Source organism: Numida meleagris, chromosome 5 (assembly GCF_002078875.1).
Source record: "Numida meleagris isolate 19003 breed g44 Domestic line chromosome 5, NumMel1.0, whole genome shotgun sequence".
Taxonomy (NCBI): Eukaryota; Metazoa; Chordata; class Aves; order Galliformes; family Numididae; genus Numida; species Numida meleagris.
Genome location: NC_034413.1, coordinates 39,366,334 through 39,510,512, shown reverse-complemented (window position 1 = coordinate 39,510,512; position 144,179 = coordinate 39,366,334). Strand labels below are relative to the sequence as shown.

The following is a 144,179-nucleotide window of genomic DNA, read 5'->3' as shown; positions in this document are numbered from 1 at the left end:
TATGATCTTGGCAGAAAAGACAGAATCCTTATCATTTACAGAAGAGAATGGCCTCATGTCCCCTTTGCCTTTAAAAGAAACCACAGCCATTTCAATTCCTCCTACCAAAAATTACTGAGACTTCTCTTACCTTCCACACTTTTCTATGAACTCATACTGTAGAGAATGTCTATTAGAGGTACCAGGACCAATAATTACTGTAATATAACTACATAACTGAGGAATGGTATCAAACAGTACACTTAGCAATGTTGGTAAAGGAGTTTTTACATTAGTTACTGAAAAAAAAGACCAAACCAAAACATAGAGCCATGCAATAACACTTAACATTTCCAACTTAATCCTAAGAATACTCCATTTCAGGCCTGCAGCCCTCTTTAGATAGCATGGAGAAACAAGACAGTCATGTAGGGCTCTGAAGGAGCAAACTAATGTAGATGCTCTGTCAAAAGGCTTCGCTGGAGAATATCCTGCCTGGTAACTGCAAAATTTTAACATGTGGAATACTTCTGTCCAATGCACCCGTAGAGAAATCATGTTTTTCAGTAAGTCTATCTCATTTTTGCAGCTTATTTATTTATTTGTTCTCAAATTCATGAAGTTATGAAAATACTTTCATCAACATGAATCTCCATTAGGAAATATAGGTCTTTTACCTTCATATGCACACACATATATATGTATATGATGTACGTGTATCTATATGTAAATACATGTATAAACACAATATTGTACAGAGAGAAGATGTTAACTCCAGGATAACTGTCTTGCCTTGGATGGATTTTACCATGTAACTTATGCTTACCTAGATCTAAAAATCTGTATGTCAGTAGATAAGTATAAAGTAAAAATGATAAAGAAATAAATCTAAAAGATGCATGAAGTAAAATCAATCATTCAAAATTAATTATTCAGGCAACTACAGTCTGCTTAGATAAGCCTCATTTACAGCTCAGTAAGATCTGAATCAACTTCAAAAATGTGTGTATTTTCCATTTTTGCGTAAAGCATTAGAGATAAAGATCACAATTAAAGATCTGCCCAAAGCTTTTCTAGGGGGGATTTCTGTAAAGGAGAATATCAACTCCTTCCTGCAGAAGTTCTCCAGTGGAACACAGTTGAACTTTCAATAAAAACTCATGGGCAAAACAGACCTATGAAAATTTATTTCAATAAGTTCTTACCAGTCATAGCTTATGGAAGTTTGAATATTTTGTTTTTATTCTCTACTCCCACTTCAGGATCTGAATTCCAAGAAAAGAAATTAATGTCTCCACAAGGCTCCAACAAGCATCAGGTATAAATCCCCCTCCTCTCATTTACTTACAATTAACCAACCCTTACAAAGTATAACATCAAGTTACATAATATGAAGAGATTTTTTTAAAATTGTAGTAGAACTCAGTAAAAAGGGCTTTGAATGTTAACTGCTAACTACCAGTTGTTAGCCTTTGTGTAGTTTTCTCTGATAGCAGAGGCTGCAAGAAGAAAATTACATCATCTTGGTTAAAAAAAAAAAAAAAAAAGTACAAAGATGCCAATTCCCATCATCCACCTCTCCTGTTTGTTCATAAACCTTTCACCCAAGATTTATTTAAATATTTATATGGTACTTCTAATTTGCTAAGAAACATTTCACTGAACAAAAACTTAAAACTGTCAGCATAGATGATCAGTATTTCAAACTGTTCATCTTCTGCTTTGAGAAAGATTAATAAACAAATGCTACAATTTGATAAATTTGATAACAGGTCAGCACATCTATAGCTACCAAAGCCAGCATCACCTTTCACTTGGTCACTGTAGTGCGACGGTATCATTTACGGAGATGTACCACCTCTATACCTCAACCTCTTGACTGTGCTAGGTGGTGAAAAGGCACATGAAATGACATATCCCTCCCTCTCCCCCAAAAAAACAAAAAGGACAAGATGTCAATAAAGCAAAGAGAAATATAGGGCAAGGAAACAATAAAGAGATGATTTTGTTGTCATCTAACATCCTTAGCCCTTCAACCTTCACCCTTATTACCCTTCCCATCCATTTATATCAAAGGCACCTCGAGTTATTTTACTTGCAGCTTACAGCCATATAAACTTTATATGGAACTTCTTTATCATCATCTTCCTTGGTGCAATGAACACATCTGGAGAAAATGTGGTCCAGTGCAAGGTATTTTTCCAGTACAACTCCTAAATGACGAGGCTTATGTTATCTGCATCCTTCTTTTTACCTACAATCACAGTAACTGACAATACTCCAGCACACAGTCACAGTTTACCATCTAACCAGATTAGCTTTCAGCAGTAATTGCTTGCCTTCATTATTTTTCAAAGAATACGGGGGTACGTTATGCTCCAGGGAGACAGTACTATGTAGTCAATAGGGTCTGTGCCTCAGCAGAAAATAAACCAGTGTCTGTTTTGAAGTTATCCATCTTTAGCAGTAAATAATAATTACTATGCTGTGTACCATAGAGCTCTAAGCTTACTAATTTTCCTTCTACGCTGCAAAATAACCACCTAGGCTTCTCCACATTTTCCCTCAATACTTAGTACCCAGTCAGTGCTCTACAGAATTTTATTACATCAGCCAAATCTGTAACTTTGTACAAATGATACCAAGTTAATTTGACAAGGTCTGTTTTCCATAAACTCATGCTGATTAGCAATAATCATATTACCCTTGTTTAATTCTTTATTAATTGAGTCCTTTAGAAACCATTCCATTATTTTCCTTAAGATCAATGTCAGGCTGACAGACTTATAATTATTTGGGTCGTCCCATTTACGTATTTATTGGCACAACATTAGATTTCTTCCAGTCGTCTGGAACTTCCTCAATATTCTATGACTTACTAAAAGTCAACATTAATGGCTCAGAGAATGACTCAAGCAGATTTTCTAAAAACTCTCAGAGACATGTAATTTAGAACTGTTGACTGTAAAACGTCCAGCATTGCTACTCCCTATGAAACACTTTTTGTTACTGTTGTAATGAGAGGTATTTTGTCACGCTCGTCTGCTTTCTTATCCATGTACAAAAAATCAATATTCTCCCAGAATTTCTGACATTTCTACATTATCATTTCCAACTACTCCATTGTTCATTTCTATGCTGTTACATAAAACCTGGTTTCCTTTCTAATGAGGTAGGTAATCACACTTTGAAGTTCTGTTTACATAATACAACTGAAAAAAAGAATCACAATGCTGATTCTACTTCACTGATTTTTTTTTAGGGGTATGTGTATATATGTGCATATTTTATATACATCCCTTAGCAGCTTTCTACAATTTCTAGATTCTGATTCATTCTCCTAAGTATCAACTACCCCTTTGGTGTTGGGGGTTTATTTACTTTCGCCATTCTCACTTGCCCTTAATGAATTCTCTCTTTAATCAGAAGTGTCACAATTATTCTCAAAAGCTGGCTTCTTCAGCACGCAAAGCATACAGAAATATATATGCATGCACAGCCAGACTTCCTAAAGTATTGTTCTTCTCATAGTTCAGAATTTAGCCAGCTCATGTTCTTTTGTACTTTTGTTAATTACTCCCTTTGGTACTTAAGCTATCATTAATTTTGTATTCATCTGTGAAGATGAGGTCTAATACAGAATTCTCTCAAAACCAGATTTTGTAGAAGGAAATGAATCATCTACATGTATACACTTTTTTTTTTTAAAGAAACTGAAATAGTACTTTAGAAGGCACTGTGATTCCAGTAACATCATACAAATTGGAGCCTTCCATAATAGAGATTTCTCTTCCCACACGTTATAGAAGCTTGCTTTTAAGGAGCTGGCCATGTTGCTCTCTGCTGGTGGTCTACTGCACACAGTGAATTAAATCTCCATTTGCAAATTATATATTAGAAAGTGGAGCTGTGAGTTATTCAAGACAATTATTTCTCAAATTACTAAAAGTGGAAAAATATTACATATTTAAGCCACTGCTTATCTTCTGCCCTCTGTGATTTTTAGATACATTTTCACCATTTCAATCATTTGAGTTTTCCCATTAGGCTTCATAGCAACCTGCTCAAGTTTATCATATATAAGGAGTTTCATTACTTGTTATTTATTGCAGGCTCTTAACATTTGCACAAAAGGCAAATAATTCCTTCTTTTCATCTCTTTTGATGTATTGATTAATGTTATTTTCTGGCAACTTGATTTTATGCTAAATCAATGGCCTTTCCCCCTCCTCTGCATCCACATTTGCACTATGTCATTGTTCACTTTCTCCTTTCTAAAAGATGGGCTCCTCTCATAATAACATGCAGTAAACCTCCTTCCACCAGAGATCAATCCTACCACACAACTTAAATTCTGCCTTCAAAATCCACCCTAGATTACAGTTAATGTCAAGAATCTCTCCTTATTCATAAAGCAAAAGGTCAGTTGGGCACTAATTCTATTTGCTCTTTCCCCAATTTTATTGTGGATTTGCTTAAGAGAGTAATTTACTAATACAGCAGGATAAGAAGACATAATAATCTTGCAATCCTAAAAGCCCAGAGAAAAAAGTTGTTTAAGGAAGGATCAATTGACAATTTTGAATGGGACTACCCATTCAAGATAGACAAAAAGAGATGAACAAATCACTAAAAGGAGATTAATAGCTCTGATAACAGCTTTGACAAGAAATGCGAGGGCTGCTCTGAAAGTACTGCCTCCTATTTTATGATGTTGGCCCACAATATCAGAGGTGGATGTTGGTGGTATGGCAGTAGAAATGAGCAGAGGGGCAGTCTGACAGAATGGCAGCTGACATGGACGTGTGTATAAAGTAAAGGCATGTCAATGAATTCCTGGAAAATGTGGAAAAAATGGCACCTACTGACACTTATTAAACACTTATGGGTACCAACCACTGGATGTGAGCACAGTGAGGTGGTGGTTGGTGCATCTCAGCAGTACTGACAGTGGATCACCTCAGCTTGTGCAGATTTTTTTATTATTTTATTTTATTTTATTTTTATTTTTACGAGTGTGGCATGCAGGCTCTTCTTTATTGCTGACGAAAATGTACAGCTAATGGTGGTGGCTTTGCTGAAAAATAGTATTTTGGAGCAGAGCACTTGCTCTATCAACTGGTGTTAGCATGCTTTGTAGCTGTTGTTGTTTCCATGGAAATAAAAAGGAGGCATTACTTCTGGAGCAACCTATGTAGCTGATGTATTTGAAGAAGGTGCAAGATTGACCTGAACCTGAAGATTAGTTAGACCTGTGTGAAGCAGTTCAGGGATTCAAAACAGATAGAGAAAGTGAAGTTTGATAGAAAAGAGATTTGTTATCCTTTTTTATTTATTTTTCTAAGACAATGGGATAATTGACTGTAATTCCTTTAATGAAAAAAGTATAAAGCTGGTGAATGGCAAAGGACAAGAATGAGAGTGGATGGCGATCAAGGGGAAGAAGGCAACAGCTGAGCAAGCAAAAAGATTAAGTATGTTCATAAGAAGTTCCTTTATACTGGTAGTATAGAAGATAATTTATTGAGGAATAGAAGAAAAAGAGGAAAAATAAAGAGGAAATAAGCGAATTTTTAAAAACTTATTTGGTCATTTTTTATAAAATGAATTAAGAAATATACTGTTTTCATGTTTATTTACTTCATAAATTATTCGTGCAACTATCTCATCCTAACAAAACGCAGGATGCAAAGACAATTTAACTTTGCCTATGCAAACTTGAGTAAATAGCATGCAGCAGGAGCAGATCTGATTTCAGAGTTAACTAGTCATCTCCCAGAACAGTACAGGGGAGCAAAAAAGGATTCACTCAGGAAAAAATCTCCTGAAAACTGTTCCAACAATAGAGATGACCCAGGGATGGACTTCAGAACTGCTCTCCTGATCCATGCAAAAACACTAAAATTGATGCACCCCTACGGAATGTTGCCAAAATATTCAAAACCTGGTGTACTCCACAGTGTTTAACACCCTGACAATAGCGTTAGCTTGCATCAACTTGCACTCCATCAATTGTACTTGATGGAAAACTTTGAAAATAACCATTTGCAATCAAAAGGATGCTGACATTTTCAGTCCATGCCAGGTCTTCTGTTTTGACAGTTCAGTCAAGTGAATGATTGGTATTTGTAAGCTGAGTACAAATGCCACGAAAAAGTTATGGTGCCAGAAAACACATCAGCTGTACATTACAAATGAGGACTGATAAATCCACAACAGCTCCTAGTACATATTGCTCCATAATGAACACTTTAAATGCTTCCCCAAATATTCCCCAACAGCACAAAAATACTTTTAGAGTATCTATCCACCCTAGTTCAAAGATTGATTCTTTAAAGGTAGAAAAAATACATACTGGCTGCAAAAGAAGTAGCTTGACCTTTAATATCTTTTTAAATTTTAATATCTTTATAAAATAAAATGGAGAGGCAGGAGCCTAAGGGCACTCTTCTTCTCTCATTATAAGCACTGCCACTTTCACAGGCTTTCTTCAGGTATTCTAAAGTGCGATGTAAGCACTTTGATACAACACAAGTACACACCGTATGCCAATAACAAGGGCTTATGCTTGGGAAAAAAAACAATGCTATCTTGTTAGAGCACACATAACCAGAGATAAGCCAATTCACATGCTTCAGAGAAAAGCTACAACACTGTAAAATATCACAGATGCTATCATGATCTAACAAAATCATTTTACATTTTGAATATAGCCAGAACATGTTATTTTCATAAACTTAAGGCAGGAAAATCTGTATTATAAAAATAGAAATATTTCTCTTGGGGAATTGAGGACTTTATTACTAACATATATAGAGAGAGTTAGCCTTCAAGGTGTTGCAAAAATTCTATTTCTTCTTATATTACTTTATCGAATGCTAGCTAGGGATGCGGTTTGCTTTTCAATAGTCATTTTCTTAGCAGAATACAAGGCATGCTTTACAGCTTATCTGAGAAACAGTTCTTTAATAAAATAGAATAAAAACCATCCTAATTCTTGATGGCAGATGCTATGTACACCAAGAGGAAAAACAGCAATTCACATACAGGCAAGGTTTGCATTCCTGATGTTGCAGAAATGCACTTATTTATCCCTGGTAAATAAATACATCATGAAATCCAGGCCTTATTTAATGGTAAAAAATAGTTTGGCCTCCACGCTATTCAGATACATTTCATATGTTTCTTTCTATTCTAGACTCGGTATGTTTTCCAAATACCTCAAATTATGCTATTTTCACATATTATTTATGTTACCTAAAATTATTTGAGCATATTAATTGTAAATTTTCTTACCTTTTTCTATTTCAACTGTAAAATATTTATAATATATAAAATATCCCTGCTATTGAAAATGTTTGTAAAAACTTAGAAGCTCCACGTGTCTCCATTTACAATTTAAAATGGCCACTTTGAGTCATGTGAACAATAACTTCTTAAGAAGTAGAACTACTCTGTAAAAACAAACAAAATTCAGCCTTACTATTTTCGTCACAGAAGTGGGTTAAAAATGTATACATATTCCAATATGTATTACAGAATATGTAACAAGGCCTTAAGATAAAATACATCTTCCATATCTGTGCTGTAGTCACTCCACCTATAATCAGGAAGTAACAAAATTACAAATGACATGGAAAGGATGAGTGGGGACCAGTTACCAGCTATTCTAACACAACTGGTCGTCATTAAGTTAAACTAGCATTTGACCACTTTCGGATTAAAAAACAGGAGGTAGCTCAATACATAAGGTTTGGTTAAACCACGAACCTCCTGCTGCAAGATGCTACAGGTGTGCAATATTATGGAATTGATGGCAGATTGGACAAATTCATTCAAGGGAAATCTGCTAAGGTTTAAAAATGGATATTAAAAACAGATATAAACCATGCCTGGCATGGGAAACAAATGAGTTGCAAAAGGTTAGGGGTTGGATTGAGAAATTGTCTTTCATTGCTTCTAGAGGCAGAATATCATGCTGTGGCATGATCCACCACAGCCTTTCCAGTTATTTGGTAGGGTTTGGTCGTTTTTTTTTTTTTTTCCTACTTATCAGTTTTATAATACACTTTTGGAATCAAATATTGCTATTACCAAATTATAAAGAAATAAATGCTTGTTAATAAGTTAATGAAATAATGCGCACATGAGCAATCACAGAATTTCATTATATCATGTACTATATATCATATATACGATGTATATATATGATATGAACTTATATAAGTTATATATGTATAACTCATATATAGCTTCAACAAGACCACATCCTGCACTTCGGCCACAACAACCCCAGACAATGCTACAGGCTTGTGGTAGAGTGGCTGGAAAACTGTATGGAGGAAATGTACCTGGGAGTGCTGGCTGACACTCAGCTGAACATGAGCCAGCAGTGTGCCCAGGTGGCCAAGAAGACCAGTGGCATCCTGGCTTGCATCAGAAATAGTGATGCCAGCAGGAGTAGGGAGGTGATCATCCCTCTGTACTCAGCTCTGGTGAGGTCGCACTTTGAGCACTGTGTTCAGTTTTGGGTCCCTCACAAGAAAGACATTGAGGCCCTGGAATGTGTCCAGAGAACAGCAACGAAGCTGTGAGGGTTCTGGGCCACCAGTCTTATGGGGAATAGCTGAGGGAGCTGGTATTGTTCAGTCCAGAGAAGAGAAGGCTCAAGAGAAACATTACGGCTCCCTGCAACACCCTGAAAGGAGACTGAGGTGAAGTAGAGGAGTCATCCTCTTCTCCCACATAACTAGCAATAAGACTAGAGGGAATGGCCTCAAGCTGCACCAGGGAGGGTTCAACTTGGATATTACAAAAAATATCCTCTTCAAAAGTGTGGTCAGATGCTGGAATGGGCTGCTCAGGGAGGCAGTTGAATCATCGTTCCTGGAGGTGTTCAAGAAACACTTAGATGTGTTACTGAGGGACATGGTTTAGCAGGGAAATATTGGCAGTAGGTGGACAGTTAGACTAGATATTCTTGGTGGTCTTTTCCAACCTCGGTGATTCTATGATTGTACGATATGCTGTTTGAATAAAATAAATCTAAATTTTAAAAAAGCACAAAAGCTTTTAAATATAAACAGTAGACAAAACTTGAACTATTCAACTAAAAAACTCATTTTTAAATGTAGTTCATTCTTCTAATTATTTACTTTACAAAATGACTTTTCTCATTCTGTTTCTTCCTTGTCACTAGATAACTGCACAAGTTGCCTGTATGAAGTACTGCTATTAAATCTCTCATACTTCACCGCTTTCATGCAAAAACTTAACAGGATTTAGTTAATAAACCTCTATGTATTTGCTACATATTCTGCTTGAATACAGTTCAGTGTGCAAATGAAAGTGACATTCACAAGGGAAGATGACAAACTTCACAAGAAATCAATTACCAATAGATCTAGCTTCTCCCTTTACTGTTACAAGCTTGACAGACTACAAGTATCGAGTTGTTTCTTTGTATCATGCTCATTAGTTTTTGTGCCATTTTTATATTCCACGTGGTTTCTATTACAGCCATGTGTGGGAACTGCTGAGTCACGGCCTGAACCACTGAGTGAGCACCTGGAGGAAAGATCCAGTCAGCCCTGGGAGCACAGGTGAAGGCAATTCACCTTGAGCCAGCCTGGCTCCACCCCTCTTAGGTCTCATTTAAGGGCTGACTGCCACATATTCATAACACTACATTTTTCCTTTGCAAAAATAGGTGAGTTTGTCTAATTTTAATTATTTCTGAAAAACAAACAAAACTAATTTACACTTGTAAAGGAAAAAAAGATAGATTCAAAGATTTTTAAATAATTATCTCAGCTCCACTTCTGAACTCAGACAATTTGGGATTCATTCAAAATAGCACAAAATACCGAAGTCAATAAACATTAAAAAAATCAATTGTAATTTCATGAAACGCACCTTCATGGTTTCTTGTAGGACACAGAGCTGGATTTGAGTTAACACACACTATGCTGCTCTTTGTTTTCTCAGTAATGTGGCGAGTAGTGTTCCAATTTCTCTTTCAGCTGAACTAATAACAATTCAATATTTTGATAGCCAGTCCCTGCAATTTGGAAACTCTGAGCTTGATAGCAAAATGGCAGCTACAACTGAAACAAAACAGTGTAGGAGGACAAGTCCAGCTGTGAAATTTGAGAAATAACTATAAAATACAAAAAGGGACAGAATTGGAGCTGGCAGTGATAGAATTCAAGGGAAAGGCCTGAAGGTACAACAGGGGATGTTTAGATTGGATATAAGAAAAATGTTCTGCATCAGAGAGTGGTTGGGCACAGGAAGAGGCTAGCCAGGAAAGTGGTCATGGCATTGAGCTTGCCAGAATTTAAGAAGTGTCTTGACAATGCTCTCACATATATGGTCTGATTTTTGTGCGTTCCTGCATGGAGCCAGGAGTTGGAATCAATGATCCTTACAGGTCCCTTCCAACTTGGGATATTCCATTGTTCTACAACCTTTTAAGTACCTTAACGCTCAGTCTTATGTTTTCTGCATTTCAAAACCAAAGCATCCTCCTGCTTTGATTTTGCACTTATATAAATTCCCACATTAACTACTAACTGAATTCCCACTAGTGACATTTTTTTCCCTTTCTAACTTTTGATCACAAACCCTTCAGCTCAGTGACACTCCAATTTTCTGTCTTCACTGTTTTCATCCTCTTTAAGACAGCACTACCTTGAGAAAGCAAGTTTTCAAAGCATCAGCCTAACAGGTGTGAACATTTCCTTCCATTCCTTAAACCTAAAGCACTATTAGCAGCAGTCTCACAGGAAATGCTTTTTGTTACTACTGGCTGGCATAAGATCTAAAAAAAAAATTAAAAAGCAGCTTAGTCTCGCCAAAGTCTGGCATGCAAATCGTCAATCAGAGCAAAGAAAGGAAGGGCCTCAGCAGGGAGCCCACTTCAAAAAGTTGTTCAGATCCTGCAATTTTCCCAAGAGAAGCTGGGGAGCATCCTACACTGCATCTTCCAACCTTCCTCAGATACAGCAAGACAGCACAGGGACAGAGCCACCTGTAAACTCCTTATTACCTACGCTAAGACAGGATTTGGACTAGACTGAGGATGTGCTACGTTGCTGCTTCAAACTTTCTTTTTTTTTAAGCGAAGGGCAAAATAAGGCATCATCTTGAAATTGTTTGAAGTGGATTGACATTTTTCAGTGAAGACTGTTGTTAGCTTCACAGCAGGTCTCATTTTTAAATTTAATGTTCTAGCGCATCTGAAAAGGAAAGCATCCTAGGGGGATAATAACTTTAGCAATCAATTGATTGCATATAGTTGCTACTTTTGCAGGTACCATCTCTTAAAGAAGGTTGTAAAACAGGGAGATTTTGGCCTTCAGATGCACCTGAGTTTGCAAGAAACCTCTATGCTTTAGATATTTTTTCATAATAAATATGTGGCAGGAAATAAAGCAGCAAATGGCCATCAGGTCAGAACGCATCACCTACTTTATGGTATTGCTCTATGCTTCCTATGGTTTCCTTAGTCACTTCTGAAGAAAACTTGCTTGTAACTTAACTCAGAAAAAAAAGTAAGATTAATCTGGACTATAATCAACACAGCTCTACTCAGTCAAATGAGATAGTTTAATATCAGACCAATAACACAGTCTGGGGAACATTCCTGCACCAACACTTCTCCAGTTGTCATTAAGTCCTTTACTTTCATCATCTTTTTCCTAAACAAGTTTATGCTATACACACAAACACACTGAGTAGCAGCTAAAGGACTAGACAGTATTAAAATCGATTTGTTACATATAATTAAACCCTGTATCATATTTTTCATATAAAATATAGCTTCTCAAAAATTTCTGAGACCCATCTTCAGGTTTGTTTTTACATTAAACGAACATGACTTAGAATAGAAAAGAGAAATTACATGGTTAAAGTCACTACTGTTAACTTATGTTACCATACAGTTTTTCAGTATAGCTTGTTATAAGGCAATGTATGAAATCTAAAGATTAACAAAAAAAAATTAAGCTGTTTTTCCAAAAGAAATGCACTACATGTACAAAACTTTAGCATTGGCTCAAGTTTCCGTATAGATAAAGAAAATGATGTTGCCATACAATTCCCATGACTTTTGCACCCATTTTGAGTTTAGTACTTCTTTCATGGACCTACAGGATCAAATCAGAGTCAGAAATCAATGCTCAAAAGCAAGGAACACAGAAATAAGAAAGTCACTAGGGATGTACCTAATGTAGAACCTGCCCCTGCGTCTTGCATCACAAAAATGGGAGAACGGGAACACCTGTTATATTTCAGAGCTACTGTGAGAAATGACACTCTAAGCAACGTAGCTACTCTCATCTATGAAATGCAACTTTCAGAATAAATCAAAGTTTGTAAACTAGTTATTAAAAAGCATATTAGCCTGAAAATCAAGACCTAATTTTAAATTGGTATTTATACACACAGTGGATTATGCTATACAGGCAACATACTACCCTGGGAGTGGCTAAGTTCACGATTTAGAAGCACAGTGCAAATAACAAATGTATTACGTTATGACAAGATTCACAGTGGTTTAACATCAGACCAGTTTCATCATAACGTTTCCACTACTTCTACCATAACTGAAATAACTATCCATCTTCTTAACTTTTTTTACCAGCTACTCTTATCCACGTTTATAAATAAAAAATAACTGATGTCATACCTCCAGATGAACTGAACTCAATAAGCAGTCCAAAAGATCCTTTAGCAATATCTTTGCTGAATCTATCCAGCTGGACTGCTAGAGCAAAACAATATATGGATAGGAAGACCTCCACTCAGACTTTAATCGCAATCAATCAGTGAGATAAGCCAATATTATTAAAAATATATTACACAACTTGATCCAATTACTTCATCAAAAATGCACAACACAGCAGATGAACTTGCATTTAAGAGCTTATGGTTCTGGTCGGTTTGAGCTTAATAAGGACAAAATAATCAGTTGCAGATGCTTTCACTTAACATTCAGAAATATCCCATGGGACAACAAGATTCAATTTTATGGTCATCTGCCATTTTAATGATGTGCCTGTTATAATGCAGAACATCTCTGTCTTACCTGTCTAGGTTTAGAAAACATAGTAAACTAAATTGGGAATGCATTTAGCTCCACTATTGATACATTATTTCTTGATGAAAAAAAGATATGTCCTCAGAATATGAATTATTAAAATATCTACTTTTTTTTGAAAGAAAAAAACCAGACCCTTGCAATTTAAGCATATTAAAATCTGTCAGTTCCTCTTATTTTTTCTTCCAATCTTGAATTTCATATAACCTAGAACATTCTATACACTCAATTTATTTTTTTTTTTTTTTATCTTTCGGTGATTTTCTTTCTATTTAGGATGTCATGTAACTTAGAAACATTCAGAGACACTATGTGTATGCTTTGGCTGGAACAGCATAAACCATATAGAAGCATAAAGGAAGACAGTGAGCATACTTTAAAAGAAACAGAGCTCTTCCCCTACTATTACCTACAAAGAAACCTGTAGATCTTAAGTAGTTTTAAATGAAGCTATAAAAGAAGAATTATAATTCATTTGCACAATAAGTTTCAGATTAGATTCTCTACTGTCCTTACATATAAAAACCCTCATGTCTGCCCAAGACCATAGTGAATCCAAAGCAAGTAGGTAGAAACGGTCTCTCTAAAGAGTCAAGAATATGTTCATAGACTGTTTTCTGTTTCCTTGCAAAAAAATTATATATACAGTACATAAAAGGAAATAAAAATATATAGAAAAGGATGAAGACAACAAGTTTCTTTGTAATGTGTAGTGGACCAAGACTGCAGACAAAAAGAGAATGGCTTTTGAAAGAAGATGCAAATAAGTTTTATAAAAATGAATATCAAGACCTAAATAATTCTCGCCATATAATAATACTTTATTTGAAACTATGGGAGCTTTTCATATTTTTTGTCCAGGAAGAAAATAAGGCAGGAAAGACAAAGACAGTCTATGTGTATTACATGGACGGTTCCTTCAAGTTTCAGAAGACCAGTTGGACTTCACTGTTGTGACTGGAATCTCAGTCAAGAAACACAAAGAGCAAGTCACTTGACCACCAGAAGTACTAAAAGTAATATATATTGTATCCATATTAAAAATTTATATCATTTAAGACTCATGACAGCCTTTTAATTTCCTAGCATTCTTCTTCTTTTGATCAATTTCCTACAAAGAAGCTACTACTATGGAGATTAAAACAATCTTCCAAGAATAAGAAACAGAAGAACAACACAGGCAAGTATTTCCTTGAAATACCTCCCCATCCAACAGATAAAGGTGTTGCAGCTATTCTACCTGACAGATGTGTCTGCATGACCCTTTAGAGTCTCTTATGACAAACCATGGCATGCTGCCTCCCAAGCTCGCCTGACACCACAGAGCCTCATTTGCTCATGTATAAAACACAAGCGAGAATCCCATATGCTACAAGTCACCAGGAGGAGCTGCCACAAAGCAGCATCAGCCTGGCACAGGTCGCAGGAATATTGATGCCAGGCAGAAAGCAGTGATAGAGGCTCTCAGTCCCAAAGCATGGCTATCCCCAGCAGCAGCAGGGGACTCACTCACTTCCCGCCTTGCCCCCACTGACCTCTAACACAACAGCTCACACTTTGCTGCTGCAAAGAAAGACTCAGAAAACCATTTCTATTCCACCCCCTTTAAAGAATTCAGCTCATTGACAGATTCAAAAAAAAAAAAAAAAACAACTCCCCTCCCTCAAAAAAGTAGTAGCAAATATTATTTACGCAACTACATCATGTTGCTCCTGAGTTCCCTTTTTGCTAAACCTGATGGTAGGCACAACAGAGAACATTTCAACATTGCCATCTGTCTCCTTGGCACTTCATACCAAGTGAGTTGCTGTCACTTTGATGGTAAATTAGAATTTCCCACCAGATCCATTAAGCCAGAGGCTGCTAACGGTTTGCCCTATCTCCCTCGGTGCCTTCTTCCCTTAAATCTTTTTTTGATATTGAACAATCTGAGAGTTTTAAGAACAAGCTTCTACATGATGTATTAAACTGCAGAAATCATTAATAAAAAGAGTTATATAGGGCCTGAAAAAATCCTCTTAGAAAAGAATTTAGAAGCATCATTAAATTTATTACATTACTTGTACTATGTCATGGGCTCTCTCCCTGGCAGTGGTCACAAGAAAGCAAACTGTGGTGCTTGGGAGGAAGACGGCTACATGGCAAATGGAGTGGACGACCTGTGGGGAAACTGCCAAATTCCCATCTGCACTTCAAGATGTACGGCTCCACCTGACAGCTGAGCTCAGGCAAGGGCTGCTGCATGGTGGTGACAGCACGAATGGATGTCTCACAGATCTGCAGAACATCAAGGACCTATATCCATTGGTAGTGCTGGGATGTGAGTAAAGCTAAAATCATGCTGAAAGTCCATCCACTGTAATATGAAGAGAAATGCATTTCTCAACATGCTTCTAGCCAGGCTTTTCCAGTTAAACATGTTCCTTAAAACAATAAGTTAATTTCAATTTCCAAATAAAATACAGCTTAAGATTCCAGGTTACTTTAGTGGGATGTAGATTATGGATTGATCCCTTAGACAAGGGATCAAGTAGCGATTCAAAAAATATATATATAAATCAATAAAAATCCATTCAAAGAGAAAGACAAATAGAGAAAACAGTACTTTGGAAGGACAGAAATGCTCCTTCCAGCAAAAGCAGCTGGCATAGCAGTGCCAACCTTTGCAGTGGTAAATGACTTCTCACAGAATCATAGTATCATTAAGGTCAGAAAAGACCTTTAAGATCACCAAGTCCAACCGTCTGCCCATCACCAATTTTCACACTAACCACCTCCCTCAGTGCCACAACTCTACATCTCTTGAACATCTCCAGGGATGGTGATCCCACCACCTCTCTGGACAGCCTGTTCCAATGCATTACCACTCCTTCCGAGAAGAAATTTCACACACTGGACTAAGTTTATACTCAAGCGATCTATAGACTAACACTTAATATGCAATACCGTGTTACATGAAGAGAAAATAGAACGCAACACCAATTTCTAGACTGTTACTGAGATAAAAGCACAATAAGGATCAAACCAGTAAAACTACCAAAGGTTTCTGTTCCTAACAGAACATATAAATGAAAATTTCAGTCTTTAAATGAAATGCTTTTTTTCAGTCTTTCAACAAATGTTCACAGCTATCTTAAATTTCTTACAAAGAAAGACTCAGGCATATAAAAGTGTAAGAGATCTAAGACAATTTGTTTCAGAACATGAAAAATGGCTGTCACATATCTTTGCATCGCTTTATTTAACTGATTCTGAGTGTAAAGTACTCGCAGATTTTCTCAATGATTTGAAAATAAATAACTAAATAAAACACATTTCTCATCTGATTTCTACCTCATACAGGGGATGCCTAGATCAAGTCAATGCATTCTGCAGATTTTGCTGCCTGATCCTGGGCAGGTAAGTAACGCTACTGACATAAGTTAAAGAAAGAAAATGCTAATAAGTTTGTCCTATGGGGGGTGTCTGGAAGGCAGCTGTCTCCAAAAAGCACCTCTCTCCTGATGGATACTGAGTGCAATAACCAGTGCAAATACAAAGCAAAGTTTACCATATAAACCTGGTAATAAATGTTATAATCTATTTTAGTGTAAACAGACTACATAATGGTTGACTTGCCTGGGGCTATCATTTACATTGGCTTCTTTTTCAGAAATTGTTACCAACCCCTTCAGAAGAGGCTGTAAGTGACAACAGCAGATTTATTGGATACCCTTTGCTCGTTGACTCAGCCAAGCCTGATAGCCATTTTTTGCTACTTGGGCACATCACACATGCAACCTATTAGTCAGCATGGTTATTCAGTAGAGGATTTTTCCCTCTATGTTTGCTACTAGTCCTTCAGGTAAGCAAACTCAAGGGCTTGCCTGATGATTTCACTCAGATGCAGTGTGTTGCAATACAGCCCTGCCAGTGCTGAAAGGAAAGGATGGTAAGGGAACATTCCTGTGTGACCTAAAGCCATGCACAATTGTTTGTCCTTATTTCCTTATGGCGTGAGGCTCTCTTTAGCCTCTCACCTAGATTCCCTCTTCCAAAGCTTCATTATGCTTTCTACCTGGGGAAAAGTCCTCCCAGATTAAAATAAAAAATAACTTTCAGGGCTCAGAATTGGGGTTTATATTTCAAGTTTTTATTACCAATTTGACAAATGCTCCTTTTGAAGATATTTTACACATATGACACTATAGAGGGGATAAGAAATAAATTCTTAAAAACTATTTTCTCTATGCAGTAAGTATCATAAGGTCTAGGTTATTAACTTGCTTAATTGAAGTTACTATTAAGAGAGAAGCAGTAATCATGAAAAATAAATACAAAGTTTAACTAAGCAGGACACTTTTCCAATTCTTCCCAGCTGCTCTGCTCTTTCTTAGTGCGCCTCTGTTACCCACCAACACCTTTGCCAGGGAACACAGGACTCCAGAAACATAACAAGCTCCTCTATTTCATGGGCTTAAAAACCTCACAGGAAAATACTGGCAATATATCAGCATTTTATTTTACAAGATCTCCATCATTCTGGCTTTGAAAGCAGGAAGTGTTCCTCTTAAGATCACAAGAATCTAAGTTTTTACATTATGTCAAATTTGCATCAGAATATGAAGAAATATAATCATTAGGAATCTTGGGTTTGCCTTCCAATCTGTTGGTGTTCAGTTAGTCTCTAACACTCAAAGCAAGCAAGAAAGCAATGAGCTGCTAATCACAGAATCACAGGGGTTGGAAGAGACCTCAAGAGATCACTGAGTCCACTCCCCTCCATGACCTCCATGGGCAGCCTGTTCCAGTGCTCTGTAACTCTTACCATAAAGAAGTCCTTCTGCACGTTTGTATGGAACTTCCTATAATCAAGTTCTAGGCCATTGTTCCTTGTCCTATCACTACACACCACTGAGAAGAGCCTGGCCTCATCCATTTGCTTCACACCTCCCTTTAGATATTTATAAACATTAGTCAGATCCCCCCTCAGTCTTCTTTTCCCGAGGCTGAACAGACCCAGATTACTCAGTCTAAATGGAGCCAGGAAAAAAAATTCTAAAAGGGAGGAATTAAAAAAAAAAAAAAAAAAAAAAGAGAGAGAAATTTCTCAACAATCCCTTTTAAACACCTACAAGACAAAAAAAACCCAACATTTATTATAATTATTCAATAAAATGTATTTTTTCTATCTTTCAATAAGAGTAAAATATTTTTATTTATAATTGAAGTTAAATAATAGCAGTGTTTGAATCAGCAGGATTTGAACAGTTTGTAATCATATTCATTCAATTTGAAGCCATTATTTCTATCTTTGTTATTAGCTTTTTGAAACGTGTTCACGCTTTCAAGTTTTCACCGAATCTTTATCCTCCACTACTGGCAAGAGTATTTCATTGTTATTAAATGTTATTACAGCATTTCTGGATACAAATGCAGAAATCCATACATAGAAAAGTAAATAAGAGCTATGAAAACCTTTCAGCTAAAAAACTCAGTTGTTCGCAATAACACAGGCAGCAGAGCAGTAGGCATCCACATGTTTAAGAACAGTAATCTGATTACTGCTTCTGTATTTCAGCTACTTTAATTATTACCTGAAACCTCAATACAAATTGGTGTATTGTAAGAGCAAAGTCATTTATTTTGCATTTTTCAGTATTTACCAATGAATGAGAAAACCATCCAACACAACTTGTTTATCAATACAGCAAAAGTTATACAAATTATCTTTCAGTGATTAAATCCACTCCAAGGTTACACTTTGCTAAGTGTAAGTCTACTTCCTCAACCGTACAATTACATCTTATAAATTTACAAAGTTCAACGCTATGAATATTCGTGCCCACAAACACAAATGCATATATACCACTTTCCCTCTCTGGCTACATAATGATTCTGTATCATCTTTGAATTCTGAGAGGATAACAATTCACTAGTACAATGAGTGCATGAATATAACAAAAACGAATACTATCCTACTCTGAAATTACTTTTTGTCAGACCATATTTCTTATTATGATGCCTTCATGGACTTTCTATTCACAGCCATTACTACTCCTAACTTCCTTGCTAGAATTCCTCACCCAAAACACAGAACATCTTAACAAAACCACAAAGGTCTCCTACTCTCATTCCTTATTTCTTAAAAACCAAACAGAAAACCTTTCCATCTTCATGCTGCCAGCCACAGGCACCAAGGAAATCCATAAAGATGCTCAGAATTAGGGCTCTGCAGCCAGCTACATAAGGCCTCTTCTGTATGCTCGCTGTAGTTGGACTTGGGAGTTGGACCAGACGATCTCTAGAGGTCCCTTCCAAACCCTGCTATCCTGCAATGCTATTTGAAGAAGCACTTACCATAGTCAATGTGAACTACTCTGACATCTCTAGTATTCAGGAAGCACTTGTAACTACCTCACAATTGTTTTGAGCCTGTTTGAATGCCCACAGAATTCCCTCCTTCATCTGGAGCTGCTTATCCTCCTGAAGCAGAAGTGCTAGTACTGCACGGGCTCTAAACTGATGTCCCTCTTCTTCACCCTTACTGCCTTCTGCCAGTATTAACATTCCTCAGCTGACATTAAACTTAATTGCCCTGTGTGATGATAAAAGGAAGCTTGTGACAATAAACTAAGAAACGGTGACTGTTCATCTCCTGAATTTGAATTATTTTGCCCTAAATGGAAAGCTGGAATACTTCTGACTAGACAAACCATGGCACCCAGTACTGCACCTCCCGCTGGTACCCAGGATGAGGGCTAGGACTGGCTGAGGGCAAGCATCCAACATGGGAGCCCACTCATTGAGACTGGAAGCAAACTCACAGGGGGAAAATACCATAAAACAAAACCTTGAAGGAAAGAAAAAAAAAAAAAAGAACCACTTGACTTTTTCTGACTAACAATAATGTTAACTCATTTAATAAGGCTCTGACATTTGCTTTCAGAACCATCTGGGACCAGGAAATAAAGTTTAGTATCTAGCCTGCAGTCAGACCCATTATTACAAAAACCAGAGACCATTTCTATATGTCATAGGCAGAGTTTTTATATCCAGCATCTCTCAATAATCTGCTTTCTCTGGCATGCTGTTCAATATATGTGACATTCTGGCAAAATCTTTTCTAAACAGCAGCAGATGACTGTAGATATGTCTTCAGATAAGACACAATTATATTCCACAGAAAACAGGGGCAGGCAAATGCCTCAGAGCTACATACTAGCATCAAGAAACAAGACAAAGGTGGAAAAGGGGATCTTCTGCTTGCTCTGATTGGAAATAGAAATTGCTAGGATGCAACAAATTGGATGAAGTCACTTTTTTCATACTAAAATCATCTTGTTTAATATCATCTTTTTGATCCCAAGGTAACACAAAGAAAAGCTTTTAATTTCTACAAATATAAACTTTGCATTTCTTATCAGCCTTGTTTCTGACCATAACCACTGGAATTCAGACAAAAAGTAATAATGCTGTTTATTTGAGCAGAAATTAAGTAGTTTCAATGAAAAACAAACAACAACAACCAAAACAAACACCTTTCTGCCTTCTCTTAATATGTGAGAAAAGAAGTGCAGTGCTCAAAAACATTAAGTTGGCAAAATTTGTGAAGATTCACATTAAAAATGAAATTTAAACCTTACCTACTTTGCATAGTGTTTCCCAAATATTTTTCATCTATATACATTAAAGCATCAACTCATTGGTTAGATAAATCACTAATCAGATTACTATCAACTCTCATTATAACCTCTGTTGATACAGTCAGGACTTCTTGTTCCATCAAAAATCAGAAACAATTTAAAATCTAGGCAAACATGGCTTAGTAAAATAATCGCTTCCCTATGAGTTTTTGGATCGCATGATGACTCTCAGCCTAACTGGCGTAAGTACAATGCAACTCATTTATCTCTGTCAAACACCTCATGCCTAAATCCCCTTTCCTCGCCTGTCAGTCATACAGGACACAATAATGCTGTTTAAGGAAATAAAACAATTTTAAGAAATCTCAGATGCAAGCCGCTCACTACAGATTTTGTTGCACCTTCCTAGGTCATAAACCACCTGTCATTCTGCTACCTACCCAAAGACCCCACCAAAGAGCAACCCAGCACATGGCAAGCATAGCCTCAACCTCCAGCAGCAGTTTTTATACTGCAGAGAGCAATTTAAGCAGTTCCAGCCTGCAGCCTATGAGCCTGCGCTGAAACCCAATGCAGCAGAATCAGGCTGCTGTGACCCAGTACCCCAGCTGCTAACCTTTGCTGAGAGCATTTGCAGTTCAAAGGCAGCACCACACAGATGCAGCTGCAATGCGAGTGGGACCTGACCTGGAAATTCAGCATTTACAACTCCACGTGGGTACATCAGCTCTGGATAACATTCATCAGTTTGGCACATGTCCTCATGAACTGCAGCTATTCCTCGTATTAAAATCTGTACCTATACCATGCAGTATGCTTAGATTGTGTAAAGATGGAATATACTTTGATGATTTCTGGTACTAACTCTTAAATAGCTACAGAATTATGTGAAGTTTTGTGACAAATATTCTGCAGTGACAAGATTCAGCACACAACTACTGACATTCCAGGACAAGCTTTGCCCTCAATTAAATCCATTAACTCACTTACATTGAAGCAGAACATCCCTCACTCACCCAACAGAGCCACCTATAATACTTAAATGGATGGGGAGCAATTTTGCATGTCGTTGTTTTTCTCCTCTTCCTCATGGAGACCTGTAAGCACTGGCTGGCTCCTCTGAACCAATACTAGACTATTAAATGCCATGAGAAGCCAAGAGGAGCTGACACTGCCTATTCAGCTCAAATGTGTGTTTGGAGATGCAACTGTCATTTTCCTGAAGGAAATTCCAGATTTATTTAAATAATTATGTGCTGTGCCCAGAAAAAAAGTCATGTATACATGTATGATTATCTTGATTGAAGTTCGGCATTCAGACAATTCTTTCATTGAGTATCTACTTTTTATTTAATGAATAACACATTATTCTGTAAAAAGTATCTTCTGTATAACACCTAAATGTGTTAGAAAGGTTAATACAGCATTTTATAACACCCAGGCTGATGACAGAATGTAAAAATGTGATTCTGAAAACCAGAAATGTCAACAAATCTCTGAAGACATAAAATAGCACAAAATTAAATGTTACCAACTGCTGAGGCTGAAGAAAGGCTTCTTGAAGTTAAGGGATGAAATAAAAATAGAAGAAATCATGTTTTAAAAACATAATAATCTACCTAATGAAACTTTATAGAATACTTTTTATAGACAAGCTTCAAGAAATACTGATCATTTCCTTTTCACTGCAATAATCTCAAAGAGTCCCAAAATAGAGGGAACCGCAAATGCCGATCATTAATCACTCATCAACTTCTTGTAATACAAAACATCTGAGCTTCCACGTCCCTTGGCAAATTATAAATCATTCAGTGGAACTTCATTTTTATGGAAGAACATTTTGTAAAATGAATCATGACAGTGTACTTATAGTTTAATTGCAAAAACAGGACTTTACATGTGTAGATACACAGGCTTACATATGCATATTCATGCCGACAGCATCACACTGCATAAAAACATATATTTATGGTAACTACACGTCAACATCATTGTGTGTCTGTACACATATATAGACAGATTAGCAAACCTAGGCTACCAGACATTCAAAATAAACTACATTCATTAAACTTTCCTGATCAAAACCTCACGAGGAGGTAAATCTGCAAGGTGTAAAATGGATGGGGAGAGAGTTACAGACTCCATTATGCAGTGAGATGTAATCAGCCCTAGGAAAAACATTGGTCAAATACAAAATGAGGAGAATTGCTAATAACCTGGATTCCCCCAGTTCAGATCACAAACTTTGTCTTTCAGTATCTTCAGGAAGCTTTTGTGCAGCTTGGAAGTTCCAAGGGAAATAGTGTCTCTACTTTATCAACATCAATAACAGGCAGCTGCTACAGCCCCGTCATCTATATCACCCTACTGATTACTCAGGAGCAAATCTTGACCTCTCTGGTTTAAAAGAATCAAGTGAAAACCTAACACGTCCAAAGGCTAACATCTGTAGACAACAACATTGCTCAAAGTGTAAGGCTGCAGGCAAGTACAGAAAAGTAGCTTACATGCCCAAATACTCAGCCAAAGACCCACAGGGAGCAGCAGAACAGTAATCAGCCATCAGTGAAAGCTATGGTACACTTTAATTATTGCCTCAGCATAGGATCTTTAAGATGTCAAAGTAGCCCTAGGAAAATGCCAGGCATGGAGCTCAGTATCTACACCTGAGAGCAGGAGGAGAGCAACCATCAGGCTTGATTTACAAAGGGAATTTTAATGCTGTAGAGCTAATAAAACCATTAGATGCCCTGGGCCAATTTCTGATGTCAACTTTGAACTATACTCGCTCCAGAATAGGTAAGTGGTGGCTAATTTTATTCATAACACTGACACTTTTGTTCCAATTATTACTGGATGCGCCTAGGTTGTCAGTGGCACTTATCAAACCAACTAGTACTTTTTTTTTTTTTTTTTTTTTAAGATGATGTCCGTGGAATAAGCACAAGATGAGCAGAATCTCAATTCTTTTAAGGCAGTTCCTATGTAAAGTTCAAAATATACTCCTTTACACTATAATTATCACACTATAATGACTATGTTCCTAGCAGACATTCAGGAAACATAGAAGCCAATTTGGCCCTCTTCCTTTATGACTTTAAGTTAATCAAAACAAAATCTCAGCCAAATGGAACAGACCAGTTAATAAAGCTCATCTACCTCACCCTGGAAGAGCTCTACTTGAAATTCAGGCTTGCTCATTTCAAATCTCTGCTAATGAGCATGGATATGTTTATCATTCTGTGACAGAAATGGAGGCAGAAAGGAGGAGAAAAAAGAGACAAATGATGAAGGTAACATCTCTGCTTGATGTTACTAGTCATTATAATGGAAAATGATGGCAAAACATTTGAAAGACAAATTCGTCCTAAGATATTTAATCCAATTTTTCATTATGTTGGACATTAGAGAAAATTTCATTTCTGTAAGACAAATATGGTACATGAAAGTATTTTTAGAGACAGACAGAATCAATTGGAAGGAATATGGCTATGTACAAACACAGATGTCTGTAGTGGTTCCAGGATAGGAAGGCTATTTTAATCTAGCCCATTTCTGAACAGCAGCCATCATGCTGAATAGCTCCAGAGCAAGATTTTTTCCTTCTCCTTCTAGAGACATGCTAACTATGGGATGGCCTGCTAAACCACTGATAGACATCTGGGACAACTTAAAAAATAAAAATGTCCCTTTAACTCTGTATGTTTCTTCTCTTGCTACTGGATGGATCAGAGGGACACTGCCAGTATTCCAGGATAATCAGTATTTAAGAGGACAACACTCACATGTGAGATACCAACCTTAGATCTTGCATGGCAGTAGTTTTTTCTTCCTGGTCAAGTGTTGCAACTCACACAACTCAATTGTAAAGGATCACCAAATAAACCCAGCAGCCGTTTAATACTGCTGGCCTCATTCTTTCCCATAAGATGAATCCAGAAGGTTCTACACTTACACAGCTACAGAGAATTCTTTCCAAAAAGCAAAACTTGAAAAGCTAATCAAAATTCTATCATTAATCAGAGGTGCTGTACACATTCAGATGTAAATACATGTTGCTAAGACTTACATTTTCTATTTTAAAGGTCCATTCAGGCAGTAAGCGTTGAGAAAGATTTGCCTTCAAAGTCGATAATTTTAGGGAAAAAGAAACTAGCAACTTACTGCCAACAATACCAAAATACTCAAGAGCAACATTTCCAAATATGGAAGAATTAGGACAAATGAGTTATTTCTCAGAACAGAAAAAAAAAAAGGCAATCTTGCAATTTCTGGAAACGCAGCCCTCCAGGCACAGCTACGCTTTCTGAAAGGCTTAGTGGATAAACAGATTTTAGTTTACTAAAAATCTAGGTTGGGAATGCACATATGATTCTGTTATTGCTCAAGATTGCCAATCCACTACTATTATGCTTGCATCATATATAAGGCTCTGCGAGTTACATGGATATACTTCTCCTAAGAAAGCCTCTGAACTGTTTACTGTGCCATGCTCACAAGTAAGTACACTGGTTTATGAAAGTTGCAGATTATATTGCAGCCACCACTGTTTTCTGAAGAGAAAATAAGTCCTACTTCTTGACATACTTTTGGTGCACACAGATTTTAACTTCGGCCAAAAAAACAAAGAGTGTCTTTGGAAAACATCATACCTTCAGCATATGAATCTGTACACTAACAGGACCTGTATGACTTCAAACAGATTAGAGCACCATGACCTTTAAATGTCAAAATGATGCCTACTGCTTATAGGATGTGGAGATGCCTACAAATTCATTCTCAGCATAGCTTCCAATAACTTCAAAGCACAGAATGTAATCCAAATAACTATTCCATCTTTTCCAGTTATTTACATGCTCCTTTATTGTGTTGTATTTCCTAGTATAGGGAACTCTGATTAATTTTGCAAATATTAGGCTTTCTATCCCAATGTATTGGTTATGTGCAACTTCAGTCACAGGCAAATCCCTGTTTATCACATTAATGCCAAGCTGGCAAATGCCAGCATTTCCCTAACACACCTTGGTCATTTTGTATCTTCCAACACATCTGCACACACTGTGCATTAAAACTCAAGCTGACATACATTCTCCAATACCCTTGCAAGCTCTCCAGTTCTTCCTGAGACAAGACTTCTTCAACATCAACTCACTGAAGCAGGTAAGAAACTGCAACATAATTATTACTGTTTAAGTTAACAGAAAATAAAAGATATCCCCCGCCCCATTCGTCACAGAACTGGGCAGAACGCCTGTAAACTGTTGACACTTCCTGACAAAGTTCTCTTGTAATAAAACCAACTCTGTCATCTAAATTCATCTTCCACTGTTTTTTTCCTTGCTCTGTGTTATGCCAGCTGGTTTGCTTAGAGCAATGAGCTGCTGAATTAGGTAATGTTTTTTATAAGTCAGTCAAGTACAGCAGTTTTGAATGGTTTCACAATGCACAGATGTCTAAACTGCCTTTAGAGTAATATTAAATGGTAAATACTAAGAGGTGATACTAAGCAGTAATACTAAGTGGTAAACACAAGGACTTGCAATCCTGTTGAGTCCATAAGTGACAAACACACATTTTCTCAGAACAGCTATCATCTTTTAATTAGTGTTTTAATTAGTCCTAAATAAAATTCCACATTTATATAGCATCAAGAATCATTTAAAATAAATTACAGGTTAATACAAATGAAGCATCCACCTGAACTCAGAGCTAAACTGAATGCACAAAGAGATGCAAAATCCGTACCTGGTGAATAAGAAGAATATGTGCTACTGAAGAGCTGAGTTTTCAAAACTTTCCACTCAAACTTGGTCTCAAGAAAAGAGTCTGAGAAGCCCTAGCCCTGTGGCACTGGGTAAGCTCAGGGTTCCAAGATACGTCTCTTAGAGTTGTACACGTAAGACAAGACCTATGGAGAGATGCTCTTGGACAAATTGGGGATGTTACTGTTGCCAAGTCAGCAGGTGCCTGCTATGGTGACATGCCAGGCTGCTGTAGGGGTGACTCTTAGAAAAGAAGGAAGATCATAGCACTCTGTAGGGCTGGCATGGCCTCACCACACTCTTAGTGCAAAGAGTCTTGCTCACACCGTTTGGGAACACCCTATGCAGACTTACTGCAACAGTGTCAACGGTTTACAGGCATTCAGCCCGTTTCCATGACAAATGGGACGGGGGACCCACAGACCCACACCCTGTGAAAGGGAAAAGGGAAAAAGGGTAGGGAGAAGGGCCTGAGAGCAAAGAACAGCGGCAACAATCTGAGGAGAAACAAACTAATTTACTAAATAAGATATCGGAATGCAAAACAACACACTATAATACAATATAATTGCAATTTAAGCTGATAAATCCAATACAATGAGAGAGAATGTCCCAAAATCAAGGTAGGCCTTACTCTAATACCGACAATCAGACAGCTGGGTAGCGAGATGCTGCCGGGACGAGAGACGGGCAGAAAGAACAAGGTCTTGTGATCTGCGAGTTTTTATCTTTCCCTCTAATCGGAAATGGTAACAGAGGAGGAACAAAGTCCCCTGTGAAATGTAGTAGTACTTCTCTTCTGAGAACCAGGTACATACACTACATGATGTTATGGTGTGGAATACTAATAACTGAAAATCATAGAACCATGACAAACAGGGATGTCATAGAATGAAAATGTAGCAGATGGGGCAAAAAGGTTTTGAGAGCAACAGTAGATGCTGCTACTGGCACATACACCTTTGAAACGTGACAGCTTATCAAAATCACGTAAAAAGTAGCAAAGGAAAGCATTTTTTACATTTTCCTTGTACCTTTTCATAAAGTCTTCATTAGTTTTCAGGCAGAGTACTAGTCACATTCTTTTTATGATTAGGATTTTAATTTTGATTTATATAAAAAATAACTTCCAGTGAAGGCAAGGTCACTTTTAAAATTCCAAGTGCTTTGTAGCATGGAACACATGGTAAAGAATTAAAAAATAAAAATTAAAAAGGAAATCCAATAAAGAAGAAAGCTTTGTTTACAAAAGCAAAGAAGATATGCATGACATAGAAATGAATGAACAATATTTTCACTGAAGTGAAATTTTTTTCATAGCACAGTACTTCAAAAATAAATTTGATACTTAAGTAATAACATCCACACCCAAATAAAGCAAACTAAATTTTTAGCTTAATCAGTAACATCTGCATAATATTTCACAATTCAAAGATCAACTTTAAGAAAAAAACAATGTTCACAACAACTGTACAGGTTTATGGCATTTGCTAAGTTGTACAAACAATACCTTTTGAATAGCTTAATGAAAAATGTTACCAAGTTATGCTGTATACTATATATTTTGCACTTAGATTACTTTGGCACATCTTCTAAATGCAACAAGAATGATCTCCACAAAGCCAATCATCTACATTTTCACTTGTTTTCCATCACATCGTGCAATTCCTAAAGTATTTTTATCCATTAGCTGCACAGGTGACCTCAGACATTCAAGTACAACACACGTTAGGGTCACATTTAAGTTCTAGCTTGGACAATTGCTTTCTTACTTTCGAAAGCTGGATTCTATCTTTCCTCCCCATCATTCTCCATAATGGATTGCTCCTGGGAATATAACTGTATGAGCATATTTTAACACATGATCTTACTTAACTAATTAGTTTACTTTTAACTAACTGTAATTTAAATCAAAATCTAGTCCATTAGCTTCCAAAATGGAAAAAAATCACTTCTGATTTATAGTCTACAACATTTGGATGTTGAGTACAATAGACAGCTTCATCTCAAGAAGTTGAGATGACAGACTTTCAAACCAAAGAAGATAGAAGCAGGGAGAGAAAAGCGAGAGTATTAAATTCTTTGGGTAGGAAGCAAAGCCTTGTCTTCCTAGATTTGGTTGAAGGATTAAAACTGAAGATTTTTTGAGATTATAGTTATAAGTTCCTCCATAAAATGTATTTCACAATATAAAAGGTGAACACATCCCTTTTAGAGCAAATTCCAAGTGCATCAAAACAATTTCAAAGAGTTACAAATGCCAAAGTACCATCATCTACCGTCATCTATTGCATTCTTGAGTCACTCTTCCTTCTACTGTGTCTACAAATTTCACTATTAAGGTTGCTGATCAAGTTTAGACTGTAATATAACTCCACAAAGAGCTTAAAATAACATTAAATTGACTATAAAACATTTAATGCACGTTAAAAGTACCAAATGTAATAACCAAGGTACAAATCCCAATTTTCTTTATATGTAAGTAGGTTTTACGTCAAATAATCAAGTTAACAAGCTAAGCCAAGATTATTTATTTATTTCCCTCCAACTGTTCAGTTTTAAGATCAGCTTCTAAGGAAATTTGAAATAGAAGAAAAGGGAGATAAAACAAATAGTATGTCAGTGGCTACACCTCGTACTTCCTGTATCCAGTGAAACTCCAATAGAAAATAAATGTAACTTCCTGGTAACATAGACCTATTGATCAAACCAAAATCTTGTTGAACCAGGCTAAAGCACTCTGAAATGCGTTAGAATGGTGCTGAAGCTTATAAAAGCTCCAAGGAAAAGACAGATAAATTGCTTTTTAAGAAAAGACCGTCTTTGGGAAATAATAGCTTACTAAATTATAGACCTTGGTTCTATAGCTCAAAGGTTTCTAAAATTCAAACTGCATCGCAAAGTATTTGCCCTGCATCATTCCTCCATCCTCCCCAATAAGATTTATTATACCTGAGTTTGAAGATGATCAGAACTTTGATTAAAAAAAATTACTAAATACTATTTAAACTTTTAATTAGTGAAAGATCACTAAAGTCTAAATCACCTTCCTTAGCCATTATAGTTCACCTAGAACCCATTTGTGCTTTATTCTAAGCTATAAAAGGCATTTGGATGTATCCAGCAATATCTGGATTTCAGGGCTGTTACAGAAATTGAACCAAATTCATGGGGAAGCGGGAGGGGTGAGGGGGGGAAGAATTTTAAATACACTGTTTGCAACGGTTTACCTCTATGAATGAACTCCAAAAGTAATGTTACAAAATACGTTAGAAGAGGAATAGATGTTTTCAAGCCTAGCTCCCAAATCATCATTGCAAATTGCCATGGATACCAGCTCCAGAAATATAACATAGATGAAGAGACAGAATCCTCAAAAAATGAAACAATCTTTAGCCTGAATTCTGCCTAATCTTTAAAAACGCAGATGTGCAGACAAGGAAGTACAGCATTCATTTTTGTTCTGTCTTATCACTTACTTCTGAAGCACACTGTCTAGCAAAGTTCCATGTGATAAATAATTCAAGTGAAGTATTGTGTTTTGAGTTCAAATTCATCAAATTCAAAAATAGGCTTGTTTTTTAACACTGCTCAGTCCTTCCACACACAGACCCCTCATATTCACTCAGTTCTGCTGGCAAACAACAACACATAGTATCGTTAAGTGTGCTACGTATATGGCAATACCATGAAAGTACTCTGAAAGGCATCCAATGCAATAAAATATGAAGATTTTTCACTGTAATTTTGCAATTAATCATTTTTTCCTTAATCATTTTCCATAGATATTTTAAAGTTACAGAATGATATAAACCTATTAATATCGCCATCAATTTTAAAATTCTGTCGAAATCTGTTCTGTAATTAAACTACCACACAGAAAAACCGAAGCTTACAAACACTATAACACCTAAAAGCTACCACAGATGCTGCAACAATACTTGAAATTTTGATTTTGAAGGACATAGATGAGCAAGAAACATTTTGATAATAACTTTTTCTGGGAGATAGGACGTCACTTGTGCAAACCCAAAGCATACCAGGCATTTCCATACAGGAACTGCAATGCTTAATGCTTTTCTACTTAACATGGAAAAGAGAAAAATACTCCCTTACTCTCATTAGGCCTTATAGCACATCCAGTTGAATGACAATAGAAAAATATAATTTTCATTCTTACCTAATGCCTTATTTACAGATTTCATATTTCATATAAAACTTCCACAAGAAGTCCTGTTGAGATCAATTCATCTTTGTAGAGGTGAAACATTCAGCAAGGAAAGACTTCCTTTTACCTTTTCAGCCAAAGTTGGCTACTGCACCACGAAGCGTTTAGCCTTCCAAATGTGAAAGGGGGTAAATACTTAGTGCGAAGAATTTGGATAAGCCTTAGTTTTAAAACATCACCAGTGATTTTGATAACACTTGCAAACTTTAGTAAACCATGTAAGAGATGATTAGTTAACTCTCAGTCATTCCCTCAGCCGCACCAAGGTTGTTTATTCTTTTTCCCTAGCCAGACTTTTAAGCTACAAAAAGAAATCAGAAAAACCCAAATAGAAGTAGTTCAATTATAAAACAGCAATATCTACTTATTTTGCAGGACTTGGATGATATGTTTATCGCTACACACAGTTTATATTTCTACTACCATTCACTGCTGTACTCAAAACATGTAATTATACACCAGAACTATAATTTGCAGATGTCCTTATTTCATTGAGCACATAGAAATTAATTACCCTTTTTCTAAAGAGCATAAAAACTTTGCATCTAGGTCTTTGAGCAACTCTCAGAATGTTAATAATGTTACTGATATAATACAGTATTACACAAAATAGTACCCGTGGTAAACTTTACAATTCACACTAATAATTAATCAGAAGGCTGCCAGTGCAATTAATTACTGTTGTATATTCAGCCATAGCCAATGTCTTTACAAAATAAACTGAAAATACTAAAAATATTCTGAATACAGTCCTACTTTTTCCAATATTCTACCTCCTTCTACAGCATATTGTGAACTTCATACCATTCAGAAACTGAATTTACAGAATGGCTAACAACGCAAAATCCTCTGACACCCCGATTCTGACATCTGATGCTTTACGTGAAACCTATCAGAATCTACCATTCTCCTAGTTAGTAAAACAAGCAATAAATGAATACAAAAAATGACTGGCTGCCCACTTTTCAAACATTAAGTTCTCTAGAAGTTTGGTATTAGAGTAGAACACACACATCTTCATATCCAAGTCACATTTAAAATCACGAAGATGCGATATACACCGATGCTCAAGCCATCCTCTATCAAGTCTTACTTCCCTCTGGGTATTTCAGGCACTTAGCATTTGGCTCACTGTCAAGTATCCAAGGTAAAGTGCACAGTTAGCAGTTTCTCCCTGGCTGCCGTGGATCACTTGGAATAGTTCCCTGAGAAATAGCAGCCTCAAGTGCTTAAAGCTATTCTGCATCACCCAGGAGTCTCTTACATTGCATTAGACCCCTAAAGAATTTGTACTAGAAGGAAGATTCCCAGATGCAAGCTGCCATGATCCTTTCTACTTTCACCACTTTTCACTATGATATACAGTTCACCTTCTTTTCACTACACGATCATAATGCCTGACTCTCCAACCAATCAAATATGGCAAATTATGCTGTAGCCCTTAAAATGGAGTTATAATTTCATTAGATTTAATTTTTATTTCTGAATCACAGACAATTAATTAATTTTACATAAGGGAGGTTTCTAATTCTTCTAGTTCATCTTAATTAGTCCATCATCCACCAAACACTTATTAACTATTAGAGTGGTTTTCAATTAAGCTTTAATATTATAAACAGCTATCAAAACCTATACAAGTTGCAAGGTGTTTAATGCCTATACCTACACATACAAGAAAAGCCAATTGACCTCTAACTACACTGGGACATAGCAACAGGCCCAAGTATTTAAGATCGCACTTTTACTGGGACCCAGTTAAAACTACTTTAGTTATTTAGAATCATAGAATCCCTAGAGTTGGAAAGGATGTCTAAAGGCCATCTAGTCCAACTCCCCTGCAATGAACAGGGACAACCACAGCTAGATCCCCAAGTCCTTTTTGGCAGGGCTGTGCTCAATCCTTTCATCCTCCAGCACGTATTGGTATTGGGGGTTGCCTCAACCCCCTTGGCTCACAAGGACTGCTTTTTCAGTAACTAAGGTTTTTTTCCTAAGACTTATCACTCAGCATCATTTTATACTACTGCTATAAGCAACTGAAGTTTTCTCTGCATAGACAAGAACAAACAGGAATCATCCCAGTAGTCCATTACAAATCACATGTGCACTCCTCTGGCTCTTTGCTACTCTGACCTCAGGAACCCATCCAGTTATGGGATCAGAGGCTACAGGAACTTTAGATGATCAGTAACAGATGAGACAGCACCTGAAAACTAGAGTCTGGAAAGCTATTCAGGATGGTGTACAGCTTTTCTTCGGGGTTTAATTTCTGTGCCTCTTCTCCATCTTCAAGAGTGACCCAAATTATTCCCATACCTCATAAATATATTGAAAAACAGGTATTTGTAGAGCAAAGCACTGTAGCCCCAGGCTAATTAAGAATAAACTAGATTCCAGGTCCTTCACTTGAACAAAGCAATTCCTTATTCAAAAATGAGGGAGTTCTGAATGGTGGAAGCACTGGGACCTCTTGGCCAGGACCACAGAATCACAGAATCTTTTAAGTTGAAAAGGACCCTCAAAGGTCATCTAGTCCAACCCCCTTGCAACAAACAGGGACATTTACAATTAGATCAGGGTGCTCACTGCCCTGTCCAGCCTGACTCTGAATGTCTCCAAAGACGGGGCATCCACCACCTCTCTTGAGCAATCTGTGCACATTACTGGCTCATGTCCCGCTTGCCATCCACCAAGTCCTCTTTGGCAGGACCACGCCATCAAAGGCCCCATGCTTTCTGGATTTGCAATGCCATGCTTTCCATGGGGATTTGCAACCCCCATGCTTTCTAGACTTGCAATTGTAGGCCAGTCAGAAAGGAAAAAATATATGTTTTTAAAAAAGCAACATCAGAAGGGAACAGAGGCTACAGAGACAGAACTGCAAAATCTGAATCATCTGGATGAGCTAGACATAATTCTCAGAAGGCAAGACTATACATGTAACAGATGTATAGTCTACTTTTAGTAGTCCATCCTTTTGCGTGAATATAAATTGGAAAAGCTATGATAAAGCATACTTCCTTCTTTCATAGAGTAAGAGGGAACGGTCATACAGAAGGGGAGATTTAGATTACATGTCAGGGGAAAAGTTTCTTTCAGAAATGGTGGTGAGGCAGTGGAAGAGTTTGCTCAGAGAAGCTGTGGGTGTCCCATCCCTGGAGGTGTTCAAGGCTAGGCAGGATGGGGCCCTGGAGAACCTGATCTAGTGCTTGATCTAGCTGTTGGTAATCCTGCCCACAGCAGGGGTTGGAACTAGATGACCTTTGAGGCCCGCTTCAACCCAAGCCATTCTATGATTCTGTGCTCTGTCTTCACATCCCCAGCTTGTAATGATAGCAGGAGTTGCCTGCACTTGAATTCATTGAACTTCATGAGGTTCACCTGGGGCCACTGCTGGAGCCTATCTAGGTGTCGCTGAATGGCATCCCCTCCCTTGGGTGTGCCAAATGCACGATGCAGGATCCTGCCTCCCAGAACCTCTCTCAAGGTGCTGAGAAATCATTATTTATACCAAGGACTCTACTGACTTAAACAGCTGTGACAATTATTTTACCACCTCATACTGCACAAGGAAATGCTCTCAAGAACAGATTTGTAGTGGCAAGAAAGTTGTTAAATGGACAGCTTCCCTTTTACCATTTGGCCACAGTGAGCTGAGATTACAGTGTAACATTGCAAAGAATAAAGCCTTATGCAATATTTATTAGTTTTGTATTTTATACTTTTATCCTCAGTCCTTTACAGCTTTAGCTCTATTTTTCTGGAAGCAGATTATAAACACTGTCACTTACACTGTGCTTTACAAAAACACCAGAGATTAACCTCACTTTATTCCAGTGACTTGTGGTTTCTGAAAAACTTGATTCCATCAACTGTGAACAGCAACATAAAAATGATTAAGATGACTGGAAAGGATGAAAATCTTTGGTAAGAAGTGAGGTCTGGACACACTGGGGAGAAAAATATCATTGCACAGAACTCCCCTCTGTTTCTGTGCATCTGAACACTTCCTTTGGGACAAATTATATCCCCAAAAGAATGAGAGCTGAGCAAGAAAAATCCTGTCATTCTTGATAGTTGATCTCTGTACACATGAATCTAGGTGAATGCCAGGTAAACGCATCACTTCACTGAAAAAGAGCAAACCATCTCACAGTAAATGCTGGCTGCAAGCTATTGTTAAGTTTCCCCAATGTGTTCCATTACTTTTCCTTTATTCACAGTTTTGCAAACCCTCACTCTTAAAATTATCCTCTAACATAGACTTTTTTTAATGAAAGACTTTCTTATGGAAAGCTTCAGCAGAACTGGTTTTGAGAGCTCTGTCAAACTACTCCTACAAACAAGGGGAAATAAATTCTTTTGTCCATATTAAAATCATGATTAGATTTCTTTTGCTAGGAAGTCAAATTTACAGTTGAGGAAACTTTACAAACAATTTACCCTAGAGTTACAATGCTCTATGCCAATCCTGGAAATCTCACTACAGGAATCAAAAAGAATGTAGCTTTCATGTATGTTTCTTATACGCTCATCAGCATCAGCCGCTCATTCTCTGAATATCCCTTTTTCAGGATGTAAATATAGATAGTAATGTGAAAGAGACAGATTCTCTGATCTGACAAAGAACATTAAAGAGAGAACAAAAATGGAGAGAAGAATTCAATTAGATCTAAATTCCAATAACTAAGCACAGAACTGAGAAGGAACTCATTGCAAAATGACTGACAGCAGTTCTGCCTCGATGCAGTGCCTGAGCAGGGTTGGAAGCAGTGCCACTCCATGTGCAGAAGGCTCCCAGGCTCAGAGAACACCTGAGCATGACACTCAGAAGTCTGACACAACCTCCAGTACACCTGGCAGCAAGGTACTGTCAATACTTCAGGTTTATTTGCCTTATCTTGAAAGCAGTGATCTTCTCCAACAGATGGGGCTAGCAGCGTAAGATGCTGCTGATAAAGGACCTAGCTTTGTCAGAAAATCTCTTCTGTGATCAGCATTGATTTGCTTGCACATCCAGAGCAGTGGAAATAAAGAGGCTTTTGTACTTCTGGATGATAGTGAAGGCTGTGCTGCAAATCTGATTCTGCTGAGCTCCACTTGCAGTCTAATTGAGTAGAGTCAGTTCTCTCAGCACTAAAATAGGCAAGTAAGCAACTGGCCTTTTCAGCCTATAGTTTCATTCGAGCATGTTCTTTTAACATACCAAGGCAAAAAACCTCATATGCAGACTTGGTTTTTATGTTGTTATAGCTCAAAAATTTGAGAACAGAATGGCTGATTCCTATAAATCACATTTTTTCACCCTTCCATTCTCCAAAAATGAAGCACTGAACTGCAGAAGACATTCCTGCAGATAAGTCTTCAACTACCACTACAGCATCAAAGAGCAGTATCAAAGACTTTCAAGCCCCTCCTCAGCAATGCACTGCTGTGCAACCTGAAAACTGACCACGCTTTGGGAGTATCTCAAGGCAACACAGCATTTCTTCTTAGAAAATTTACATTCATTAGTTATAGCATTCTTTAAATTGGTAAAAGCAGGGGCGATCATTCAGTGGGTTCATCACTGGATTGTGAGTAGTTCACATCCTTGGGAAACTCAGTAAAAACTGACATTTGGTGTCAGCACCACAGACAAAAGTATGAATCCGTGAATTCTCTGAATTTATTGCCAGATATACAGGAGAGATAAAATACTGCTGATAAATCTCGAGGGCTGCCACAAAACCCCTGTCATATGTCACAAGCTATAAACTTACAGAAAGGGCAACTCTGAATAACTCTTCCCCGGCTTGGTTGCAGTGTCATGAGTTATTTCTGCTGGGTAGCTTCAGCTCCCCGCGCAGGCAGCAGGGCTGAACAGATTCCTGCGAGCAGGCAGGCGTGGGCTGGCAGCTGGCAGGGAGCTCTCCAGGTATCCTCTGTGAGGCTACAGCGCACCGCAACACATGGTGCTTGTCCTGAGGATGCCGCTAGCCTCACCACAGTGAAAGACAAGATGCTTCTCACAGAAAAATGAAGTGCTGAGTTGGTATCTGTAAAGTCCCGCTATGACTAATGGCCACACACAAAATCAAATCATTAATTCAGTGCTCTGCAGCAGTTCTCACTGTGTGACCGCTATTCTCCTTCGCCATCTTCCTTTTAAAACTACATTTTCCTATCCAACTTTATTTTAAAAAAGAGGAAATTAATTACATCTGAAGTAATTAGAAATTTAAAATCCTTTAATTCGCTTCTCTCAGACACGTAGCTTTAGAATATATTAAGAAGATGTTAGGCCTAATACTCTCCTCAGAAGCCTGAGAGACTAATTCATTTTGATAGAAGGCACACATGCCTCTGAAAGCAAATATAGCCATTAACTCCTTTAATCCCCCTCCATCACAGATGATCTGTTTGTTACTTAACTGTTGAATCGTGAAAATGTTGAGCAAAAAGGTTCTGGGATGCTCAAAGCCACGTATGCCGGAGATGCACCCTAAAAGCTGCCTGCCCCTAACACGTGCACCGCATCCCGGCATGAAGCCCTGCAGAACGCTGCAATGTTTGCATCCCTACCTGGAAACTGTTCCGCCGTCTGCCAACGCACTCCTATACCAGGCTAAACATGGCCCAAGCACAAATTTTACCGAGGTGTTTTAATGCGATGCACCAAGAAGAAATTTGGCAAAACACAATGGAGACAAACAATAGGATTGAAGCATTTCATTCATTGTGAGTTTCTGGAATTATGCCTGTTTACAGAAATACTAATTTAAAATGTAATTTACGTGGTTTATTTATGCTGGGAAAAAAAAAAAGGCATATCGCGATGTGATGCATTTATTCTTGTTTCAAAGGAAAGAAAAATCAAAGAAACAAGAAGGAAACAAAACAAATAGCAAGTAAACTGGGAGAACTTTACACCATGTTGCTGGAGCCCATTGGCATCACCACAAAGCAGAAGCACCTGAGGGCAAGTGAAGAAACTACAAGAGCCCAGTTCACATCCCGCCCAAACCAGGCACACCGCAGCATGGAGCAGCACCAGGAGGAAGGCACGAACATTATAACACTTCTCACTACAGCTTCACACCAGAGCATCCTCTGCATTCTGGCTGCCTCGGCCGTGTTGGCCTGATGGTTGCATACAGCCCATAGCCACAATCTGTCCTCCTAATCCAGCAGATTAAAAAAAAAAATACATACCATATGATTAAAGAAGGATAAAAAAATTTTCTAATACATTAAGTGCTATTTGACCTAACAGTCTACAGTAGGCTACCTACATAAATATTAAATATCAGATAAGTCTATGCTCCACAAGCTGCAAAGCAAACAGGAGTTGGACAGGCCAAAAAAAAAAACCAAAAACGTATTTTAAAGATGAAAGGGTCATGCATCAGTAAAATCATCTGTGGAAAGAACCATAACATTCTCATACGCAAACACTAAATTTCAAAGTAGCACTCACACTGTCTCAAGATGAATCAACCCTCCGTAAATATTTATTTCACAGGCCACCTACTGCAGGGCTATTTTTTCTCCTGGAGCTTTAACATGAAAGATCTGCAAGTGTTTGATTTTTTTTAAAGCAATGTGAGCGCTGAAAGATGATGGAAATGTGAAGGCACATAAGGACACTTTTAGAAGCTTGAAGATTAACAGCATGCTACATTGCAGAGCAGTTGACTCACTTGAACTTAAGCAGGGGATAATTTCTTCCTGCAGAGGAAGCGAGTGGACAGAGGACTCATCATTAATAATTATCCTAATCTACACTCCCCATTCCTGCACAGAGGTTTTTAACAGAATGGGATTTAATAGTGAAGTGGGATGATTTGAGCCCTTAAGCAGAGAATGACAGAGAAGAGGTTTTCGCTACATGCGCTCAGGCAGGGCTCTTAAAGCTCAGCCCCTGTCCATCACTCCATTAAGAGATTTGCTGGCATCCATCCACATAGCAGCCATGTGCTAGACTGAAACAATTTGGCAAAATATTAGAGGATGATTTCTAAACGCTTTATCTAACCCATGAGATCCAACAGTACCTACTAATAGGTTACCTTGAGCAGGCTATACAACTTCAAGTGTTTCAAAAGCACTTCAGAAAAGGGGATGGTATTCACTGACAGCAAAAAGGCAAAAACTTTGTTTCACCCTGCTTCTTGCTTTGGGGATCCACCCCAACTGATGAATACCACAGAGACAAGACATGCATGGGGAAAATGGGATGATAAGAGACTCAGCATCTTTCTCTGTCTTGAAAGCAACACAGTAGAAAGATAAATTAGATGCATGTTCTTTGTAGCCTCAATTTTCATGTTACATTATATTACTTTCAAATAACTTGTTTCCATCCCTGGAGCAGGAGCTGTTACACTGAAGCAACTGGAACCAGTAACTTTGGAACCACTTGCAGCCTGCTTTGCTGCTCTAAGTCACAAAGCAGCCCCCTTTGCCAGGCTTTGATAGTGCTGAAATCCTAAACACATCTTCAAAAAACCGCAACGAAAGTCTGGAAGGTCTGGTACTCAAAAAAAAGCCCTGAAAAGCCCCGACAAGATAAATACTCATGTATGCCAGGAGTAGCACAATCCCATGACAGATGTAGAAGCAATCCCCTCAGGACCCTGTACATACTGAGTGTACAAAAGGTCTGCCAAAAGCCACGTAGGGCTGCTGAAAAATTACTTTTCACAGCTGGTGATAGCTGGGGGAGGGGAGACAAATTGGAGAAGTCAAACTCTATTAAGAGAAAATACGAAGAAATGAAAAATGACAGGGAACAAATGGCATCTTCCCAAAAGACATGAAGTAATACTTCAAAATAATCCAAATACAAATATTTGAAAATAATCCAAATAGAAACATTTGATAGAAAAGAGATCCACGTTGAGAAACTAAAACCGTGAGAACTTTTATTTTCAAATTTTAATTTTTAAATGCCAGCAAAGAAGTCCATCCCCTTCCCAAGATCCACCCATGGACATTGGTTGATAGATAAAACTTTGCTTTCACAGCTGCAACGCAAATGGTTCTCGTGTAGCAGCAAAGAGGGAACTCCACAAATGAATTAGATTACTGGAACAAAAAAATTATTTCCCCAATTTTTTTGTCCATTGATAGGTACAAGACATTTGGGAAAAACCTGTGATCCATTCTGATGGATTCCTTATACTTTATATTAAAAAGGAGCAGTGGCAGGAGTGCAAGAGACATGCAAATACAAACAACTTAAACAGAAAGCCACCAGTACTTTCTCTGGCAATAAATTTTATAAAAATTCTGTTACTTACAAAAGTGTCATTTTGATATGATATGTATGACTTTTCCTTGTTTATTCTTATTTTTAAGAAACCAAAACTATTCACCCAGGGTAATTACTATGGGGTACTAACTGCCATTTCTTATAACAGAATCGTTTCAGTCATTACTCCTTGTTTTGCCTGACAAATGCATGGTATGCTTCGGAATATACTGTTACACTCTACAATATTCTGATATATTTCTAAGTATATCCAATTCATTACTTTCCAACATGTTTACAGTTCCCAAATATTTACAGTGAATAACCAAAAGTCAACCTGAATTCCGTAAGTGAAGAACAAAAAAAACTATGTATCCAAATATTTCAAGCGTATGCTTTATTTAAAAAAAAAAAAAAAGTCCTGCTCTTCCCCTAGTTGCTAAACATGTTTTTAACATAACAGAAGACGTTAGAGGCAGCACTATATCCTAAAATGACAGAGAATAGCAAATGCGCAGATAAGAAATTTGAGTTTAAATTGCTGTGGAAGTGCAGAATTTGTTACAAAATGACTCTTAAAAAAGGAAAAGAAGCAAGATGGAAAATAAGAAGGACACTCTGTAAGCACAGATAAACTAGATTTACAAAACTATAGCAGGGATTTTCAGGGATAAGGACAGAGGACTCCAGTTTTCTGTTTTGCTGTGAAATCACCCTGGATAGGGACTGGCTTTCTTCTCACTATGAATCAAGTTTGGGAGCACTGTGATAGATACCATGCTCACAGGAAAGAATGAGATACCTTTACATAGTCCAGAAACTACCACCTGGTTGATAACCAAGTTGGGCTTTTGCTAGATTGAATACCTGACCTAGTAACTGACAACGTGCAGTCATCAAGGGAACTGATGGAAAGCTGCACCACTCTTCTCATTCCTTGTTGCACCTGAATTTCCAAAGTGTATACTTTCCATTCACACTGGATTAGCCTTCATAGGCAAGATTCATATCCCCATCTGGAGCCTCTAATTTTCCGTAACAACATAAGAAAAAAACAAAGACAAAGTGGCAGGACAGAGGAACCAAGTGGGCTCCAACCCAGAGCATTATACAACCCATGTAACTTCTTTGCCCACAGTGCATGATATCAGTCTACTTACCAAATACCATTAATCACAAGACACATACCTAGTAATAGCTAGTTAAACTTTGGTAAAAGTGTGGGGAGAAACAACATTAAAAAAAAAAAAAACACTAGATACCAAATTAAGGCAGACTTGATATGGACCAAATACTCAAGCTGTCCATGATCCAGACAGAAGCAAAGTCACTTGAGACAGAGGTGGTTCAGAGCTAGGACTGGAACAGAACTTCCCGACAGTAAAAGGCATGGAAATCATTAACTTGAGAATTTTTCCTGTAATTAATAAAACTCATTAAGATATTCTCCTTATCAAATGCAGATTCCTCATTAAAAGAAATGAGAATCCATCAAAATAAATTTGGACCAGAACACCTTCAAAACACACTGAATTTACTATATATAAGATGTTTCACTTTTCTTACGCTTTCATTGCACTGAAAACATACCTTAGGAAAAGAAATGGAAGGAATTGAAACTCTATCTTTCAAGTCTGTTGTGCCAACAACTTTTCAGATAAGTATCAATAATCTGGTTTTGACGAAATGAAGACTTTGCTAAGTAAAATTTTACAGAACTCTAAGGAAACTTAAAGAGCAAAATTTCATAAAAGCTTTTAATAAGCATACAGATGTTTAGCATCACTGTTATTTTGTCATGTTTTTTTTTTCTTCTTACCCTTACAGAGTGGGGCAAATTCCACAATACCAGAAGAGAGCTTACATCCTCAAGCAAACGAGCAGTTGTGAGATGTATTCTTGTAGCCAAATGTCACGGTTTTGTGATTTTCGGTTATTGGTATTCCACATCATAACATCATGTAGTGGATGTACCTGGTTCTCAGAAGAGAAGGACTACTACAGTCCCCATGGTACTTTTCTCCTCTGTTACCATTTTCCAGCCAGAGGGAAAAGATAAAAGCTCGCAGTATAAAAACTTGCAGATCACGAGACCTCATCCCTTTTTCCGCCGTCTCTCGTCTTGGCAGCACCTCGCTCTCCAGCCGTCTTATCGTCAGTAGTAGAGTAAGGCCTACCTTGATTTTGGGACATTCTCTCTGTATTGGATTTATCAGCTCAAATTGTAATTATATTGTATTATAGTGTGTTGTTTTGCATTCCAATACCTTATTTAGTAAATTCGTTTGTTTCTCCTCAGATTGTTGCCGCTGTTCTTTGCTCTCAGGGCCATCTCCTAACCCTTTTTTTTTTTTTCCTTTTCCCTTTTCCCGGGGCGTGGGCCCGTGGATCCCCCGTCCCCTTCGTCACGGAACCGGGCCGAACGCCTGTAAACCGTTGACACCAAAAAAAAAAAAAAAAAAAAAAAGCAAACACTAGGAAGAATCCCTACAATCTTATACAGTGGAATAAGAGCACTTTAACAATTAGAACTAGATAGCTAATTAAATCACAGAAGTACCTATCCTTAACGATCTCTAACATGATCAGTGAAGAGCCCCAGACCGTGAGGAAGACATAATCTTCCTCCTGCCTCTTGTTCTTACGCAGACTCTGTCGGACTCTGCATTCAACTTCCCTACGACTAATACAAGAACCCAAACTAAGTTTGGACACCTTTAAAATGTTTATTAAAAAAGGATGAAATCTTACTTATGAGAACTAACTTGCTAATGTGACATAAATACATATGCAGACAAAAAAGTCATGTGTAAATGTTCTAATGCTTTAAGACTTCTAAACTAAACTTTAAGTAAGCAGAGGCAAAGAAAAGAAAAAAATATTGGAATGAAGATATAAAGTAAAAGCATCAAATTTCGTACTTTTTGAAGCCTGTTTTAAGTGACTTTTGTCACTAAGTGAAAAAAAATCTAAGTTATGACAATATTTTGTATAGAAAAGTTATCACAGTAATCAAATATGAGGAAACACTAAGAGTTCAGATGTCCTAAAAACAATAAATTGGTTATTTCTGCACGTTTAAAACAATGCATACAGAGAAATCGGCAGCACAGAAGATGCAGATTAATACAAAACTTCTGATAAACTGCTACTTTGGAAGGACACTGTTCAATAACTATACAATTTTTTTCTTCTCATCCTTCCCTTTATATTTGTAGGGCCTAACTGCAGTACACAATGTAAACTGGGTATGGATAGAGTATTTTAAATATTCTCAATGGCTCCACTATAGTGTTTAATGCAAATATATTAACTCATATCCTATTTCAGAGATGTTACATTAATTCCAGTTTGCCAGACCACTGATTATTTGTGGTCCCAAACAGATGTTTAAATCTTGGTTTTAATTTTTTAGCCCTTGTAAGTTGCCATCTTTGTATGGAAGTCATATTTCGTACATAATTACATAACTATAAGCACATTTCTAGAGAAACACTTGTCCTCCTTTTTAAACTAAAAATTGTGGGTTTTTTTTCTGTGTAGACAGCATCACCAATAAAAATTCTTCCTGCACTCATTAGCACAGTGTCGCTGAAGATTCCCTCTATCGTGATTTAATCATAGAAATTAAGAGCCAAAGACCCACGCTGAACATGAAGAACACGTTGTATGCATGTGGTCGTTTCCAATTCAATTGCAGAACTCCTTGCTGAAACTGAGAATTCACCATCAAAAAAGTAATACCCAAAATAGAGCATAGAGCTTTCAGTTTATAACATAATCATGAAAGAAAAGTTTGGTATTTTGTACTACTTTAGAGAGACTCTCAGGAATAAAATCTGCAAGAAGTTCACATGAAGATCAAGATGTTCAAGAAACGGCCATTGAATTTTTAATTAAATATCAGTCTCAGTAATTCTAAGTATCTACAGGGTTTTTCTTTATGATTTTGCATATTATGAAATGATATAGGGAAGGTGAAAAGGAGACTACCGTTTAGTTTCTTCCCGTATAAAAAAACTCATGAGCATGAAATAAAATTGGAGGACCAAGGTGGCTGTTTTGAAAGTACGTACACAATTAAGCTGTAACGCTGTTTGTCACGGAACACTCTGGGTACTGCAAGTGACAGAGGTTTAAAAAACAGCTAGAAAAATTGAAGAAGTTGGGGAGCAGGCAAATGGAAACTATGTTAAGGCACATGTAAAACAGGGAGGTGACCCGAGACAACCAGCATGGCTTCACCAAGGGCAGGTCCTGCCTGACGAACCTAGTGGCCACCTGTGATGGTGAAGGACCACTGATGTCATCTATCTGAACTTTACTAGGGCCTTTGACACGGGCCCCCAGAACACCCTTCTCTCTAACTTGGAAAGATACAGATTTGATGGGTTCAACAGACAAAGAACTGGTTGCAAGATCTTACCCAGAGAGTGCTGGTAAATGACTCAAACTCTAGAAGGAGATCAATAGTAAGAGTTGTCCCTCAGAGGTCAGTACTGGGGCCAACACTGTTTAATATTTTCATCAGTGACATTAACAGTGGGATTGAATGCACCATCAGCAAGGCTGCGGATGACACCAAGCTGTGTGGTGCAGTCAACACTCCTGAGGGATGGGGTGCCATTCAGAGAGACCTAGACAGGCTGAGCAGTGGGCCCAGGTTAACCACGTGAGGTTCAACAAGTCCAAGTTCAAGCTCTTGCACCTGGGTTGTGGTAACTCCTGGTACCAGTACAAACTGGGGGACAAAAGGATTGAGCACAGCCCTCCCAAAAATGACTTGGGAATAATAGTGGATGGCGATGGCAAGCCAGATGTGATCCAGGAATGTGCCCTTGCAGCCCAGAAAGCCAACCTTATCCTGGGCTGCATTAAAAGAAGTGTGGCCAGCAGGTTGACGGAGGTGAACCTGCCCCTCTACTCTGCACTGTTGAGACGTCACCTATTGTACTGCATCCAAATGTGGAATGTTCTGTAAGGATAGACTCAGACTTATTAGAGTACACCCAGAGGAGGGCCCCAAAAATGATCCAAGGAATGGAACATCTCCCCTGTAAGGACAGGCTGAGAGGGCTGGGGAAAAGAGAAGGCTCTGGAGAGACATGAGAGCGGCCTTTCAGTATCTAAAGGGAGGCTATAAGAAGGAAGAGGAAAGACTCTTTAGCAGGGTCTGTTGTAATAGGACAAGAGGAAATGGCTTCAAACTAAAAGAGGGGAGACTGAGATTGGATACATAAAAAAAAGTTATTTTTTACAGTAAGAAAAGTGAAACACTGGAACAAGTTACCCAGAGAGGTGGAGGATGCCCAATCCCTGAGGATATTTAAGGTCAGGTTGGATGAGGCTCTGAGCAACCTGATCTAGCTGTAGGAGGCCCTGTTCATTGCAGGGGAGATGCACTAGATAACCCTTAAAGTTTCCTTCCAACTCAAATGATTTTATGATTCTATGAAAAAGTAAATCAAGTCAGGACCACTGAGTGAACAACACAGTTAAAGAATCTCCAGCCAAGCAAATCCCTGAAAATGGTGACCAGCAAATTATTCTACACAAATGTCAGCACAGCCTTCTCTATATACACTTCTCTGGCTGTCACTTACCTTTGGAGAAAGAAGACTAGACTAGACTGATTTATATCCAAATGAATGCAGAACTTTATATCTTTAAGGAGGAAAGGAATCCGCAGCAAGCCCAAAGGAGCAGTTCCAATACAAGTGGCACAAGGGAGCACATCAGAGAGGAGAGAAATATGCTTGGTGTTCCTCAACAACTGAATCCTCCAGACAGGCTGATAATAGATTGTTCAGGAGAATGGAACAGGCTTATCTGAGTCTTGGGCCTGCGATACCCGTGAGTGATAGCACTCATCCTCCGTACTTTTTTCCTTTAAATCTAGAGTTCACTGTGTTAATCTTGTTCTATTCAGGACAGGTTAGCAAGTTTTCAGATCTTAATTCTATCTCTTTCCAAGCCTCTCCACTACACAAACACATCAATTTGAAGTGTAAAAACTTCCTTACAGATTTATTGCTTCATAAAGGCATATATTTTCCACATACATATAATTACAGTATTTGATGCAGAACTCTCACAAAGAAAACAAGGTCATTTCCCCACTGAGGGCTATTAGACATGAACATCTGTCACTTAAACAAATGTCACCAAAAACTTCAACCTGAAAACTTCACTTAGGCACACAAAATGGAAAAAGAGAGTTCTATTTTCAAGTTGATGGGGTGACATCTGTTTGAGTGACAGATGCCTGGGCCATAAGAGTGCTGAGCACAGTGTTCCAGTGAGAAAGTAATCGCTTCCAAAAGACTTAACTCAGTACAATAAATGAAGCATGCTTTCTATTATGAAGAGCCCTATTCATATTTTTAATTCCCATTTATCAGGGATTGAAGTTGTAAAATTTGAAAGAACTGCATATGTTCAAGTAAGCCAGCCTTACAGCATTTAAAAACATCATGTTATTTGTGCTGGGGTTTAAATCCTGGTGTTTAGATCTCATTATCTTGGATTGACCATGAGACTGCAAACAAGTAATGCAAATTTGTAAAACATTCAGTCTAATTTGTATTAGAATTAAAAACTGCTTCGGGTATGTGCAGTTTGGGGGATATTTCTTTTTACTGCTGAATGCTACACTAATCTGCGACTGAATTGATCATTGCATTGAATTAGATATTATAGGATGATTATCTCAAGCGGAACAGAAAAACCCCAAATAAGCAGGGAGTGCCTATCTGAAAACAAAATTACACAGATTGAAATGATGAAAAAACAACTTCATAATTTTGTAGTTACTATTTTGAGTTTGTTTCATTAGAACATAAATACATTCCGGGGAGGCAGTCCATTACTGATAGGTAGGATGCTGTCATCTCCAAAATAATCTGTAAAAAAAAAAAAAAAATTTGTTCTTCATTAAATTATCCAGTCAGCTTGTACAGGGTTCTCCAACAACCTGTTGTTTATAACTTTTTGCTATTATGTAGAATTCCTGTACAACTGATAAATAGGTGAGTATTTGCTTTTTGAAACAATGAATTCAAAACATAACAAACAATTAAAAAAACCACACAAAAATGGATTTGGCAAAATAGAAACCAAAGCACACATGGAATACTTGAGTCCAATCCAGATTTACTCTTAAGAGGGCTATTAGCAACTTTCCCATCAAACTGAGTCTTCTGACAGAAAATGAACTCTCTGTAATATCCATCAGATCACTCAACTTAAAATTCAAATTTTATCTGCTTTGACTTTGTAATAAAAAATGAATACCCATAAAAAGAATTAAAGCACTTCATTATTATAGAATTTAACAAAACATTGAAAAGCATCCTTCTGTCTTCCAACACCTTTCAGTCTTCTGTGTGGGTTGGGTCTCACAGGAGTAAGAGTACTTCTATTAAAGAACTCCATTTGCTTTTTTAGTTATACAACATATTAGTTGAATTACATGCAGGGGAGTTGCAGGTCTGAATACATTACTGGAAAACTAGTTTACTCATGTGGAAATTAGATCATCTGAACATGCAACTGTGACTGCTGGCAACACACCTGAGGGGGAAAGCATAGCTCAATAAAAAGCATTTTAGTGTTGTTCTGCAGCTATGTTTATATTTTGAAAACATCAAAATACTGCCCCCAACACAACAGTCTCATCAAAGCTACGTTAAAAGAAAATCATTTGAAGGAAGGGGAAAGCAGTGAAATTTCAAACTTCTCCCTTGTCCAGCAGAAGAAAATATCTACGAGTTTTCCTTAGCTCTACACTTCGCTTAAAGCCAATGTATTTTTTTTATTTTAATTGATTAATTTTATTTTTTATCCCAAGAAGCACTACTTCTACAACAGCTATCTGGCTGCCAAAAGCCAATCAACCTCTATGCATCACCTGCATGACAAAGGTGAGGGGACATCTCCAAGTGTGGGGACAGCCAAGGACGTGACTTCTGCCAAGCAGCTCTGTAGCAAGGAAAAGCCTACCAGAGGAGAGTGGGCCTTGACCACAAAAAGATGACAACTATTTGCAAAGAGGAGGATAAATAGCACCTCTGGCCTGAGGCAAGAAATCTGGCCACTGCAGAGAGCTGCAGAAGGAGCAAAGAATAAAGAGGTCATTGAAATGGAGCCGCCTGCTCAGCCTCAGCCTGACAGCCCACATAGCAAGGGTATTTTCTCCAGGATAAATTTAGTGCTGCAACACTATGGAAATAAATTTTAAACCAAACCAATGGCAGCTGTCTGTATTTCAGCTCATCACTCAGAAACGATCTTCTTCAGATGCATATAATTTAAGTCATTTTTTGAATTCTTTGATTAATTGAGCACATTTGTTCTTACTTTGTAATTCATTTTTGAATGCTTTGAAATAAAAATGATTACATGGGAAAAAACACTTCATACTTATCAGTATATATTTATGTGCAATTATACAGATTTTTTTGCGACAGATGCTCCGAATGTGAAAAGTGACAGAACATGCCCTTCAGATAAGTCTTCTGGTTGAGCAAAAATAGGACTAGAGCTTTCTACCTTCTTATTCAACACTTAATATTTTGGGAAAAAAAGAAAAAAGACAGCATCATTTAACTATGGAAAACATCATCATTGCAGCATGAAGTTTGCTGCGCACTGCACATAGGTCTTGCTGAACTAAATCCTTATGTCAATAGACTTCACTTTCCCAAACATGTAGACAAAGCAAAAATATTAAAAAGAAAACATTTATCTTCCTTTTTGTTCTACAGATAACTGAAACAAAGCACATTCCAGGATTTTTGACAGCTATTAATTGTGCTCATGTCTTGCTTTTTCTTCTTCTTCTTTTTTTTTTTTTTTTTTTTTTAAACTTTGCTGCTCAAGGTCAAGGTGAGATTCATAAGCTAAATGCAGACCTCCTGCATTCAGGTTAAGTCAAGCCACAGAAACCAAACAGCTTTTTAAGAGAAAAATCTCACTGAAGCACAAAACAGTCATAAATGCTGAAAAGTGCTAGTGGGTTGTTAAATGTTTGTACGTGTTTTCACTCAAGAGCTATTGCAACACAGCACCCACCTGTACAAAATACCAATGTGAAAAGCTGGTTCTGGAAAAATGACATCAGAATAAAACTTGTCCGTATGCCTTAATGATCTAGTACAGTGTTTAAACATAAGGAGAGAATACTAAAGCATAAAAGACTGATAAGAAATTGAGGAGGAGTGGTGGGAGCAGTGAGGGAGCTGAGCCAGCTGTGAGGAGGCAGATCGGACACAAAATGGCCACCCCACACCGTGAGGAGAAATGGCCTCTATCTGAGGCCCCGGGTGGGCAGCGCTGGGCACAGAGCCTCAACCGCGGGGTGGGAGTGGAGCACGGCCCTGGGGGGCAGCTGAGCACCTCGTGTGGGGCTGCCTAGAACTGCCAGTGATAAAGACAAAATAGAGAATAAGAGGGAAACAGGAACACCATCTATTGGCGCCTGAGGAAGTTTCCAGCAGCCTGTTACCAATGTGGTAGCATTGTCTCTATTATAAAAGTCCTGATTTGCTCCGGGTTCCCTTCTGGGCCCAGTTCAGGGGTGGATGCCTCACTGGAAGCCAGCCCCCACCTCTGGGATCTGTTTGATGCATTCAGCACTGATAATTGTATGAGTATTTGTGTATATATATATACACACACACATATGTACGTATATAACATGTCGTAAGTACAGAATTAAAAAGTACGGGCTGTCACAAGTCTCTTTGCTGTTAGAGTGTTGATAAGCTTGTAATCCAGAAGTATATTCGCTGCCACAGAATTATTGATGACACCGTTAGGCCTGTAACTATCCCCAAACCGTATCTGTGGCTTCATTCCTGATTTTTCCCACCTCAAATCACTTTTCTACTGCATCTAATTGAAGCTACTATTAATTTATTAGTGCTGTATCCTTTATATCCACAGGCTAGGTGGTTTCCCACTATCACCTTTTTTCGGATGATGGAAAGTGATGAAATCAGCATTGGAGCTATTATAGGTGCTCTTCCTGTTGATAAATCTGCCTTAAATCATGAGGAAATAACTCTGAAAGAAGCATTTTTCTTAATCCCCAACTTTCAAGGATCACCTTATAAACTGAACTGGCAACTAATAAAAGGGATTTTACTACCAGTGTAGCCCTAAAACACTTGGAAGATCTTCAGAATGACAGGAAAGTACTTCACAACAAATACTGTAAAAAGATAAGAGTCATTTCAATTAACTTCTTCATTTTGCTGCTAAATCACTCCGAAGTACTGTTGCTAGAAGAGGTAACTATTTTAAGTATGTTGTTTCTGGAAGTGACTGAAATAGTAATTTTTCCTCCAAATTCCTTTGCCTTTTTTTGTTAATAATTATTTCAAGTTTTTCCTAATTACACATGGTTCACATTCAAATATTGTCACTTTTAAGCAACAACTTCTGCTTCAAAGTACTTAAAATAACTATTGTATAGAAATAAATACAAGAGATCAGTTTATCACTCTGTAGAAAGACTTGAGTTCAAGGCAAACTAAATAAATTCACATCACAGTAACGGGTTTTAGAAAGGTCTATATCACATTAATGATTTTATTTATTCATACTGACTAAAAAAAATTAAAAAGCAGAAGCAGGCCTATTTAGTCCAAATGTGGCACTATAAGTATTTTTCTTATATCTGTCAGCAGTGATTTTTCTTTAGCCAAAGAGATAGTAGACGTTGGCATTCCAAAACTTAAAGGAACTTTAAAGTCTATAATAAATAAATAAATCGCAGATACATTATTATTAATGTGTGCTTTTTATTTAATTCTTGAAAACTTGCAAAAGCATTAAACTAACGCATTGTGAATGCACAGCAATTGACCTAAGTTACATCTAACTGAAAAATTCATACTTCTAAAGCTATGAAGTACACAACAAAGAGCCTAAACAGGCAGGGCCACAGACAGCTTCCAAAACAACTTTGCAGTCAGTTTCCTACAGGCAGCCCACCCTGTTCCGCTCCACAGCTTAATCAAAGACACAAATGAATCTCAGGCATAACCCCAGCTGCATCCTGACCATCTGAGATCAAACGCAAAACTTTTAACAGTGTAGAATTGGGTTTGAGTAAACGACTCTTCACCGAGACAAAAAGAACACCTTCCAGGAGCTACAAGCTTGAATGAAGCCATAAGTCATCACAGACTTTACTAATAGAAAGGAATATTTACTGAACCACTGGTCTAAAAACCTACAAGGTTGGCAGAAGAAACCAAAAAGTACTGTTTAACTCAACTGATAACATTCAGTTGTGAATACTGAAATTGTTTCTCCTATGAGCAGAAAAAAAGTGAACACAGAACATTATTACAAAACACAAAAAGGTACAAATATTTTTTTGTAACCACTGAAATGCTATGAGGAAAAAATGCTTTTCTTATTATCTAGTATATGGATAAAAATAAGTTGAACTGAGAAGTCTTCCCAAGCACTTTGCAAAGTACTTTCCTCCACAGATACATGAGACAGTTATGCTTAGTATAATCAGTGTTATGCTTACTACTGCAATTTCCAACCCATATTTTGAGCTTACTGTTCCTAACTTTTTTAAAAATAGTTTTCTGCTATGTACATAAAATTCACTCTCTCTTTTCCCATATTTCAAATGGAAAGCCAGTATTTCAATCTACCCATGACAGATTAATACGTTTAAGAGGAAAGGTAGGATTTAGCACTTTGGTTCACACAGCAAAACCTTCAATATCACTACTGAGATGATATGGCTTTCCAAAGCCACACCAAATCCTTCATAACAGCAGAAAAATAAATGTGAAGACTGCCTTCCAAGGCTCATAATGATGACTGTATAAAACTGACCAGGCTTTGGTCAGGAAAACGAGATTGAGCACAAGTCACTACACACCTTCTGATTTGTAAGCATCTTGTGTTATATGTGTAATAAGAAAAATGCACATTCCCATCCATACTCATCATCCAACACATCAGGGTAAAACAGCATAGAGTTTAGAGTTGAAGGAAGAAAAAGACAGAAAGAGAGAGAGAGGGCTCTTCATGACAATCCTTCATACACATAAGAGAATTTCAAGAGCGTTACAAACCATGTTAATCCCAGGTCCCTGCCTGATTGCTTGGGTAGCCATTATAAATGGTAAGACTAATTTGTAAAGTGTCTGCTGGCATAGGAACTTAGCATGGAGCAGGTGCCTACAGCCCCCCGGCACTCAACAGTATGCAGAAATGGCACAAACCTCTTATTTCTGTGTCTCTTGATGGTCCATGAACATGGCCAAGGATTTGACCCTAAACAAACAAAAAAAAGTGAATGCTGTAATACACACTGATAAAAGCCAACTCTCCCCGGCCCCAAAAAATAAATTAAAAACACTCCCCTTAAAAAAAAAAAAATGCTATTAAGAATAAAAAGGGAAATCCAGACAATGAAGTCAGGTCAATGTAAGCATAGGAAAAAAATGATACTGAGATGCTACTGAGACTGTCCCACCTTCTGTGTATTTAAAAAAATGTATTACGTTTTCAATGGATCCATAAAGGATAGTTATAGATACACCTCCATAGTCCAGCAGACACAACATTTAATCCATGCTTTTCAACAAAAGAGAGCTTTAGGAAGAAGCTGGGAAAACAACAGCAATAAAAGTAATTGACTAAAATGAAGTTTTATGTGCAGGTGGAAATTGCCGATTTCTTCAGTAGTATGTCTACTAATAATCCCACATTCCTCTATGCAACAGTTTGAAAGGCAGATTTAAGTCTGTTACAGAAAAATCTCACCTCAGAACTGATGAAATCTATCATTTCTCAAACTTTTGAAATGAAACAGAAAGTACGAAGTGCACCAGTTGGCACCAAGTGTTTTAAAGCAAAAGAAATGGTGATTTTATTTCTGTACCCTTGCCACAGTCTTCCAAAGAAACCATCAAGTTTCCAAAAAGTGCTTAATGACTATTATCATTTAAAAAAAAACAACAACAAAATTAAATAGTGAGTAAACCACTACTCCTCAGGGCCACTAATTGGAGCGAATGGAAAATAAGCCTAGGAAGATCATCTCATGATAAAATCATAAATCTCAAGCAGAGTTGGAAAAAAAATCTGCCAGTATCAAGGGTCTGGGCAATCACTTGTATAAAATAACTTTGTTTAATGTATTTAGAGTTGCCTGGGGATAGAAATAGCTAAGCATTGCTGCACTGAGAGAGCCAGGAGATCTGATTAATGAGGACACTGTCTACTGGAGAAGTCCTGGCAGCAACCAGAGCTAAAATTCCTGGCAGATGAACTCAGAACCTGCCAGAAACTACAGAATTTGGATGAATCAGGTCTTCACAACAATGTTCAAGTGAAAGCAGAAATAAAATAAATCCAAATAAAATAAATTCTGCAATGTGAAAGCCACCCTGCTTGAGTTAGTAGCTACAGAAAACTAAATGTGCTCAAGACACATTTAGATGTTATAATAAGGGACATGGTTTAGTGGGGAGATATTGGTGGTAGGTGGATGGATGGACTGGATGATCTTGATGGTCTTTTCCAACCTTGGTGATTTTATAATTCTATGAAATTTTAACAGCCCATATAACTGGACATCTTATAAAGCAGTTTTCAAGGGCAGTATCTGTTTCATAAAAATACAGTCTACCTGTTCAGTAGAGCTTTCCATCAGTAGATCCCAAAACACTATGCGTATGGTCAATAACTGTCCCTGAGACTAAGAGATGAACAGGAGACTTGTGAGAGGATACGAGTAGTCTAATACCAAGCAAAATGATGTGAAAAGGATACAAAACAAAGACATATGGAAAGTTATTACAAGTGAAACATTTATTGCTAAGCAAAATAATACCCTTTCTTCTATAATGCAATATGGCAGTCCCCTTATTTTGCTATCCTAGTAGCTAATAGCCTTATCTACAGATTTTTAATTTCTATCTTTCTTAGATCAGAAGTAGCCAAATTGCATTTGGCTAATCAATTAAGGGATTAGAAATGTACTAGGCTTACTTGAAAAAGAAAATATTTATATTACTAAAGTAATTGTGTCACATAAGTTGGACTAGTTCCTTGAAAAGAACATCAAATTAATATATAGAAATATAGTGTTTCCCCGCTTACTCAGAGTATGTATAAGAAACCCTGGACATGAACATAAATGAGCATTAATTCCTTCTGTGGAGGAATTACTGGCACGTATTCAGAACATGAGGTACTTGCTGTCCATGCAGAATGGACAAGACTAAATTACATTCACAAGAAACTTCAATTTTAGGTGTACAGACTTAAAAAAAAAAACAACAACAATAAAAGGTCTATTTCATGACACAAAATTACAGTCATTAGGTGAGTTACACTACTATAAAATAATTTTAATATCATATGTTCAGCTCCTTGAAATTGTCTTTGTAGAGTTTCCTAGTAAAACATTTTTTGCAATAAAGCAATTTACCAAGAGCCAAATTGCTTTGCTACCATTAGAGTTTCTCCTTTACCTATTTTAGTTTTGTGTCAGCAATGTATTTTAAAAGCAGTAAAGCAGAAAGCAGTAAAAGAAGCAATAATGAAGGAAGAGACACACAAAGTGATCCTTAATGGATAGTCAGCTTATGAAGGCAATTCACAAGCTGTAGCAAAATGAGTTCTATGCACAAAAGAAATCAATACTCATTGTAGCATCCTTCCTGCTACACTGCAATTTATCAGCTAAGCAGAATACTGCCACATCCCATAGACCTCAGAAAACTACCTGCTCTTGAAAGCAATAGTTATGGTACCCTGCTTTCTCCATAGCCAAATCTGATCCATTCACAGCACTGACTTGTTCACTCTCAGAAGATCAGAACAGGGCAGCTTTTCCAGTGACAAAGACCAAGGATGATACTCTATGACACAAGGATCCCACACAACACAAGATATCCCTGGGTTGCTTTCTATTGCAGCCTTTTTCTAAATTGTTATTGCTGGTGAATTCAGACAAGCTAATATCTGCTTAGTTGCCAGATCAATGTTTATCATGTAGATATACCGTAATATTTCCTGTTTACATTAAAATCACACACATATTCAAGCCCCCGGAAGTTTGCATCATGCAATGTGGTTCATAGACAGACAAGTAAAGTAACAATACTCACAAAACACTTTCTCAAAAAATCATTTTAAAAAAATGAATGAAGGACCATACCTAAATTCATGAAATGGAAGTTGTAAAAAGCAGTACTCATTTTACCCTTGGCAAAACTCATAGTAATAAAACCACTAACTTAAGTACTTCCCAGCAACCAATTCCTAAAATTTGTTCTCACTTAAATATAAGCCTTTATTAACATGAAAATAACAGAATCCTACTCAAATTCGCAAGTATATAGCACTGCAATGCCTGCTTATGTGATTGGAGTAAGTAAGACTGAAGATCCAGGCACCAAAAAGATCAGAGTCTTGTCATTTGCCTAACGGAGTACATTTCTCCATTTCAAACCACACGAAGTCCTGTAATGAAACATAACAGTAGCAAGTAAGATAACCCCCAGTTAAATGTGTGATCACATCAATTCACTGCTGTAAGAAACAAACGCAACCTTCTAAACGTACCTATCAACATCAGTGTGACGTTAGTATTGCCATTAATCAGTACAGACATAAAAAAAGACTGAGCAGGTCAAAATCATTTCTGGGACATAAGACTGAGGCACACTGAAAGAAGCTTAGTAAATGCGGGTAACCATTCTGAAGTTGGTTTTGAACTGCTCAGAGGTCAACCTATGAATCAACCTATCAACTGATAATCTGAAATCCAGTATGAAAAAGTGCCTCTGAAAAATTTTGGAGTGTCTTTTCTCCCCCTTCCTCCAAACTGTATTGCCAATATTTAAGATAACTTCGGCATTCATACAGTAAGTATGTTTTCAATTTCATTGCTAGCCGAACAGGAAAGATTCTTCTCATGGACACCAAGGCTACGAACTGCCGAAGCAAGGTACCAGAGATATTTGTCACATGTGGAAAAATAGCTGATATTGACAGGATCAGCCCTTGAAGTTTCCCTAAAAAAATAACACTCAGTGTTCCTCCTGAAAAAAATACCTCTTTAAAGGGAATCAAAACCACAGCTGTGTTATATTTCCAAATACTGGCTATAAGCTTCCACAGTGGTACGCTCTAATCTTTTTCTAATATCCATTATAAACAGATTCATAGAAACATATTTTTGATTGTGTCATCACTAAAAAAGGAAAATTCAGAAAGTAAGAAAAAATCTCAGACATTTTCAGAAAAAAATAAACAATAAAGATCATCTAAAAAAAATGAAAGGCTCTTTATGAAGGAACTTGCTGGAGTTCTGGAGTCATTTCTAAGACACTGTCTGAGGAGTAATGAAGTAGACAGGAGGACATTCACTAAGAATAACCTTCTACTGATTTAAACACTGCTTTGAAATATCTCTCTGCACATCTCAAATTTCTACAGAATATTCCAGCTCCAGAGCACTCAAACAAGTCTGCAGCAGGAGCTCATCACAAGCTTCAGCCAAAGCCATATTCAATAATACTCATCTGTGAACTCATTTCAGTGAGGATATGTTCATTATTTGGCACTTCCCACCTCCTGCTGGTAAATCACCATCCAAACAATGAAAACAATTAATTGGCAGATTAGGAAAACAAAACCATTCACTTCACGAGTCAGTAGTTTTAAAAATGAAATGAAACCATCCATGTACCTCTTTTCTGTTAATCTCTACCCTTCTTTTCTTTAAATGACTGCATCCTGAAAAAATACATTAATTCTAGAAGCTTCATACACAACCCACAATACATAAAACTCAGAAGAAAAAAAAATAAGAATGCCATACATACTGATTCATAGTTCATCAGACATTATGTAGGCCAACATTTAAAACTTCAGGCAGGAAAAAATTAAACTGCTATATATACTATTTGTATGTACACAGACACTTGTATACCATTTCTTCCCACAGTAAAATCAAAACACGTTAACAGAAAGAATAAGTACCTGAACCCTTTGGAATGGAACTGCAACTTATGCTCAGCAGGAATGGAAATAATGAAAGGTGCTCCAGTGTAGAGCAGTGGAGCCCTGAGAGCAATGCTGAGTGAAATGCTATCAGTCAGCTGCAGCAATATCTGAAAAGGCTCCTTGCTGCCACTGAAGGACACACGCAGTTATTGCCAACCCTTTTAAAGCAGTGAGGAAGGCTTTCTCTCAGCATTGCTATAAGAGAGCTTTTAAGGTCTTGACACATACAAAATAAAGCAGGTTGACATGCAGCAAGCTATATAAAATACTTGGAAATATTTTATAATATTTAAAATATTTGCATGAGTAGTTCAGGTATGAACACCTAATCTACAGTTAGAAGTTGAGTGGGAAACAGAAGTATATATTTAAAAACAAACATTCACACACACACACATTATGTACATGTACACACACAGATGATACATGAAGACAAACGCTCAATGGCAAATGAAGCCACTGGACCGAAAAGCTACACTCTAATTCTCTCCATAATTGCTTCTAGAAAGAAAAAATAAGTATTCTTTAAAAAGCACAAAACTGTTTTACTATACTCTATTTATTTCAAGACCTTCATAGCTTACTTATAGAGTAATATAGCATTTAAAGATTTTAATAGAACTAACTGCATCACCTACCAGTAGCCAATTATGTTATATATTTTCAGATAAAATGCCAACCCTACTGAAGCCAACGTATTTTGTATTGACCTCAATACAATCATTATTCCCTCTTCAACACTAAGTCTGAAAAATCACTACACATTCCCAGTATTTTGAGACCAAAACCTATTTAATACGCCTACCTTGATAGAAAGGTTTTCTCAAACAGATGGCTGGTAGATCAAAATATATTCTATACAGAAAAATGTCCAAGTTTATTACAAATATGATGGACCTCCTACCAGGACATGAAGGACTTGGAACACATTACTATTTTTTTGCACATTAACACTGCATTTTTACCAATACAGTTACATCCAGATGTCATAGTTCCATTAGGTCAAACTTTTTACTAGCTCCTTGCCACACGCACGAAGTATAAATACTCAAGTGAAAGCTTTATATGCAGGAAGTATGAACTTGTCCATTGCCCCAGCATGGTCCCAGCTCTGCGGCAGTAACCACCAGAGGCAGATGTGAATATGCTGGCAAGACAGTATGCTCTCAGAAGTCTGCCCACCCATCAGAAATCTGTCTCATCCTTCCCCATCAGCCTCAAAGCCTCTCTCAACATGGAAACCTCCCTCTTCATCACACATGGTTTTGTATAGATCTATGATTTGTATACTGATAGTGTATGCTGAGTGCTAAGGTTTTGCTTTCCATCCTAGACTGGGGCATGTTATTAACCACAAAGGTACTGCACAAGTGACTTAACATCTCCCACTCCTTTGGCACATCAGAGAGATCAATAAAAATATATTTAGACCAAGGCTTATTTCATGTCCTTCCAGAATCCTTCACTATTTACAAATATGATGCAAGGTTCTTATTTTTTGCCACCAAAACATCTATCGATTTTACTTATTTTAAAAGGACAGACATAGATCAGTTTGACTAGTTAAAACTTGTATTATGCACAACACATATATTCCCTAAGATAGAAAGGAAAAGCAAGTGTTCCCACTTAAATGTTTCTCTACGATATTTTACATTTTCAGTACTCAAAAGTTTTGTGGTTCTTGTGGTGGGCAAAGCCAGTGGTCAGTACTTCAAGTAATCATTGCTACACTTACTATACAGCTTCTTATAGAATCATAGAATTGCAAGGTTGGAAAGAACCTACAAGATCATCTAGTCCAACTGTCCTCCTATCACCATTACTACCCACTGAGCTACTAAATCATATCTCATAGCACCTCATCCAGAGGCCTCCTGAACACCGCCAGGGACAGTGACTCCACCACCTCCCTGTGCAGGCCAGGCCATTTATACTCATTTTCACTCCTTTATCTGACTTACTTCCATTGCATAACCCAATCTATAATCTGAGAAAATAGCAAGTATAAGCAAGAAGTTTCTGAAACGACTTATCACAGATTGTAACATAATTATCACCTTAACGGAATTTGTAACTCGATGTTTGAAATGATTGCATTAAATCTATAGAGGATAACAATTACACTGAAATATAAGAACCCACTGGTGAATCAGTCATTAAATACATAATGAACTCTTTCAATTCACATGCAAATCTTAAGCAGCAAACTCATGAGCCTGTTTTTCCATGTTCAGATCTGAAAGCACATGTTGCACAATACTTCACCTGAGCCTTATACTTTTCCCATGCAATTACTAATCTAAATTGAAATCATTTAAATAATATTATCAAAGCATCTCTTGTATTAAGACATGAACCACACAATTAGGATTTGTAATCTGCTGTGGTTTTTTTTGGGGGGGGAATACAAAGACCCCTTTACTCCATTAAAATCAGTTCCAAAAAAATCAAAATACACAATTCATCTCAAATATGTGAATATGTTATCAGTTAGGATAACAGAATGTAAGCAGTCCTTAAATATTATTTTAAAAAATAGAAAATACAATCTTGGCTAATATCCTGGCCCTTTCTCAGTGAAGTTTATGACGTGATAAAGAACAAGAGAAATGGAAGAAGCCTCTAGATAGCTGTGGAGTCTGTAATACATCTACTCTCTACCAGATTCCTGCCACATTTGCTCTATACATTAAATAGCAGAGAAGCCCTCTAAGCTGTCACCACTAAAGCAGGTGAATCTTGGGGGGGGGGGGGGGAAAAAAAATAAAAATTAAAATATTTTTAAAAAAAGCGGGGGGGGGGGGGGGAGGAAAAAATAAATCAATCAAAATAACTGTAGCCTGCAATGTTTGTATCTCCAGTTCCACAGAATTAGACTGTCATTGTTGGTAAATTCCTCGTCCTGAAAACACAGAGGAAAAATACTTGAAAGATATCTATAAGTATTGACGGAAGCACAAATCAAAGAAAACTTGTTTCCATGGAATTACGTTTCTTGCTCCAAAATATATCTCTTTTAACATTTTTTTAGATATACAAAATAATCAGACTGATATTCTTGGATGCAAAGAATGCATTATTGATTAGGAGAATATGCAAATGCTTGATGAGAAGAGCTGTTTATCTGAAGGGGCACTAAGATCACACTAGGATCATACAGGACAAGCCCTCTTATGACCTCACCTCCCTAAATGCAGGTTACAGTGATAAAATCACCTTTTTCACATCAGAAATCTAAAAATGGGGAGAATGGTTGGGAAGAGGACCTAAGATGTAAAAATGCCACCAGTGTGTCAACAGACATTGCTAATTAACTGTGTGCATATTCACACAATCCTCTTCAAAACATGCATCAGAACAATAGAGATTAACACGCAGATAGGAGTATCAACTGGTAACACATTTCTATTTCAACCTTTTTCCCCTCTTCATCCACAAGCATTCAGCAACTGCTTGCTTAACCCCAGTAAGAACAAAGCCCATTAAAATCATCTGCCAGCCTCCACACAAACACCAAATGAAAAACATCCATGACACAAGGCTGGAGCTCAGGCAACTTATGCTTGCTAACTGCTGCCCCAGTGTGGTGCATAGTTTCAAAAACCCAAGCACTTGAATTATAAAGAAAAAATGATCCTACGATAAATTCCCTCATATTTCTTTATGTTTTTTCTTTCATTCATTTTGTTATGTATCTACGTAAATATTAGAGAATGCTGTGCTTACCAAACATTGCTACTTGTCACATTTCTCTTATACTGGAAAAGAAGTCCCTCTCAAACACCATTTTCTTTTATTTCCCTAGTTCAGCTGTTGGTTAGCTTACTTTAGGCTTGCCAAGCCAAATACACACATTTACACACACACACACACAAAGCAATCGAGGATTTGGGAAAAGCAGGTCTGCACAACAGAAGAAAAAAGCTGGAGAAGATAATGGATCATGGGTCCACAGCAAGTTATATGTCACAGAGACAAAGCAACATCTAGATCCACTATGAACAGACACCTGAATGGGAAACAGTTTCCATTGGACCAGCATGGTATATCATACGTGGGTTTCTATTTTAAATAGTTTCTATATCCCAAAAATCAAGTATACTAAACTATACTATAAAATAACCAGCCTAGACTGCTCCAAATTATTGTATCAATGAAACAAAAGTTGAATATAATGAAATTTAAATGCATCAGGAATTCAAGCATCAGTCCATTACTACGTTGTATTAATACCTGTCAAGTAAGCTATCAGGTGCAGCTCTTTCTCCTGGGAAACTACTACTCTGGCTAAACATGTGAACAGACCTGACTTCCTTTCTCCCTCAAGGTACTGTAACTACACCCAGTTCTTTGCTAAATCATGGCCACCCTTTTCCTATCATCTCCACAGTCTTTTCTGTTAAATTACTATGGAAGTAATTGATTCTTTTCAAAAGCCCTTTTCAACAGCCCTAAACAATGCTCCTTTCCAGTTCTGTTCAAACAAAGAATAAGAAGGAAAAGACAAAAAGTATAAACGGATGTATGTTTTCTTTTACAGTTACATAGTCTACTATGCAGCAATCCATGCATTTATTGACTCTGAAAATACTTGCTACAGTCACAGAAAGTCAGCAAGCCTGAGTTACATGAGATGAAGACATGTGGAAATGGATTTTATGCTGGATTTGTGCTCCTGGAAACTCTAATTTAACACCAGCACAGAGAGATAGTGCATGACTCAGTGCAAAGTCTGTTGGTCAATGCCAGCCTTACATATGCATACGAAGAGCAAGGTCTGTAGGATGTCCAAACAGCTTTCTGAGGATGGCAGCTAACTCAAAACAAGTGTAAATGAACTAGGAAGGTCCCTCATGGTATTCTCCACCCAATAGTGAAATTCTGATCTCCATTAGCGAGAACTATTGGTGACAAGTGGACAGTTGGACTGGATGATCTTGTAGGTCTTTTCCAACCTTGGTGATTCTATGATTTATTTGCACACAGTTGGCTCGTGCCTATCACCTCCTAGACTGCAGAAGACCACCATCCAATGAACTGTACGTTACATACATTGTGTTACAAAGAAATCATATTCCAACAGACAGTATCACTCAAAAAGTACAGAAATCTTTGTGTGAGGTGCACAATGTATGTGCATTAGTTATGCAGTAACAGAAGACTGGAATGCAAGACTCTTGTCTTGCATCTGTTGTAAAGGTCAATGTCACAGATGGACAAAAACCATGCTCACATAAAAGGTTTCATGGAACACCCACTCCCAACTAGAAAAGCAAGCTAAGATTTTGTTCAGGCTGATTTCTTCATAAACGATTAATAAATATTACAAATGCAAAGTATTTAATATTGTCTTTAAAATAATGTTTAAACTCTTCTTTCCTTAGTAGACCTTCACAAAATCATTGAGGTTTTATCTGTACTTCTCTACTTCAGCTAATTCCCAAGAGAGTATCTGATGTCAAAAGTTGCAAAAACTGATTTTACAACAGGAGAACAGTGGTGACCTTCTTAACTAACTTAATATGCCTGGGAAAGCTCTAGATAAAATAATCTCTCCTTCCTGTAATTACTGGGAAATCTGGAGGGAGGGAGGGAGGAAAGAAGTACTGTAATTTTAAACTATATAAATGCTACGTGCCCTAAACTCCACAACTAGTTTTTTGTTGTTTTTTTTTCTTTTTTAATTAAAAGCATACCACAATTAAAGCAACAGGGGAAAAAAAGGAAAATGACCAGAAGCCCAAGATGAAACAAAACAACTGGAATAAAATAACTAACACTTTGAAAAACACAGAGAAAAGAAGTGCTTGTGTACTGTGTTTCCTTTCTATGAGGCCAAGAAGATGCAACTATTCAGTAACACTTGAAAGGGGAAGGGAAATCTCCACCTCCTTTGCCATGCATGTGCTGCTCAAATCACAGGCATTGTGAAGTGGCAGTGTGTCACTCACAGCTACTAACCAGGTACAGGGAATTCCTGTTCTCCCAAGTCAATGTCCAACATCTACACCGGAAATTTGTGAAAGAGGAAAATGCAAGGAAAATTAAGTTGGAGTCTGTTTCTCAAATACATCCTTTGTTTTTTGTAATTCTGTATGCCCTAATCAAAGCTTGTATTCAAAAAGATTAGAGTCCCATCCGTTCGTAGAAAAGATTAAGAACTATCTCAAAGTACCAAAGCAAAAACAAACAAACAAAAAAAACTCTTCCCATAAAATACTTGTAACTTCAAAACACAGTAAAGGAGAGGAGGAGAGAAGATGGCAGCAGGGAAGAATATTTACTGTTTTGTTTTTTTTTCCCCAAAATATGATCATCAAAAAATACAAAGAAGCAAACCTAATTAGTTTTCCTCTAATTATCTCCACCACCACCAACCTCTCTCTTTTTTTTTTTCCCCAAACTGAATATCAAACAGTTATATTCAGGACACAGACCAAAGTTACTTCATTTCAGTTACAGGACTCTTCTAGCTGAATCGCAAGAAACTGCAATGCACAAGTACAAAAATACCTACTTCCAATAAAGCACTTTTTGGCAGTGCAAATTAGATCAGCTCAAGGTTTCTCCAATGTCACACAACACAAATGCTCCAGGAAGCTTCCCTCCTGCATTGGAGTCATCTGATCTGCACTTGTGCTTGCCAGGGCTTCGCTAATGGCTATTTCCAGCCTTTGGCTTCCCACTCCCATACCCAGCTGTGCTGATCTGCTCTTGTCCTTATGCTCTCCTTGAGAAAAAGCCAGCTCATCTTGGTTGTAAGTACCTAGCAAAAGCAAGCCCTGTCATGAGTCTTTTTCCAGCAAAATATATAACTAGGAAAAAAATGAAGGAAAAAAGAAATATCCAATTTTTCAACACACCTATATCTAATGGGAAAAAACAAGAGGAGTGGTCACACCAAAACATCTCAGTGCATATGGCCTTACTTGAGGCTGTGCACTGAAATATCCATGTATGTCTTGCACAGTATTTACTGATGCCAAAAGGAATTAGAGGTGATTGTTTCCTTGTCACGGTGTTATCTAAGGATCTGCGTCCGTGACAAGGGGGACAGGCCTGGAAAAAGAAAGGAAGAGAAAAAGAAGGGAAAAAAATTGCTGGCAGGTAGGGGCCGGCCCCAAGCGGTCCGGCAGCTAAAGCAGCAGGGAAGCCGCGGACGAACACCCTGAGGAAAACAAAGGGTAGAGGGGAAAGGTAGGGAACTCATAGACGGATCTAAAACAAAACAGCGGCACCAGTCTGAGGAGGAACAACTAATTTTACTAAATATATTGAAATTGAGGCCAGTAAAATCAGAACAGAGAGAGTTTACAAACTGAGATTCTTACACAGTAAACTGCAGGAGGACCACGTGCTTCTCCACCGGGCAGGAAGGAACAGACCCCACGTCTGCCAGACGGCTTCACCATCCCCTCTAACGCAAAGACCCCTGGGGAGTGCACCTCCTCCCCTCCCCCTCGGAGGACCATACACCAAAAAAGGCAGCTTGCAGTAACCAGGGAATTTACTCTTTAACTGCCAGTGCTTTACATGATGTTATGATGTGGAATACCGACAACAAAAATCACAAAACCATGACATTTCTTTATAAAGAATAAGTAAGACTGCAGTTACAGATCAGGTGGCAATCACAAAATTCAATATCCTTTCCCATCCAATTTATATGATTTCTTTGAAAATTACTGTTTCCAGCAACACCACTATTAATCATCACACTAAGATTCAAGTTTGCATCTTCTTCTCCCTCACACAGCTATTTGAAAATGAGCTTCAGAATTCTCTGCAACTGAGGGAAGTCCAATAATTCCTGTTCCCCTAAATCCAAGTATATGGATAGTGCTACTGAGCCAAAGAACATCAGTAAATGTTAGAGGCAAAAGCAGGAAGTTAGTTGGAAGGGATTTAAGCCGATCGCTACCTGCCCATACGTTTTCGTCCAATTTTATTGAGTGATTTCTAAGCAGGAGAAGTGCCAGCTGAACAGAAGGACCTGAAGCAGGCAGGTCACAGCCACCCCACTTACAACTATTATGTCCAGTTGTTAAGGGAAGCTGTCAGCTCAGATTATATGGCAGTACCAAAAGGAAAATGCATCACTACCAGTCTGGCTGCCTTGTAATTTTAAAATACATACAGAGGGAACTGCATGTGTATCATTCTATTGGAAAATGGTACCACTTACACCCCATGCAAAATAATTTACATTCCAAAAATGTTTGGCCATTTACTGGTTTTCTTTGGAAAAAAGGTCATGAATCAACGGAGGTATTAGCCTTCCCTAATTTTACAAAGATTAATCTATTGATGATTCTAGCTATTACTTTAGCCTTTCATATGCATTTCAGCATTTTGCTACAGCAGTAGAGAACAATCATGTCCCAAAACTTCACGCAGTATACAATTAATGACTATTTAAAGTATTTTACACAGGGAAAAAACAACCAAGTATCATCCAAACAGTTAAAATACAAGAAAGGAGCTCCAGCACTAAATTCAGCTAGAGTTTTGCCAGAAACTTCAATAAAACCAAAGAGGGAAAAAAAAAAAAAAAAGACTAAAGACCACCAGCCTGGTCACACCGATTCCTTTGCCCACCTAAGCTGCACAGCCCTGGCCCTGTTGCACTGCAGAGGCATGCAATACAAACAATCCAGGACAGGAAGACAGGCAAGAAAGAGCAAGCGCAAACAAACTGTTTAGACATCCCAAGAGAGAAGAACTGCCTGCACCTTTCCTATGATGATGATTTATTTACATCTGAAAGCTAAGTTAGCTTTTCCCTGTGCTATTTCACATGTTCAGGTCTAAGCCTGGTGATTAGAGAAGGCTGGATGGAAGCATCAAGTTATTTTGCTGCTGCAATACTGAAACAACTGCTAAAGAAGTCAGAGGGCAGCTTTGCTGTGCTGGTGCCAAGCTACTCTCCTGTTATTGGAGCACTGCATCTGATTTAATTCCTGAACTTCTTCATCAAATTCCTCCTAGTTTCAGACAAAAAAAAAAAAAAAAGCAGTTAAGGCTTTAACTATTTTCAATATTTTCTAAACATTTTGTTTCTCTGGCCAAGTTCATACAATCCTAAACTGAAAGAGGCTATGAATTAAACTTAGGAAGTGATTGGATCAGAAGTTTTGTTTTTTGAAGTTCAATAAAATCAAATAGAAATAATAAAATTCTAAAAGATGCAGTCACTGAGCAGAAAATGTAGTAAATGGGGAGGAACTAGCAAAGGTACAGTTCCTCCAGTGGAAGCAGTTATTGCTACTGAAGTCAAAAAGACCAACTCCTTGATGTGATGGGGGTGGGGAGAAGACTGCCTTCAAACACTCAAAATCGCTTGCACTTTTCTTGATATCTCCACTGATTTCAATGATGAGCAGACCAATTAATTTCAAATGAGGTGTGAATGTTTTGCTGGAGAAAAACAAAAACCAACAGCGAATATAAATTGACCTAATAAAAACATTGTGTGCTTTCATTCATAGCACAAGCCTCTCCACCACTTTCTTCTGTTACCTTAAAAAAAAAAAAAACAGACCTGTTTCTAGCACATCTTTGTCAGCAGAATAACATCTACATTAGTAGATGAATGTGCATTAGTACTTCAGTCCCCAAAGCGTGTGCTTTTGAATCTCCCAATTGTTCTCATTTATGATGTTTTGATTCACACCATGGATTAGTCCGGGAGCACAGGAGTGATGCTGGAAGATGAACTCCAGGACTTGCCTAACGCACTCCAACTGCTCGTGGCCTTCCACTCCACTGAAGCGAACAAGAGTTAGCATGAAGAAAAAGCCCTGGAAGTCCATAAGTTGTGCACACTGAGCTTCTGATGCTCTTGCTCTATGTTCGCATGCAAGCACGTATTACAAAAAAAACAATTTATTCTTGCCTTGCTTTATCACCTCATTCATCACAAAGGATACAGTATACTGTTTAACTATATTATAAGCATAACATCCAGCGTGTACCTTCTTATCACGGAGTAATATTCTGATCCTGTAAATAGCTCAGTTTCTCACAGACATTTGTGGCTGTGTCAGTATTAAAAGAAAATAAGACAGCATCATGGATGTGTAAAGTGAGGCAGTCAGCGTAAATAAATACGTACCCTCAGCAGACTGGGAACTTTACTTCAAGATTTACTAGATTTCTTCTTCTGATTCCTTAGACCTCGCACGTTTCAGAGCCAGTCATTGGTTTGGATAGTTACAATCATACCTCTTGGTATACTCATGGAGGGAGGGGATTTTCCTCCAAGAATCCAGTTCACGTGTCCCAGCACTGCCATGCACATCGCATCATTGTGCAGAAAGCAGGAAACAGCAACTGCCTTAAAAACTACACTATCTCTCTGAAATGAAATAAAATGTAGGTGCAGGCCAACTATGTTTATGGAACTTAAGCAACATCAATACTGTAGGCAATCCTGACTTCTGTGATACTTTTCAGCTGTCCTCTTTCTTGTCTGTAACCATAAGAAATGTAAGATGATTCAAATTAGTTTAGTGCAGAAAGAGAGCAAGCTAAGCTGAATCAATTCACTCAGCATTTCGCAGGCTAAAAGCATGCTCACATAACATGTGGCAACATTTAAAAGTCAAGGTAATGTGATCATTCTTACATCCCCATGATTAACTTTAACATTCTCCACTTATTGCCTTAAGAAGCATAAGAAGCTCTTTCCTGGTTTCCATACATCAGTGTGGAACAGTGAAGGCCATGTGGAAATGGAGAGAAACTAAAGCGATCTTCAGGCCATTCAGCAGGTTAGAAATACTTAAAACTACCCAAATGCATGTGTACATTATACACTAACATCACAATAAACAGAAATATCTGATTCAGCCATCACTGACCAGACAGAGTAGAAGACAGAATTTATCTCAGGTACTATATATTTTGATCAGTGGGACAGCAATAGAGGACCTTATTTAATGAGATGTCACTTACTGCCAACTTTGAGTAGGTTGTAATGAACATCTAACATGAGTGAGATACACAGTTTGACACAGGAAGAGGACAGGAATCACTGGTGCTGCAAAATGAAACAACAGATCTACAGCACACCTTATAAAATAAAACAATTAAAAGTAACATTTGAAATAGTTTAAATAAGCAAAATGTACACAACGTAAGCAGAAATCAAAACCAAACAACTGCTTTTTGTTCATATGAAGAGATCTGGGAATTCTCTATTATACATTGTATTAGAAAATCTTATGATTCCTCCCCTCCTAGCAATTTGAGCATATTAAATTATTATTCAGCACGCTTAATACAGCGTAAGGAAGACATTTCTTTTGTGGTATCTGACACCTTTAAACAATTAACATATTTAAGTACAGGCTGTGTTTCCAGGCAGTAAGTGGATCTAAGTATAAAATAATCAAGAGATGTCTTTCCTGTCAGTGAAAGGGCTGTAACATTAACGATGGTAACTGTACTGCATGAGAACTCCTCGCATTTCCCTTGAAAGATTCTGATATTTAAATATTTGAAAACATTGCTTTTTCAGGCCTCAAGAGGCAATAAAAATTTTTGAAAGATGTTGCCTCTTCACTGAATGTCTTGCTAAGTGGTTTTTTGGGTTTTTTTTTTTTTTGTGTGTGTGTGTGTGTGTGTGTGTGTGTGTGTGTGTGTGTGTGTGTGTGTGTGTGTGTGTGTGTGTGTGCTTTGAGTCTGGGTTTTTTGGGTTTTTTTTGGAAAAAAAATAGCTACTTTCCAGTTCATTTAGTTTTTCTACATACTTGGAGCGTCAACTTGATGAATGGCTCATATGAGTGCCCAGTATTTTACAGCTGACCACTTCCCATTTACTTACATATCAACAAGCACATCCATGTGGATGCACAGGGAGCACACAATTACCAAGCATATGGTTATTATGGGCATCCAGAGAGACTACTCTTCTGGGAGATGAGGTGGAGGAAAAAAAAAAATATGGGAAACTCTCCAATTAGGTTTGACATAACGGAGTCAAACATTTCACTATCTTTTCTTAAACATGCATACATGCCTTTCAGAAAACACATTTAAGCACTATTAATTTTTCAGTATATGCTTTTTGGATTTAGAATGGATGTAAGGATAAAGTCTTTTTTTTACAATAAGGGTGGTGAGGCACTGGAACAGGTTGCCCAGAGAGCTAGTGGATGCTCTATCCTTGGAGACACTCAAGGTCAGGCTGGATGGGACTCTGAGCACCTGATCTAGCTGTAGGTGTCCCCATTCACTGCAGAGGGGGGGTTGCACTAGATAGCTTTTAAGGGACCCTTCCAACTCAAATGATTCTATGATCTTTGAATATCTACTTTTTGACTTTGTACAGCTCACAAGTCCAACAATAGGAGCAATTTGCAATGTAGCTCACTATGTACCCAAGCAAGGCTCATGCTGCCACAGGTCCTTGGGATGCACTCAATAAATGCCCAGGGTTGCAGATTTCTCTCAGAAGTCTGTTTTTCTGGCAATATGCATGCTGCTCTCTTTCAGCTAATGAAAGCTTGATATGCCTTAGCATTTTTAGCAATGCTGCTTAAACAATCCATATGCTCCCTTCCTCGTTACCAGACAAATCCCCCCCCAAACTTCCACCTCTTCCCTTCAAAAATCAAGTTTTTATTACCTTCGTACATCTTTTTGTTATTAAAAACAGCTCAGGTCTTTGAGAAATACACATCTGATTAAATATTCAGTATCATGATGGAGGGTTTAAAACAACAGACTTAAGCACTGTATCCTTATCCAAGTAAGGGCAAGAAAATTATTGTAAGAATATTTTAGAAGAGACATCTTCATTTTCACATGACCAACACCTGCTCATTTAGGTCTGAGTAAACAAAGCCTCCACCACAGTGATCATATTATGAAAGGAATAGAGGCAATTACAATGTATTTTTAATAGATATACGTACCTGCATGTGCACACACTCCACACTGAGCCTACTGCTCCAGCCTATTGTTAGCAAAAGCAATACTGGTAATAGCCATGTCTTCATTTAGAAATACAAAAATCTGAGTTCTCTCTACTCGGGCTTTGGGATTTGTCCCACTTGTAAGTGCTCACAAGAACAAATGCAGTATTATAAGCAGAGAAACAGAATAGCATAAACCATTTGTACTGTTCTCTCTCCTACAAATCTAAACACAAAAATTGTCTTGTTTTCCAAAATCAACTAAATGCCAGCTGCAATGATATAATTAAATCCATACTAAATCTAACAAATTAACGAGCAAAGTAATCAAGGCTGTGTTTGAGACCTTATTCCTACTATGCAATCAAAAACACTTCTTTACTTTCAACCAAAATAAACACCCAAACAAAAGCTCACAGCTTTAATTCATGTTTTCTGATTGACAGTTAATCTATTTTTAAGATGGCACCTGGTTTTCAGAACTTGCAAAGATCTGGGATAAGAAATAGAATAAAGCTCAAAAAATAATTAAAAAAATGCAATAGTATGGAGGTACAGACAGAAAGGAAAAGTGCAAATAGAAGAGGTGAGAAAGAAATAAAGCAGCAGTATGCGACAGAGGCCACAGTAGAGAACTGTATTTAGCAAATTATCTTTCATTTACAGGTCATGGCACAGTTGGCAATCTCTGCCTCCCCTCTCCCTCCCCCCCAAAAAAATGGCTATAAAAGAAATGAAATAGGCGTAAAGAAAAAGGCAGCAAGAAAGATAACTGTATGATCTAAATATATATATATGGGAATTGATGTCCAGCAGAAGTAATCATTAGCCCTTCTACTTTCTTCAGCTACTTCTGAAATCCACAAAAAACTTGTCATCAAAACCATTTGTCATCAAAACCATTGCTTAGAAGACAATCCCAGCACCTCCAGGATTTTTTTTTTTTAAGTGCCTAAGCATACATATTAACTTGTCATCATGGCATTTGAAAGTTTAATGACATTTCCCTTCCGTTCTTATAATTGCTGAATTCAGTACTCAAGTGGGAGGTGAAAGCAATGCAGCCCTGCTACCCAAATTGGCTCACTAGCCAGATGCTTCAGCCCCACTGCCCAACCAGCCTCCCATTTATCCAGTCCAGTACTTCTCTTCTGTAAAGTTCAGTTTCATTCCACTTATATCTGCCATTTTAAAAATTCTATCTATGAAAAGTGACGAAAGAACCCCAAGTCATGGTAGACAGTAAGTGAGATGAGTGACAATCTGGTCAGAATGGTAAAATTCAGAGACCTAAATTGTACAACTGCTTAAGAATCAACAGTGAGATCCAAGTTCAAGATAAAGCAAACATTTCCAAATATTTGCAGTGAAAGAAGCAAATTTGACAACTGTCTTTCAAGGAAAACTTCAGTGGATTCAGGTCATCTCACTAAACAGAAAAGGAGATAAAGAGGGTCAGCCAGAGCAGGCTGGGGCTCAGAGAGACAGGGCACAAGATGGAAACATCTAGTAAGGTTCCATTAGAACAGTGCAAGGTCACAGTAAAAAGAGCCAGTCAGATTTTCCACAGATGGCATGGGGAAAAAGGGATGGAGGTGAGGATAAAACAAAGAGCAAAAGGGGTCAGAAATAAAACACAGTTCTGCCTCTGTGTAGAAATGCTTCATATTAATTACTATTCTTCCACAAGGAAAGGAACGTATACAGACACATGCATTCATTACACATGTATGTGAACTTTGAACAATTATTACTGGAGAAGAAATAAATTTGTCAGCTCTTGACAAGAATCACATTTTTCTTACAAAAACACAAACAAACCTATCTTACAAGTGTTACAGGAAGAGATTTATTTAAGCACCTTCCTAAGAAATGGAAAGTTAGACTTGGTATATCAAAAGCAATTGAGAAGTTACACCACAACTAAGGACACTAGAAAAAAAAAAAAACAATAAAAAGCCACACCAATACCATTGCCAAATGCTGCATTAGCAGCAAGGTATTTAACGAGTGGAGGAGGAAAATAGGGATGGGATAAAAATAGGATAAAGTGAGCGGTCCCAGAGATGTTAATGAGACTATGTATAGAATAAGCACGTCACTATAAATACAGACCACATGATCCACCCCCAGATATCTGTACATCAAGGGACCATTATAGCAACATCCAGAGTATTCTTACAGTTTCCACTTATGGTCTACATGGAGCTGTTTTGATAGACTCAGATTTTAATGCTGGAGTGAGTTAGAAAAAAAAAGCCTCAGTATAATCAAGACTAGAGGAATTGATGTATGAAGAAAGAAGAAAATAGCTGGAATGTTCCAACCCTGCAAAGATGTAAGTAGTGCAGATTCTTACAGCTTACAAATATCTGAAGGACATATAACCTTCAAGGAGGGATAGCAATTAGTATAAAATGGGCTTAGCTACAAATAATTGAGGGGAAGGAGTTGCAAAAATAGTAAGCGTATTAGGAGTTCGGACTTTTTAACTACAGAAAATGCAATAGTAGTTATGAAGCATCCTACATAAATATACACACTAGTTCCTCTCACACAGTGCAGAGGTAATCTCTTCCTCCCAGAGGGCAGTCATGACCTTGACAGACATCTCTTAACACATGAGTTGACCAAAAGTCCTTCCACAACTTTTTTCCTTGGAATGACGATGCCTTCTATTCTCAATCAAACTGCAGAACAGATTTGCATGGGAAAACAACCACATTGAGTACTTACGGCTATTCACTTGGATAAAGATGTTAAAGTGATTACAGCTAATAAAAACGCTATTTCTAAACCTCTAAAGTGATATTACAATTCTGATGTACCATATGGTTTTGGTGTATTTATACCACAGTGAGCTCCTTGGGGCCTTTTTCATGTCAGCTGTGACTGAGGAGTGCACTGGGCACATGTGGCAGGTTTGGGTGGCAGGCGACCGCTGCAAGCTGCCTGCCCATCCAGGCTTCCCCACTGCCATGTTTAAGGAGTTATTTCCTCCAGAATTTCAGTATTCTTTCCCAGTCCCAGTAATCAAACATTGGTGTATCTGGCAATAAATTATACAAAATTGCCTGAAGAGAGACTGTTTTGCCAGCAACAGCAGATGCTATTCTAGAGGTCCATGTTTCATTTACTAGAACCCCATCCACTTGCTAACAGCATTGAGCTCCATCAAAATTTCTCCTGTGTCATCAGGAATTCAAATCTGCTCTGCAGTTCCCCAAAAGCAAATGGGAAATAACACTGAATGATACGCAATAATACACATGAACGTCTTGTAACATCAGACCTATTGTTTTGACGGATGGCAGGAAGGCCTTTGAAGAAGTTGGGCATTATATATCTTTCATTCATAGATGGCTGCTATATTAATATTTGTTACTTATCTTCATTTTTTCACTGAATTACGTCATGAAACAGAAGAACAGTTACATTAACCCTATTGTAACCCCGACATTTTGTGGAAAATGGGGCCTATTAGTAATTAAGCTTAAAAGTGGAGGTAATAGTGCTCTCCACTTCACTGACAGCACTACTCATTGTGCATTTATAGCTAATACAAGGACCCTTGACAGGGGAGAGAGAACTAGGCAAATGCGTTAGCAACTGTGAAAATGAGATAAAAGCTACTGACTTTGTAACCTGTAATTCGCCAAAAGCTTTTTCTTCATTTTTTTTCCTCGAGTTAAACACATACTTTAAGAGACAAAAGGTCCATTTTTTTCCTCTCAATGCACACATGTGAGACTCATTAATGTTAATTGGATTTATGACTGCCCACTGAAAAGAAAAGGAACCGTAAAGATTTCATGTTTGCAGAGAAACAATCAGAGGAACAATTTCTTGTGTGTCTAGCTGATGAAGAGATGAAGAAATAATGGATGAATCATTTTACATTCTGATTCAAAATTCTTAAAATAGATGAGATGAAAACACTGATTTCTGCAAGGGTCATATTCATGTGAAGGATTCTTTCTAAGAATCTGGTCTGAACACTCAAGTGTATCTGTGCTTCTAATTACCTAACTCTGAGAATAAATCATGGTCTCTGAATTGCAATTATACAGATTTGCAGCAGTAATTCAATTTGGCAGGTGTAAAATACAAGTGTAATTCCTCTGTCCTCCCTATAGTCTTCAAAGAGACACTGAATTTGAGCCATTTGATAATTTCTTCCATATTGCAGCTTTCACATTCACTATGCATCAAACTTCTGACAGATCATTTGGAAGGCGATTATACATGGCTACAGTTACTCTACCAATCAATTTCAATATAAATCCAACATACATCTCTTGACTCCACTGTGGTGTAGCTTTAGCCACTACTTGATCCACCAAGACCAAAAAGCTTCAAAGCAGGATCAAAACCTCTATTTGTGATGTGAGTAAGGGAGAACACAGTGTCTTCATGTCGACACACTTGCTCTATATGGACTTCTCCAAAGCTGGTCTTCTACTCAGCCTCCCATTCATTTGATGGGATTATCTATTTGTCTGAAACAGTCCCTTCTTACAGAAAAGAGAGAAAAGGCTTTGACGCTTTCCCTCAGGATCATATTTAAGAAAAACACGGACAATAAGAACATTATAAGAAGCTGTATTATATGTCACATTTTAAGAAGTTAATACGTCTCACCGCTGTGTTAAAAAATAGGTCTGAATGTAGACAAAACATATGTATTTTATGCGTGCGTATATACATATGCTTGCATCTATGCATAAAACAAAGACATCCCACAAACAAACTGTACCTACTGTATGATGGGATGCAAAATATCTGGCCAATTTCCTGGAAATACTCAAGCCATGGAAGCCTACACTATCCATCCCACAGTATGAGAGCTCTGTGAGTTGAAGAAGCTTGCCTGAGTTTTTTCCCTGATTTTTCCTCTGCTATATTCTGCATCTCCTGCAATACAGAGGAAAAAAAATGGCTATGCACATCAGAATTGGACTGCTGCACCTGGTTACTATGCACTGAGCAAAAGGATTGGCACAGGAGCATTCCTAATGCTTTCCTAGATATCTATACCTGCACAGCAGACTGACCTATATTTAGAAGAGCAAGATCAACAGATGAATGAATAGAGTGTAGAACTTGAAAGTTCTTCTTGCTTCTCACTTCAAAAGCACATAAAAACTTTCCTCTCTGTTGCACAGTTGGGAAGACATAAGGATCAGGATAGGTTGTTGCTTCCCAGATTTCTTTGCCAATACAGAGAAGGCACCTGCCCATGATGATGACTAAATAATACTGGATTTCCTCATCTCTGTCAATGCCAGACAACCTGCATACAATCTCCCTAGATCAAACTGAGCATTTTCTATCTTGCCTCTGCATGATAATGTTCTACCAAAAACAAATCAACTTCTTTATCAATAGTCCTCCTGAGTGCCTTTTAAAAGCCTTTCCAAAATTAAGAGTATACTCGCCAGCACTTTTTAATATGAAAAAGTGTAATCAATAAAATACTGCTGGTAACTCAGATGATTTACAGGAGGTGGGGGGAATTAAATATGAATTAGTTTGGAAGAGTTCCGAGTCCATCATCTTTCTTAATTATAAATTGGGTCACTGGCTATGAATTGCATGACTCAGCTCAGGAATGCCTGAAAAGAAATCATCAGTAGATTCAACAGTTGCACTTGATTTATTTCTAGGAGCTACAAGAAGCACTTTATTTTGGACCTCTGATTGTTTAGGAGATCCCCAGAGAAAGCTGATGACGATGCTGCTCCTGTCAGCTACACATCAACTGAGATGAGGGGAGAAGAGAGTACCCAGTAATCCCAAAAAGCTGTGAGCAGAACGTGACAGTGACATGCCTTGCTCCCCAAAGAACCTCCTCACAGCAGAATAAATTAAAAGCCACTTTCCTACAGATGGAACTCAGAATCATGACATGAGTGAGGTTGGAAGGGACATTCAGTCTTGTGCCTTTCTTAAAACACTGCTGCACAGATTAAGGCTGTTCAGTCAAGTTCTGAGCCTTTCTAAGGATGGAGATCCCACAGCCTCTCCACAGCTTGACAGCTCTCAGAGTAATTTATTATTTTCCCTCGTACCTGATCACGGTTTCTCATAGTCCCACATGGGCCCACTGCTTCCTTCCACACAACTCTGAGGTATCTGCCTTAGCAAAACCACTCCAAATCTCTCAAGTTCTTCAGCAAACAAAGCAGATACTACTACCACTGGCACAACAAATATGCTAGAAGTGAGAGGCAAAACTTAGCCACCGAGCTATAGTTATTCTCCATCACTGAATCAATCTCATCAATTATCATAATTGTTTGCTATTATTTAGTAATTTCTCATTTTCTCTCTATTGGATAGTTCTCTTTCCTTTGCATACCTTCTTGTGATCTCCCCTCTCAGTGCACTGGAAAACACTGCTCTGCATGTTTACTTCTCTACTGCGATGCTGTGTATGTGTGTGTGTGTGTGTGTGTGCGCGCGTGTATGTGTTATGTACTCTAAAACACTAACTACAATTGTAAGAATAAGCAGAGCAAAAGGCTCTTTAAAATGAAATGCCTATCAAAAATCTGTTTCATTCAAAGTTGTTTACTGCTTACATAGAAGAACATAATGTTCTTTACGTAACTGCATTAAGAGTCCCACTTTTAAGCAAGTCTAAACTTTCTATCACTTGAACAATAACAAACATTTCGGAAAAATACAGTATTTTAAAGAACTACTGAAGACCATGGTCTAGCATGCTGTGCTGCAAGTACATAAGCAATCCAACATCTTACATATAAACTTATTTATGCCAGCTCTTTACTGACTTCATAACCAGAGCTTAACATCTACATAAACATTTTCCTATCATAAAAGTTTTAAGAAATAAAAATCAGAGCATCAACATAAATGTTACCTTCCAGTCTGCTGATCTGGAGAAGTGTATTACTGTAGCCACAAATACACTTGAAAATTCTTTCTTTTTCCAAAGGACATAACAGGTGAGCTTGCTCCTTGCCCACCCCAAGCAAAAAAACAAGAGCCTTGTTCCCAGCTGCTACCAACACGCTGCCCAGGTTTGTTCCCGTTGCTCTCCACTCCCATCTACACCAAGCATTCCTCTTTTCCAAGCTCTGCACCACAGCCAGGATTAAAAAACATAGGGAGGATGAAATGGCATCAGATTTACAGACCAGATACATATTGCTCATGTGCAAGTGACCCACCTAACAGCTCAGTGGCAGAGCTGGACAGCAGCTCTCCAGCTGGCATTGCAGAAAGGGAACCAGCACTGGCATCTGGCAAAGTACATCTGCCTCCTCCCAGCAACACAAACTTTATTTTATAGCATCATTATGTACAGCTTTTATTTATTTTTATAGCATTATTATTTTGTTATTATATATTATTGTAAAGCTTTTTGCTTTAGAGATTTAGGTTCAGGCTGCCTTCATCAGCAGCTTCACCGAACCACTGTTTATGTCAAAATGCCATACAGACTCAGGATTGTCCCTGAAGTTTTAATGTCAGACATTTTATGAAAATCCACGTTACTAAGTAGCAATTGATAATCTATTTGCTAATGGGTATTGCGGTCTGCTGCTAAAAACACTTTCAGCTGAGATTAAATACTTAGAAACTGCAGCTATTTAAACAGCGAACTTAAAAGAACGATTACATTCTGATACCTAAATCAATTTGTAAATCTATTCACTAAAAATTTATGAAAACCAATACAGAGTAAAAGAATCTGATTTTTTTTTTCCTTTTTAAATACAGTCTCAGAGACATAGATTCATTTTACTGTAGACGGACATTATCAGTAAGCTGGAAAGACAGAAGTTTTCCTATTCCGGGAAACTTCTCTATAGTTGGTGAAGAGGCAAACTCTACAAGACATTTTGCAATCAAAAGTTTTAAAGAGAAATACCTGGCCAAGACCCACGCAACCTACAGAATATGGCTGTGAGCTAGATGTGAGAAAAGCAGCGACTTGAAGATTGGAGCCAGCCTGGCCCCAGCAGGAGCAGCCTGATCACTCGCTATCTGGGGAAGGGAGAGTCTAAAATTACCACAATGACAAAAAAATTCATCTTCAAGAAATGCACATCAGCACAGTCAGACAAAAAGCCTGACCAGTTCAAATGATGTTTCTAAATCTTTTATACAAATAGAGAACACTGATGAGAGACTAAAAAAAAAAAAATCTCTCCCAGTTCCTCATGTAAATCTAACCATTTTCCAAGGCATCTTTCAAGAACCTGAAGTCAAAGCCCTGGCTGTTGGCAGACACAAGCAGGACAGCAACACTAAGCTGGAAAGCCAGGTTCACCTCCCAAGTCTTATTTAGGTATTTGCTCTTAGTAAAGTGGGGGAAGAAATTGCATTTCCTTTCTTACGATGCTATCTGCACAGCTACCAGAGGTTGGGACCTGCATTTCCATACTGAAAATATTTGGAAATGTGCTCTCTGAACTACTAAAGAAACAAGGCTGCCCAGGAATTCACATCCACATACAGCTTAGAAGCTAAAAAAGCATTCTGCGCCAATGGCGAAAGAAACCCTCTGCCCAGTCTGCACCCCCTGCCACTGCCAGTCCTCAGGGAAGGGGAACTGCAAATACATTTTAACAAAATAAATTAATTACTGTAGGAGTTTACAATTCAAGCTCCCCAATGCCTTTGGGCAGTTTCTTATCTCTATTGGAAAAACAAGGTTAAACACGACAAGCGTTATGCCTCCTTGTGAGTAAATGTTGTTTTGTTTACCTTTTGCTTTTTTTTTTTTTAAAAAAAAACAACATCAAGCTCCAGCTCATCCCGTAACAGTCTCTCTTGAGTGCCAGAGGAAGAGTGTTTGTTCTCTCTCCAAATATGCGTGGCAAAATAAAAGGGTCTGATTAGTGCTTGTTTATAGTGATAGGCCAAACACAGCTAAATTAGGAATGCTCACTGCCTCTCCCATGTTCACATTTGAATCACAAGTGAACAGAAAAAACAGCTCAGTTTCTCCAGCCACCAGGGTAAACAATCTACGCAATAAATAAGGCCATCATCATTATTAATTACATTAAGACATTAAATAATAGAAAATACCACAGATTGATTTCATGAAATTATCTAGTCCATCTCTGTATCCCAACATGCACCTATCCATCAGCTTTTCTTTCTGCAGGAACTAATTGTTCTCCTGGCATGTCTAAGAGCCCAGCAGAAAAAGAAAGTATTTTCACTGCCACCAGTCAGGGGCATCCAAGACCTTGCAGTTGACTTGGTCAAAGGCTCTGCTGGAAAACCCATTGTGCTAAGCTCTGACTGCTCTTCACCTCAGCGCCCTCCAGATCTGCTCCTCACTGGTGAGTGGTTTTATCGGCAGTGAATCCCTACTGCCAGCAGGCAGGAAGCAGCCCCTTCCCACAGCCCATGGGAGAGGTGAGGCTTCCAGAACTCCAACCGGCGCATTGAGAAAGCTCAGGACGAGGGTTTCAGAAGCTTTATGAATCCAAAAATATGACTGGTTTTGAATATCCAGAAACAAACTTGTGTTTTCTAGTTAGCGTATTCGAGCTGTGTGTTAAAATTAATGTTCAGTATCTCTGAGCTACAAGATTGCTACGGATATTTGCATCTGAAAATACTCAAGGCAAAGGCTCCTTATGCTTTAAAGCCTTGATCTGGAAAAAAAAACCTGAACAAGTGTACTAATTTAACCATGGTAATAGCCTAATTACATCCAACAGAATACCGATGTGTTTGAAGTTTACCATGCATTTAATAAGCTTTTACAGTACAAAAGCTCAGTCGTAACTCTACTTGAATCAGACTGTCCCAGTTTAAATCTGCTGCACATCAGAATCCAGCTCCTACTATTCTTTGGACCAGACCACGCGCTCCTATAGAGTCTGATGTAGATGAAAGTGTTGAGCACATGCTGAACTTCCAAAATTAAGCAGAATGTGGTGTGGTAAGAGGAACCACTGCAGGTGAACACTTTCTTCTACAGCTGAATTTGAATACTGCTCATATAAACCAACCTCAGCTTTGAGAGCTGTAAGGTAAAACACGAATAGCAGGAGTATTTCATTCTCACTGACTCATGAGGTTATAATAACCTCCTGTTCACCCAACCGAGAACCAACCCTGCTGAAAATGCTCTGAATCAGTGCTCTTACCTAGAGCCTTATACAATGCAAGGAGTCACTTGCATTCATATGAATTAATGCAAGAAGTAGAATAAAGAATACAGTTTTACTGTTACTTCCATGTTATTAAATTATTCCATTGTTTTCTCAGTGGCTGCTTCTCAATCATTACTTAAATGGCACTGATTAACTATTCAAATTAAATTAAGTTGATTTTGTTGCTGTTTAATGTTTTAATGAGTTTTAGTTTCATTCCTAGAAAAGGTTTGAACATCTTCATGTCCAACAATCAACTCACGGGCACAGAAAATACCAAAGACATACAGAGCTCCACAGGACACAAGACATAAAAGTAACAGGTGATATTTATTTCCTACTCCACCAAATTTCAATACATGGCTTGACTTTTTGCAAGTCACCATGCCACATAACTTCTGTTTCAAGTGTTAGACCCCAGGTGAGCCTGCGGCACTGATGCTACAACCCCTTAGATGCACGCTGCATATGTTAACACTGATTGCTCACAACTACTGTATGCAACTAAACAATTGCATGGTGTTCAGCTCAAAATGCCCAAATGGTTCCTTTCAGATCATGGAGGTGCAAACCTGCAATCAAGGATCGGTTGAGTGAGGTACCAAACAGCAGCTGCCCCACCTGCAGTTCCTGTGTTGGTACATAAGATCCTCAGATACTTATTGTTTGCAGCATAGAAGCTCTCTCTTATATATATCTTCCACATATATGCTTATAAAATAGATGTTTATGTCCACCACAACATGTTTACTTTAGTTGATCTGGAAATACAACTATATTCTACAAAACATAAAAGAAATAAAGACAACAGACAACCCAACCTGAACAACAGATGGCATTTTCAAAATACACAAGTGTAATCAATATCCGAACTCTAAAGAGTTTTTATAAAACTGTAACTAAGGCCTAGAACTTAAATACATACATACACACAAAAATATTCAAAGCAGCTTAGTTCCATAAACATAAGAGTATGAGGTAGCTGTTGGTAGTGGTGTTAACGGGTGTCCAACAGCTATTTAGACAGACCTGTGCTTATGCTGTATAGTCATGCTGGAGCTGACTTGGAGCCCTGAAGCTCTCCTGCATGGCGGCAACATGGAGCTGCTGTGTCTCCCATCTCCACAAGGCCCACCACACTGAGCTCAGAGCTGAACCAACCATGGCAGCACAGGTTCCAGTCTGAGAACATTTGTGCCTGTCACTTTTGGAGCAGGGACCACTACATATCTTCTGTCTCTGCAGTCCCCTGTGCACATACAGCTGAATGTACAGGTACGTATGTACATACAGACATATACAAAGAGTTGAGAGAGATGTTACTGTTGTACAAAACAACAGATTTCTGTGATCAGTACACTTGAAACTCTAGGCCTTTAATCAAGTACTTAACAGGGAAATTTTGATCTTACCCACTTTCCATCAGCATCAACAAGCCAGACTTAAGGTTGGAATTACAGCAGCCACTGATACCACCTAAAGGTCTCAATCTTTCCCTCACCTGCTTGGGCATGTAATAGGACATTACTTTTGATCACCAATGGAGAAAACGTATTTGTCCAATTAAAAGTGAATAGGCCTTCCACAGCCAGTTCTCCATCCCTATAAATCTTGATGAAACAGGCACAATGGGAGTACCTAGAGGTGAAATAGCAGGTATTCAGTCTCTAGACATGTCCCAGCTATTCAGAAGACCAAATTAAGTGCAATTGTTTCTGCTGACCAGCCCGAACTCATACACACAACTAGCACAATTTCTTGCTGTTTGGTTTATATTCTGAAAGACACTAAGGATTTTGCAAATCTGTGGCTGTGACTTCAAACAGCTGTTCTTTCACACAAGCATCAATACTTTTTGAGATTATCAACTGCCAAACAGCACATCAGAAAGAAAGATGAATTACAAAGGAAGACTAGTGCCATCTGACCTCGGTAACATAAGGCATAAAGAAGCACACACTAAGAATACGAAAACTTTAGGAGATCCTTAGACAAAAAGATGATATGTAGCAAAGGGAGAGGTATATATAACTGCTTCTACTAAGAAAAATAGGGAAAAGCTTCAAAGTCACTGAGTATGAACCCTGACAATAAATGGCCAATCAGGCCCACATTCATTGACTGAAATGCCAAGCAATAAGCATCATTACATAAAAACACAGAAGGGGCATCGGAACATCACCTTTGGTATGTTTTTCTGACCCCCATCCTAAGTTCTGAGTTTCTAGGATAAAAATTGCCTGCAACACAAAGGACAGGGAGTGATCTGTTCATGAACACCAACAAAACCAACAACATCCTTTCTAAAGGGCTGAAATTACATGAAGTACTTCAGCAGCAGATTAGCTATCATTATGAGATTACACCTATTTGAAGAATGCTTCAGATGGCAGGAACTGCCATGGGAGAAAATAAAGCCTTATTCAAGAGCCCAGATACCACCAATTTCTTTAAATAAAACTCCTACATTTTCCAAAGAAATTTATGCATTTAGATGCTATTCTTCCACATATGCTGAGCCTCCTTCACATCAATTCATAATTCCTATTTATTTTCCTGGTAAGGAGCAATGGATTATAATTGACTAAGTGTGCCCTTCATGCACTGAGCAGTTATTCAGGCCCATTACGGAGCGCTCACACTGCAAAGCTGTACCATCAGATAGTCAGAACCACACTAGATACACATTCCTTCATTTTTCCCCATCATCTCACTCAAAGCTCATTCACAAGCAGTTTTTCTCATTTAATAAAAGCATTTTTCATGGTAGTCTATTTTCCTCTGATTGCCTAAATGCACCCTTTGCTTCATTCCTTCTCGTGCCTTTCTCTTCCCTCCGTGCATCTTCTTTTGACTGAGAACTGGGGTCTTTCCCTTCTCCTATTTATTATTTATTTATTTCTTATCTTCACCCCTTACTCTCTTGTTTCTATCTCCCACATAACCCCATCTCAATTACCTACACTCGGTAGGCACTTCAGCTACACAAGACTTCAAGAAATGATCTGCCTGTGAATTCAAAAATAGAAAAACTGCAATTTCCCCCTTTTCACCCAAAAAGAGCTATCTGATCCTCTCCATTGGGATAGGTGAGGCTGACCTTCTCCACCTCCATGGGGAAGTTGTACCCCTCTCACCCCCTTCCCAAGGCTTAGCAGCAGGATGTTGGCTAGCTCTTGCACACTTGGCCAACACAGGGACAAGGAGATCTCAAAGTCATTAATGGGAAATTTGTGTAGAGGTTCACTTTTTTTTTTTTTTTTTTTTTAAACTCTTCCTCTTTTCCAAACAAAGCAGAAAGCACAAAGCTTTGTGCTTCATGTTCCCTGCCTGGTGAGCAGGGCCTCCTAGCTCTTTCTTCCCATTACCTTGTGGGAGCTTTGAACCAAAACTTTTTAAAGCTTTAAATTAAATGTGTGAAACAGAACACTGTCAAAGGACGACCAGGTAAGAATCACCTGCAGGGACAAACACATAGAGAAAAGTGTTTCTCATGTCCTCCTTTGGAGAGTGGGGCAGAAAGGAACAGTTACAGGTGAATCCCAGACTCCTCCAGAGCAGGACAACAGGCAAAAATCCTAAGGACCTTCCTCCCCAGAAACCTCATGAGCTCCAGTTTTGCAGACAGGCTAATGTTAAACCATTTAAAAACAGAAAATCTGTATTCAATCTTGCCAGGATGTTTTGGTGATACAAAAGCACATATGCTGTTAAGCATTTAAGCGCAGTAGTGAGAGTGGGGAAAAAAAACAAAAACCCAACTTCACCAGTTGACTAATGACCAGCACTTTCCTACTAGCTACAAAACTCTAGCAGAACACACAAAGTCTTATTTTCTTCTGGAGGATGGGGTCAGAGCTCCTCAACAGGAGCAAGGCTAACAAATGTGCTAAGTTCTGCACAGAGGCAATTCTACAGTGCATGAGCAAAGGCTGTTTTCAGGTTCTCCTCAGCTTATAAGGGAGCAGAGATCTTCAGAAAACATGGGTGAGGAGCACAGGTGAACACAGAGCAAATACTTGAAAGTGAAACAGGAAAGTGTGCCTGAGTCAGAGCTGCTCCAAAATATTTCTGGCTTTCAGATTCAGACATCATGGTTTTCATAGGCTTTTTCTAGGACAGAAGACACCAACAGCATGTTAAGAAAGCTGGCGTTGCCATTAGGATATATAGAGGCGTATTCTACTACTTTGTATTAGTAAAGATTTTCATCTTCATAAGGCTGAAAGCCTATCTACAGTAGAAGTGCCTAATCCTCCAAAATGACCTAACATTTGATTTTCCAGCAGAAGCCATCCGAAATCTATTTCAGTGCCTCTGAACTGTTCATTGGAGCTACCTAACCATGCCACATTGCAATTCAGCAGTAGACATGCCTACTTGATATCAGAACTCACCCAAACACTAGTAAATCTTGATGCCTGCATGCCTTCCATTTATTTTACAGTGAGGGACTTCATTATGCTTTTAACAGAGCAGACATCAAGAACTTTCCCTTTCTAAACTAGTGAAAACTTCATCAGTTATATTGCTCCCTGCCTACAGCAGAAGCTCTCAAAGGTAAGAGCTTTCAATGCTGTCTTCTTTCCCCACAAGCATCTATTCTGTCTCACTGAAAAGCAAGGCTGAGTTAGATTTCTTTCCAGCGTGTTTCAAAGCCTATGCAATACGTTTGTATGAAGTTTAAGAGAAGTCTCCTCAAACATATTTTTATAACTAATGTTTTCACCAAAAAATAAAAATCCAAACTCTTATATCAAGGAAAATAATAATAATTTTTAAAAAAGCGCTACTGAAACAGGATCAGTTATGAACTGCAAGATGATATGCAGTCCCAAAGTTACACCAGAGCATTCTCAGCCTTGCCAAACCTATCATGACTGAAATTGTTCTGTAGAGAGAAGGCGATGCTTCATGCAATTATTTAAAGTGTACTGAGTATTGCTACAGTAGGTCTTGGGTTAGCAGCTGTGACAGTGAAATATTACACACACATTGCCATCTCATGGATGCTACAAATATTTGTTTAAAATTCTGATAATGTACTTCCTCATAGAAAAGTAGGCAGAACCCACAGCACATAAAATTGTTGTAAGATTTACAACATGAAAGCAGGAACTTTACACTTGAAATCATCCAAAAATCTGCCTCGGATTCTCTCGTAGTAGTTACTATTTTTATGACTTGGCTCAGCCTTGCTTTAATCTCTTTATTTAGGAAGAAATTGCAAGCTTGCCAACTCCAGCAAATGTTAAGTACTTCAGTAAATTCCCCATCAATATAGGGTGTGCATTCGAGGGAACGGGAAGATGGGCAGCGAGCCCTGCTCCATCTCCTGCAGAAGGGATTTGGAAACAAGAGAGCGACGGCAGCACAGCTGAGCCCCGGCAGCCCCGACACCTCCTGCAGCATGACAGTGACAGAACAGTGCCCAGCCCATAGTAGTGCCCAGCCTCGTGTGGGCAGAGGGGCACGCGCTGAGCCAAGGTGTCCCTCTTTGTCGGGTGAAGTTCGGGGAGCAGCAGCATGGCAAGTCAGCACAACCCGCGGGAGGAAAGAGATGCTAAGGCAGCAACGCAGCGTGTCTGCACAGCAACAGGACTAATCCGCTCTGCAGCCATTCCTGAGTTACCTAGCCAGGTGCTCTTAACTGATTGATCCCTTCCAAACCTAGAGTTTTGTTTTTTAAATAACTTGGCAACCAACCAGCTAGTACAAATTCCTAGGGTTTCCAAAGCTGTTAGCAAACAAATGAAGCTTTGCATCCAAAGAGCCTGTATCTCAAGTAATCAAGTTTCTGCTCCTCACTTCACTTTTAGAATGGGACCTCCCTCTACCCCCGTGCCCAGGGCAATGCAAACCACCTGGTGACCAGCGCCTCGTCCCCAGCACCAGATACACACTGGCTGCATCCCTGGACAGCTTCAGCGCTCGCACCGGGGCTTCAGGCTGTCAACCCCCGGGCAGCTCGCAGAGCCCTGCCCACTCCGGGATGCCCATCCCCAGCTCTCCCCGCCGGGCTCCCAGCCAGTCGCCTGCCCAGGCGCCGCGGTGCCACCGCGCTGAGCCCGGAGCGCAGAGCCTCTGCGAGCCCCAGCGTGGGAGGTGCTGGACAGCGGCAGTCCCGCCGTCCCCGGTAGGACTGTGCCCCATCCCCGGTTACAGCGAGGCTCTATCATACACCCCCCTGTAGATATATCTATAGATAATAATAACGAAAGCGCCCGGCCAGGACTCCAGCTCCCTGAACCAGCGCCAATGCACACGCAGCAGTTTCCACCACGCCGGAGCCACCGCTGCGATGGGCAGGGGAGCGCGGGGCGGGCGAGGCAGGAGGAGAAGCCATTACCAGAGTTTTGTCCCCGTTCTTGCTGAGGGGGCCTCGGAAAACTCCCTTGATGTTGCGAAAGTGCCCGTTGCTGAGGTGCGCCGAGCTGATGACGATGTAGTAGCACTCCATGGGGCCGGGGCTCCCCGGGCGATGGGGGCCCGCTCGGGAGCCCCGCGGCATGCGCGGCCCCGCGGCTCACAGCCGGCGCGGCGGCGGCTGGCGGGGGAGGAGGAGGCGGCGGGGGAGGACGAGGAGGAGGAGGAGCGGCGGCATCGCCGAGGCTTCGCCAGCGCCGTGTGAGCCGCCGCCCGCGGCGGGCATAGCGCTGTTATAGCGGGCGGACGTGCCGGTCCGCTGCGCCGAGCCAATGGCAGGGAGCCACCGGGCCGGCGGCGGGCAGGGGGGGACATCGGGCACACGCCGCCTCCACCGCCCCCCCGGGCCCGCAGGTAAAAGGGAGGGACGGGGGGCGGCCGGGAAAAGCCCTCGGCCCGCCCCCCGGCCCCCTCCCTTCATTTTTTCTCTCTTTCCTTGATTGGGCGGGGCTGGTTTCTGCGCGATCTGGGGGGCGGGAAGGGATGCTCAGGGCCCCCTCCCTCTCTCCTCATCTCCTCCTCCCCACCCCTCCACCCCTCTGCCTTTCTGCGCCCTCTCCGCCGCCGCCGCTTTTTCTGTATTTCTACATCTACGCTATTATTTTTTGTAACCCGGGCTCACCCGCCGTTTCACCCCGCAGCACCCCCACGCCCCGCGAGGGGACCCCAGCGGGGTGCCCCAGACTCACGGGGATCACCAGCGCTTACTCGCGCTGCCCCAGCGGGCGCCCTGCCTGGGAAAGGAGGACAAACCGGGGGGCGGCACCCGCTCTGCCCCCCGCGCCCCTGCGAACAAAGAAGGAGGCAAGAGGTGCAGCAGCAGGCGCTGCCCGTGACGCGCCCCAGCTTCCCTGCTCGGGGTAAGCCCCTCTTGCAGCAGCGCGCGCTTCCAACGCCAGACTTTGTCACAATATAAAACATGGGTGTATGAAAGACGCTCGAGTCCTTTTTCCCCCCCCCCTCAGAGAGCCGTGACTTGCACCCTTAGCACAAAAGGCACATCACATCTCTGCCACCTTGTCTCCTCGCCTACTTTCCCTTTATTCTGCAGAGCTAAAATCATGATTTGTGGGGGGAAATTCCAATGCTAAAAGAGAAAACAAGCGCAGAAGCATAATGTAACCTCCAAAAACAAGCCCTAGTCCTCACGGCTGGCAACAAAATATCGTGAGCCTATCTATCCCATCCTCAAAAATAAAAGGAACTACAGGTAGAAAACACGAGGGGTGAATAGGGACAGACCCCTTTCCCACCAGAATCTGTGCAGCTTGTATCCTTGGTACAGGAAGCAACAATTTATGGGAGGTGCCTCATTCTGATAGGACTTTGCTATCTGTTCTGCTTCCCATCCTACAGAGAGCAGCGCGATATGACAGCTGTCATTCATCCTTCCAAGGCTGCAGTGCTTTGGAAGGAATCCTGGAAATGCCAACAGCAGTAACTTCTGACAGCTGAGGGACAGGTGAGGTGCCACAGTTTCCTGCTGACTGTTACAGCCCAAGAGAGATCAAAAAATGGACACACACATAACAACATGCTATTTTTGTTCACACATATATATGTGTACAGCCAAATATAGTAAGGTTTATACAGCATAAACACAAAGTCAGTATCATAAATGTTTGCTGTGTTTAACATCATCGCACCTTCACATCGCAATTTCAATTGCAGGCAGTCCCACAGGTGGAAATATCACTGTGATTGTACCCCTGCATGTATGCACCAGGTTGCTGGAAGCCATCATGTTAGATTTCCTGGTGGGGTTTTCGGTGGTGCTGGCAACAGAACAGCCACCAATCGGAAGGTTTGTTGGGAAGCTCCTCTGAGCAGCAAGATTTCCAAAAACATCCCAAGTTTGGGTAGGATAATGGGAGGAAGAGACAGAGAAACAATAATGAAAAATGGACGGAAAACTATTGCCATTTTGTTTTTCCGTACCAGGGCATAAAACACACCGTGAGCACCACCTTTCCATGCATTATGTTCCCATTATGCCAGCTCCTTGCAGACAGCCTGTTCATGCAGTCACCGTTGCAAAGAATAAGAACATCTTTCTCTGAAATATTTATGCTGCCCACTTCATTATATGTCACTGGCATTTAATTGCCTTCCAAAAGCACAGGTTTGCATGGCCAGGGCTGACTGCTTTCAGCCCATGCTGCTTGGGCACTCTTGCTAAGAGTACAAGACCATGAGAAAGGAGAACAGGTACTAAAAAGCACCTAATAAGCAAAATTTATGTCTTCCACTTTTTCTAGTTGGCCACTCTTCTCTTTTCGGCTGCTCCTCTGACTCTTTGCTATCTCCAGTTTTCCTTATGTGCCCTTCAGAAGTCCCCTTCCCGCACTCTTTCTGCTTCTTTGTTTCTCTGCTGTGATCACATGTGCTCAGGTGTTTCCTTTCCAATTCTTTTTTTCCCACCTTAGTAAATGGTTATTTCAAAACTCCCTGAGCCTACGGCTCTACATACCTTCAGCTTTACCTATTTCCACTTCTATCCTGTTCTGCCTGTGACGATTATAATAGTATTCTGCAGTTTGGTACTTTGTAGAATTCATCATTCAAGAAACAGGCACGGCATAATTTAGAGAAAAATACTCCATGGTATCAACCATCACCTTTTGTTTAACAACCTCCAAAGCATGTCACAGTGCATGCATTACCCATTGAATATATTCCGAGAAATCACTTATCTCGCTGCTGAAACATATCCATCAAGGATGGGAAGAAGTGTCTGTGCAGTAAGTCACAAGAAACTCAGTTTAGCTCCCACAGCAATTCTCATTGAATTCATTACAATCCAGATTAAGAACCTCTCCCTCACAGTACTCTGCTGTCTAAGACACACCTCTACATCATTTATTTTAATAATCTCTACTTTCCATCTCTTCCTATTGCTCTCCTTCATTTCTTTATTTTTCCCACTTAGCTGCCAATGTTCGCCCCTGCTCTTTAGATGCCTGCCATCCTTGCATTAAGTGGAAGGAAAAATGGGAGTATCCTGTTTACCTCTTAAAGGCCATTGTGGTGAAGCAGAATCATACAATCATTAAGGTTGGAAAAGAGCTTTAAGATCACCAAATCCAACCCATCACCACCACACCCGCCAAATCGTGTCCCTTAGTGCCACATCTCCATGGTTTGTTAGCACCTCCAGGGACAGCGACTCCAACACCTCCCTGGGCAGCCTGTTCCAATACCTCACCACTCTAAGAAATTTTTCCTAAAATCCTACCTGAACCACCCCTGGCACAATTTAAGGCCATTACTTTGCATCTTATCAAATACACTTCACTGGTGAAATACATATTACACACTACTTGACAAATGCATTCATTCATCAGCCTGAGAAAAAAAAAAAAAAAAGAAGCTGAGGCACTCCTGTAGCCTCATTGCTCAGTACATCCTGCACCACACTGGAGCTGTTCCCTGTTCTGGGCACAGAGAACTGCTGCAGGCTAAGGAAAGGCAGCAGTGTCCTGGAGCCCTGCGAGGTCTTGGGCTACACCCTTGAGCCCTCCAAAGTCACAGCAAGAAAACTGTAAAGGCTTCAACTATATGATTTTTCCACTTGATCTTGAAAGCAGGCAGAGAGATGTATTAAGAAGTGCTGTACTCTTCTATGCAAGTATAACATTTTTTGTTCTTTGTTTTGCTGTCAGCTCTGCACTCCACCCAATCTCTCCCCCCAAAAAATTAAAATTGTTTGAAGCCTGTAGCTTACAAGCTGTGCTAGATGCCCTGACACGCTCTCAGATGGTGCCTTAAGGAGTGAGGATGCTGCACATTTGGACTGCAAGCGTTGCTGCTTCACCCCCTTCTTTCAGCTTGTAGACTGCAGGGGAAGAGGCATTCTAGGTACAAGGTGACACTGTTAGAGAGCTGATGTGCCATTCACTGTGTTAAACAATACTGCACGGCCCCTGAAGCAAACCCTCCACCATGCAGCACAGAAAGCATCAGCAGCTGATGAGTGAGTCCTGGAACCAGTCCTGGACTGCTGTGGAAAATCATCCTCAGATCCAGTCCCATGATAACCTAACACAATAGTGCAAAGAACAATAAAGATAGTACTGGACAATTCCATAAAACAGTATGTACCTCCTTTCAGAAATAAGAAAAACAAATGCGCTAAGACCAAAGAATGGGCACATTTCCTCCATTGACAGCTAAAATTCCCAAAAATCCAGCAAAAAAAAAAAGTACATACCCTGCCCAACATTAAAACCAATAGAGCATTAATCCCACAGAGCAAGATCCAAGGAGATTCCAAGCAGCTTGTCAGTGTCTCCTATATTTCTGAAATGGGAGCTGACTAATGAGCACCAGGTTTTAAATTTTACCAACTAACTGCTTTTTACTTAATTTTAATCAGTTACAAACTTGATCTGTTAAATATATACAACACTTCAAAGACACTTAAGAGGCAAAAGGCTTTTATCCAAAATAAATGAAGCATCAAGAGAAAACCTAGTAAAGAAAAGCAAATTAATGAATAAAGAGGAAAATTGTACGTTTGGAGATCTAGAATAGCAGGGAGGTTGTGGCCGTTCATCAGATTATTTTCCACCCACACAACTTTTTCCTTGAGTTAAAAGGGTCTAAGAAATCAATGACAAGTCTTGCTCAGTCAAGGAAACCACCTTTGCCGAGCTTTGCTTCCTCTATATCAGCAGCAGGAAGTGCCACCAGGTGCCCTAAAGTTCATGCCAGGACATGGTATCGCATCCAAACTTTTCCACTGGGTGGTGGTAATGAGATCAAGAAGTTTCGAACTAGAAAAGCACTTGGAACAGAACCAGTACTCATTCAGGTATTCACTCATTCCTCTCTAGATACATATTTGTGTATGAACACATACACATAGCTACGTGTACACGCACAATGCTGGAAAAGTATATGTTCATTAGCCTTTATCCCTCACTAATAGAAGGATGAATAAGATAGTTTCTAAAATCTTTCAGAGTATGAAAGAAGAATATTAAAACATTTTTTGAATGACTGGCACGCTAATTCCATAATTAAACACCTTTTGCTTCTTTAGTATTCAGTTCACTACCATAATCTTCTCAATATAAAAGCTGAGCAGAGCTGGGGTGACACTGTGACACTGATAATAGGTCAGAAAGTAGAACTATATTATTCCTGAATGAGCCAATATAAATTAGAGACCCACCAGGAAAATAACAGTGGTTAATATTTTAATAAATTTCATTGAGTTCAATATATGACATACGATTATGGCTTCCTTTAGCTTGTGATCTGTAATAGTCAGAAAAAAATTAAAATTCAAAGTAATGTGTTTATTTCCTTAACAGTACACAATTCAGAAATCTAATTTTTAGAAGGAGAATGTTTGGCACCATCTGAAAATCAAAACCCTCTACAGTATTTATGGTTACAACCTTCCAGTTTAAGGCACCATAAATCAAACCCGACATTAATTGGTTCACTTTCACAGGGTGCTTGTTCTAACAATACCAAAACACAGCAGAATATCAAGTACATGCTCAGGGAATATACTTCTAACATCGTATGATATGACATATTGCCACATGCAATTTAGATGGCACCCCTTTACACCGCAGCTCATACATGGAGCAGGTAATATAATATTGTATTAAACATAACACCTAATCCAAGAGCTTGTCTTAAACTCTCAACAATGGTGAAGTTCATTAGGATGATTAAGGCAGGCACATTTTTGCTCTGTGGCTCCCGGGCACTAGAGCGCACAATGTGTTTTGTCAGTAACACTGCAAGGAAGGGAACATAAAGCAAGGTTCAAAAGTGGCCAGAGCATTAGTCTACCCTCACTTACTGTTCAGCACCCAAGCTTCATCTCCTCATCTTATCTGAAGGGACCTTCATAGCTATTTTCCCTTTTTTACTGTGCAGCTTAAGTAGGACCCCTTGCCGGAATATACAGAAGCTACGTTACACACCATAAGAACAACTTAGAAAGCCCACAGTTGTTACCATCTGCGATTGAAATACAGGTAGATACACACAGCGCTCTAATGTTCTTGAAGTACTCATTACAGTCCTCCTGAGTGGTGCTTAACACTATGGGCTTCCTGTGGGAAAGGCCCTGTTTACTCATTAGAACAATTATATAATTTTGCCTTAATAACTAATGACTTACCAATCTGTCTGCTGCAGAGGAAGAATCTAATTGCAAATAGGCACGCTAAAAATACCATCAAAAGGATTTATTCCACCTCAAAACATTATTAACTTATGTACTTAATTAAGAATAGTTGTATCAAAATAGCCTTGAAGCGTACTATAGGTTACTAGCCTGAAAACTTCAATTCTAAGAAACAAAGCTAATATTGTTCTAAAAATAGAGAGGATTTCCAAAGCCCAGTATATCACTTATGGCATTTTGACAATTAAGAAATATTTACATAATTCATTTAATTAAGGAAAAACTTGCTCATTAGCTCAAGCTATAGAAATCATGCTGTGTTTTAACCAAATGTACATTATCTTGGCTATCTATAGAACGTATGCAATCAGAAGACAAGGCAAAACATTATCAGAAGTAACACCAAGACCACTGCCACCGGCAAACTGAAAACCAGCAACAAAACAAGAGAAGTTTTTTCATCCAAATTTCTAATCGCCTTAGAGTTATATTGCTCTTTTGTTGCTGAACTCTGACTTGAAAGAGTCCTCCTTGTTTCCAGGATGGAAGGGAGGATGACGTACTGCCACTATTAACTTAATTAAATTAATGTGTAATCATTAATATGCACTGTGAACTTATTTACAACTCAAGTGGAAAGAAATATTTAATGTAGTTTCAAGATCTCCCTGCTCCACAGATGTAGTCAAACAACTGTTATGAGCAGCCATTCCTGGTGATAAAGTTCATGGACAGGGTCACTGAAAACTAAGCCTTCTCCAGTTGCAACAGACCATCTCCCACTTCCTTCTTTGCATAACGTGTATGTATTATACAAAGCTAGGTGCCTCTTTTTCCACTGCTATTATTGCTATGTACATACTAATGTCTCTTGACATATTTGCAAGACTGTATACCACTCCTCCTCTACTCAGACCTGGATTGAACACAAAAGATCTATTAATAAGAGGACTGCTCTGAAAGTAATGTCTCCTATTTTATGATGTTGGCATACGGCAGTAGAGGTTGAACCTTCCCACCAATATTGTGCTACATTTTGTTGCTGTGCGACAGATGGCAGCAGAGGGGCAGGCTGACATGGAAGTGCGCATGAAGCAAAGGTGAATTCCTCCCTGCGGAAAAAAAATTGGCACCCACTGACATTCACTGATGCTTGCTGAACGTTTACAGAGACCGAACAGTGGATGTGAGCACAGTGAAGGCAGTGGGTGGTGCACTTCAGCAGTGGCAACAATGACAGTGTGTCATCTCCACTGATGCAGTTTTTGTTTGTTTTATGAGCACAGCATCCAGCTGTTTATCCCTGGTGAAAATGCACAGCTAATGGTAGTCACTATGTTGAAAAAACAGTGTTTTGTAGCTGAGAATTTGCTCTACTAGTGTTATTGCGCTCTTCGTATCTGCTGTAGTTTCCATGGAAATAAATAGGAGGCATAACTTTCAGAGCTAACATTCAGAATTATGCATATTTGCTTTTATAGAATTTCTATACTGACTTCTCCTAAGTATTTTAAATTAGCCTTGAACTGACCATAATATTGGCATTTCCATTAGAAGCAATGGCATTAACGTATTTGAAATACAAGAATCAGCAAGAGGACTAGAGTATAAAATGTTTTAAAAAGTCAAAAGAAAGATGAAAGTCCACTGTTCCTTTGGACCTAGTGTATCAAATTCCTTTGTCTAAGGTGGAAAATGTAAGTTAAAAACAAAATGTAGAAAACACGCAGAAGAAAAACCATCTGCATGAAAAGTCTCATGACTCAAAAAGTTAAGACAAATCCTCTGATCTGGAATTAGTTTCAAAACATGGAACACAAACCAATAAAACACCACCTCTTTTGAAAGCAGATCTCAAGATTCGTACTTTGTATTTATTAAGACAAGTCATAGGTCCTTTTTTGCCCAATGTGATGAGAATTTGAAATACCAAGTGGAAAGATGATTTAACTATCATATCTGAATCTCTCCTTGAAATAATTTTCCAGAGCGCTGCCTAATTTGTTTTAAAAATATCTTCTTTACATAAGGCATCCATGTCAAGAGCCCAAAGGACATAGCCTTGTAGACTCACCTATCGCCAGGACAGTCCTTCAGCACCTTACATTGTCTAAACTTGCCACTTTTAAACATCTTCACTGCCACATTTTGTCAGCTTGAAATCCCTGTTGATTCTGCGACCCAACATAGAAATTAGATGACCTTCAAGCTCCCTCATCTTCATCTTTACAAATACTCATGTACTACTGCAAGACACAGTATCTCAAATCTGTATCCCTGTTGTTTCCACCAGTAAAGCTTTATTACCATTACTTTAATTCTTGACCATGAGCTGATTCTCCAAGCTTTAGTCATTTTCATACATCATCTCCAAATTCCCTTTATTCACTTTCCAGAGCAGAAAATTCTTTTATAAAAGACGTTTATGTCCAAATGACCAAAAGCATAATCTACTTGCAGGCATATTATATTTAAAGATCATCTCTTACAGATATAAATTTAAATCCTTTGGTGGATATTTGTCTCCATGACATCCTCCGCATTATTTTTAGAAAGCAGAATAGGGATTAATTTAACAATAACATCAGAAAGGTTCAAAAACCAAAGTTGCAACAAAATAACTGAGAGACTGAGAACTGAAGTAATATTCAGGAAACACCACTGCAAGATGAAACTGAATATGAATAAGCAGGGCACACATCTACCTTACTCCTAACATGCCTAGGGTGGGCACTGCAATGTTTAAGTGTAGCCAGATAGCGTAGCCTGATGTCTACCTCCAGGGGATGTGATCAGACACACACTGGATTATCAACTATCAATTCTGACTTTCAGCTATCAACCACCTTTGATACTCGATTCATCTCTTGCACTTTATACTCACACAAGATGACTGGTGAGTGCTGACATGGACATTTCAAACCACTCCTGAGCTCTTTTCAGGGATGGCAAGCCTGTGTCATCTTTCATAGTGGCATCTCAGAATCCTAACATCCGGAATTTGCTCATTTTCAGTACAGTCAATTTTCTTACTGCACCTGATGCTCCATGTTTTCTTATCAGTAGTTTATTCACCATTCATGTGAGGAACTAATGAGAGAACTGAAAGAAAACTAAGTACTATTTGCATTAGTTTATTAGAAAGTAGCCAATTTTCACAAAATATTTCAATTGTGTACTTTGGATATACCAAAGCATTCCTGCATCTGAAGGCTAGCAGCAATTTAAGTGAGTTTTGGACAATGCATTTTCTGATCTCCTGAAAACAACAGCAGGAAACCAACTCCAGTGAGTCAGAATTGGTTCATAAAGATGAAAAACCATATGTCTTTCCACCCTTTAAAATGTTCTTCTACAGAGCGATAAGAGACATCATATAGGAGCTTATCAGGATTTAATTTCCTAACAGAAATGAGAAAGGAACGTGCAAAATCCCCCTTATGGGATCTAACATTAGATTGCAGTACGTGATAGAAATACCTTAAGAATGGGTGTATACCTATGAAGATAAAATTCCATCTCGTGTTCTTGAAGATGCTTTCTACACACAAATCTATGCAAAATTAGCATACTTCTGGCTTGCTGTACTTCACTGTCTTAAGTTGTTTTTTTTTTTGTTGCAAAATCTGCTCAGAGGAACTGTATCTTTTTAGTGTATCTATAATGATACATCGTAAAATGCTGTTAGTGTATGAGATTTATGAATGAAACCTGTCAGAGTACACATAGTAAAGCAATATCATTGATAAGCTTCTTTGTAATGTAATTCCTCACTTGTATCATAAAGGGTCTCTACTACAAGACACCACCCCTATATGAAATATCTGCGTTGTGTTTGTATTTTGTACATGCATCTTTTCTGGCTCATTCTGCACATCTTCGCTGACTCTCGTATTCCAAATGTAATTAAAAAAATCCTCCTCCATATTTTATTACACTTGTAAGCTTCACAGCTACAAGGTGATTTCCATATCAACTCAGATTTCAAAAGATTTCTCTGTGAGTATGCTGTCCTTTTAATTATGAAAATGAGTAAACTTTAACCACAAAATTTAAACTTTTCCTACTATAAGATATTTACAGCAAGGCCAAAAGAAAAAGATATCTACAAAAATACACGGATATTAGCATCCACACACATCCTCTTGGGATAATGGAGATGAGCAGCAATCTGAATTTAAGTACTTCCTCTGCTGCGTAATGGACAGCGTTTTAAGATGAGCGGTTGTAGGAAATGAGGGCTGCATCCCTCAGCTTCATCATTTTCTCCGTTTTGCAGATTTTGCAGTTTCACCTCCTACTTCTTGTGTGTTTTTAATGATGAGATTTAAAGCTAAAATAATTATTACAGCAGTCAGAATGGGAATACTTACTATTCTAACTGACAGATGTGGCATTCCCATTTTACAGCACTGCTACCACCATTACAAAGAATAGTTTTTGGTACTTTTCTCATATTTCTGTTTGGTTAAAAAAAAAAAAAACAACAGCAAAAAAGCATTTCTAGTACATGCTCATCAGTTAGCTTCCTGAAAACATCTCAGAAGGTGTGGGTTTTTTTTTCTCCACTCTCCACATTTACTGGATGCTGAAGCAGATAGGATTTCCCACATTTCTCTACAGCATGTCTTCCACGTCAGCCTGTTCTGTGAATCTGCAAAGCACAGTATGCATCTTGGTAGAGTGCCAGGTCTGCTTGGGAAGCCAGACTTCCAGCTAGCTCTTTATGCCTCAATAAAGATCATCTGGCCTTACAAAAACACACAGCAGACTATACCACTATATATGTTTTGGCGTGAAAAAGCTTCAGCTCCAAAATGTTCCACAAAGCACGACCTTTACTTGGCCACTCTTCAAAGCCCCACCATCACACTGTGTTCCCATAATAGAAACTCCCTACACAAATCAACAACTATTTAAGTTTTACAGATATATCACCCCTAGGAACTTTTTAGTTAAACAGAAACGGCATAGATGCTTAATGGGCACAAGGAAAATATTAGGAAAGCAGTTTGTTTGGGTAGAACAGCTACGATTATTTTTTCATTTAATTTTTTTCTTAAATTTAACGTGCTTCTGAAGATCACCCTCACTGAACATACACATGGTGCCAGGCCTACACACTATTTGATTTCCATAAGGTGTGTGGGAGGCTTTTTAAAAATCACATAATTTTTTTTTTTTTTTTTTTGACATGTGAAATTATTATCATCAGATGAAGGGGAAATTAAACACTCTGAATGTGTTAGAAGCCTCAGTCTTCTTGACTCCTATTACAAACCGCTAACTACTGCTAAAACTCATTCATTTTTGGAGTGTGGACAACCTTGATAGCATCAGATGAAGACAAAATAAAAAAAGAGCTTTGGAAAAGGCTGGGGGTTGAATTCCAGTGCTGGAGAACAGCGCATGAATCTCTGCACTGCCTCAGCACATGTAACTTGCCGCATTAATATTGCAGCAAACTCATTTCCTAACTCACTTTTCCGAACCGCCAGAACGGCAGTCACACTGAAGAAGGGGACAATCCGATCAAACCCAGGCTATATTTAGCTGAGATTTGTTTCTTTCCTGACAGATGACAGGGAGGACTGTAAGCTGTTGGGAAAGGTTTGGCGAATATATATCTATCACAGAATGGCTTAGATTAGAGTGAACCTTACAGATCATCCAGTTCCAATCCCTTGCCATGGGCAGGACTGCCAGCCACCAGATCAGGCTGCCCAGGGCCCCATACAACAAAGCTTCCAATGCCTCCAGAGATTAAGGAGCCAGCTACGTTTTTCACACCTCTCCAGCAGCTTTCAAAGCTAGCACGTTCTGCACAGACTTTCAGCAATGCACAACTCCCATCACCTGCAAGTCCCAAAGCGCAATTCCCAAAAGCTCTGCTCCACCACCTACTGGCTCAATCTGGAGATCAAGTGCTCCAGAAAGTGGAGTATCCTCAGTACCGTTACCTGCCTGTCTGCTCCCACGCCCACTCACAGCATGCTCTGATAAGGTAAGCACGGAGGTACCCTATGGCATTACAATGAAACATGACATCACAGAGGCAGTGCCACAACAAGGCTGAGTATTGCCAATGCCATTTTCCCTGCTCCAGAGCTAAGACTGGCCCATGGGCATTTCCATCTGCCACAAGCCTGGTCCTGCCAAAACACCATGTCCCCTGGGACTGCCGCAGCCTAGCAGCCTGGATGTGCATGCATGCTCCGGATTAATTCAATAGCTGATTGAAAAACAACAAAAACCATCCTGAACATCAGGTGATCTCACTGTAGCCATAAATATCTGGAAGTTGTGTGATTATTTAATGCTTTCCTCTGTTCGTAAGCCTCTTAAACAGCAGCACATTCTCCAGAGATCATTGGCTTACTGTGTACCAAAGGAAATTAAACTACAGTTAAATTACGGTAAATATATTTCATTCCCCCCAGGAATGTCTAGGTGAAAGTGCTTCATTTCAAATAGAAGCCAAATTAAAAATAATTAAAAAATTATTTAACCCCTAGCATAAATAGTAAGGCTCATGCAAAGCTTTGCAAGAGCATATCTTCACAACCACTGCAGTATATAGAGAATGTTATTATTTCTGAGTTTTAAATCCATTTCCAAGTCCTATCCTCTAGCAACCATTTTTCATTCAGTAGGCATGTATTTTATGCAGTTCTTAAAATAATAAAATTAAAGATTACAATAAGCAATACACAGCATTTATTGACATCCACCTGCATCCTATATTACCACACAAAAAAACAACAGGAAGAATCTTTCCATTGGAACTGGGTAAACACTTAGCACTTGGGCTTCAGTTTTTTTCCAATTTAATTTCACTACAATTTTAATGTTGCTGTGTTTGGGTTTTTTCATATCACAAAGTCTAATAGGAACCAAATCTTTCACTCTTCTTTTAAAGCTTGTACAGCACGCTGAGTATTACATAAGGAATGCTCTTGCTGTTCCTAGATTTGCCTTCTCTACATTGCCCTTTAACGATCTATAAACATGCTGAGGACACATATGTGGAAAGAGTTCCCTTATCTTTAAACATATTCCAGGGAGTGACCTTAATGAAGTCTACGAGACCACCAATCCACAGCATTTAGCCAGTCACTCTTGAAACCCTGAAAAGGCATTTGCTGGAACTGAGATACATAAATGCAAATCCAGTGATAATAAACAGTCATAGAGTGGTGAGCTGGATGGCTTTGCTAACTGCTTTAAAATTGAGAGATCACCTAAGAACAAGGATATACGCTTTACCAACAGAGCCTGGTACATCAGAAAGCAATTACATCAAATGTCTTAGAATTTATTTTTAACTGGCACTCAGTACCAGGAATTGACCAATAATAATGCTTAACTAAAAAGCAAGTAGTGTAATAGAATCATAGAATTCGCTAGGTTGGAAAAGACCTACAAGATCATCCAGTCCAACCATCCATCCCACTAAACCATGTCTCTCAACACTATATCTAAATGTTTCTTGTGTCACTGTTGCACAAGAAGTACAACCCTGCAAAAATTAGGAAATACACTGCAGAGGGAAGGCAGTGAAGTACCCAGCTATTTAGGGATACTTTTGTGCTTGCTGCACGCAGCAACAAAACCACTTTTTGTATTTTCAGAAATGAGCTACTAGGCACTAATGTCATTGTAGGCTCAAACTTTGCTAAAGTCTACAGTTTAATGTGATGCCTCTTCTTCTCAGCATTGAGACACAAGCCTTGCTACACACCAACTTAACGACTAAGGACCAGCAGATATGTGGCTCTCCCTAACAGGAGCAATATGAAAAATTCCATTCCAGCAGCCAAAATGCTTGAAAGCACTGCAGATGCTATTTAATCTCCTGCTGTTAGATATTCTTGTAGGCCACAGGCAACAACACGTTATTTTGTTAGGGTCTGCAGTGAGATACTACTACAAGTCAGTAAGAAGTCTGCTTCTCAAACACACGGTCACACGCTTATTGCATCCTTGTGCTCTTGGGAGTTAAACAGCACTACAGCAAGTGTTTCTATAAGAAGGGTGCTTTCATTATGCAGTTTCTATGCAGATACATAGGTTGCTCCAAAGGTAATGCCTCCTATCTATTTCCACAGAAACTACAACAGACACAAAGAGCACACTAACACTAGTCAATAAAGCAAATTCTCAGCTACAAAACACCACTGCTCAGCACAGTCACCACCACTAACTATGCATTTTCACCAGCAATGAACAAGAGCCTGCATGCTGTGCTCACAAAAATCAGCACCAGTAGAGGTGATCCACTGTTTCACAGCTACTGATGACAATTGCTAACACACACTATAGATGCAAGCATAGATATTTTCTCAAGAACTCTCAACCCCCCAGAGAATACATAAAACATTAATATTTCTTTAATGTACAATCAGAATATAATATAATTTTATAAAGTTATGAGTATCATACTAATGAAGTTATAGACAGAAGTGGAAAATTCAGCATTTTGTACCACACAAAAGATCTGAAACAATGCATGGGCTCCTGCATGTGTAGGTAGGCAAAGGGCAGTGCAGTTTGGATAAGGGTAAGCATAAGCTGCTGCTCAAGGAACTTCCTGCTCAGGTTGGTAATTCCCCGTTATGTTCTTTACAATCAATTTTTACAAGCAGGAATAAAATAACATCACACAGGGTGGAATGATGCTTAAAAAACTAGTCTTCAAATGCAATCAATAAAATGAGTCAAATAGCAGTATTCTCAGGACAGCAGTACTGCCTGGATCTTCTTCCCCAAGAGCAGGAGAAGCTCTCCAGGAACAACATGCTTAAAGAAAAGCAACTACTGCTGGCAAAAACATGTTTGTAACTGACATAAGTTAATGTGGCACCAGCCCCAGCCCCACAAGGTTCAGGGACAATTGATCCGGGTGACGGAGGAGTTGTCTTTACATATTATTGAAATCAAATGAAAAGGCAAAGAAAAGGCAAATAGGTTGCAAATGTGTCCAAAGAGGAAATGAAAAGGGAAGAGTTAACTGTTTCTCTTTCTTTCACCTTGCTTACCATAAACAGCCTGATTTTTTTTTTTTTACAGCATCTGGATAAGCCATTTCTAGCAACCATGTCACTGTTGTTTTTTTCCCAGTTATATTAATGGAAAACCTTAGTTATCACAAGGCTATTCTCCTCATAAAATTAAACTGACTTGTTAGTCAATATAGAGACATAGTAGGAAGCTTCCATGTGCGCAGACCATGGCATCAGTCTGACACTGTCTGTGGTCCATTCTTTACTTTGTAAGTTACGGTAGCTTTTTCTCATGGTAGGGCCAAATCAGCAAAACCCATCCATGATCACCTCCTGATGGCTAAGAATAGGAAGCTCAATGATAGTAAATAGTCAGGCTTAATGGAGAATGGATGGAGAAGTCCAAGAGGACATCTGAACATCATACTGCATTCCCACTTCTCAGTGTTATTGCAATAATCATCATTGCAATTACAGAGTTGCAGATGTATTTACAAGCAAGCATGTTCCAACAGGTCACTTCTGTGAAACATGATGCAATAGAGGTAACATAAAAAATAAACGCTAAAAAGAACAACCTAAGTCACACAATGCTAATGAGAAAAAGATGCGCAACTTTTGTTTCCTTTTCCCATTATATTCTGTTTGCATAGTACCTCTCTCTACTCTAATGTACAAACCCATTTCCCAATCACAGAGCATCTGCATTTCATCCCTTGCTGGCCTATGCATTACAAAAGAGAAAAGAGATTTGAACCTGCAGATAGAGTTGGCATAACGACGCTTATAAGCAGGAGATATTTAGGAAAAGAAATAGCTGAAAGGACAAAAGTACAGTTTTTGCCCCCAATTTCTTATATGCTGAATAAAATTACTACTGAGTAGAAAAACTGCTGAAAATGCTACCTGGTGAAAAGGATGAGAAAAACGGGGTTTAAACGAGTTTTGTTTGATGCATACCAAGGTGAACACTTTAAAAAAAGCAGCCATAAAAGAAAAAAATACTATTTTTTCAGGCAACTCATTTTCACATCTGCTTTCATTCTTTTCCAGGAATTTCATAGAAAAAAATCATCTGCATCTAGAATGAATAATCAAGAGATAAAAATAGGGTATAGAACTGAACAAGACACCTCTCTTCACTAATAAGAATTAGTGCTACAAAGGAGCTGCAGAAGCACTCAAATCAAGTCTCAAATTTCTCACCTGGAAACCTGAAACTCAAATCTTTCTTATTGTTTCAGTGTCAAAGAGACCAGTGAGAATGTGAAGATCTTGTAAGACAGACTTCAGATCCTGCACTTGAACAGGGAATTGTGAATGTTTCTGAAACACTTGGCACAGGGCAAGTTGTTGTACAGTTCTACATAAAGCAAAGTCTGCTGTATATTATTTTGGATCAGCAAATGCTTTTTTCCCCCCCCCCCCTTTCTTTTCTAGTGAGACAGGTTCAACCTAAACATGCCCACTTGTAGTATTAACAACTAAGCTCCTCCTTGGCTGACAGACAGGTCAATCTGTGTGAGACTCACTTTTCTCCTTACAGGATTACATCTCAATGTAGTTGTAATTCACATCTATTTTCTTCAGCTGATCAGGGCTGTCTTTGATAAAACAGGAATCCTCTTTGACATTCAACAGAATAACAGTAAGTAATAAGGAACAAAGCAAGGCTTTAGAAAATTATCACTTTGTACCATCTTGAACACTTGAAGCTGTAATAATTCCTTCTTCCCATTGGACCTCGGATATCCAAATTTCCATCCTGTGCAAAGGGAGGCTTTTAAGCAACAAGTTGACTGAGAGAAAATCCAGAGGGAGTTTCCCTCTAGCTGGTGGCCATCTGAGAACCAACCAACCAGAAGGACTGAGGCACAGGTCTAATGTCTACTGCTATGAGACATCCTACATTATGCAGGACACACTTCTTTATTTTCCATTATTTGCTGCCCAGACTAGACAAATAACAACAGCTCCTAAAAACCCAAATTTCATGTGTACCTCATGCAATGCTCTGATATCTCCTGGGAGTGCAGCCCTCTGCAAAGCACTCCAAGATTCAGCCCAAATGGAAAATACTTAGTTGTTTGTTGTTTTTTTTCTTCTCCAGAACTGATCAATAGCTTCTATCTTTTATTTGCATCAGAAGCACATACACTATATTTCACATTGAACCTAACAGTTCTTCCTTTTGCTCAGCAAATGGATTATAACAAATCAGCTGTGCACTCTTACAGCCAGCAGATGTGGGTTTTCTCTCCAATTCAGCCTGCCATGAAGGGACAACCTGTTCTTCTGCCTCACAAATCTTGGAAATAAAGCAGCATCAGCTGCTTCGAAAAAAACAGTAACAGCATTCGTTTTCCCTCAGGCAAATATAACTTGTGTGCTGCTAATAACATTTTCCTTTTTTTTTTTTTTAATCCTACTGTAATCTCTCAGCATAAGAGAATCTGAGGTGAGATATAGATAAAGTAGGAGGGAGAAGTATCTATTCCCACTGGTAGGTAAGAAGCTAGCAAGGGGTTAAGCAGCTGAAAGCATCACAAATCAAACCATACTTAATTCAAGAAAAAAACAGCAACCCTTCTCAGACCAAATTCTCTCCATCGCAAGGGATTTTTCTGTCACATAGGCCCACTCACAACGTTTAAAGAAGCCAAAAAGCCATTTCTTCCATTTCTGTTCCCACTTACAGCTGAAAGGCTAAAAACAGAGAATCACAGAACAGCAGCCACCATCCCATGGCATCCCATTCTGCAGCCCTTAGCACATCCCCAGAATAAGCGGAAGAATGATTCAGCTCTTTCAGAGCTGTATTTTACCTTGGCTGTTAGCAGAATAAAACTAGAGGAGACAGTGCTAATTAAAGGTACTCCCTTCTTTTTCTGCTCAGTTAACCTTACAAAGGTTTGTCTTCACTTTGCCATTCTTTAAGACCCTGGCATACGCGGGATTTCCCATGGCATAATTATCAAAATGCAATTAAAGAGTTTTTTCTCTTCAACATGAATGGTATTTGACGAGCATATTATAGTGTGGGAACGGCAGAAAATAGTTATAGATGTTTGGCAGTAAAAACAGTGCTCAGGTGACAACAGCACCAATACTTTTGTTTTCCCTTACTAGGGATGCAACGAAAATTGTACCACAGGTACCCAAGAAACTTGAGGAAAGATAGAGCAAAACATTTTTTTTTTCCTCTTAAAACAACAAAAGCTATCCCCGATTTTAGGGTATCCATGTGGATTTCGGCATGGCTCTTGTTCACTTGAGTCCCGACATTAAAAGTACTCAAACATTTATTTCCCCTCCAGTGCTGTCCCCTGAGAGATGAGTATTTGCTAGGCACTAACACAAACTCCTCCTCTTCTTGCATGGATGAGGCAAGCTGGTGACCCTCAGAGCTATGAGTGGCCAGGTAGACCTTGGGAAGGTGCAGAAAGGATTCGGTGACAGCACTAAGACCTAGCAGCTCAAAGCACGGCATCAGGATGATTCATGCTGAGGAAGAAATGTAGTTGCTGGTGACTCACAGGATGGCAAGTTTGGAGCTTAAGCTCTGTGTTCAATCCTTAGCCCAAGATCCTTTAAATAATCTTTTAATATGAAGTTTAGTTCACATACCAGGCCAGCAGAGCTCCTTCTGCTAAAACTAATTGGAAATGGATTGAGAAAAGCCACTTGCATTAGTCAGTCTGAATAGAAAAAAGAAAATAAACTGAGAAAAGCTATTAAGTGTATCTTCCTAGAGCACATCAGAAAGCCTGCTAACCGAGCCACAATGATGCGGCAAACATCCTGACTTAGGCTCTGTGGAAAAACAAGCCTCCACACAGCACGGACCCACTACAGTGACCTACCTCTTGTCTTCCCTCTAAGACTACCAGATGGCTTCCAAAATTTGCCAAACACAACATTTTAATGATAGATTACCTGCAGATGAACAGTGAGGTTGTAATTTTCGGTACTCTCAGGCAGGCAGAGAGGCAGTATCAGACAGCAGACTGATGGACAGACAAGTTTCAAGCCCTTTCCGCAAGTCCTCTATCCTGTACTACACTCCCAGAGGAGCAGCAGCCCTCATATCCCCACACAGCTGGAGCACGTCTCCAGGAGCAGCCCACATTCCTGAAGGCTGTTTGACATTTGTTTTGATGTATTATTTGAAAAACCAGACTGCAGTGATGGTCTGGGCAGTCCTCAGCAGCCTAAACAAGTGACTGCACTGAGACAACTCACGAGCTGCCAGCTCAAATGCTCCACAAGTCTGGGAAGAGACAGCTGCTGCCATTTTATTAAGATCTTCCACAAATGAGGCTTCTCATTAAATCCAGGAAGAAAACAAGGAATAACACCATGAGAAAAATGAAAAGGCACAAATCATTTTTGGGAAAGCAATTTATAATAAAAGTAAAGCTATTGTGAAGTCTCAAGGTAGGTTAGAACTGCAGATATACTTAATTTGAGACAACATGGAAAAAAGCCTTCATCTGTTGATCAAAGATGCACATCCCAAAATTTTCCGGTCTGATTGCATATTTACCAGCGTTAAGCGAGCAGATCGTAAAGTATTTCATCAATGAATTTCTTCAAAGCATTTCACTGCCAGTAAAGCTAAGCTATAACACTTATCACAACTTAAACTGATACATCAAATTAAATATCTTAGGTATTTAAATTTCATAGCAGAAGAATAGGAACATTAATGTCCGTAGAATTCTAATTTTTCAAACCAATATTCCCATGGCTACTTTGTTACCACCAACCACAAACACAGACAGTTGCACATATCATGTGCCTAGGATATGAGTGAAATAGAGACTAACTAAAGGTTTGCTATTGTTTAATTCACAGAATACCAGAAAATAGTAAAAGTGTCCCTGCAGCCAAGAAAATGAATGCTGTATAGCCGAAACTCCCTCTGCATCCATTAGAGCAGACATACCCCAGGAAAGGTTACTCAGAGGTTATGGAATAATCATTTCTATTAGATTTTTAAGTTAGAGGAGATAACCATCTATCTGGAATTGTCTAGGAACAGTGTAATCTCACATGACGCAAGTGTACAATGCTGCTCCTCCAGTTTTAAGATGCTAAATTACTTGAACCTCTTGCCCTTTTGTTATTTCCACTGACAGAGTCCTTTCTGTGCCTACAGATTATAAAAACTGAAATAACAAAACTACCAAGTAACTCAATGCATTGCTCAACTCTCTTCATACGTACATTTTATAGACCTATAAAACTTGCAAGAACAGTAAGAAATATTAGAAAAATAGTAATAATGATCTTATTAATAGACATTTCTCAGAATTTGTCTTTTGGCCTAAGATTTCTATTTCTTCCAGTTATATTGCCTAAGACATTTTCAAGTGGCAAGCGACCTTTTTCTGTGTCAGTGAGAAGTCTTTTGATCTTCTGCCTGATAATCAAATTAACTTTCTCTTTCCCACACTACTATAAATCCATTTCCCTAGAGACTCAAACATAATTGCCTTATGCTAAACTCGAGATATTTCAGCAACAAAATTGTTAAGTCAGTTCACTGTCTGGGGATGGAAGTGTGTATCTACTTAAAAATTCTAGCGCTTTGGCAAATATCTGTATCTGAAATATCATATAATTGCAACATTTATTCCTTGGTTTTGGGTGTTCATTTACATCTCTATGCACAAGATAATTTTTTGGTCCAGAGAAAGCAGGTTTTAGTTTTATTAAAGAAAGATAGCAAGCTAGTAATAGATAAAATTCATCAACATCCTTAAAGAATTTTTAAGAAAAGGAGAAAAGGAAAACAGTGTACCTATTCTCTCACTTATGTATAATGGGAATAGCCTCCCACAAATCCTAGCTAAAGAGACAAACCTTCATATGATTTGGGGAAAAAAAAAAAGGCAGAAAGAGCAGAAAGCATAGAGAATAAATTGTGCACAGATACTGACCATTTCCTCCTTTTATGGGGGGAAAAAGGAGACACAAAATAAGAGAATTTCTATTAGATGCTGCTCTGCGTGCAGAGGAACTCCAGCAAAAACAGGTACCCAGACACACCAGAAATTAATATTAGGCTTCTTTCCAGTGCACGAATTTGCCATTGACACACCTGGAGACGTTCAAGGCCAGGTCAGATAGGGCACTGGGCAGCCTGACCTAGTGGGTGGCAACACTGCCCACGGCAGGGGGTTGGAACTAGATGATCCAATCCAAGCCAGGCTACTATTCTATGTTTATCAGTGGAGTGGAGCCACTAACCTCTGGGGCCTGCCAGAACACCAGGCATCTGCCCTTATCTTTCCACATGAGATAAAACAAGGTCAAGCAACTTCCCCTGAAATTTGCAGATCATCTTACCAACTGCTTCGTAAGGGTACACTCAGCCTGGCTTTGAATGTCCTCATGACCACAAACTAATTAAAAGAGCTGAGGTCTTGTTTGTCAGTTCCATCTCCTAGTCAAGATCTGGATAGCTAACCATCCTGTGTTTTCAACAGCTTTCAATTCCTGGCATATTTGAATTGTTTCTTTGCTGAGTATCATTCTCAAGGCACTGCAAAGATCTTGGTGGCTTCACTCATAGTCAGGGCTGTCCCCAAGAGTACCCCAGCCCTTCTACCCAAATACACACAACAGCTCTGTATGCTGCTCACACAGCACTGGGTTGTAGCACCCCACCAGTTGTGCCCCCTGAGGTTGCCTGCAGGGTCTCTCCATAGACACCCATTTAAGTGACTCCGGAGGTGGCAGTCCTTGCTATTTCCACACCAGTTCTGTGTTTCCTGCAGCCTACAGCATTAACCAGTGCAAGAATGCACCCTATCAGACTTTCAACCTTTCAGTCACCCCAGCACGCTCTTGACAGCCATCACTTGGGTTTATTTCAACAGTTCCCAGAAGACATCAATGTTAGCATTGGTAACATATTCCTTTTCATTTACCATTTGTTTCCTCTGAGGAAAAAAAAAAAAAGCACAGTATAATGAAATTTGGGCAGAAATGTTAAAAAAATCACATTCTAAAGTGTACGTGTGTGTATATATATATCCACCCACGTAAAAAGTTCATCTATGGGACATACATACATAAATTTTTGCTTATGTTGGAGAGAAGAGGAAGAAAAAGGAATCGGAAAATGGTTCTCCTTTTAGAAAGGGAGCCTTTCCAACAATCTCTACTTTTTCATGCAACACTAATGCCACTAAACTTTAGAGGTAAGTCAGATGTAATTACAGGCAAAAAGGAAAAAAAGCTTTAAAGGATTATATACTTCTGAATGCTACTTGTAGCTAAATACCATCTCATTGGACTTTCTCCCCTGTAGTGTAAATTTAACAGTTCCATGATGAATAATATTTAGACTTTTTTTTTTTACAACCATTACTATATTTTGTTTCAGGTGGCAAGGCAGAGTTTGGAATTAAAGATTATTTTAGTACATTTCTGGGTCATTGTTTCACTTTCAGAGGACTGCAATTTTATAAGCACTAAGACTACTAGCTGGTACTGTCGATTTGCCAGGCATCTTTGGTACAGTACGTCACACTTCCTCTGCCAGATGAGAAAAAACACCAATGCAGCTACACTTGTAATAATAGGTATTGTCCTTCTTACTTACACTGTGAATGTTTTCAGGGTACAGTTCTTTCTTCCACTGTAAGAAATTACATGAGTTCTTTCCACACAGCCTATTCAGTGTTTAGAATCTTGATATGAATGGAAAGTATCATTATGCACCATTGTTACAGCGATAATGGGAGTAGCTGTGTAGCTTACCTGTGATGTTTTTATGTTAATACACTGGTCAAAGCAGACAGCACATTCAGAGATGGAAATAATTCCTTATTGTGAAGTATTCAATTCAGAAACTTTACGAAATTTCATGCCCTCTTGATGAAAACCCAACCAAATTGTCTTTATACTAGAAATACTCAGAATAGTTACTATCCATTCACAAAGATTTTTATTCCCTGCTCTCCCAAACATAAAATGACCTTAATTTTTCCCCCTCTCCATCCATGCAGTTAAGCATCATTGCATTTCCATATATGAAAGCTCCAGTTTGTTGTATTTCAGCATCTTCTGAAATTAAATGCCAGAAAAAGTATATTTATACATAAGATTGCACTCCATTGAGAAGTGTTTTGGATTTTAAAAATATCATATAGGCAGATTATGAATTTATGATCCAGCTCCTCCCAAAGTGTATTATGACTTTTTTTTTTTTAAACACTCTGAGATCAGCTCTCCCTTCTCCCTACTGAAATGCCCTTACTCAAGCCAGCTCTGCACTCCTCACGACTTCTCTGGCTCTTTCTGGAGATACTGACAGAGCAAAATATTACACCCATAATCCAGTATCGTACTTTCTACAGTCAGCACCAATTTTATCGTGGACAGTACACCTGTAAGAGGACAATCTCTAGATTTACTCCTTCTGTGACAACAAACAAGGCACAAAGAACAGACTACAGAAAAGTTGCAGTAATGTGTATTTTTTCCAGAGTCACACGTTTCCGTTCGTTTCCTTACATACCGATATAAAACCAGCGGCAGGTTTTCATGTCAGTATTTTGGCTTTTTTGTTTCTGTTAGAATAATCCGAAATGATACACTTCATGGGTGTCTCCATGACCTTGAAGAATGAGGAAGTTTAAAGGAACATGTAAAAAGGAAAATATTCTTGGAGGCAACTGTTTGAGTTTGGGTTTCATAGACTTCTTGCTCTTTATATTTATGCGTTTTTGCACTTGGGTAGACTTCTGTATTAAGGAGAATGCTTTAGTTTGACTTCTATGTTCCCACTTAAAACAAAATGTTTAACATTTAGATAATCTACACTGTAAAATAAAAATTCAAATTACTGTCACAAAATCTAATGGAATCACATCATTTAAATTCACTGAAAAACTAAGGTCATACTGCTCAGCCTATAAAGGTTTAAAGTGGGAACATTAAAAGAAATAAGCTGGAAAGAAAATGGGCAGTAAAACATTCGGAGAAACATGGATTGTTTTCTTTTTTCTTACTTAGAAAATATAGGTGGCAGTAAGGGACACAGAAAGGTGCTCAGCATGGGAATAATTCCAGAGATACTCTCATCAGCTTCAGCAGAAGGAAATAACGGTAACACTGAATGAAACAACAACAACAAAAACACAACACAAAGAATTCAGTACATAAGAGCTTGATGTCCCAGCTTCCCTTTGGGTTAAAAAGATTTAAAAATATATGAAAAAAACATAGGTGAGGAAAATGGAAGAGAAAGAGAAAAAGAAAATAGTAAAAAAGAAAACTGTCCTCCCAGTGAGACAACAGCCAGGTCTAAGTGGCTCTGTCACAGACAAGGCCTCCTTACAATTTCTTCCTTGTAGAAATGCTGATTTTGCATTCCAAGATGAGCGATACTCGTCAATATCCATGATGATTGAAACATTCAGGCAGTGTTCGCCTGCTCTGGCCAGAAAGTGTTTTATGTATCCTACGCCTTGAATATCACCTCTGCTGCAGCCTGGAAGATCACCAGCAACTTTTCTCACAGATGGAAAGAGATAGGACATGAGGAATCAGCCTCAAGTTGTACCAAGGGAGGTTTAGATGGCACTTTATGAAGAACATCTTCATGAAGAAGGCGGTCAAGCATTGGAATAAGCTGCCCAGGGCAGTGGTAGAGTCTCCACCTCTGGGTATTTAAGAAATAAGTGGACATGACGCTAAGGAACATGGTCTAGTGATAGGACTCAGTAGGCCAAGTTGATGATTGGACTTGATGACCTTCAAAGACTTTTCCAACCTAGATTATTTTTGTGTGTCTTCTATGACTGCCAGCCACTTCACTGCTGCTTGAAATTCAGCATTGCTGGTACACAAACACACAGGGCCAGGAAATGCAGTAACGCACTTGATATTCTTGTTTTAATAACCATCAGGAGGCCCAGGGTCTCCCCAGGTATTAATCCAATGCAGAGCTGTCAGCTTTCTGCCAGAACTTACTAACAGCACGGAGCAGTGTCACGTTGCTTGTAAATGATGAAAGATTGCCTAATTCTTCCCTCTAACATTCACATACATCTGAAGAGCACAAGAGATGGGTGACAAGTGACAAAGAATCAAAATGTTTTAAAGTAATACTTCATCCTGCAGGAAACAAAGAGCTTTGTGTGCCTGTCTTGGAGACTAGAGGAACATGTTTCAGAGTACAGAAATAAATTATAATTATCTGCATTCTAGCAGAACAAGAAGAGGAAGAAATAGGGTTTAACAGAAGTTACACTTTCAGAGTTTTTCTTAAAAACAACATGAAAACATTCCTTTCCCAAATAACTACACTTCTCTTTCCACTGAGACACCTAAGGGCTTGTGCCATTTTAAACATAATTTATAAATGAATTATTCCAGTGAACAATTTGATAGCATCTCCTTCTTCCCATGCTTTCAAAGGGAGAGCTATCAAGCTATTCTACAAAGCCACCTCAGTCAATATACTTTCAAGGGTTTTTTAATGTGTTGTGTCAGGAGATAAATATCTTTTCATCTCCACTAAGTTAGATAAGAAGCCAAACACTTCAAGGAGACTGTTTGATATTCGAAACTTGGAAAAATAAATGACAACACATAAATTGTACCTAAATAGAAGAGCACAGCTATGCAGATAGAACAGACTGTTTTCAAGATACTACACTCAAAAAAGACAAACACTTTCTGGAAAGTAATATAGTTTTCTCAGTTCTTAATTATTTTGGGTCATTTGTGAACAAAAAGCATTTTCTCTAACACAGTGAACTGAAAACAAGTATAACACGAAAATTTTCAGACAATAATATCCCGTTTCCCATTCAGAAAATAATTTACTAGAATTACTGAAGATAACTTACTTGCTAGAGACACTAGAAAATCAAGATCTCTAACAAAAAGAAAAAAATGCTGGGGTATGCCTGTACAATGTAGCAACAAAACTGATGAAGTATTGTATTTTTCATACAGTCTACATGGTTCTGTACTATAAGGAATTTGTTAGATACTCTGATTAATGCATCAACATGCTGACGAACTGACCAAAAGACTTTTAAAAGGGGAAAGGAGAACGTTCATTCAAGCTCAAAAATAAATTTCTCCCGAGCCACGTTTACTTCCCACACTAATTTTTTAGGTCATATTATAATCAACTCTCAACAAGCATATATTATTTTTGAACGCAAGTCAAAAAATTTCTAATATTGCCTTAAATGATAATGCAGGATTAATCCAAACTACTAAATAAACCAGTGCATCTCAGGCAGGACAAAACTAAACCCCGCAAGCAACCTCAGTACATTCCCTCTTTTATCCCCATCAGAATTCCACCTATGCTCTTGACTTTGACAGCAGTTAAGGGTTACTATCGGTTTCTCTCTAACAGCTGCACCACAATGTACACTTAAGGTTTCTTCAGTAATGAACCCACACCTGCTTACCATCAGCATCCACAGAAGAGAACATTACAACATACATTCTAAGTGTGTGAAATTTCTACATGGAGTGTTTATTCTGATTTTTACTGTGGTCTTGGTTCATTGTTTCATTTCATTGCCATGGCTTTCAACAATCACAATTTCACCCACTATGAAAATAACATTTATTAAAAACGAACTTCATAATTTATCACTTTATTTTATTTTGCCAAGACTGCTCATTTTCTGTAGTACTGATCACCAAATTTGCTTTTAAACCATTTGGTAACCTGGGCTGCATCAGAAGAAGGATGGCAGCAGGGCAAAAGAGGTGACTGCCCCTCTCTACTCTGCCCTCGTGAGCCCCTATCTGGGCTCCCCCAGTAAAGGAAAGATGTGAAGCTTTCAGAGAGGATCCAGTGGAGGGCCACTAAGATAATCAGAGGGCTGGCGCACCTGTCCTGTGAAGACAGGCTAAAAGAGCTGGGCTTGTTCAGTCCGGAGAAGAAAAGGCTGCATAGAGACCTCACTGCACTCTTCCAATATTAAAAGGGAGATTATATACAGGAGAGAAATCAACTTTTTACAAAAGTAGATAGTGACAGAACAAGAGAGGATGGTTTTAAACTAATGGAGAGAAGATTAAGATCAGATGTGAGGGGGAATCTCTTCCACTGAGAGAGTGGTGAGGCCCTGGCACAGGCTGCCCAGAGAGGTTGTGGATGCCCCACATCCCTGAAGACATTCAAGGCCAGGCTGGATGGGGCCCTGCGCAGCCTGACAGATCTAGCAGTTGGCAACCGTACCCATGGCAGGGAGGTTGGAATGTAATGAACTTGGAGATCCCTTCCAATCCAAGCCATTCTATGATTCATATGTTGTGCAACCTACAGGTAAATGCAGATCTGGAATCACAGAGTATCCTGGTCTTATTCAGACTATATCAAGACTATTCTGAAAAAGCACGATCAATTAACAAAGTAGTTGTACTAATTAAAATTAATATTTTACTAATCCTTCCCTGTAAAGCAAACAAAGGCAATGACAGAGCCTTTATTTGAGATCCAGGCGCTATAGAACAAGATATCAAAGAAAGAGGAATTAACTCAGCCCTCCCAGCAACAGTTTGGAAAAAAACGGTGAGCTGAGTGCAGCCTTCTCCGGTTTGAACTCTGGCACAACAGAAGAAGGAAGGGGAAGGGGGGAACCCGCACGCGGGCTCTGAGTGCATATGTGCTCCCGGAGCCGGGAGCATTGCTGAGATGAGGGGAGGAAGGAAGGGCGGATCTAGGCTCTCCCTGCCTGCTTTGGGCACTCAGGGGCTCACGTTCTCCTTCAGGCTATGACCTGGCAATTCCACTGCATTCCTCATAGACCCCCAAATGTTTAAGCATTCACATCTCATTGCTACGCTGTTTTCTTGCTAAACTTACAGGCTGCACTGGATGGATCTGCAGTGGTTCCTCAAATAAATTCATGGCTAATTTCCGCTAACAGAAGTAATGTCCATCTTTCTAAGACAGAGTGCAAAAGCAGACTACTGACACTTTACCTCTAAATACTTCTCAATAAGCAGTGCTGAACACCCTGAACTCAAGGCCTATAAAATATACATGTGGTCTTATTAGCCTAGGACCAGGAAAAATAGAACCCCATGATCCAGCATCTCATATAAACCAATTATATCTACTGAAAGTGATTTAGTTTGGTACATTGCTACTGCAGCCACATACATAGCATGCAGATTTGAACTGCTGGAAGACAGAGTTGCAGAAAGTAAAGAGGGTAGGAGGTAGTATCTTCTATATATGCAAGCGGACACAGCCTATCAGTCATACCAGCTTATATATAACTGAGGCTTAGAGCAAGTGAGTTATGTTAAAAAGAAAGTAGATGATTAACTGAGATTATGAGACTGCAAAGACAACTAGACTTGGAAATTCTGCAGTTTGCCTGTGTTAGAGGTAAACATCAACTTTCTACCTGGAACTCCCATCTCTCAGCTTCTGAAAAAGGAATTTCAAATGTCAATGAATTAAAATTACAACCAGAAAGAAATGAGGAATAAACAGGAACTAACAGTAGAAAATAGTACCCACCAGAACTGAAGCGCTAGTCACATAAGTCTAGCACATAGGGACAACAGACAAATGCCCCACGTCACACTCTGCTGGAGGCTGTAAAGAAATAAAGAAAATGAAAGAAAAGTGTGTTGGGGGGAGCTCTTCAGCTAAGTGTTTCTGCAAGACAAACATCAATGGAAGAAGAAATTTTTTCTGCTTATTAGGCATAGGATAAATCATGCAGTGAAAATAAGTAATTTGCTTCATATTTCTATATGACGATCTCAGGAGAAAAGGTGAGTGAAATAGTGGAAATACAAGGAAAAAAGAAAATGATATCATTATAGCTGAAGGATGAACAAAAATCAGAGCAAGATAAATCCACAAATCTAGGCATGGAATTATAGATCAGGTAGCAAGGTTTTATATATGTTTTTATATATATACAAAAACTGTCTGGATCATCATATATATTATATAAATATGACCTTGCTACCTGATATAAATATATTTAAAATATATATCAAAATCAGCAACAGTCTTATGTGACTAGAGACTAACAGCGCTCATCTTTAAGTGGGAAGAGGGACAAGTGATCAGGACCATTTACATGGCTGTTGAACTGACTGCATTAGGATTGCAGAGCAGCATTTCATTTTCCAGAAAAAAGGCTGTAGGTATCCACCCTGTCAAGTAAAACTTAACTTTGATAAACGGTGCACTAAGTTTTGCATGTTTACATTACAGCTGCTCATACCACAGAATAATTTTACCTCTTCAGCTGAGATTTGATCTTGCATAAGCTAATGAAACTAAAATGTAAAGTGTACTGAAATGTAACCTGGCTAGAGTAGAAGCCAGTATGTTAAAAGTAACAAACGTAGCAGTGCTCAAAGTAGTGCTTATCAGTTTTATAAAGACAATCAGCTGCCAAGTTATGGAGTTAGACTGATCTATAAACTTTAAGAAAGCCTAGGGTAATGGGTTTTTTTTGTTAATTTCTTATCCTTTTTTAAAATCTATATGTTTAGCACCATCCAAAATGAGACGTTTCTAATATTAAAACAACACACTTTTATGTTAGTCAACTTTCATTCTTAAAGATCATTTCAACAAAAATAAACAACCAAATAAAGAAGATAAGAAGATGTGAAGTCAAACAAAATTGTGTTTAAAAGCAATACTGAGTCATCCTCAAATTCTCCAGTTTCTCAGAGCTTTCTTTCCTTGTTTTCCTTAGCTTGCTGCTGACTCCCACCCCAGAAGAAACTTAACAGAAGAAACACGTTCATGTGAAATTTTACAAGCATAAACTACTTCAGAATCAGGTATGGATAATCCTGTGGTAGATAAAGTGATTTTTTCCAGTCATATCAAGAAGGTAGGTCTTAACCACTTAATAGCAAGTCTTTTATATAAGCTACTCTAAAAGACTCTTGAAGGATACTGTAAGTTTGAAAGTTCAGTGTGGATGGTTAACAGAAGTAGCCACAGGCTTTTGTCTAGTCTTGAACTTGTCACCTGAAGTTCATAAAAAACATGACAAATCTGCACATTGATATTCAGCTGGCCTACTTCATAGTGCTTTTTTGCGGAATGAAAATGTGTACATTCATGCAGTTTTTCTACTCCTATACAATATAACACCTACTGTGTATTTTAATTTACTTTAATTATTAAAGATAGTTTAAAGCTAAAAAAAGAATTACTTTGAGGTACCCAAAATAACAAATTAGACTGTCTGAGTTGCACGTGGCAAGCAAGCTTCCCTTCCCTCCACTCTGAATAAGCAGTGATGACAGCTTTGCTACAGTGGCATTCATCACTTGCTTCAGGCACTCAATTTTTTGATCAGTGCAGCGGATATGGTAGATTTAACCTGAGACATGAGAAGTTAAAACAAACAGGGTGTGATGGAGCTGACAAAATGTGCATCTGGAAAAAAACATTAAGATCATGTTTCTGAGGAGGGACATGGCTCAGCAGGCATGGCGAGGATGGGCTGACAGTTGAATTGATGATCTTAGAGGTCTTTTTCAACCTTAATGATTCTATGATCCTATGAAAAGGATTTGATCAAATAGAAGCCATCAAAAAGATTCTGCCTTTCAAAAAAAAAACACACATTGGTAGGTTTTAGCTCCAATAGCTAAATTAATTTACTGTACTGAAACAGAAATATTTCAATATTTATAATTAGATTTAGCTGCGACTGTTATTCCTTGAGTCCAGTCATTCTTACCAGTATTTCCTGCTTACAATATTCAGCTAAAAGCCAAAAAATCAGCTGAATGTTTATCTGGAAAGTTCCACATGAGATCAGACCTTAATTCAGCTTCCTCCCAAGTCAGTGAAAAGTCTTTCTCAGTTCAAGTAGGAAAATGAGTAGTTCTTTTTCCATTTCCACCAGTTACATCAACATTGCCAGTAAAATCTCTAATTGCATCGATCAGTACAGGCAGTGGAAGTGTCAAAAAAAAAAAAAGGAAAGGACCCAAAATCCAACTATGAGGACCTACAAGGTACAACTTGGGAATGCAAGAAACATCATACTGATGCGAGCACACTGTCTGCATTGAGGCTTTATACAAGCATTATGTTGACAATCTCCAGGTACTGGTCAGCTTAAAAACTGGATCTCAAACTTCTACTAAACTGTAATTTCCAGGTTAATAGTCCTAAAATGAGAATCACAGGGAGAGCCCTTTTTAGGGAGATTATGATTGCTACAATTTTGGTGGTTTTGGAGGAAAAGCTGTTTCTTAAAGCATCATCCTTATAAAACCATTAATGTGAAACAACATATACTGAAGCATATGCTGATCAGAACCAGCTGACGCTTTTCCACTTGATTTGCGATTTCCTAGCTCAAGGTAATTCTTTGTTACTGGCATTGATGACTCAAAGATCAGACATATTGTGAAAACTGCACATTTCCTGAGGTCAAGGGCATGAGATCTAAGCAGCAATAATAAGTAAATAAATCAATGAAAAAGTAGTCAGAGAATGCACAGCTGCAATCAGATTTTTATTTTTTAATTCCCATTGGCCATGTTCTTGACTATATAAAGCTGTACGTAACTTCCCTGACAATGAGCACTATCAGCTCAGGAAAGGTGTCTTCATGAATTGCAAATACAATTTATTTTTATATTAAAGCTTAATCAGATTAATCTACTTCTAATGCTGTACACTAACAACTTGGGTCTCTCCCATGATATTACTGTCATTGTCATAATGCTACTTAATTTATACAGTACCAAACAGCAGTTGAAAGATGGACACCGAGATGCAACTGTATCCAACGAATTTCAAGATAATTGAATCTATTTCAGTTGCACCGTAACATTTCTGAGTTTTAACAGCTGAAGTGTTAAGAGAGTTAAAATAAAATTGGTATTGTGGAGCTGAACAATAAATATATCTTCCCCTCTATGCAGCACATAATAGAGCGGGAATTGCAGAGTAGCCTGCACAACACACGATTTTTGCAGCTTGAGAAACAACACCGCATATATGAACTTTAATTAATTAGAAAGCAGATTAGGAAATCTGTGTTTCTTCAGTTGTTCCAACCCCTGAAATAAAGGAAAAAAAAACAGAAATAGCAGACAAATAGATAAACACACACTCTTTCAGTATTTGCCTGGACTTAACCTGACATCTCTCCTTACTGCTAGATGATCAAATGAGCATTTAGGATGGGAAAGAGAACTCCCTCTCATGCAGCCAAACCCACTGCATAAACCCTCTGACCCGTACCCCACGTTACAACAGCAGGGTTTGCAGCCAACACAAGCATCTGGTAAAAATGACAAGCTTCAAACTGGAACTAAAAGCATCTTCTTCCAGCTTCTGGCAAGGAGCACTGCTAGCTGATGCCCATCTGAGCACCCACAACCTGCATAGATGCACCGAAGCCCTGTCATGGCCCTATGTGCTCCTACTTCTCCGAGCAAGAGCAGCCTCTCGCAGGAGAGCCAAAGCTGAAATTAAAATGGGTTTGTTCAAGAGAAATGGCATCTGCATCTCTCTCGGGCACACACTCGTGATTCTCCCCTGCTTAGAAGAAACCTGCAGATCTTCAGCACAGATTAATCCACATTCTGGAGGTTATTACTCTTACCACTGTAGCTTGCAAATGATTTGTAGGACTGCATCCACATTAATCACACAATTGCACAGAGACGCTACAGTTTTTTTTTTGTTTTTTTTTTTTAAATAAGAAATACTACATTCTTCTTACTTTTCAACAACTCATCCTCCTCTCCAGCCTTAGCCAACTACAGAGGTCTCCAGTGCAGCTCCCACACTGCACAAGGAAATATTACCATCCTGTTTAGCTTCAGGATAAAGATGATTCAGGTTTTGTTTTGGCTGAAGACGCTCATCTACTTCAGTGCTGACAAACAGCCCTCTCAGGCCTGAGCCCCAGGATAACACCATAATTTTTTGCTGTAAGAGGTTCTGGTTGCAATTGTGAGGCAAGAATGCAAATGAATTGTCCAATGAATAAGTCTGAAGATTTTTGCTAAATGAGATTTATGCCTGTGTTGTGATGTGCAAGTGCAGAACACTTCCTGCATTGCTGCTACTTCCATCCCCGCATACTGTGGGAAGCCAGTCTGGGGAAGAGCACAGCTATCATCTCTCCTCACGTCCTAACAATCCGTCACAAGTCAGCTATAAAATAAGGTGACCCAGGAGAATGAAGCCAGAGAGAGCATTCAGACATCCTTTATATTGATAGATGAAGATACGACATTATTAAAATAGCCTAACAAATATTTAACGCTCCACCAGCCAGTTGGATGTTCTGTCAAGGCTGCTCCCACCCGCCCTTCAGAGAGGGCTTCCACCCAAAGTACTTTGCTCCAGGTGTCACACAGTCTGCTGCATTCAGACCCAATTCAAATGGGCATTAAAACAAAATTTTCTAGAGAAAAAAAAAGATATACCAAAAACAAAGGAAAGCTCTAAACACTTTGCTACCAAGGTGGCAGACATTTCTGCTTTCCTTTTCTCAGGAGTCACTTTACCAATTTGACAGCTTCAATTTAGTATGCCTTTCCCCTTTAAAGGAGAGCTCATTTCTCTCTACTGATGCTACTTGCTTTCACTATACAATCTTATGGCAATATTTCAACTCGGAATGGTAAAGCTGTTAGTTCCCTAAAGCCAACCATATGGCCATGGTAGTGTAAACACTCTGTTACATCTGTCTGTCTGTAGGTTGCTACCCCTGAAAAAGAATGTATTGTGCTTTCTATTTCAGGTCCCATGTATGTCAGTGAATGCCAGCGTTTTTACTGTAACAACATCCCATGTGTGACAATGTCAATACACGCTGGAGGAAGTTTCAATATCCATCACTTCGATTTTGTTTTTCAATCTCAGACCTCAAAGCACTGACAAGGACAATCTGTGGCATTTTTTCCCCTATTCTATCCTTTAAAAAAGCCATAGCGTTCACAGGGAGGCAACCTGTCCCAAAGCACAAAGGCTAAGCTTGCAACACAGCTTGGATCTCCCTAAAACTGATGCAACAGAAGAGAGCAGGGGGTTCTCCAGGTGGCCCCGCCATTGCACTGTGTGTACTTAATGGGGGCCTGGGGTACATTTCATGGAAGTTGCTCTGACCTCATGATTGCATCCATCAGCACAGACCTTCTCACCTTAGTAGAAATCACAATGTAAAAATATGGTCATTAAAAGAAAGCAAATACATCTGTGTACAAGCACGTTTCACAACAATGCAGCAACATTTAAAGAACTTTTTTTCCAGCTTTCTCTTTCAGAAGTGTATAATTCCTTTTATAGTGTAGCTTATGAAATATCTCTTTAAAATCCATAAGATGCTGCAGAAGCCTATATGTTCATAATGAATAGTTTCTCCTACGGATTTATTTCTGTTTGATTCTATAAGTGGAGCACACGGCAACAGGTTTACACAGAAGTGAGCTAGAAGCAGATGTTTCTGAAGTGAGGACTGTTGTTTTGTGCAGCTCTGAAGGAAGTGTAGGTCTGCTTTCCAAATATGGAGTTGGGATTTTAAAACCACAGATGACGGATTTGTTTACCAGGAACCTTTACAAAGAATAAGCACTGCATGTAGTTATACAGTATATCACTTCTTTCCAAACCAAAGTAAACAAAGCAACTGTGTCAAGTTTTGGACTTCTGTTCATGCTGTGAATTTTCTTTTAAATGAAGGTTGGTTTCAAGTTATATTCAGGTAAGCATTTTAAAACATAATAAAATGGCCACATCATGCTTTATGAACTGCATTCAAAAGGACCATCTGTTCTCCTTGAACGCCCCATTTTAAAGGCACAGTCGCCTTATTTCAACTATTAATTCACAGGGAACGTATACCATTGAGTATCATGAACTCCTTGAAACACATAGCCTAAGATTAGAAGTTGGGAATCATAGTTGCATTCTTACAGGATTGAATACAAGTCTTATTTACTCAGTTGCCTAATGCTGAGAATACTGACCTCAAGATATTAGAATAAAACAATATTTGTGTTAATGCTCAAAACAGTTTTAAAGATTTGTTTTAATGACTACATCCTCACTTTACTTATTGATCTTGTTGTTAACATTATCATCTTTATCAAGACTTACTAGTTCTCCATTAATATTCTCAATCTTTATCACCAATTTCAAAAGGATAGTGAAAAATTTCAAATAAGCCTCTGAAAAGCTACATGGATTAAGAGAAATTCCCTGAAAGTCCTTCTCTGAAAAGGTCACCCTCATGGGCAACTCTTTACATACTCAGAACTGACTGTGGCATTCAGCAAATTTCATTCTTCACTCAGATTATTCAGCACCTGCAGAAAGCCATCCAGAAAGCCTTCCTCACAGCCCAGTGTGAAGAATAAGTGGCACATGGGTGAATATTTGAGATGGCAAATATTCTAACATCCATCCCAAAGTAGTACCAAAAAGAGAAACAGCCGGCTCAACTCTGACATAAAAAGTGGGCTCAGATAGAAGACAAACACACTTCAAGACTTCAAAAGAGTAAAAACTTTAAGAAATGGAGTTTTGCAGACATTTTTAATGACCGCTCCACACAGGATGCACTGTCTGAAATACTTAATAACTGACTCCCCTAGAGACCATTTGCAACAGCATGCATGCTCAGGAAGTCATGGCAGTTTCTTTTGGGCAGTGACGCTATGCAGCAGCACATGGCTGGTCCTGTGTGGAGCCAGGAGTTCGACTCATGAGTCTTCATGGATCATTCCAACTCAGGATATTCTATGTTTTAAGTCTAATATTCACTGATTTATTTTACATTAGATTTCTAACTACAGTAGTACGACAAAAAATAATACAAGCAGCACAGACATACACAACCACAAGAAAATCTAACTCTGTTCCGATTCACATTGCATTACCTTACTAAGGGAAAAAGATGGTATACCTAGAACCATTAAACCTTCAAATGGCACTGAGCAAGGACAAGAGATTTCTAGAGCATTGCCCTCCTCTCTAACCACCTGTGAGAAAATATGAAGATAAAAGTCAACTGGTATTGATGAGATCTTGTGCAAACCGCTCCAGTGTGGATAGATGAGGATAATCAGACTAGTGCTTGGCTTTGTAGTAAAGAATAATATATGAATCTTTTAAAAATACATGTTAACCTGTAAAGCAGGACTATAAATGCAGTGATCACGCACTTTAAGATTAATCCCATGACAGCATACCACAATAAAATGAAATGCACTGTAACAAAATGAATTTCAATGGATACTTGTAAAATAAACCAAAAAAAAAAGGACTTTGCATTCTAAAACATAGTAATTCTAGGAGAAAATAAACATTTTACACACATACTTAATGAACATTCTTAAAAAAATTGAAGTGCTTCTTTCATTATTATCTGACCTCCATAAAACCTTTCTATACTCAACTATAAGTCTTCCTCATTAAATGAAGATAATTGAATAATTTTATCTTCCAAAAATGATTAAACGGCCACTTTTTTATTACATTTAGAACTCTAAGACCACAAATAATTTCTTTTATATCTGCTACCACTTTCCTTTCTGTTCCAATGACGTTTTCTTTTACCATTTTGCTTGTATTTCTATATAATGTATGCTATTATTAAATAATTCATTGGATCAAAAATCAAAAATTCATTAATATTTGGCATATTTTTAAGTGCAAAATTAGAAATCATTTTACTTCCTCCACATAAGAAATGCAGTCCAGAAATAATTCTGCATTGTTTTCTTTAAAGGAAAGCTATGACAGTAGATATAAAAAGAATCCTCATCCCCACACATCATTAAACAGGCAAAATATTTCACTTCAGTTAGCTAATTGAGTAAATTTATTTGATTTCTATATATAAAAGCAGCAATTTTTAATATACGCTCAGCTCTCAAAAATAGAATCCAACATCTTCTTTGACATTTTCAAGCCAACTTCCTAGTCTTATTTTAAATAAGACTGTTGTAAAAGGTTGTATTGTTTGGTCAATGCATTCATTGACTTTGCATATTTTATTACACATACAAGTAATCTCATCTCTGCTGAGGACTGGAAGTACTGGAGGCAGTATACTCTTGATAGCAAAAGCAGCAAAGAATCCAGCTGTTTTTGGCAGATGTCAAACACATCCAGCTCCTCAGCACAAGTTTTGTTACTGGCATAATTCCTTACTGGATCAAATCTAACAGAACAGCTCATAAATTCATTGCAAGGAAATGAACAATGTGGGAGAGGGGGGAAGAGCAACAAACATCCCTCTCAAACACGCCACACCTACACCAAAGCCACTATTGTCTGCAACTTCACTACTTCTTCAGTTGTCCTGCTCCTCCCCAACACCTCAATCCTTAATGAGTCACCAGTGGCTGCATCACCTATCCTCCTATTCACATTATTTGTTATGCCCCTGAATGTGCTGCTTCTTCATCTGTTATCACCAGCATCACTTGACAATTCTTGCTATTGCACAGCTTTGCAAACAGAAAGAATACACCACTCAGATAGCATCCCTTCTTCCACCTCTACCCTGAAATAGGTCCTCTGTGCCTTGCATAACATTGCACCTCTGTCTCCTGCGCTTTTCCCACCCATCTGTCCCCAGTAGCTTTGGTTTCCCATTTTCTTCAGCATTTACCTGTGTGTATCTTCTACTTAAATTACCACTTGCCAATCCAGTTAAACCCTGCAGATCTACATTTCAGAGTTTACTTCTGTTCAAAGAAGTGCTTTGAACAGAAGTGCTCCAAAGCTGGCAGACAACCAATAGCATCGTTGCACTGCCTTGACTCAAGACAGATCTACTAAGCCATCTTGTCTGACAATTTACTGCTGCAAAAGCTGGTTGTTTTTTTTTTTTTTTTTTTCCAATGGTTCTTTTGCCAGAAGACTTAAACTAGCTGTAAAACTCGCCTGCAGAGAAGATGCTGTAGATGATGCCTCGGGCAGTGACTCACTCCTCCATCACTCCCTTTTCCTATGGCTACAACAGCAGATATAAGGGCAGCAGCAAGTAAATGCCAAGACTCAGCCCAAAACTATTAACTCATGCTTGCTGAGTGTCTCTGCAGCAAGAATAAAATAAACAGGAAATACATAGATCACCGCCACATGGCCAGAAAGCTAATGAGCATCATGCTACATGAAACAAGCAAGTGACCTTAGCAAGCAGCCAATAAAGGTGAAGCACTCATTAACCATCTTTTCCCTATAGCAAGAAATACTATATTATTAAAATATTTATACCCAAACAGAGGCTTTTACAACACTATCATCTTCAAGCAAAACACTGTCTTGGCCTCTTTCAGGTACACCTCAACATCAATTAAGAAAGTTTAAAGTAATTTGTAGTGAGATAAGACAGTGAGAGAACAAGAACGCTCCCATGCTCAGCTTGCAATTCCCACAAATGTGTTGCTTTATGAGAATTTATTGATCCATTACAGACTTGTACTCTATTTTTCATTTCAGACTAAATCTTGGCCCTAATTTGGAATAGGGTGCAACTAGAAGTAGGAGCATTTGTAAGTAGATGATTATTGAAATTCTTTTCTATATTCCAATGCGATATGACCACCTAAACAAAGAACAGCAGTACACACAGCTCCTTAGTAACTTAACACATACAAGTAGTGATTGGAAAAGGCTAATTCACTTCTAGCAGATAATAAAACAAAGCCACTATTCTTCATGTTCACTATGGTAGTATCTAAGCACCTTATTATAGAGACAACAAAAAGAATTTGGATGAGTTATTTCTCAAGGCCATTCAACCTGAAAAGTTTCGGTATTCATAAAATCTCAAATCTACTTGATCCTTCTCTTTACTGCTGTGAAAGCGGGGCAAAATTTGCAGCCTCAGATACCCCCCTAGGAGCACCCTATTAGCATTATGAACTTTTGACACAGACCAGTGTTATGCCTAACAGCCACAATCCCAATGAGTGACCAGAGCAGACCTTTATAAGAGAGAGGAGACTGTTTCTCCAAGAAGACTTCACACCCACAGGATAGCATAGTTTAGTGTCAACAGAGGACTTGGAAATTGCTCTTCTGACTCCAGATTCTAGTCACCAAATAAGATGAGATAGAAGATGCTGCTGGCTCAAACTATGCCATTTTATTTTCCTTCCTTAAGCTATCAAATGTCAATTGTAATCTAGCAGTTAGTATTATTTTAGGATAATCTTTCTCTGACATTTTCAGTGAGACTTTACTTGCAGACTGTTATGATTGGAAAATATCATTTTAGGCTAATCTTTCCTTTGACATGTTCATGAAAAGGTAGGTTGCTTATATGTTTTTTCTTCCTCTCCATACCACTCTTAAAGAATCAAGAAAGGCCAAGGCATGAACTGCAAACACAATGGTAGTTTCCCTCATGTCAAACAGTAAAAAGTAAGGAAATGCAGAATTTCTGGGGTCCTTTCAAATGTAGTCCTGTTTCTGAAATGAGATGGAACTGTCTGTTAGAGACATCGACACACATCATTTATAGGTATAATCTTAATGCCTCCTTCTTTTATTTCATAAAGTTTTAAATGTCAAGTGATGCACTGCAGGAAAAAAATGCCTCCTCAGATGGTTTTCCATTTATAAAAGCTATTTATGGATAATACTAATGGCATTAACTGATTCCATAGCAGACAACTTGATGTTGCTGCTTTGAGTACCTACGTACAAGGTGCCCATGCACAACTGTACACTATAGTTGAAGTCATAGTGAGAGTTTGATGTTCACATTATTAGCCTTTTGGGAAGTTCCGCTACAGAAAATAATGAATAAAGTAGTAGCTAATTTACATTTTTTAGGCAGTGATGTTGACATTTATATATTAAAATGTTTAAATATTAAAACCCACTTTCCATACATAATTAGTGAATTTAGATAACATATGCAAGCTGAAGTTAAGAATAAAAAGTATGATAACCTCAGAAATGCTTGTCTGAACAAAACTCAACAAAAGCAAGTCCTTTGAGATGAGGTAAGAACTGATAAACTCAGGGTACAAAGTTCAAAATCATAACAATGAAATTAAATACTTAGATCTGAAAAGACAGCAGTCTTTTTTAAAGTGTCTAGAGGAACATAAGCGTATTTTCTCTGCCTTCCTTTACAAGAAGAAATCCCTATTATTACTCTAACACTACAAAAATAACAACAGCAAGAATATTATCCTCACAGAATGAGAATGTTCCAGTTTTTGAGTTAAGTCTATGCATTTGCAAAAATAAGCATTTCCAGAGTGCTTTAACATCAAGCATATCAATATAATGAAATAATTAAGAAACTTTCTCTCATTCCTCCCTAGCTTAACCATAGAAATTAAACACTTCTTTCATCCTTGGAGAGCTACTAAACATGCTAAAAACTACTGTTACTGTTTTAATGTTAGGCACTGGCACAAAAGAGGTTAAAGCTTATACCACACTACACAAGATGCAGCCCATTAGAAAGCATTAATTGCCACATGAAGCAGAGCTGTTCATATCACCATGGGTATCTGAGGAGCAACGGAAGGCTATAATACCTTCTACTAGGACAGGAGAGCACTTACAAAGGTATTCATTAAGATCTAGTTTAGAAAACAATACAGAAGGTGGCTCACCCTTTCCGAAGACTGGTATCATCTTGCAAAGAGCATCATCTCTGAAGAGAGACATTGCCCCCTCCACTGCTAACACTTAAGTGAGGGTAAGGAAGGGTTCTGATCACTCATTTACATTACTTGCACCTGAGCTCTCTGGGTTAGCCACACCTTCTCACCTGGTGCTCAATCATTGGCTCTAGCTGTGACCAAGTATGGTGTCTATTCGAATCAATCCAAAATAAAACACTGGAATTTACAGCTTGAAGTACACTTGGGATCTAAAGCAAAATATCACAATGATAATAAAATTTGTTGTTTCTTTTTTATTTGAGAGAAAATCTCAATATGCTTAGAAAATATGTTACAATCTGACACCCTCCAAAGCATTCCATCCTTTGCCTGCTTACACATCCTGTCTTAAAGGGACTTCAGTTAATATAGATTTTTTCTCCAGTCAGCAGATAAGAACACAGTTTATGTCAGTCATACAACACTGAATTCAGTTTTGCTCAAGATAGCTACATCTCGGCTTTCTGGGGGAAGACTTGGAGTGAAGCCATCCTTACCTTGCATTTGCTCAGCAAGTCCGCTGACTCATCTCAAATTAGAATCATAGTCAATATATAAATTGAAGAGTCAAAGCATTATAGGAGACGGAACAGACATGACTCACCTGCTCTGAATCATTCAAGCTGCCTTGTGGCTGCCAGATAGCTACAGCAGTAGGTAAGATAGACAGCAGGTGACTGGAATAGCTCCACGTGTCTTATGTGATGAGCAACACAATAAGTCCATAACCCCAGCAGCAAACTATCCTGTCCCTACAAAAAAGAAGATTGTTTTTTTTCTTTAACTAGCTAGAAAAAAATATATACATCAATAGTTTACTTCCAGTTAATGAACCAGCCCTTCACATACTCAAAGCTCTCCAGAAAATACTACCAAGTTGATAATATCCAGTGTAGACACATCACAAGTGTGAGTTGAAGATGATTGACAGCTGAAACTTAAAACAGCAGCAAAGGACTACTATCTCACAAGCAGCATTTCTGTGCTCACTCAATCAGTAACCAGCCTGCACTGTTGCTAGAAGAAATGAGGGTTGATACAAGGTGGCTTCAATCAACATCAGTTGCCAATGACCTCAAGAGGCTGGTGTAATCACTGAAGACAGCTGGGCAAAAGGGTGTGAACAGCCACACAAAACTTGTTTTTAGAGCTTGTCTTCTCATTTTGATTTTGAAGCTAGAAGATTAATAAGGGCATTTTAAAACTACTATTAGGATTGAGTTATTTTGTACAGTGCTCTCTGTTGTTTAGGACACTATTTAAGAATTTTCTCTATCCTGTGTGAATTCAAATACACCTGCATCTTCACAGTAGGCTTTTCACTCTGAAAAGAAAGCATTATCATCCTAGTGACCAATACATAAATCTGTCACATGTTAGCAAGGTCATCTCAATTCATGCCACTAGAACCAACACATGACTTTTCCTCCCACCCATTTTAGCACTGCTATTTGCTCTAGGGCCAATGACAGACTGAATGGCCATTTTTGGTGAAACTACAGCCAAAGGCAGAGTAATGTAACTGTAACCAAGTTAACCCCTGAGAACATTATATAATCCCTGCTATTATTATTTCTTTATTTTGCAGATGAGTTTGTGCAGAGATATTCAAATAATATTGTAAAATTCAGGGAGGATTTTCTTTTTAAATGATTTTCTGCACAGGTTTTCAGTCTCTTTATGAGATATACAGCTTTTCTATATTGTTATCTGACAATGCAAACCCTTAAAAGCAACTGTTTTCTTCTGGAGTGAAGGAAGGTGAACGGAGAACCAGATAGGCTGGTTCCCCTTAATGCATGGCTCTCCAAAATTTTAGCTTGCTCAGGTCTCATGGGATGAAGAGGAATTGTCTTGAGTTGCATATAGGAAGGTAGCACTAAAAATAGTGCCCATTATTTATTTCCATCAAAACTATAACCGATACAAAGAGCTATTTGGCCATATAAGACCAAATGCTCAGCTACAAAATGCTACATAGTTACAACTGGCTGTGCATTTTTGCCACCAATGAACAAGAGCCTGCATGAGCACTCAAAGATCTGTACCAGTGGAGGTGACCCACTGTCACCGCTGCTAAAACACACCACCTACCACGTCACTGTGCTCACATCCACTGGTTGGTCTCCATAAATGTTCATCAGGCATCCATGAATGTCAGTGGATGCCATTTTTTCCACGTGGAGGAATTCAGTGATGCACCTTTGCTTCATCTGCACTTCCATATCAGCTGCCATTCTGTCAGACTGCCCCTCTGCTGCCATCTGTCACACAGCAACAAACTGTAATGGACTATTGGTGGGAAGCTTCAACCTCTAGTGCCATAACACCAACATCCACCTCTGATGTCGTGGGCCAACAGAATAAAACAGGAGGCATTACTTTTGGAACAGCCTTCATAAAATATATAATGTAACTAACGCATACATGTAAGAAAACTCCTAATGGCGGCCTGCAGCGTGCAGCTCCCTCAGGGCAGTCCACAGCTGAGGGGGAAAAGGCTCTGCATCAGAGGGCAGCAGGCATGGCCCAGAGCTGCCAGAGCTCAGAGAGCGTTTGGACAATGTTCTGAGGCTTGGGGTGGTCCTGCGTGGAGCCAGGAGTTGGACTTCATGATCCTTGTGCATCTCTTCAAACTTAGAATATTCTATGATTCTATGATAGCAGGAGGCAACTACAGAGACCATTCTGTCAGCTTCTGGAAAGCTAAAATTCCTTCACAGCATGCAAGTTTCTCCCTGACAGATATTCGTAAGAAGCACCTGACACTTAGCATTATAATCTTTGCTTTGGGAACACAATGATTAAAAAAAATTAACAAATGACAAAATTGATTCTTTGATCTCCTTAAAGTATAAACTTTCAGCTTAAAAACAAACAAGAAAGAAAACCAAAAGAAACCTTCTGAGATAAAATAAAAAATTTATCTGTGTTGAAACTTACATTCGTATTGCTATTTCCAAAGCCTCAGGGTACAAAACACCTCTTTCTGCAGTAGGCAGACTCGGCTTTCTTAAGCCAGGTCATTAGGCAGTCAACCAACAGGAGAGCGTGCCGAGCGAGGATAGAAGGATATTAATGTTGTCATTCACTAAAGAATAACTTGTAGGCATTATTTATTTTCTAAGTCTCCAAACACATCAATATAAGTATATCACAGAATCATAGAATTCCAACCAAGGTTGGAAAAGACCTAGAAGATTATCCAGACCAACCATCCACCTACCACCAATATCTAACCAGTTACCTGGATTTCTTGCCCAACTCTTTTGAAAAACTCTCTTCTTGCTGCAGAAAATTCGAGTATACCTCCTCCCTGCTGGCTCCAAACTGAAGTATTTCAGGGTGGAAACACTGTTGTAGTGCCTAACAGTAGCTCTCTTAAAAAACAAAACCTAAAATTTCAGAATAATGAAACCAGACCATAACTACCAAAATGTCACCAAGAAAAGTATAGGATTAAAATGTGTTGTTCTAGAAATAGTCAAGACGAGGACAAAAGTATATGTGGAAAAAATACCTTCTTCCACTAAACTCAGTGATGAATTTTGCATTGTCTTTTCCTCTGTTATACAGGAGCCTTGCACATTTCGTGCAGTTCTTTGAAAACATTAAGAATGGTAGCATTTGTAAAACAGAGCAAATAAAGTAGTGAATACTTAGTATTATACTTCTGTAAGAGTGGTTACAGAGTAAACCAAATTTAAGTTTCTTCAAGAGTTAAAATATATACTTGATAAGACTCAAAGCTCAAAACTCGTACTCAGACTGTTAGGTTGATGGCAATTTATTAGTTTGGTCTTTACTACCATATGTATTAAAAATATCTTTTTAAAAGTGTTTTTTTCTATATTTTCAGTTTTGAGGATATAGACACAAATGTATGGATGTAGTCACTTATAAAACAAAGGCAACAATGAATTTTACACAATAATTAAAATTGCACCAGAAGGCTCATATTAGTTTACTTACAGTTTATTATACTATATGAAATGTGCTTAGGATAGAAAATCTGTCTTAGGAAGACATGTAAGTGGAATTTCTGGGTTGGATGGAGATGAGCAACACACTACTGGAACAAATCCTGTCAAATCCCGCCAAGTCCTGATCCTTTCAGATTTACACCTCTATTGTGGATAAGCATCCACACTTCTGAAACACTGACTTCTTTTGAACTGCTTTACCTCTGAAAACTTGTTCATAAGATTTTCTCTATTAGATATAGTAAATCAGAATTATATTTCTTGCCAGCAATTCTCTAGGTTTTGATGGTTATTAAGATCCTACCCACTAGTTTTATAAGAAAGCAGTGTTGATTTAAGGGATTCATTTTTACAGCCTACCCCCATCCCTCATCCCTGCGACAAGGGGATGGGGTGCCAGGGAAACATTACATGATGTAAAGAAAGAAAATCCTAAGATCAACATCCAAAGATGCGTGCAAAATTCCTAGAACACTGTACTGATTTCAATAAAGAGAAGGGATTCAAGAAACAGAGAGGGAAGCAAATAAAGAAGGTGTGGGAAAAAAAAAAACAGAACACAGCAAGATGCTGGAAAACAAGAAAAAAAGGCATGTGATGCAAATTCCATTTGCTGTGATTTAGTAGATGGTGCAGTTTACTTTTTATCCTCTGAAAGACCTCAGCTAAGCCACAGTGAAATGAGGTAAATCCAGACCTGAATTTCTACTGAATATAAATACAACAGTTTATACTATTGAGGCTGTTTAATGCATGTATTTCCTATTAAATATTATTAAATTTTAAAAAGACCCCCGTTAGCACAGTATATCTTTGAGCCACAACTTGCTGTAGGCCATTGCATTGAGATACACCTGACCATTTAGCACCATTTGTCCCAAGTTTATTTTCTTCTCTTGGCATCCATTTCTGGCAAGTGCCAGAAACAGGATGTTGAGCTAAATGGTTCTTTCATACAACTTTGCTCATGTTCCTAGTGTGTCCATAATAAATGCTACTAAGAGAAAGAGCACACAAAGTCAGAAGAGCAAAATAACATTTCTTATAATCAAATTATTTTTTTAAAAAAGAAGCCCTCTCTCTCCCATTTTTTTTAAGATACTTTTGTTGTAATTGAACGTGATGGAATAGTAGCACATTGTAATATAAATACACTTCTGGTAATTGCTATGTACTTCTGTGTAATTTAGGGAAGCTAATGAATCAGCCTTTCGTACAAAGACTAAACATTTTCTTCTTAAGTAATATACCAGCATGTACCTGACATACAACTTCAGAAGTCTGAAGATTTAAAAGAGATTTGGTTAAGCATGGAGATACGAGCTTGTGGACAGCAAGTAAATTTTGCTTACCTTTCTGAACAGCATCTGGAGCAATGAAGCCTCTCAACACATATTTCACCATCGGCTCTTTCCTGATAGAAATGCACAGCTCAGCATCTGGGCAAGCTACCCATCTCTCTGATGGAAATATCATTTCATACCTGAAAGGAACATAAAAATTTGAAAATGAAGATAAGGCCAATGGTGATGAGCACTGTGCCCCAGAGAAGAAAGCAGTAAAGATAAACTTCAGAATAAAGATACTTCCAGTCTCCAGCCATGATAGACTTTTAAGATAAGTTAAGCTTCTGAGACTTCTTGTAATTCATCCTTTTTTATGACATAATTATTTTTTTAACCAAAATTTACTTTTCTTTTATTCTCTTTGCCTATACACGCATACTCCCACTGATGAGAAAGCATTATTGAGCTGTGACTCAACTGCAGCCAGTGGAAACAGGACAAACAGTAACCATAATGCAGTAAAGTTCAAGGAGTTAGAGTGTCTTCATGGCCAAGACAATCCAAGGCAAATAAAAAAACACGCTTTAAAGAACTTTAAAGATCTGTAACTGCAAGTTTTCTATAAAAAACTGAAATAATTTTTATTACTATAAATCTAAGAGGCAACTAACTAGACAAATATTCAAAAGAAATTTATTTTCTTAAATACAGATAACAGGAGAACTAACAGGCAGCCTGCAATACACCATTGCAACCACTGATTTACTGCAAAGAACCATAAGCATGAAACCCTTGAAATAGATGGCCATGTTACTTTGATCCAGCACATCCTCAGAGCAGATCTTTAGACACTAATGTAATCTCACTAAATGCCATTCAGCAAAGACTGCTGTGTTTCTAATCAGTGAGCTGACAACAAAGTCAGCTATCAGGTACCAGCTACAGTAGATTCAAGTATCGGCATCTACTCAAACAGGTTTTTTTTAAATTATTATTCAACATCCTTCCTCTGATCTTCAGTTACCAGGCAATCTTATATTCACACAAGAGAAACTGGTATTTTCTGTTATTATTGTACCAGCAGGTATTGTACTCCAGGTGAAGGGACGCCACTGCTCTGTAAAACGCCTCGACTTTTATTATTGCTTCAAGGAGCCCAAAAGCTAGATGGGGTAGAAAAAAGGTCAATAAAATAGGCTAGTACATTTTTTTTTTTTACTTTCTCTAGCAATAGGGGGAAAAATAAATACCAGATTTAAAGATTAATTTTGAATGAAATGCTTATGGCCAAAGTTGCATTAAATCATAGAATCATAGAATCATAGAATCATAGAATCATAGAATCATAGAATCATAGAATCATAGAATCATAGAATCATAGAATGGCTTGGGTTGAAAAGGACCTCAAAGATCAACTAGTCTCAACCCCCCTGCCAAGTGCAGGGTTGCCAACCACTAGACCAGGCTGCCCAGAGCCACGTCCAGTCTGGCCTTGAATGCCTCCAGGGACGGGGCATCCACAACCTCCCTGGGCAACCTGTTCCAGTGCGTCACCACCCTCTGTGTGAAAAACTTCCTCCTAATATCTAACCTAAATCTCCCCTGTCTCAGCTTAAAACCATTCCCCCTTGTCCTATCGCTATCCACCCTCACAAACAATCGATCCCCCTCCTGTTTATACACTCCCTTCAAGTATTGGAAGGCCACAATGAGGTCTCCCCAGAGCCTTCTCTTCTCCAAACTAAAAAGTCCAGTTCCCTCAACCTTTCCTCATAGGAGAGGTGCTCCAGCCCTCTGATCATCTTGGTTGCCCTCCTCTGCACTCGTTCCAAGAGCTCCACGTCCTTCTTGTGCTGGGGGCCCCAGGCCTGGACACAGTACTCCAGATGGGGCCTCACAAGAGCCGAGTAGAGGGGGACCACCACCTCCCTCTCCCTGCTGACCACTCCTCTTTTAATGCAGCCCAGAACATAGTTGGCCCTCCAGGCTGCCAGCGCACACTGCTGGCTCATGTCCAGCTTCTCATCCACCAGGACCCCCAAGTCCCTCTCCACAGGGCTGCTTTCAAGTACTTCTTCCCCCAGGTTGTATAAATACCTGGGATCGTGTACTGCTTGTTTTTAGTACACTTCACAAGTATACTGTAAGATACAATATTACTGTATGTAATAATAGTATACTATAGTATACTTCAGAAGTACACTTCATTTTGATTTTAAATAAGAGGAAATCTCAAAATAAGATTTTTAGACATTCATAGACAAATGAAGTTCCTATATATATTACGATTGTTTTTTTTCATGTCTATATAGTGGAGGTGCTACTTACTGTATTTTATTATCTTAAACTTAGGGATCCTCACATAGCTTGTGTGTCATGTAGCATTACCAAGAGAAGAAATTTTATTTGTGTAGATACCACTGTGCACCTGGAATGACCAACTCATACTGTGCGATCTCCACACAGTTTGATGTCCTGATTTCTTATTATACTTACAAAGCAGTTTAATCAGTATGTAACTAACTTGGTGGCATAAAAAATGACCATTTTTTGCCCTGGCTTTGAGTGAATCAGACAGAACTGGAAATAAATAACTAATTAAAAGTCTTCCTGGATTCAGGGATGGAAAGGAGAAAGAAGGTATTTTCCTTGGCTAGCAACAAATCTCTCCAAAACCAAAACCAAAAATAATTCCAGTGATGTATCTCATGAATCCATGATTCTGTAATCCATTTTGAATTGTTTACAGAATCAAGAAACAGTTTTGTCAAATTTATGCTTTGTATTTACAAAATTTAAATATTTTATCAGGCCATTCTGTAAACATCATGCATGCCATTTCAAATACCCACTATCCAGAAAAAATCAAATCCAAGCTACATATTTAATTCTTAAATTTAATTATTTATTTAGAGCAGTAATATCTAGTCAGTGCCAGCTTCTCAATGTTCCCATGACACCTACTTCTACCTGGAACAAATTCATCTGCTACCTTCAGTGGTTTACCCTCTCCAAGTGCATGAGACACCAAGCTTTCCTGCACTTCTGGGCTTTTTAAGGAGATGAGAAAGTTCCTGTGGCTGCAGTCCAAACCCTAATGAGCTGCCCATTGTTTGGCCCTGGAACCCTGTTTCCAAATATGGTCACAAAACGTTTTACAGGAATTTTATTAGAACACTACAGGTTGACTAATGGTAACAACCCATTATGAAAACCTGCTTTAAAAAGTATTACCTCCTAAAAACTCTTGACAGTATTTGAGTAACAATAACTTTGCAAGAAGCAGCATTTTTTAAACTGACTGACTTTGGGCACTGAACACCAAACTGCTCTGCTGTTATTTTAAACCATATCAACAAACAGAAAGGCATTTGCCTTTAAATGCCCTTAGATTCATTTAAACTCCTATGTTAAAACAGGATTGCTTTAAGAATTTTTTCAAAGTTATCCAATGCATCTTTTTTATACTAAGCTAGCCAAGTTCTTCATACTCAGAAATGTACATTCATTGCTCTATTTAATATCCTCAACCATATTAACCTAACAAACCTTGCTTCCACTTGGATGCAACAGCTTTTTTGGAATTGTTACAAACCTTTAATATTCACTAAATATTTTTTGTTTAGGCATTTCTGTAATTGTACTAAATATTTATCTTCAGAGCTGCAAGGAACAGTTCATAGAGTAGTGCACAGAAATCCAAGTTTTAATATGAAATTCTAAAGATCTTTGCAGTACTTTGGACCTCTGAAAGGATGAAGTATAGTCTTTGGAGGCTATTTAGGTCTCCAATTATAGGTTTCCTCTAACAAAAAAAGATGTTTTTTATTATCTGCAGTCGTAGCAGAATGGGAAAAAAAAGTGTTATTTTGGGGAGAGGGTAGCCGTGGAGGAGTTTAACTAATTATAGTAAACAATATGAAAACTGAAATACAAATGAGAAAGAATAATCAAACAATTCATAAGTATCAGATTGTTTTTATAAAATGGCTTTGTAAATCTGCACGAACATGTGAAAATTCAAATGCACCTTTAAAAATTACTATTATAATGAATTAGAAAACAATGTCAACAGTACATCACCTGCAATGCACATTGTTGAGTATGCATTTTCAGGGACACACTGTGCCCTTAATCCATGCACCCAGATGAAGTGCTTTGTTACTATTATATCTATATTTATGAAAACAGGTACCCATCGCTAAGCCCTTTGGGTACATTCACATTAATAGAGAGCCATAATTTTCAGTAAAAATAACAGGCTGCCAACATTCCTGGCTTGTATCAGAAATAGTGTTGCCAGTAGGAGTAGGGAAGTCATTGTTTCTCTGTACTCAGCACTGGTGAGGCCCCACCTTGAGTACTGTGTCCAGTTTTGGGCCCCTCACTGCAAGAAAGACATTGAGGCCCCAAAGCGTGTTCAGAGGAGGGCAATGAAGCTGGTGAGGGGTCTGGAGCACAGGCCTTATGAGGAGCGGCTGAGGGAGCTGGGATTGTTCAGTCTGGAGAAGAGGAGGCTCAGGGGAGACCTCATCGCTCTCTATAACTACCTGAAGGGAGGTTGTAGTGAGCTGGGGGTCAGCCTCTTCTCTCTTGTAACTAGTGACTGGACGAGGGGGAATGGCCTCAAGTTGCGCCAGGGGAGATTTAGGCTGGACATTAGGAAACACTACTTTTCTGAAAGAGTGGTCAGGCGCTGGAATGGGCTGCCCAGGGAGGTGGTTGAGTCACCGTCCCTGGCGGTGTTCAAGAAACATTTAGATGTGGTGTTGAGAGACATGGTTTAGTGGGGTTATTGGTGGTAGGTGGATGGTTGGACTGGATGATCTTGTAGGTCTTTTCCAACCTGGCTAATTCTATGATTCGATTATTCAGTTTTGTCAACAAATGAATACCTTAAGATCCATTTCTCAGCTGCCATAATAATATCATAAAAACCACACATGGTAGAGTTTTTTCACCAACTGCCACAAAATTATCCTTTAATTGCCTTTTACACTCAATTTACAACCAAAGAAAGATCAAATGAAGACAACAGCTTAAGCCAGTGTCTTGAAGGTCAAGTAACTGATCATGATGAATGGTTAGGAATGACAGGTTGGGAGACAGCCAGCTTCTATCTGGTGGGTTTTTCTTCTATTTCTGGTATTCCTAGTCCCTCCTAACCTCTTCTGTTTTCACAGATAAGCTATTACACTGTTCATATCCGTACTTTTGACATTCCCCTTCAGCTGACTTTGACAACAGAATTTCCACAACCATGGCTGTCATGAAGCATCCCTGCACCAGTTCCCGCTTCAATGCTCACTCCTTGCAGACTGCTCACCATCACTGCCAGCTCTGCATCTTCCTGCCTATCTCAATCCAGGCTCTGCAGCTCCTCCCAGGAGCCTAAGCAGCACCATGAGCCACTGCCACGCTGATGTTCCACTCAGCCTAAAGGGCAGATAACATTTTAAGACAGTTTCCCTCAGCTCTTCAATTCCATTTTATGCGCTCTGATTCTTAAGACAGGTTGGAGACATCCCGTGTCATTGGTTTCATCCTCCTTGTTTGATTTTTAAAACTTGCAGTAGCTCCTCATGTCGCTGAAATGCCCACCTTGATGCTATTTATTTCTGATCACTAGCCATACCTGGTTCTCGTACTGAAAATTCTCTATGTTTATCTGGTAGTACCTCTTGCCATGACTTCAGCTGACAAAACTAGCTAATTTGAAAAGGATTAGGACAGTGTCATCTGTAAACATACCTTAGCAAAAATAAACTCCTCTTTTATTTGGTCATGTTATTCCCCCCTAGCATCTAGTACAAAGTTTATACTAACTTCACAATTTATTGTACATTTTTACTTTGGTTCAAGCTAGGAGAAATTGCATGTCAAACATAATGTTAAAATAATAGCAAAAAATGTCTTTAATTTTTGTGTGCATTGAGGGAATTGCAGGAATTATGACACCCAAATTAGTAAACACTTACATAGAAAGTTATCTATATGTATGTATAAACATGGTAAAATATTTTCTTACCTGACACAGTAGCAATTTATAAAGACCCACATTCTATCAATATCTACATAAAACTCAATGAAAGGTAAGATCAATTCTTGTTTCTCTAAGTAAGTTTTTGACATTAACTAGCTTTAATTTTCAATTATTGTCCTAGCTAGAGATTCTAGTTTATATATGAAGAATAGCAGAAATCTGCATATAATTAAAATCTGTGTAGTCATATTCTGTCCTAATTTCCCATACATATCCCTAAAGAGTCTAAGATATATAAATTACAGTATCATTTGGCTAACAATCGTTGGTGGCCATGTTTAATCATATAACCTTCTCAGGATTTAATTAAGCAAGATCAGAACATGGAAATTAGAAGTAAGGAGACTCTAGAGTAAAATAAATTTAAAGAGTCTCCCTTCATTTTTATGCTTTTATGATTTTACTACCTTTACTAAGAACAAGGGGAAAATGCAAACAGAGCAGATAAACAGTTACTGTTTATCTTATCTTAAATTCTACATTTCTCTTCCCAAGAGGGAGCAAAAAGACTTTGCTTTTAGTGCAGTACGCTTTAGAGTACTTTTGGAAATGTCTTGAATTTCCATTCCATGGATACAATCTATCTAGAAAGAGTAAGGTTAAATTTCTCCTTTTTCTCTTTCGTCGTGAGTGGAGACTGTACAAGAACGTGTTTGGTATTCTAATGCCGTCCCACAGTGGATGAGATTCTATAGAATATGTAAACAATACAAAATTGGGATTGCACATGTGGAATGTTTTGTTCTGCCCACATTCATGAAACACAAGCTCAACAGGATTTTTTTTTTAATTGAGTTTATTTTTATTATATAAGCCATAATCTAGTGATTATAAAATTAATCTATTAAAAGTAAATGGTAACAAATTTCACCTTAAAAAAAGGGATAACTTAAAGGAATAATCCTTCTCTTGGAAGCAAAACCCGTGTTCTTATAGGACTTGAACTCTCGAAGAGAAATATTTTGTTCTCATTTTATATGTGATGGTTTTGATGCTTATGATGTCAGTTCACTTTACTCTGCCACAGGTGACAGCAAAATCTACCTCTAATATGTCTCATAGCAAGAGTTCTTATGGGTTTGTTTTTAAACTCATGTGCTTTTTTTTCCCACGTTTTATATAGGAGACATAGGAAAATAGGTATTTACGGTAATTTCCCTTTAAGCATTGTACAAGGAGGTCATCAAGGACAAACAACTTTAATTTTTGGGGGGAAGTTGCTGTCAATCACTTTGACAGTGAACGTTTCTTAATGCAACACAAGAAAACAAAACTCAGGAGCCACACCCAAAACAGGCCATGTCATGTTTTTTAATTATCACAATGAGGTGGGCAAAACTGTGAGGTTACCAAAAAGCTAAACAGCTTCTAGGCTAACGTGTAGATACCCATGGTGACCTCTTTCTCTTTTAACTCGAATAAAAGGGACATCATCATTAAGATTACAGCTCAACAAAATGAGAGGAAAGAGGGAAGGGGTGCATATGTGAAGGTGATTAAAAAAAATCAAAGAATCACCAACATTAATAACTGGATACCAAAGGACTCCATCTCCTTGCAATGTGTCATCTTGCATGCATTCTGAATATCATGTTTTTCTATGAGCACTCTGCATTTCTCAGAAAACCACTATGATGTACACACCAATCTACCACGCTGTGACTGACACACAGGACAAAATGTCTGCAAAAGTCAAGAGGAAGACTCTCCTCCAAGGAGGTACTGCAGTATTGAGATTTAAATGATAAGACTTTGTAAAATGATGAAGCAATCCAGAACAAATAGTTCTAGGCAAAGGCCATGCACAGGTCCCTTGAAGCAAATTTTACATATCAGCTTTAAAATTTTACTACCATATCTTCTTTATTTCCTATACTATCTTCTAACTCCATGACACATTAGCACAAGGCTCTTCTCCTAGACAATATTTCTGGTTATAGAAGGAGTTATTGACATTCATTGAAAGAAAAATCCTTCAAACATGGAATCTGTGCTCATTTTTATACAACTAAAAATCCCTTGATAAAAAAAATAAAACATTTTAAGAATTATTCTGAAGAATTATAAAGAACCATCCAGCTGACCATAACCAACATACTAGTATTCCACTATTAACATACTAGGATTCGTTTTGCAATTCAGGGATTTCCTTTTCAATTAGAAAGGATTTTGTCATTTATTGTTTTGTATATAATCAGAAATATGTTCCACACAAATATCTGTATATTGTGCATTTTTATCATTTCAATTTTGCTCCATAAAAGTTTAAAATTATTATTTAATTTTTTCAGGATCTGTTTACTGAGTCAGAATTTACTATAGTAATTGTCTTCTGATCCAATTAAAATTTCTATGTATATCATTAAGAGAGCCCATAGTAAGACACCTAGCATTTTACAGATGTCAACTACAGTTATTTTTGTTATGCTAAATGTTTGTCTGGGCCAAAATCATCTGACACTTCCAACAGAAGCTCCAGCAATGTTTTATGTCAGATATAAACACCCATTACCTTTTTAAGAATATTTCTATATATACAGCCTTACTATCTGTGAGTTCTTAAAAAGTTTTTAGTTTCATGCTGTAATTTTATCTGAACTTAACCAGAGAGGATATGCAACATGTTTCCTAGAGTAAAAAGTATTTGATAAACATCATCAGTATACCATTGCAACATAACCGGTGTCCATAAGCTTACCAACTACAGTTGTGTTGACCAGTAGATGCGTTTCTTCTTCTTGTTATATTTTAGATAGTCACAGCAGGCATTTTCTCTCAGCTGTCACATAACACCCAGCCTAATACTCAACAGAAATGCGTATTTCAATTGTTCCTTAATGTTCAAACCTCTTAGCATCAGGTAAGTGCTCCTGAAGCTGAGAAACAGCTGATATTGAAAAACACCTGGGATGCAGCCTGTGCTGATACAGAACAGCTACAAAAGCACAGCAGCCTTGGGCAGGGGGCATGCCAGCTGCTCTTGCTGCCAAATTAGAGAGTAAACGCAGGTTTTCAAACAGCAGGGCAGAAAATCAGGAACCCTGCCTTGGGAGGTCAACAATTTAAATCAAATAGTTCCTGGGGACTGCAGATATAGGCTGTGCCTCAGATTGCATTATGTTTCACGTTCACATATAGAGGCAAGGACAGGAAGAGCACTGACCTTTACTTGGCTGACACAGGTCTGTGCTTTAGGGATTTGTTCCAAGAAAACCAATTAAAAATAAATGATCAACCACTATTACTTTCTCCAGCTTGTCTTGCCCCTATCTGGAGTATTTTAGCCATATCACTACTTTGGCATCAGTTAAAATTGTACAGCTTCCCCGTATCATGTGCATGAGGAGAGGACTATTCCCCATGCTCAGAAAGAATGAGCTGTTTGTGTGACATTTATTCCATGATTCTAACCAAAAGAGAAAGAAGGGGCTATACTGTTCCCAAAAGATTACAATGATGATAACTGCAATATGATGGCCAAAAATGTTCACTCAGACTACTTCCAGGTCTCTGACAGTGGCCAGTGGATGCTTAGGGAATGAGATAAGAAAGGAAAAAAAAAGGCGAAATCTTAGTTCCTTAGCACGCTTTCCCTTTTTCTGAGTATCAGGGATTGGAGACAAACCCCACCAGTGCTGCAATGCTATCTGTTCTCATATCAATAGTCTTCATGTGTAATTGTAATGACTGCTGGGATCCATGCCATAAATCCCATGCTGCCAATAGTGGATAGAGATATTTTTTGGATCAAATGGCAGTAATCAGAACATTAGCAGCAGAGAGATCCGACCCTGTTTTTGTTAACGTAAACCTATAACAATCCAATAAACCGCCCCAGCAAGATGTGTTTTATAGATCAAGAGTAAAATGCTTTCATTCCCTGCTGCATGTTAAGCTCCTATTGCTTGAACCCTAGGTGCAATCCTGGTTGTACTAAAAGTAATGACAATATTCCCTAATAATTTGAACACATCCAGGTTTTCACTCAGTGAAGCCACAGGGTGTTTGAAACGTTGCTTTTAGCTACCAGAAAAGCACAGTAACTTTATATACTTGGTTTTCCCTTTGCAGTGATGCTGGGCAGAGTTATAACTATTTTCTTAGAAACAATTATATGGTTTCTTTTACTTCTCTTAACTACTGACTCTAGTGTGATATATTTATTGTTTCAAGTAATATATAAAACCTCATACCCATTTATTGACAATGTGCTAAGCCAGGTACCTTTCAGGCAATTCTCTAGCTTGAAAGACCAATTGTTAACAGAGTGAACTCCAGACATCTCAATATCCCTAGTTGTTATCATTTTGAACATAAATGTACATATTAATCAGCTAATCACTAATCTCTGAAGCCCCTAAATGCAGTATTGGCAGATCTTCTTAAAAAGCATTTCGAAGCTTGCATGAATGTTGTTGCATTTACTTAAGGAATCATCTGTCATGTAAATGGCTAGTTAGTAAAATCGACTAATTAACAGAGAAGTGAAACGGAGAAATAAATCTCATAAGCTCAAGACTATTGAAATACTGTCCTTTCCCATTCAAAGGCACTAGGAATGCTTGAGAAAAACTGTTGCATTTTGAAATCCATTTAGGTATGTGAAATGTATATCATATCATTCATTTTCTGTTACAGCTTATTGAACAATGGTTTTTTTTTTTGGTTTTTTTTTAATATTAAAGTGCATGCAGTACATTACAGAATTGACCGCTGTCCTTTTTTTCTCCTGCTTTCTATCTGAAGCACTTGGTTTGCCCTTTAAGATCATTTTGGTGTATTAGCCAATTTTGAGAACTATTCATGTGCATGCTTTGGAACTATTCTATTAATTTATTATTGATCAGACCTTAGGGACTTAGAAATCTTTAGATCCATGTTTAATTCCTGTTAATGTTTGTTCTAACTCTTCTGTGATAACTAATCACAGTGGATATCCAGTAGGTTTATATATGCTTTAGTCTCCCCTGATATTTGTCCTATGAAACACTTAAAATCAGTTTAACTTTTAAAACTAATATTAGCACTGCAAACGCTTCCATTTCCTCTCATTCTAATAAATGAAGGGTATCCTGACAAAGGAAGTGAGAAACAGATGGGTACACTGTCAAAGCGTGAAGCTGAATCATTTTGCTAACACACACATATATATAAATATATACTAACAACATGACACTTCTAACCTCTAATACTCCAACTACTTAACAAATATCCCATTTTTAAAAATTATTTTCTACGAACAAAATCTTAGAGACTCACTGGAAGAAAATACGCCTGACACTCAGTAGGCTTGTGGCAGGACCAAGAACTGAACCCTTCTTCTCCAAAGTTTCAGCCTAAAACACCCTGCACTGGGAAGCCAGGCAAGAAAATCACCTTTCCCTCAAGTTCCAGGAGTGAAAACCTCCCCAGCCCTAGAAATTCCACAAGAACATAAAAGGTAAATGTATCTTCTTTATCTCTGATCTACCTCGTAATACATCACACATCAACAGTATTTTCCTTGACACAATGTGGGAGTTGGGATAATGCTATTCAGCATGCAGACCGCTAACGGCTTCTTACT

General features: G+C 38.5%; 1 long non-coding RNA gene across 4 annotated transcripts; it reads right to left on the bottom strand.

Annotated features, from left to right (window-relative positions):
• On the bottom strand, positions 45,938-128,315 carry LOC110400381. Of its 4 annotated transcripts, XR_002439780.1 has the most exons (5): positions 128,151-128,315; positions 127,906-128,053; positions 115,165-115,242; positions 52,189-52,240; positions 45,938-46,833 (listed from the first exon to the last, which is right to left on the bottom strand). It is a non-coding gene; the product is annotated as an uncharacterized LOC110400381 (long non-coding RNA). The 4 variants fall into 4 exon arrangements; XR_002439782.1 differs by lacking the exon at positions 52,189-52,240; XR_002439781.1 differs by lacking the exon at positions 115,165-115,242.